General features: G+C 45.8%; 3 protein-coding genes and 2 pseudogenes across 9 annotated transcripts; 3 read left to right on the forward strand and 2 right to left on the reverse strand.

Moving 5' to 3' along the window:
* Window positions 1–16711: 16711 nt before the first annotated feature.
* Window positions 16712–81468, reverse strand: IDS (iduronate 2-sulfatase). Of its 7 annotated transcripts, none has more exons than XM_063660239.1 (17): window positions 81346–81468; window positions 79508–79735; window positions 79151–79333; window positions 78541–78598; window positions 76602–76641; window positions 73295–74776; window positions 69912–69992; window positions 69766–69827; window positions 43218–43360; window positions 42348–42484; window positions 41503–41680; window positions 39137–39225; window positions 36300–36500; window positions 34543–34713; window positions 28237–28363; window positions 24850–25023; window positions 16712–21168 (listed from the first exon to the last, which is right to left on the reverse strand). In XM_063660239.1, exons 6-17 carry the CDS (start codon window positions 73331–73333, stop codon window positions 20696–20698), a joined length of 1875 nt encoding a protein of 624 aa, XP_063516309.1. In that variant the 5' UTR covers window positions 73334–74776; window positions 76602–76641; window positions 78541–78598; window positions 79151–79333; window positions 79508–79735; window positions 81346–81468; the 3' UTR covers window positions 16712–20695. The 7 variants fall into 7 exon arrangements, with proteins under 7 accessions (XP_063516309.1, XP_063516310.1, XP_063516311.1 ...); XM_063660240.1 differs by lacking the exon at window positions 81346–81468 and adding an exon at window positions 78059–78204 and having other exon boundaries at window positions 79508–80029; XM_063660241.1 differs by lacking the exons at window positions 79151–79333; window positions 79508–79735; window positions 81346–81468 and adding an exon at window positions 80837–80871.
* LOC129023815 (uncharacterized) lies at window positions 81029–86402 on the forward strand. Its single transcript, XM_063660245.1, has 4 exons — window positions 81029–81450; window positions 82684–82730; window positions 86028–86160; window positions 86266–86402. Exons 1-3 carry the CDS (start codon window positions 81108–81110, stop codon window positions 86106–86108), a joined length of 471 nt encoding a protein of 156 aa, XP_063516315.1. The 5' UTR covers window positions 81029–81107; the 3' UTR covers window positions 86109–86160; window positions 86266–86402.
* LOC129023812 (EOLA-like protein) lies at window positions 86295–91620 on the forward strand (annotated as a pseudogene).
* On the reverse strand, window positions 88896–90646 carry HSFX3 (heat shock transcription factor family, X-linked member 3). Its single transcript, XM_054470641.1, has 2 exons — window positions 90059–90646; window positions 88896–89599 (listed from the first exon to the last, which is right to left on the reverse strand). The coding sequence occupies exons 1-2, from the start codon at window positions 90539–90541 to the stop codon at window positions 89015–89017; spliced, it is 1068 nt and encodes a 355-aa protein (XP_054326616.1). The 5' UTR covers window positions 90542–90646; the 3' UTR covers window positions 88896–89014.
* Window positions 91621–96216: 4596 nt separating the features above from the next.
* LOC129023814 (EOLA-like protein) lies at window positions 96217–105183 on the forward strand (annotated as a pseudogene).
* Window positions 105184–143554: the final 38371 nt, after the last annotated feature.

The following is a 143554-nucleotide window of genomic DNA, read 5'->3' on the forward strand; positions in this document are numbered from 1 at the left end:
TGCTTTGCAATGTCTGTAACAGTCCCTCTCTCCTTCCTTCCTCCAGACACCCCATGCACTGGAATACTCTATGTAACAGACTTACTTAAGGCTTGGGGATAGTGGAGGGGAATTACTGCACAGAACAGGAAAGGGAACAATGCAGAATTGAAGATTAGACATCTCAAAGTTCCTTGGTTTCCCTACCACAATATTTGTCTTCGGGTATCTTTCTTCTTAGACTCCAATCTCCTCTCTTGTTGCTTGTGTCTGTTCTCTCTATAGAAATCATTTTCCTACCTCTCCTCTTGTACAAATTTCAGAGCCCCATCTCGTCCACTGTCTATGACATTTGTCAGCAAACTTCTTCTGTAAAGGGCAAAAGAGTAAATATTTTATGTTTTGCACACCATAAGATCTTTGTCATCACTGCTCAAATCTGCTTTTATGGAGCAAAAGCAGCCAAAGATAACGCATAAATGAATCGACATGGCTGTGTTCCAATAAAGCCTCATTTACAAAAGCAAGTGGTGGGCTACATTTGGCCCTTGGGCCATAGTTTACCATCCCGTGCTCCAGGAGAAAATTGAAAATTGAAAATTGAAAATTCTCCTCAAGTTCTTCAGTTCCTTTATTACACATAGTGATTGAACTCTTCTTTATCTCAACTCCTCTCATTACGTTCTTCCTTCTGGGGCCTCCCAGTGCGTACTACAGGGGAGTATAAAAAGCTTTCCTAGACCAAAGATCCTTTTATTTTTTGTTGAGGTGCCATCATTCCTTAGTGTGTTGGTCAGCTTTTCTGCAGTAACAAACAACCCCAAAATCTCAGTGGCTTACAAAGCAAACATTTATTTCTCATATACAGCACAGGTCACTGGTTTGGGTCAATTCTGCTCCATGTGTCTTCTCATTCCAGGACCCAGCCGGAATGATGCAATTTCCCTTTGGGAGATGATGTTATTATTTCTAGCAGAGGGAAAGAGAAAGAATGCTGGCAGAAATCCACAATGGCTCTTGAAGCTTCTACTGGGATGTAGTCGGTTATATCCACTCACATTCTTTAGCTAAAGGAATGGACATGGCAGGTTAAACCTCCATGGGACAGGAGTTTATGGTCCTTCCATGTGGGGAGGAGTTTACTGCAGGTAACATGACAATCATAGATGATGTTTCGTCCCCTTACAGGTAATTAAGAAGAGCGAATAATACACTCTACCACACCTTTGGTATAGTTTTTTTGTAATATAATGTGGCACTGAGGAAAAACTCTTGTCGCCCTCATTACACCCAGTGCTTTCTGAAGCCTTTATCAGCAGCACATTTACACGTCCTGTGAGAGGATGGGACACTTCTGCAGATGGCTCAGTTCCTCCAACATGCGTTGATTCTTATGAGCTATACTTGCAGAAAGAGATCTTATCTCTGATTGGGAGACTCTGATATACTGATGAAATCAGCCAAACCTCATTTGTGTATATTCTATGATTTTGGAACTTGTGATATAAGATACAGCCTAGCCTGGAATTTACCTTTGGAGTCTATGCCATTAAGGCTATTTACTAAATATTTCTGGTACTCCTTCTGGGAACCTGATCTCCAGAAGTTAAGTATGGATAACCACATGACCATGTCACTCTCTGGCAGAAAATTGAAAAGGCAGCACATAATTCTCCATGTTCCTTGTTCCCACCATGGTGATTGCGAAAGCAAATTTTGACAAGAGGGCCTCTACCAGCCTGAATTCCTGAATGAGTGTGAGGAATGAAGCCCCCTGCTGATCTGCTTTGGAGAAATCATGTGACTAAGAAGTAGAACTTTGTCATGTTACACCACTAAGATGTGTGGGGTTGTTTGTTACCACAGCATAATGTAACTGATACCGACTAATAGACTATGATGAAAGAGTTTCCCATGAAATTAGTAGTGTAAACATAATTTCAGGGGTCAGACAATCTACTTAAGAAAGTACTTTTCCTCAAGTGCTTTAAAAACACCTATTTACTTATGAATAATTGCCATATTGATAAAAAATCATTCTTTTCTCTTCATTAAGGCACTTAGGTTCCTAAAGATACTTTCTCATTGTGGTATGAGTCATAGTATGAATTTAGTTTACAGTATTCAGTAATTCATTATGGATTTCAAGAAAGGTTTTCTGCCATATCTCTTTAATATGTTAATCAAATATTTATTGAGCACCTACTAAGTGTTCTATATGTTCTAGGTACTCTGCTAGATGTTGGGGAATTATTAATAAACAAGAAATATATGGTCCTTTCCTTCAGGGAGCTGGGAAACGTTCTGAAGGAAAATAAAAGAACAGGGGGCTTTGAGAGTGTATAACATAGAACCTGACATGGCTAGAGGTGACAGAGAAAGCTTCCTGGAAAATATGACATCCTCACTAAGATTGGAAAGATGAATAGAAATTAGCCTTACATGGCATTTGTCAGCAAAATCTTGATTGAATGGAATATTCATGAAATAGGGTATTTATGTTAATTTGAAATTATAGCTTTTGAAATAGTCTTTTTTATTTAAATGGTTAATATCTCATTTATAAAAACTAAAATTCCAGTATTTTCCTGTCTATTTTTTCTCATCTTACTGTTAGAAATGAAATACTCAATAAAGAAGTTTGAGAATGCATGTTTTTCTCTATTTTGTAGACACTTTCTGTGTCCCACCCATGTCCCTTAGCCCTTGCCATTTCCATATACATTGGCCCAATTTCTGACTATCAGTATGTGAGTCTCTGCCTAGACACTGTCTCTGACCACTAGTGTCAGCTTCACCTGCCCACATAGCATCCCTGTAGGATGAGGAATTGACCTCCACACTGTAAGCAGCTCTGGAACATTGACTGATGGAAATTAGTATATTAATGGCCCAATTCCTTCCTACTGTGGGCAGGGTGACTCTGAGGGATGTATTCTACTCTGGTACTGTATTCGTCCATTTTCATGCTGCTGATAAAGACATACCCGAGACTGGACAACTTACAAAAGAAAGAGGTTTATTGGACTTACAGTTACATGTGGCTCTGGAGGTCTCACAATCATGGCAGAAGGTGAAAGGCATGTCTCACATGATGGCAGACAAGAGAAGAAAAGAGAGCTTGTGCAGGGAAACTCCCCTTTTTAAAACCATCAGATCTCATGAGACTCATTCACTATCATGAGAACAGTGCAGGAAAGACCCTCCCCAGTAATTCAGTCACCTCCCACTGGGTTCCTCCCATGACATGTGAGAACTGTGGGAATTACAATTCAAGATGAGATTTGGGTGGAGAAACAGCCAAACTATATCAGGTACCCCGAGGTCTCCACAAGGATTCAGCTCTAGTTGTCCACAGTAGTAACTCACTTGACAACACACCCTTTATTGTCTACTTTCCCTTCCCTTTATCACTCCTTCGTTCTTCTACCAGTGTTTCCTGAGGTCACCTCTGTAAGAGTTGTTTTTATGTTTCAACTTGGCTAGGCAAATACCAGTATAGATGCTTTTGGTCAAACACCAGTCTAGATGTTGCTGTGAAAGTTTATTTTGAATGCAATTAACATTTAAATCAGTAGGCTTTCTTTGAGTAAAGCAGATTCCCCTCCATAATGTGGGTGAGCCTCATCCAATCAGTCGAAGGCCTTAAGAGAAAAAGACTGAGGTCCCCCAAGAAAGTAGGAATTATGCCTCCTAGCTGTCTTTGGACTTGAGCTGCAACATCATTTCTTCTCTGGGTTTCCGGCTGACCTGCACTTCAGATTTTTGACTTTCCAGCCCCCAAGGCCTTACATAAGTTAATTCCTTAAAATAAATCTCACTCTCTCTCTCTCACATATACACACATGTATATACACATACGCACATGTATATACACATACATATATACACACACACATATATATACACACATATACATATGTGTGTGTATGTGTGTGTATATATATAGTTGTATATATACCATGTGGTGTGTATGTTTGTATGTGCATATATAGATGCACACACACAGTTTACCCTTGAATAACATGGGTTTTGAGTGCACAGGTCCACTTATATAAGGATAAATTGACACCAATAAAATTTACATCAATAAAATTTACACCAAGTGTGCCTGCCTCCCTTTCCACCTCCTCCACCTTTTCTACCTCTATTACCCCTGAGACAGCAAAGTCAATTCCTCCTCTTCCTCCTCCTTCTCAGCCTACTCAACATGAAGACAATAAGGATGAAAATCTTTATGACAATCCACTTCCACTTAATGAATAATAAATTAATTTTATCTTCCATATGATTTCCTTAATAACATTTTGTTTTCTCTAGCTTACTTTGTTGTAGGAATACAGTATATAATACATATAACATATAAAGTATGTGTTAATTGACTGTTAATGTTATCCATAAAGCTTCCAGTCAACAGTAGGCTATTGGTAGTTAAGTTGTTGAGGAGTCAAAAGTTATACATGGATTTCTGACTGTATGCAGGGTCAGTGCCCCTAACTGCATCATTGTTCAAAGGTCAAATATATATACACATATATGTGTGTATGTGTATATACATATATGTGTATATGTGTGTGTGTATATATATATATACACACACATCTATATGTGTGTGTGTGTATACACACACACATTAATGTGTGTGTGTATACATACACACATTTGTGTGTGTGTGTGTGTGTGTGTGTATACACACACATTTATGTGTGTGTGTGTATATATATATGTATTTTCCTATTCGTTCTGTTTCTCTGGAGAATCCTGACTAATAAAACCTCCCAAATAAACTACTTGTATCTGAATCCTTGTCAGGGTCTGCTGCTAGGGGAGCTGAACTAAGACATCATCTTATAGATGAAGATTCAGATTCCACAGCAGAGAACAGGCAGGTGACTTGCTGAGGTCACAAGACTACTTAGATGTAAACCTCAGACTAGAAACCCTATCTCTTGACCTGCACTGCTTCCACCTATAAAGATCAGGCCAACACTTGCCTACTTATCCCCCACCCGGGTCCGTGACAGCGTTTGTGGATTGGCCTTTTCCTCTGGGCCCAGTTGCATCTTCTGAATACACTCTCAGCAGTCTTTTGCAGTCAACAGGGCTTGGCATGCAAGAAGAAATCTATTTGCCATCCCTCTTCTGGACTGTATTCCAGTCCAGACTGAATTCAATTATGCTTTCCAAGCGTGCTCCACCTTATCCTACCCTACACATACTTACGTGCTGATTGAAGCCTATAAGCCTATTCCATTTCCTGATAGAGGTCCCCTCCCCAGCCCCATCAAAAAAAATAAATAAATAAAACCCACACACACCAAAGAGACTGGAGCTTGAAATTAAGTATCACTCCTAGACCCCAGATCTGATGATCCATTCACAGCTGAGGACCTTGCCCCAGGCTCCTTTGAAGCCTTTCAGCCTAGTGTGTGCATGGCCAAGAGTAGGTGGTACTCTGTGTTGATGGATTAATAAAATGAGCAAATGAATGAATGTACATCTTTAGGTAAAGTGAATTATTTTGAAGTCTCTTATTCCAGTGGCCTTTAGGAGAACTGGCCAAGAAAAGAACAAAAAAATCACAATACTGGTTATTCCTGAGTCCTCACACGTGAGCTCCGAGCTCATTCAAATATTTGCCAAAGTGCTTACAGATGCTGCAACTTCTCTTGTTACAGAATCTAACTAAAGCCATTGATTTAAGAAAGTGGATTGGCAAGATAAACTTGGCAAAGATGGCAAACCCTAGCAGGTTAGTAGCAGCAAAACTAGCTGGTGCAGGGACCTCTGGCCCAGTCAGGTTTCTTTGGACTGTCTCCTGGGACAAAGCTGTCTACATTGGTCTGGGCAGCTCCTAGAAGACAGAGGCTTGGACAGGGTCTGCATTTAGCCTTAGCAGAAGTGGATCCCTATCCCCATGAATGCTGCAGCTCTGCAGCACACACAGCTGCAGCCCATCAAAAGAAGGATGAAAACCAAAGGGGCCTGGGCTGCATGTTGAGTGGGAAATGATGACAGAGACAGTGGAGCCTTCAACAGAGGAAACGTTTTAGCAAACAAGTCTTGGCCTCTGCTCCCTCACCCCCACCTTTGACCCATCATCCTGTGAGAAGAGTGGCCCAGCGCCAGCTGGGGAAGCAAGGATGCTGGGAACTAGGAAATCTGAGTCCAGTTTTTCTTCTACATGACTACAGACAGTTTGCCAAGGTCACTCAGATGGGGTCATTAACTGTGAATCAAAAGTCGTCTGGGCCAGGGATGAGGGGACCGGATTCCTAGTGTCAGCATCACCACTGACCCCTAAGTGCCTCACCCAAGGTCAAGGGCTTGTCCAAATGCATGACAATATTGCAGTAGCATAACCATTCCAATACCTTGGGTTTAGTCTGAACAGTTCACATAGTCTGATCATATCCTAACAACAACTCAGTGAGATAGATAGTACTATCATGCCCTTTTACACATGAGGAAACTAATTAAGGCCCAGAGAGGTTCAGGCACTTACCCAAAGCCACACGGCCAGTCAGGGTTGGAGTCAGAATTCACACTCCAAATTCAGGGCACATTCTCTTATGCCACCGTTTCTCTCACAAGCTCTCAAATAAACATTAAAAAGTGATGAAATACATATTTTTCACACATTTGTCAGGACCTATTCTAAGTGTTGAGAATACAGTGGTAAGTAAGATGCCACAAGGTCCTTGCTCTCTGCACTTGACATTCTAGCAGGGAAGTGTACAGTGACCCATTAACAAGAACAGAACTCAAGTTCAGAAAATGGTGGATGCTATGAAGGAAATGAAGCAAGGTAATCAGAGGGAGATGTGGCAAGTCTAAAGACTTGATGGCCAGGGAATGAGGCAGATGGTGCTTTCTACAACCCAGCATCTTTGGAGGAAATCCTGCTCCCCTAGGCTGTGTTTGTGTGAGTGTAAGGGCAGGTCCAGCTGTCCAGATCAAGGTCTGGCCGCTGAAGGTGATAACTTGTGGGGTGATCCCACATCTTCATACCTTCTGCCAGGAAGTGTTCCCCAGGCCTGGTCCTCGTCACCCTGGAAGTGGCTGTCAAGCTACAGGCTGCCCTGGTACCACATAATTCTGGGATTCTCTGCCCCTGAAGATGTTAGGAAATGTATATGTGTATGAGGTTGGAGGTGGAAGATCCTTCAAAGCCTAGTGTCTACAAAAAGAAGGAAAGTAAATGCCTAAGATGTATATTGCTGCTCACAATGAACACAGCTCCTATGTCCAGAACAGCCGGCTTCTTACAGGACTGTAGAGTATGACAGCTGGGAAGGATGGCCCCTAGATGGGAAGACCCAAGACCAGAAGGGAGACTTATCCAGGGTCACCCACATGGCAGGGTCAGGATCAGGGTCACTTTCAGGTGGATCCCACCCTTCTCCACGGCTCATGAACAAGGAAAAAGAGGAGAAGGCACACTTATGGAACAGATGCCAGACACTGCTCAGGCATCATATGTTCTCAATACCCGCTCACTGAGGGCTCAAAAACCCACTCAAGAGGAGCAGCTACTCTCCCCAATCCACTGAATAAACAGGCCCAGAGAAGGGAAGTGGCTTGCACAAGGTTGTCCAGCTCTCAAGTGGCAGAACAGGATCAATCTGGGGCCACGAGGGCTCTTCCCTTGCTGTTGCTCTTGAGATCTCCCGGCATTTTTTTCTGGGCTGCCTGAATTGCCAAGCAGACCCCCAAAAGGGAGCCAGAGATTGGAGGCTCTTCAGTTGCTCTTGCTTATCCACCAAACCATAAAATAGAAATTCCAGGGATGCATGTCACCACTGACTCATGGAGATCTCCACCCTGAGGGGAGAGCCTTGTGAGGAGTTGGGGGAAGTGAACATTAATATGTTGGGACCTCGGGAACTTAAGGAGCCCCAGGTCCTAAATGCTTGATGTGCCACCTATAATACAATGAAAATTCCCCTCTGCGGCCGTCCACTTCCTTCTCTGGCTGCCCAGAATGAAGTCTACTGCTGGCCCAGTAGTCTATGAAGTCTACCTGCAGACCCAGGTGCACTCTGGGACCTGGGGGTGATCACACCAGGGGCAAGGCCTACATCAGCGCAGTGTGTGTGTGCTTGACCTTCCAGAACCAGGGCGCGATGGCGCTTGGTTGAACTCAATGGAACTGAACTCTGCCTTTCAGTGAAGCCTGGACTAATGCTACTCGAAGCTCGTGTGCCTATGTAGGTATTAGGGTGAAGGCAATAACCAAAAAGTGAAAAATGGAACATTACCTCCAGTTACTGTACAAATCTCTTCCTCTGAGACCCCTTCCCAACAGGCACGTCTAAGAGCCTGTTTGTTCTCTGTGAGAACATGTGACACATATTACCACCCACATTGGAATAGAACTCTGTGCTCCTTGCTACCTCACCTGAGTCACCCTTTCTGTGAAGGAAGGCCAGATTTTACGGATAAAAACACAGGACTCCCAATTAAATTTGAATTTGAGATAAACAATGAATAATTATGTCGTATAAATATGATCCATGTACTACGTGGGACATACTTATATTAAGCAATTATTTATTGTTCATCTGAAATTCGTATTTAACTGGGCATCCTGCATTTTATCCAGCAGCTGTATTCCTGCGGCCCATGTGGTGGTTGGCACCTGCCGCCAATACTGCTTGATGGAGAAAATAGCATAAAATTTTGCAATAGTATTTGGGGATGAATACTATAGGCTGCAAGGGTAACATTTGTGCATTTGTGTCATTTTTGGAAGACGTTTCCGTCATGTATAAAGCCTGTGCCTCGTGGATTGCAAATGAGACCCAGTTCCAGAGAGGGGTGGGAATGAGAAAGCAGTTAGAAAACAACCCCAGGGGATCTGAGACCCGAGCTTCATCTGCCGAGTATTTTATTCTCGTTAATTCATAACAGTGTCTTTAAAATCCTGGACTAGAATTTGAGAACAGTCAGTGTGTGCGACAGTCATTACTCCTTGGAGACACCCACTCCGCCAGCCGGGCGCCCTTCGTGCGTTCTTGGTGCCACAGCGGCCTCCAGTGGTTCTCTGAGGAACCACACGCTGTATCCACCGCCAGGCTCCAGCTTTTCCCTAAAGCCAGGGCGGAAGGCGGCGGCGCCCTGTGGCTGACCAGGGGCCTGGGCTGTGTGGCCGGATCAGAGCTGTAAGGCACAAATCCAAGTGCGCGCCGCCGTGGAAACAAAGCCCTTCCCTGTTGCTGTGAAGCTCAGACCAGACAGGGTTCTATTTCATCTTCCACGCCAACGTGTAACGTATCTGCTGACCCAATTTTACAGATGTTCTCTTCAAAACGGACTCGGCTTTGAGAATATTTTTCTCTATCAAGCTGTGGTGATAGAAATGTCAAAAAGCTGGTTGGGGGGGCTTGAAATAGAATGAGACACTGTTCTGCTCAGAATTGATTCTTACTCTATCAATTGGTTGGACTGGATTGAATAGTGGGAAAGGTAAAACTACTGGAATTAGGACCCCCTACCCCTGCCCAGTGCCTCTTACCGCCAACCTAGCAACAGCCTCTCTTCATTTCCTAGAAAGGGCGGCACCAGCGATCCATTATTGAAAACATGCGACTCCCATAACCTTGTCCATTTTCATATGTGTAGCTCAGGGCAAGAGGTTCTCTGCTACGGCTTCCCTTTGATTTGAAAGCAATACAAAGAATAAAGGAAAATCAAAACTGTGGGCATAGCAAGGCTGACGCTTGATCCTTCCACACACATGTGTGCCCTCCAGTTACTACAAAGGCAATTTTCCAAACGGGTGGTCGCCAGCCTTCTTCCTTTCACAAAGTGATTTTCTGGCGGTTTCATAGCTTTGAGGTGGCTCCTTTGCACATCATTTCAGCTGAAATCTACTCCCTGGATCGGGAGACCCAAGAAGAGAAACCTTGTGGAAGCAGCAGTCCTTGCAGAAGACTGGACTTGGAGGTGGGCTGAAAATAGACTTGGTGGACTTGGTTCTGAGGCTGCTTCCACTTGGCTAGCTGTGTCTCCTTGGTGGAGCTGCTTGCCTCCTCTGGGCTTTTAGCTCCCACCTCAGAATAAGGAGCTGCAGTGGTGCATGCCTGTAGTCCCAGCGACTTGGGAGGCTGAGGTAGGAGAATCGCTTGAGCCCAGGAAATCGAGGCTAGCCTGGGCAACATAGGGAGATCCTGTCTCTAAAAAAGCAAAAGGAAAATAAACAAATAAGGAGGTGGATGAGTGTCCTTCCAACTCCCAGTCTCTGATTCAAGCTACGGTACCTTTGGTCTTTCTCAAACTCTTTAAAGACATTTCTTTTCATTCATTCATTTAGCATACATGTAAGTGCCTAAATTTGCCAGGCCCTAGGTTAGAGGCTTAGTCTAGAAAAATGAATAAAAAATGTCCCCTTCCTTAGAAATAGGTCATTGCAAAGCAACATAAGAAGTACTAGAGGGAAGATAGGAACTCAGGTTCTGTGCACTCTGCTGATGGGAGTGTAAATTTGTGCTGCCTCTCTGGAGGAAATTTGGCACTAGCTTCCAGATTTTCAAATGCAGACACTTCATCAATCAGGAGCCCTGGTTGTTTTACTGACTAGTTAATTTAAGCAGAAAAAAGGTTTTTTCTTTTTTGTCTGTTTGTTTTTGAAAGGCTTTAGTAGCTCATAGAATCCCAGAGAAGGCCAAAGTCTCAAACCTAAAAAACAGGTAAGGACAAAGGTGACCAGGCAAGCTGCCATAACCACACAAAAACAGTCTGGTAACCATAGTGACTCTACCAGTGCTGGACACTGGTGGTTAACATCACCGCAGAGCCTTCCTCTGGGGGAAGATGAATTCACACTGGTTCCTGCTTTACCAACTCAAGGAGGAAAGCATCTTGCTGAGTTGAGTCAAAGTCATATGCCTGCTCTCTAGCCACAAGGAAGTCGTGGGAAAATGAGCTTCTGGCACTTTGCACCTCTGCAGTGGCAAGAGGGCTCTCCCTGCCTGCCACTCAAAATAATTGAGTGCAGAATTTCCCAAGTAGAGAAAGGCACTTAGGATGCTGGTGTCCAGCATCATGTCAAATGTCCTCTACACATGCTTTTGACCCAAGAATTCTATTTTTACAACTTTATCCTTTAGAGATACATTAATACACAAGTGCACAAAGATGGCTGCATGGTGATGTTCTCTGCATCATAGTTTGTAATAGAAATGACACTGGAAACAACTTAAAGAGTCAGCAATAGGAGCTTAGGGAAATGACAGAAAACAATGCGGCCATTATGAACACTGTACTCATTCATTCCACAAACATTTGTTGTGGGTGTTACTGTGTACTGGGCACTAGGAGGTAATGATGCAAAAATAGACACTCTCTACCCCCATGGAGCCTTCTGGGGAAACAGATACAAATGAAATAATTACACAAACCAGTGAAAAAGTACAACCAAGCTGAGGACTATGAAGAAGTGGTATGTGTGTGATGCAAGCTGCTATGCAACCTAGTCAAAGGCATCAGGGAAGGATGCCCTTGGAAAGGAAGGGTTAAGCTGGCCATGAAGATGGAGTAGGAGTTAAAACAAGGAGGTGTGGCAGGTCAGCAGGGGGCAAACCATGAATGGTCTACACAAAGGGCAGGTTCAGGTGTTTTCTGCTTGTCCTCATAGTCATGGGAAGCCATTGGGAGGGAGGGAGAGCAGGGATGTACAAGCGGTAGGCAGAGACAGAATCGGGTTTGCATTTTGCAAAGACCATATTCAGAACTGTGTGAACTTGTTTGCAGTGTAGCAAGAGTAGGGGACCAGTTAGGAAGTGGTTGCATGTCCAAGTGATAGGAGATGGCTTCGGAATGGTACCCGGTGGAGGTAGAAACCTGGATGGATACACTGATACACAAAGTATCAGTGGATGCATGTATCAGATGGATACATGGATACACAAAGAGGTAAAATCCACAAGGTCTGGTGATGGATGTCTCTATTCCATAGAGTTTCTGGGCTACCCAGGGCACTCTGTGAGCAAACAGAGTCATGAAACTCAAGGCTCGGAAAAGCAGCATCCTCAGTATTATCTTTTGTGGAAACACTCACATTTATTAGACGTCATGGGAGAGGAAGGAAACTCAGAGGTTTCTAGTTTTGTCCTCCAGGAAATGGCCTCACATGTTTATATGGAAATTCTTCCAATTTGTGTGTCATAGAAATTTGGAATTGGGGAAGCCCTTAGAAATCATGCAGTGTGAAAAGCAGACTAGAGGTGCCATGCCACCACACACCTAGGTTGTAAAACAGGATGTAGAAAAACCAATAGGAGATAGAGTATGAACAATTTTTTATATATGTATTATTCAGGGGAAGGACTATGCCAAGTAAACAGTGGTGTTAGATTATTTTCTTTGCTTTTGTATATTTTTCTAATTTTTCTGTGATGAATATGTAATACTTTTCAACTGAGAAAAAAATGCAATATTATTTTTTAAAAGAAATCACCTATTTAACATCTTTTCTATGGGTGAGGAAACTCAGATGGGAGGGTCTCTCCACTGAACAGGAAGAAAGAGAAATCCAATCTACTACTACTACATGAAATGGTTTGTTTTTAAATCTTCATCTTGATTTGAAAGCTCCTTGCAATCTTTAAAAATGTTTTCAAGGCTATATGCAAAGGGCCAATCACCTGATATAGTCAGCATGCTATTTTAATAATTGAGCATGCATTCTCCAATCATAGAAGTCTCAGAGAAAGAGGGGATTTTAGTAGTTTTTCTTTCTGTAGCAAATGTTTGCCTATGTTAGAGTTTCTCGGCCTTGGAACTATTGCCATTTGGGCCAGATAGTTCTTTATTGTTCTGGGGGAGGGGGTGCTGTCTGTGTGTGATTCCTATCATCCCTGGCCTCTACACACTAGATGCTAGTAGCAGCCTTTCTCCAGTTGTGATAACCAAATATGACCCTAGACACTGACAAATGTCCCAAGAGGAGAACTGCTCTCTACTGAGAAACTCTTGCCTACGTGATGCTTACATACCTCAGATGACAGCTCACCACACTTAGGAGCAGGCTCCTTCAATGGTAAGCTGCTATGTTAGAAAGTTCAGCCTCTGTTTTTTAATTTTTTTTTTTTTTTTTTTTTTTTTTTTGGCAGAGTCTCACTGTCACCAGGCTGGAGTGCAGTGGCACGATCTCAGCTCACTGCACCCTCCGCCCCCACAGGTTCAAGCAATTCTCCTGCCTCAGCCACCCAAGTAGCTGGGACTACAGGTGCACGCCACCAAGCCTGGCTAATTTTTTTTTTTTTGTATTTTAGTAGAGACAGGGTTTTACCATGCTGCCCAGGCTGGTCTCGAACTCCTGAGCTCAGGCAATCCACCCGCTTTGGCCTCCCAAAGTGCTAGGATTACAGGCATGAGCCACCACGCCCGGCCGAAAGTTCAACCTCTGGATGGCCATCTGTCTCCCTGCAGGGTCCAGTGCTGGATCTTCCCTTGGGGCTCTAGATATCATGTGTTTAATCTCTCTTGCCTCTGATGGTTCTTCAGAAATTTCAAGATAGTGCCATGCTCTCCCCCCAACCCCCTACCTTTACCCACCCGAGTCTTTTCTCTCCCCATTTGAACACTTCTTCAACTGTTCCTCACATGACATTCTGGGTCTCACCCATCTTAGGGCTGTCCTCTGAACAGGCTCGTTTGTCCACATTTCCATGACAGCTCCGTGTTCGCCACTAAACACTATTCTCCAGGTGCTGGCTGACCGTGACACATAGGCAGAGCAGCTTACCTCCTCCTTCCTCCCGGATATCCATTTATGTAGCCTGAGATGCCTTTCACTTCCTGGCAGCCACATCACACCGCACCCCCATTCTGAGCTGTTGGCCACAATGTAAAAGGGTTGCATGTGCAATACTGCTCCCTTGGGTCACCCCTCACTAGCACCTTGGTTCTGGGGCCTTCCTGTTAGGTCTCCATTTATCCTTTTCAAACTTCAGCAGTTTCCAAGAACTGGTAGGCATGCTTGCTTCTGAGGATAATAGGGTAGCTGGGAACAGGATGGAAGAGGAAATGACTCTTCATTGTATACATGTGTGTGCCTTTTTTTGAGACAAGGTCCCACTCTGTCAGTCAGGCCAGAGTGCAGTGACATGATCAGAGCTCACTGCAGTCTTGAACTCCCAGGCTTAAGTGATCCTCCTGCCTGTGCCTCCCAAGTAGCTGGGACTAGAGGTGCCATGCCACCACACCCAGCTAATTTCTTTAAAAATTTGTGTAAAGATGGGTGTCTTGTTATGTTGCCCTGGCTAGTCTTGAGCTTCTGGCCTCGAGCAATCCTCCCTCATGTCTGTGCCTTTTAAACTTCGCACCGTACATAATAAACAAGCCAGTAAATGAATACGTTGAAGTTACTTCACCTGCTGAGATTTACTCAATCCTTCCAGCCTGCCTTTATCTATTTGGAAATGTATGTCTTCCAATGTCCTCACCAATATAAGAAGCACTGCCTTCCAAATTTTTAGTCAAAACCAGTAGGATACGTAGAAAAAGATAAACTAAGGTTCATGAAGACACTAAGCCAAGACCACTAAACAGGCAAATTTCCAGTTGGGACCCCAAGAACCCACTGATTTAATTCCTTTACCTTGTTGCTATTGCATATATGGTTTCCCTAAGCCTACCTAATTGGTCAGCCCACTTCCTCTTTCTTTCTGGGGAGTCTCTGTACTGTAACTGCAGGGCAAGCTGAGAGACATACCACTGCCCAGCAAAGTGTGTCTATGGTCAAGTGCAACTCACCATCTACCCTCAAGAATTCCACTCCCTAACAAAACCCACGCCACAGCTGCCTTGGCCTCACACGGGGAGGAACAGGTTGGATACTTTAAGGGGGCAAACCTGTACCACGGTATCGAGATCTGTTAAATGGCTCCTTTTATTTTAAGGCAGCACCAAGTGGTCCCAAAACAGCAGCAAGAATTGCACACACGATAATGGCAAATTTAATGTGATTTATTCATATAATAACTCACGCTGCACTTAATACAAAAGTATGTTTTTCAATAGTGTAGAAGATGTGAATTCATAAAACCTGTAAGTTAATGAGTACTGAATAAAAATCACCCGCAAAAGGTTCTTTCAGAAACACACCCAAAACTACAATAAATTAGGGCAAGGGTTTTGTAAATGGCAGCTTCAGTCCTACTCCAAACCTTCTTACCCACATGAATCATAGTCCCTGACTTTTATAGAGGAAAAACCAAAAGCAGTTAACCCCTGGCCTTTGCTCCTCTCCTTGTCCACGTCCCAACTCTTGTTTCCTAGCATGTGCTGAATACACTACTAGACCTTGAGCTTTCGTTCCTCATTGGCAGTGGGAGTCCTCTTGCCTGGGCTGTCACATTACTCAGAGCCAAGTACCTGAGGGTTGGCTCCCAGCCACCTCATGTGGAACCAACTTGTCAGGTTTGTTCTCTCCCACCCAAACTCTTCCCCCATCAGAGGATAAGGACTATCACCTAGAATCCAGAATCAAACAAGGGCATCCTTTGGTGATTAGCACCATACATGACAGTGATCTCGGCAGGGAATGGGGTAATAGCCGGGAAACTCTGATCCCAAAGAAAACCCGAGTGGGGGCTCCCCACAACAGACTGTGTTTTATCAGACACTCAGAGGCAAGTGGCATCTGTCCCATCAGGTGAGTTAGTGGACAGGGACACCAACGGGAGCTTTCAGTAACATGTGGAAAGGCAAGACCCAAGAGGCAGTGAGGGCTCTTGGCCATTATGGCCAAATGATGGGTGATGTGAAGGCACCAACTGACAGTCCTCTCTGCTTGAAGTTCTCATGTGCAGAAGAGAGAAACTGTCCTGAAGTACTAGGGGACCACTGAGTGCAGTGGGGCTGATGGCAGGTTCCACCACAACGGGCTATCCCTAAGGCCCCAAGGGACACCCTGGGTTCTACTTTAATCCCAGATCCCAGGCCAGAATTCAAGAGATTCCTCTGAAGAGCTATAACCTGCAGGATGGACTTGGGAAACAAAAAGGGGCTGAGCCTCTATTTGGGAGTTTATACCCAAAGCCCTTCACACAGTGAGGTATGGACAGCTTGGGAACCTGACAGGCGGCAAAAGATTGGGCAGAGAGGGAAGAGTCAGTTTCCCTCTGTAGCTAGGGTGAGGCTGCTCCAGAGTCACTTGGTTACCTCCCAGCACAAACCCCAACATCTTAAGTGATTAAAGATTAATGTAGGTTGGGTGTATACCCAAAACAATTAAGAGCAGGGACTCGAACAGATATTTGTACATCCTTGTTGACAGCAACATTATTGCAATAGCCAAAAGGTAGAAATGACCCAAGTGGTCACTGGTGGATGAATGGATAAGCAGAATGTGGTACATACATTTCAGTTCAAAAAAAAAAAAATTAATGAAGCAGGGCTGTGCAGCCATTACAGTTGTTAACCAAGAACTGTCAATGACATAAAAAACCAAGCTAACATTGTGTTAGATCAAAAAAACAAGATATAGATTATATGTGGTAGACTGCATCTATGTAAAGCTAAATATGTCCACATCTGCATATATCTCTTTAGGCAGGTAAAAGAATGAAGGGAAATATACAAATGTCAGCAGTGGGTATGTCTCAAATGCTGGGCTTCTTTTCATCTCCAGTTTTCACATGTTCCAGATTTTATGCAATGAGCATATATTACTCTGATAATGGGGTGGAGAGACACAGTAAGCATAAAACCAAACCACAAACAATGCAAAGGAAAATGAATATTTATTCAATCTCCAGATTGGGGAGGGGTCTGTGTGTTTAACAGGAAAAGATACAGAAAAAAACCATCACACAGGAAAAGATAAATATGTTTGATTATTTTAAAAGGTGAAACCGATAACCAAAATTTAAAGGCAAATTCACACAAGTGGAAATACAAATGCCCAACTGTCGTACAAAGAGAATCATGATCAAGGTCACTAACAGCAAAGAATTTTAAGTTTTTTTTTTTTTTTTTTTTTGAGATGGAGTCTTGCTCTGTCACCCAGGCTGGAGTGCAGTGGCGCGATCTTGGCTCACTGCAACCTCCGCCTCCCGGGTTCAAGCAATTCTCTGCCTCAGCCTCCCAAGTAGCTGGGATTACAGGCGCCTACCACCACGCCCGGCTAATTTTTGTATTTCTAGTAGAGATGGGATTTCACCATCTTGGTCAGGCTGGTCTTGAACTCCTGACCTCGTGATCCACCTGCCTCGGCCTCCCAAAGTGCTGGGATTACAGGCGTGAGCCACCACGCCCAGCAAGAATTCAAAGTTAAAACAGGTTACTACTTTCACCTATTACCATCAGGTTGCTTATTTTTGTTTTGTTTTTTATTTGTATGCATGTTTACTTTATGTTTCAGTTTACTACCTCCTAAGGCAGCAAGAGAGCAGGAAGATAAGCAAAATAGAGATGTTTTTGACAATTTGGCACTGAGAGACTATCCTAAGGGAATAATCTGAAATACATAAAAACATTTTATTCACAAAATTGGTCATCACAGCATTATTTACAATACTGAAAATCTGGAAATAACCTAAATTTCTAACAATTGAAAGAAGGTTAAGTAAATTATAAGACTACACAATAAAATATATTACCAGCAATATAAAGTATCTTTGTGAAAATCTATAATAACCACACATAATATTTAGTAAAAGAGAACATAAATTACATGATAAAGAACACAATATGATCAGAACAATGCAAAAAATTCACACCCCCAAAAAAGACAAGATATTATATGGCAATTTTGTGGTAAAATATTCATGTATTTGTGCTGCATTTCTAATTTTTCCATAACTGACACATCAGTTTTATAATTAGGAAAAAAATACCTTTTTAAAGTAAAGCGAACACGAGATTCTTTAGCAATGTTCATTCCATCCCACAATAGAGTCTAGAGAGTCACAAAAACCTCAGCCTCCTTCGGGAGGGGCGGGGGGAGCTTGGTAGTGAAAAATGGTCATGAATGAATGGGTGAAGAGAGGGATGGGACAACCTAGTAGGAGGGAGGTAGGGATAGGCAAGGGAAAGGTGGGGACCAGTAGTCATACTGGTCAGCCAAGGAAAGGGGCATTGTGGAGTCAGGGAAGACTCTGACTGCTCAACAGAGGTCTGTCTAGACCCAGTAGTAGGCACTGACGGTGTTATCAAAGGACAGGATCAAAGAGAGATTTTAGGAAGACACGTGGATTATTTTAGGGACAGGGGAGGAAAGAGGAGGGGTGGGTAAACTACTTGGAAAGAAAGGGAGAAGGACTGAGAAGATGGCAATGGGAGTGGGGAGGAAGGGGCTGATTGCCTTTGTGACCTCACTACCAAACATACTTTGCTCACCTCCAGGTAAGTCTTCGTGGGGCAAATGCAGGATAAAGAAACAGCTCATAAGAGGAACTTGTCAACATCCAACAAACTCAGTTCAAAACCACAGAAAATCTAGGAGTCTCCAAAGAAAATCACAGTCTCGCTGTGTCGCCGAGGCTGGAATACAATGGCACGATCTTCGTTCACTGAAACCTCCGTCTCCTGGTTCAAGCGATTCTTGTGCCTTGGCCTCCCGAGAAGCTGGGATTACAGGCATGCACCACCACACCTGGCTAACTTTTGTATTTTTAGTAGAGATGGGGTTTCACCATGTTGGCCAGGCTGGTCTTGAACTCCTAACCTCGAGTGATCCGCCTGCCTCAGCCTCCCAAAGTGCTGGGATTACAGGCGTGAGCCACCTCATCCGGCCTCTAACGCACTGGGTTTTAACAAGCCCCTCAAGTAGTTCTGATGCTCCCTCATGTTTGTGAGCCACTGAATGAGGGCCATGCAAAATGTCTAGAATCACTAGTTCTGCTGTCAGCTAGACCATATGAAAGAACCCCTGCTGAAGTGAAAAGGAGATTTCTACAAATAAAGTGACTGGAGGACCACTAATAAGTTATGTCCAGCTTAGTGGGGTTGGGGAAAGGTTACATGAAGCAACAAAGATACGGTTTCTCTAAGCCAAGTCAAGGTAAAGAACTGTGGAGTAGGCGATAAAGCCAAATGCACTGAACTATGTCATAAGGAATTTACAGGCTGTATTGTAAAAGCCACAGTGAACATGATGACAGCAACAACGAGGATGAAGAACAGCGAAGAAAAAGCTGAGGGAAACCATCGACCAAAGCAAGCCAAGACTCAAAAGAGAGACGAGCTTCAGGATCAGGAAATGAACAGGGCCCTTTAGTCACAGAGAAGTCGTTGTTGCCAGAACAGTCACTCACTCAACTGCTTAGAAGATCACCGTGTTACCATATATACCTCTATTGTAGGCTAATTAATTTTAAAAATTTGTCTAAAATTTACTGATTTTAATATAATATCTTGTCATTTTTGGCAACAATACACTGCAGTAACTTAATGTAGTTTGTGATATTTTGTTTCACAAACATTTACCTTGAAACACTGGAGACTTTGTAAAGAGAAAATTACTAAAAATTACTCCTTCAACTACAGCACAGTAGATATTTAATATTTATTTAGAAAGCTATTGATACTTCTGATGACTACTGATAACTGATAAGATTCAACATGTTATAAATATGAGTTGTAAATATTCTATCCTTTTTGAGATTATATACACTAAGCTTTTTACTACCACTGGCCTTTCTGGATACTTTCATATTTAGAGAATACAGAACTACATTCTGGGAGATTGACAATGACCTAATATTATACTAATGAAAAGTCTCCACAGTCCTCAAAATAATTTAGAATTTAATGTTTTCTTTAATAAGCAATTAAAATGGAATATTTTCTGCCTCCTGAATAAACACATGTCTGCAACCAACCATCCCTAAAGAAGGATACTAATATATTTTGAGTGATTCAATCAATCCACCTATGGATATAGTTACATCTTTAAATGTTTTCCAGTGTGAACAACAGTCTTTTAATAGATGGCCATTGAGTTCAAGGGTCATATTATTTGCTAACAAATTATTATTTGGGCCAGAAAGTATCTGAAAAAAGTTTAACCAAATTTCCTACACATCTCATATCTCTAGTTTATTGAGCATTATTTATTATTCGATGTAAAAATTCTACATTAATTACTTCATACATATTTTATCTTGAGATTTTGAAATCCCATGGTCTTAGAAACAAAAATAAAAGACAGACTTTAAGACACTGGCTTCTGCTATTTTTTTAACTTTAGATTTGAAAAAGAAACATGGATTACATGTTAACATAATATTTTGAAGACATAGGGCTACATAAGATATATTATTAAATTATAAACAAAATAATCAGGAACTTAGTGTGGTGCCTAGTTTGATATATGGTTACTTTTTGAAATGCACTAAATTCCACAAATAATGAAAGTATTCTTTGTGTATAATGTTATATTCGGTTATTATGTATGGTCTTCGTATCCAAAGGTATGACATAATTTGAGTTTGTTTGTATTTATTCAGTAAATAAGCTGTAACTGTTTTAAAAAGAGGGAAATTTAAAAAAAACTGGTCCAATTACCAATTATAAATTAATAAAGACTAAACAAAAAGGTTTGGCTGTTACATATTCTCAGGCCAAATTGTTGATGCATGTTTGGATTAACTAGCCCTCAGGCTGCTTCCAATATTATGGGTAATCACAAAACAACCAGCTCTAACTCCTCCTCTCACCAGCTGGAAGGGAGCACATCACATTTGCCATCCATGGTTGGCAAAACTCAAGGCATCAACAACTGGAAAAGATCTCCACCTTGGGAATCATTATACATATTGTGATCCTGCAATGGGTCAGAATCCACAAAATACAGTTCCCCTGCATGGATGTCAGAAAAGTTAGCCAGAAATTCATCAGGATTGAAGCCAACCCACACAGTATACCTATAGTCTATGGTGCGTATGGAATAGCCCATGATCTTTATATCTTTTAAACTCGGCTTGTCAGAATTCCACTGAGGGATGTCTGCAGGCCGGGGATACTGGCTATAGGCAATCAGTTCACGGGGATTACCAGGGAGGTATGGATCCTCTTCCAAGTCACGGAATCGAAAATGTTTCAGAAGGTTCTTGCCTTCTCTGCACAGCTCAACGTGAAATGAAGGAACAGGGCAGCGAGGTGGAACCTGCAGTCCTGCAAGTCCAGCCAGCGTGGGAAAAAGAGACACAAGTTCCACAAGGTCCATGGATTGCCTGCCTGAAACAGGAAGCGACAGAGCAGAATGGGTTACATTATAAAAGCCTGCCATGGCCAGGCAGGAGCAGTAAAGGAACCTGTCTGGGCTCCATATGTTTTCTTTTTTTAATTTACAACATTTATCTTTAGCAACAGACGTTTAGAAACACCACCTCGGCACTTCACCCTGCATTAATTACTCATCCAATCAAATAGCAGGATGCAAAATTAGGGTCCCACGAGGCTGCTGGCGCTTTTTAAAACAACCTGAATTTTGGAACCACCAATTTAATAACTGACTCAGACAAGGATCATCAATTAAGGCTAAAACCACTAGGTAAAAGAGTCTGTTGAGGAACAGGATATTCTGAGTCCCACAGGATCACCCCACACATTACTCCCTTCTGGATGTCTGCATTAGAGTTATCTTTGCATTTTATTACGGTCAAATACACACACCATAACATTTACCATAGTAACCACTTTTTAGTACACAGTTCAGTGGAATTAAGTACATTTACACTGTTGTGCCATCATTACCACCATCTATCTCCAGAACTCCTCTTAATTTACACAATTGAAACTCTGTCTCCATTAAGTAACAACTCCCCTTTTTCCGTCTTCAAACAGCAACTGGAAACCACCATTCTACTTTCTATGTCAATGAACTGGACTACTCTAGATACCTCATAGGAGTGGGATCATACAGTATTTGTCCTTTTGTGACTGACTTATTTCACTTAGCATAATGTCCTCAAGGTTCATCCACGATGTAGCATGTGTCAGTTTCCTTCCTTTTTAAGACTGAATAATATTCCATTGTATGGACAGACCACATTTTGTCTATTCTTCTGTCAATAGACATCTGGATTGCTTCCACTTTCTGGTTACTGTGAATAGTGCTGCTATGAACATTAATGTACAACCTTTGATTGAATACCTGTTTTCAGCTCTGTGGATATACACCTAAGAGTGGAACTTCTGGGCCATAGAGTAATTCTATGTTTAACTCTGAGGATCCACCAAATTATTTTCCACAGTGGCTGCACCATTTTACATTCTTACCAGCAATGCACAAGTGTTCCAATTTTTCCATATAATCACTAACACTCTTAACACTTGTTTCGTTCTTTTTTTTTAGACAGAGTCTAGCTCTGTCTCCAGGATGGAGTTCAGTGGCGCAATCTCGGCTCAGCTCACTGCAACCTCCGTCTCCCAGGTTCAAGTGATTCTCCTGCCTCAGCCTCCCGAGTAGCTGGGATTACAGGTATGCACCGCCACGCCCAGCTAATTTTTGTATTTTTAGTAGAGATGGGGTTTCTCCTTGTTGGCCAGGATGGTCTTGATCTCCTGACCTCGTGATCCGCCCACCTTGGCCTCCCAAAGTGCTGGGATTACTGGCGTGAGCCACCACGCCCAGCCTTTCATAGCTTTTGTTGTTGTTGTTTTTTATTAATAGCCATCCTAGTGGGTATGAAGTAGTATTTCATTGTGGTTCATCCATATTTAACGTCTAAATACTGTACTTTATATTGATTCCTGTTAAAATTGAAATTGGATTTGCACTATCATTCTGGCCCTTCTGGATTTTTAAGACAGTGCTTTATCATGCTTGATTTCATTTTCTAGACACTTGATTTTTAAGTCAAATAAAAAGAAAACAAGTAAAGAAAGTTGAAAAAGGTACCTTTACAATGGCAAGATCTGGCTGATGCTAGCTCTTTAACCGAGTGATCAAATTTACAATACTAGTAACACTGGCCATGAAGTGCCCCCACCATGTGACACAATGGGAGAATACAACAGCCCATGTAGCACACGTGTCAAAAATGTTACCCTGAATGTAGTCATGTGGAAACAATCCGACAAATCCAGGCTGTGGGACACTGTATAGGACAACTGGCTACTTATAAAAAGAGGAGGTCAGGGAGATAACCGGGCCAGGACATGGAAGGCCACTGTGACGACTTTTACTCAGATCAAGAAGGGTACATAAGAGGCTCCTGTGCCGGGCTGTGACATGACTTGACTTGGGTTTTAATGGAATCACTGTGGCTGCTCTGAGGAGGAAAACCTCCAAGGGATCCAGGGCACAAGCATGGAGACCATTTAGCAAGCTGTTGCAGTACTTCAGCACAAGACAGTGGCAGGCGAAGTGGTGGGAAGTGGTACACAAAGTCTGAATGGAGTGTGACAGGCTTTCTCATAGACTGAATATTGCATATGGAGTAAGAGAAAAACCGGGGTTGAGATTATTCCATGATTTTTTGGCATGAGTGACTATTCTCATTTCTTGAGGACAAGATGAGTGTTGAAGGAAAAGCTGAAGATGAAAGATGTGAAGTCCAGCTTTGGATATGTTAGGCTGGCTAAGTGGGAAAGACTATTGGAAACAAAAGTCTGAAGTTCAGGGAAAAGACACAGCTAGAGATAAAATTTGGAAATAAACTGAAAGGCAGTGCAGTTACATCAATTTCTAAATTGCTGAACACTTCCCAACAAAAGTTTCAGAAAAGATTCTCAACCAATCAGAAGATCTTTCCCAGCAAACAAAGGGCTAAAATCATGCCTTGAAACTGTTTAACCTTTCTATCAATGACATGAAAGAAGACAGGGCAGGCAGTGCACAAAAATCAAATGTGCAAAAAATAAAATTGGGTAGTATAAAGCAAGCTCAGAAAGATCCAGAAAGGCCCGAACCTTTCTGGTCCAGAACCAAGACAAATTTAAACAGGAATCAATATACAGTACAAGATTTAGATGTTAAGGATGGATTAAATGCTTAAGTCCAGAAAGGGGGCAATCTGGTTTAGCATAGTTCATAGAAGAGACACTCCGAAAAGAGCAAACATCATACGTCATTTCAGAGACAGTGTACAACCTGTCTCTGAAATGCACTGGGCAGATAGAGTCAGGATAGAACTCACAAGAACCCACACAGGTTGCCCACACATGCAGGAGGGGTATCTGGTCCAACTGGTATTCTGGAAGTGCTTTCTCAAACTGAAACTTTTTGGAAGACAGAGACCAGGACAACCAAGGGTCTAAACACTACCTTGTGACAAATGGTTGAAGGGCTGGGGATTTCAGCCTAGAGAAGAGAAGATATTGGTGGAGGGACAGGGTCGGGGGCATCAGTGCTGTTTTCAAAGCTTTGAAGGACTGGCACATGGTAGTCAAAGTAAACTTGCCCTTCACTGCTGGAGAGGGCAGAGTAGAATCACCTGGTAGATTTTACAGATCTAGTGGTTCACTAGATTGATGAGCTGTCAAAATGGAAAATGTACCCCCTACAAAGAAGGCTAAGTCCCTACCAAAAGTGTGCATCGAGGGAAAGGATTCTACTCATCTGTTACGGGGGCAGCCCCTTACTCTAAGCTCTGGAGCAGGCTCTTGTAGACTGTACCACAGCCCTCCCCATCTTGGGGATGCACCTGTTCCTTTGTCCATCATCATCCCACAAGGCTCCTTGTGGACAGGAGCCATACTTGTCAATTCTGGTTCTGTCACTCTTTCCCCGCCCAGAATATGGGAGATGCTCAGAAAGCGTGTGCTGACCACAAAATGATGAGAAGAAATTCCAACACAAGATAGGAAGGGGGGTCTGTGTAACTCCCAAAGCCTATGATTCAATAAAGTGGTTCACATATAAACTAAAGGTGATCTTACTGTCAAGCAATATCATTTCAGCATATTTTATACCTGGCTCCATCAACTCTGAGGCGGAATCAAAAGGGTCGAGGTAAGGGAAAAGCTTCTCGCCTGCCTCCGGAAGTGAAGCCGTCCTTCCAGGAACATAGAACATCAGGGGAACATGGGTAGCAACATCAAAATTGCTGTATTTGGCCCATTCTCCATGTTCACCTAGAGCCCACCCTAGTTCATAAAAAGCACAGAATGACAGAAAATGAATAATCATCATACCACAGCTTGTTTATTTTAGATACCATTTCATTTCCTGTTGTAAAAACCAGAGGAAGCAGAAACTCATCACCTAGAAGAAAAATATTCACTTGGAATTACCACAGAAAGGGTTATTTCAACTGAATGCTGCTTTATTCAAAATCAGGTATTTGTCCTCATGAGGAAACCTTTAAAAAAGAAAAAATAATTAAATTCCCAAACTCAAATATCTTAAGAAACTACTAGCAACATATACCTAACGCAGGGCTCTGTGGTGGTTCCCACACATGCATTCCTCCCCTGCTAAGACATGCTCATTCTTGACAGGCTGGGAACCCTGAAAGCTGTAGTGTCACCACTGCCCTGTCCTGTACCTACCTATCTTTTGACTCATGCCCTACGACGTCAGGTTTTCAGTTTTGGGTATGTGCCACCTAAAACTGAGCTGTGGAACTGCAGCACACTCGCCAAATTCAAAAAAGACAAGGACATCTTCGTTGATTTTTAAGACATACCATAGATAGGGTAAACCAAAACCTCTCATTTCAGATCCTTAACCTCAATTAAAAACAACCCTTCCTGTTGATTTAAAACATCCCTTGAAAAAGATGGTTTGAACATTCCAAGTTGGAAATACCCAGTCTTTTTAAGTTACAGCACCCTTTTTGATACAAAAAATGTGCATGACAGAAACTGCACAGTGAGTAGTGTTATAAAAATAACCAAACACACCAAAAGCTGCCACGGGTAAATTTGAGAAAGTGTTGAAATATACCACACAGCATGAGACCTTGCTGGCTCTAATAGATGACGCTGGGGCTGCAAATGGTGTCCCAGCCTTCCAGGGCCTGTGGTCTCCAGACAGGGCTGAAACCTGTTCCGAGTTGACAGTGCTTTCCTAAGAAGACCCCAAGTTGAGAGGACCCTCTTACCCACTCATCAATAATCAAAGCAGACTTGATGCCCATCAGAGATGCCCAGTGATTCTGGTGAGCCGTTCCTCCCTCTGGCTGTCAGTACTGGGGAGTATGGTGGGGACTTTCAGATAGCTCAGTGGAGCTCAGAAAGAGAGGGAGTTCCCCCTGACACCTGCCCCAGTCAGTAAGCCCCGTAGCCTGAGGGGCATCCCCACTGCTCGACCTCTCCACTCTCTCGGGGAGGACGACGCAGGCTTGACCCACGAGGGCTGATGAATGGGTAGGTTATCGGCAGGCTCCTAGGCCACCAGCTTAGAGGTCACATTGTCCCTTTTAGATTCAGTGTGGCGGGAATCTAAAAGGTCGAGGATCGAGAAGCCTGCAGGATGGCAAAGTGAGGGACCCCGGCAGTGCAACCTCAGGAATCCACTCCCGGAACTCTGACTGGAGTGCCTGTGGAGGCTCTGAAGGTACAGCAGTCAGGCGCTCTGTGGCGTTCTGAATACCGGCACGCAGCCTTTGTCCTCTGAGAGCCATTGTGAGCTGCCCTGCACCAGGCAGAGGTGGCCCCCAGGCCAGGCACAGGGCCTGGCACATGGCACATGCTACAGAAATAGCTGTGGACCGCCCGACTGCAAGATCATATTGAACATGTGGTGCCGGGCCTCAGCCTGTGCTGCTGCAGCCAGGAGCAAATACGGGGAAGTCTGGCTAAGGAGAACGCATGCCTGTGTGGGCCCCAAGGATCCATCTCCAGATCAGGAGGAACAAGCCCAGTGACCTTGACAGCCAGCTCAGGAGGTTTCTGGCTCCTGCCCCAGAGGCCCAAGATGAGTACGTGGCAACACAGGGAGGCCCAGGGAATGATGAGCTCAGGGAGAGGTGGCCAGACCACCTGAGACACCTGTTAAAGTGCACTTTCCCATGCCCGGAACTGCGAGCTCCTGAGACCAGTTGCAGAAACCAGCATGTTTTACTAGCTCCCAGGCGGTTCTGATGGAGGATGTCCCAGGAGGGGAGTCTGAGATGGGCTATTTGTAATCTACAGCAACTGCCTCACAAAAGAGTGTGTTCGTGGAGAAGAGGAAACTGGGCACTGAGGGGTCAGAAGCAGATGGCAGATCATCAGGAATATGTGAAAAATTATGGCACCTCCATATATAATAAAATATTACAGACATTTCTAAGGGAAACGGTAGGCTTCTGAGAAATGACACAGAGATTGTCTATGACATTAAGTGTACAAAACCAGGGAATGTTAACAGTACACACAGAACAAGCAATCACATCTTGTGACATACATGTTACAACCATACACATGTATAACATATATCCCTGTGTGCATATGTGCACAACTGATGGCTGGCAGATGGATCCCTAATCCGTTGGCACCTGTTAGCCCTTAGCAGGTGGGAGAAAAGGGCAGGATGTTCTGGCCCTGAATTATATGCTCTGTATCCTTTTTTCTTTTTACGATAAACACATGTTATGATTTACTATTATCCTATTTCATATTTGATGACATGAAAGAATTATTTTCCTTTTTCTAAGTATAACAGTATTATGGTTATACTTCAAAAGAGGCAATATTTTTCAGAGATAGTGATCGGAAAATGGAACCATCTGGGATTTGCTTCAAAACAATTCAGAGATGGGGGAGTGGGTGAGGATGAGAGGAACAAGACTATGTGAGTGGGAAACGGCGGGAGCTGCTGTTTTATTCCCTGCTCTTGGAATGTTGAAGAATTAAAAAAATGCTTTTAAAAAGGTAGTTTCATTTTTAGAAAAGTAGGAAACAGCCTTAGGAGGAGATAAAGACTTGAAAAGCCCAGGCTCTCAGCAGAGAAGACAGCGGGGATAGGGGTGGGAGGGCTGGAGCCAGGCGTGAAGAGCTTGCTGGGCTCTGCCAGGATTGTTCTGGATCCTCTCCACCCAAATTAAAAGTCCTCCAACCCTCCAGGTTAAAAATGGGGGTTACAAGAGCTCTGCCACACAAATGGAGGGTTCCTGCTGCATTCACCAAGAAAAAAAAAAAAGGTTGCTACAAGACCCTCCCCCACCCACCCACACCTATCCGTCAAGCATCTAAGATAGAGGTCTCAGGACTAACAAGTTGATCATAAAAATGCCCCAGGATCCCACTTTTTTTGTGAACCAGTGGTTCACAAAAGAGAACACACCCATGTTTATGTCAATGGCAATTTTGCGAAGCACGTTTCACAGGAAAGTTCAGTTGTTTTGACTCACCAGGGAATTTCAAAATGCTTACCATGATCCGAGGTAAATGCAATGATGGTGCTGTTGGCCAGCTGAAGATCGTCCAAAGTGCTCAAGAGGCGGCCGACCTGTGTATCCAAATATGACACGGAGGCAAAGTAGCTCTGGCGGATTTTCTGCTGCAAATTAAAAAAAAATAAAAATGAGAGTGACTGCAATTTAAATTGCCATGGCATACAGAGATAATGCTTGCCTGAGCATCTCTCCCAATCCCTACCCCTTAGTTGATGCCCTTAATGATTTTCTCAGCCAAAATGTAACACTCCTTTTCCTACCATCAGCATCACTTCACCCACAGAGTCACAGCAAAATCTGTAGGTCTACAAATAAGGTACTTTTTTTTTTTTTTTTTTTTGATGCTCAGTGATGTTTATGTTTAGAACTCATCACAACCTCCCCCAAAAAAATAAGGTACATTTCTAAGCAAATCAGATTTCACTTTAGGGCACAGATCACAGTGGATGAATGTGTCACCTACTGCTCCTTTCTGTCTCCCTCACATATTCTGATGGGTTCCAAGAGATTAACATGTACACAGAAACTGATCCTTCAGTCCCTTGAAACACAGGCCCACACATGCTCTGATAAAGGCCACAAAGATACAATTCAGCTCTGTTAATTTCCTGTGGCTGCCATAACAAAATATCACAAACTGGGTGGCTTAAAACAACAGAAATGTATTGTCTCCTAGCTCTGGAGGCTAGAAGTCCAAGATCAAGGTGCTGGGAGGGCCATTCTCTCCCTGAAGGCTCTAAGTAGAAGAATCTTGCCTCTCCCTAGCTGGTGGTGGCTGTCAGTCCCTGGCATCCCTCAGCTTGCAGCTGCATCACTGTGTCTCCATCTTCATGTGTTCTTCCCGTGTCTCTCTCCCCTCTTCTTAAAGGACACCGATCATATTGGATTAGGAGCCCACCTTACTCCAATATGACCTGATCTGAACTAATTACATCTGCAATAAACCTATTTCCAAATATGGTTACATTCTGCGGTACTGGGGGGTTAGGATGTCAACAGCCCTTTTCAGGGAAAAAAAATTCATAATTTAACACATAACAGCAACCCTGACTGAGCCTTTCCCTCTGATCACTTTCTAACCCAACAGCAGATTACAACCGCATATCTTCATGGACTATGGCCGTTACGTGGAGCTCATTTCTAACAAACTGTCAGCAGGCAGGCAGAAGAGCAAAGGAGATACCAGAGAGCAGCACGTCCTTCGCAGTCCCTGAACCCAAGAGGGACTTTGGGAACAGCCAGATCATGCCCTGAAGTAAATGAGCCACCGGCCCCTCCTGGGCTGACTCTCATTCCCAACCTGGTTCACAAATGCTAAGTACAAAGATTAATCCTCCACCCCAAAGAGTGGTGAGAAGAGAGTCGTGACTTCTCAGACCAGCCCCTGACTTATCAGCTGGACCCACCAGCTTCTTCTCATCACTGCCAGGGTGAGGACAATCATGAGACTCACCCGTTCTCATCTGCAGTCAAGAGAAAAGCTATACATCTAGCCTTCTAGCAGGATTACGCTGAACCCTGGCCTACTTATACTTTCTGGTAGATGAAGTCTTCAGTCTGAAACCTGTGGAACTTTGGTCCTCCTGGGGACGAAAGACACCAGTCAGGATGGCTGTGTCCTATACAAAGGTACTCCCTCCTTCCTATGCTAGCCCCTGGACGTAAGGCAATAAGCAGACAAGGTCCTCACCCTTGATGAGCCACCCCATCCAGTGAGGACACAATCATGGAGATAAGAAAATGCTCAATTATCAGTGAGGCCTGCTGGGTCTGTCCTGCAGACCCTGACCTATGGATGAAATGAGTACTCACACACAGGCATGCAGCATAAGAGCAGCTAGGTGACTGCCTGGCTCTAGTGGCCAGAGAGCAACCCCAAGAAGCTGGAGCTGCTGGCTTTTTTTCAGTGCAGGCACAATGCCAAAAACCTGGAGCCAACCTGCAGGTAATTAACATTTATTGTTCCCCTTTCAGGGAACCTCACATGCACAGATGATCAAAGGTCAGTTCCTGGTCAACGTAAGTAAACAAGCCTATTTAAGATAAATTCTCCCACACTCCCTTGTACCTACTCCTTGCCCTCTGCCTCAGGGTTATAGAACAGCTATTCCCCCCTGTGGCTCTGCAGAACCTTCTGACCTTTCAGAAGGTTTGCATCCTTTCCCTATAGTTTTTCCCACCACTCTGACCGATCCCCCACAGAGGCCCAGGGGTGACACAGGGGAATAAGCCCTCAAATCTGCCTGGGAGATTCAGGGAAGGCTTCACAGAGGAGTTAGAATTTGACAAGAAACACCTGCAGTCAGATAAATGGGGCTCGGATGCTCCAAGCAGGGGCTGCAGGGCACGGAACAGTGTGGAGTTGTGACAGAGCAGGTTGCGTTTGGGGCCAATGAAAGGCCCATGTGACTGGAGAATCAAATGGGAGGGCAGAGGGGTGACTGGAAAGTTAGGTCCGGGACAGATAATATGGACCTGGTGGGTCTATCCAGGGAGTGGAGACTCCGAGTTCTAGGCCAATGGAGTCACTGAGGTCTTTCAAGGCAAGAAATTGACATGATCTGGGCTGCAAGTTATTAAGAGTCCTGATGCAACAGGACACAGACACAGATTCCAGAGGCTTTAGACAAAATTGTACTAGGCCACTGCTGGGTACGTAAGAGGTGCTCACCACACTTGCTGAATGAACAAAACAAAGCAAGGCCCCCTGAAGTGGTCCAGAACAATGTGCTGAAGGATCCAGAGGACTGTGTGGATGTGAGAGGAATTCAGGGGCATCACGTAGACATGGGGTCAGGGAGTAGAGGGGGGTCAGGGAGTAGAGGAGGAGGAGGTGTTGAGGAACCCAAGGGTGACTCCACGTTTCACATTCAGCTGGTGGCATAATTCGCTGGCATTTGGGGGCAGGGGGCACAAGAGGAGGAGGAGGAAGGAGAAAAGGCAGGGCAGGGGTGGTGGCCTGACCACGCGGAAGCCTATGGAGCTGAGGTCTCCAGGGTCATCTGCCTAGGAATGGCTCTCACAGGCAGGTCAACACACATATCTGAAAATCAGGAGAGAGACCTGGGCTGAAGGGGTAGTTCTGGAGTCATCTGCCAAGGCTCAACTGAGCCCAGCAGGGGAAGAAGAGGTGGAAAGGATATAGTGGGGGGCTTGGGAAGTGGCACCTAAGTGGCAGTCACAGAAAGGATTGGCAGGCCAACAGTCCCAGAAGGGGTGGAGCTGGCCAACAGTGAGGAAGTGACACAGAGCTCAAAGGTCAGGACCTACACAGATGGATTTTATTGGTGACCTTGGCCACCAAGGTCAGTGCTGAGGTGAGAGTTTAGTGGATTGGGGAGGTGGAAGCCTGTGTAGAGAATGGTGAAGAACAAATGGACAATGAGGCCACAGACACAGCCAGAACAGCCTAGTGTGCACTCGCTCTGCCTTGGAAGTCGGGTGAAGGAGTGGAAAGCAGAAACAGGCAGGGGTAAGGGGGCTCGCACTTTTGCAGCTGGGAGGGATGAGAATGGATGGAGAGGCTGCAGGGAAGGTAGGTGAGAAGGAAGACCTTGCTCATTCTGCTTGCAGACGTGGGAAGCAGGGACAGTGGTGGGGAGTCGAGGGAAGAGGCCTCGAACCCAGAACATGCACACACAAAATTCCAGGTCTCAGTGACAGAGATTATTAATAGGGCCCATTCAGCAAGTACACGCTAGGTGGCATCTGATCCTCTGAATGGCACATTAAGGACTCCAAGACGCAGAAAGGTTAATTAACTTGCCCAGAGTCACACAGCTGATAAGGGGCACAGCCAGGATGCATACCCACATCCACCCTGTCCAATCCCCTACCTCTGGCTGTCCACCAGCTTCCATTTCTACAAGAGGAAAGGTGCTATCCACTGAGAAATGGGGCACAGGGGTGGCAAAGGCCTGGAGGGGAGCAGTGAAAGGGAGCAGAGAAGAGGTCATGCAAACAGAGCAGCTGCAGAGGACAAGTGAGGTGAGCTGAGCAGAGAGCTTGCCTGGGCTGCTGGGGCTGGAGGCGGGGCATCTGAGGGCCTCCCTGCTTGGTGGGGGCATGGATTTTCTCCAGCAGCTTTCAGGACTTGGACTAGAGAGCAGAGGGTGTGGCTGGACTGTCTGACGATAAAGGTACTGCAGGAGAGGCAAGGATAAATGGACAAGTATGGTGAGCTGAGCGGCTGGGAAGAACAGGAAGTCACCTACCACCAGGCCTTAGCTATTTATGGAAGCAACAAAGCCAACAGGACCTGGACACAAAGGGGAGATAGAAATCCATACTCTAGCAATCCCCGTGAGTTAGAGCAAGGGAGGTGCTAGGAGAAGAGGTTGTGGTCAGTGTGGTGACTCGGAAGGAGCAGGCAACAAACTCCTGAGTGTGGCCCCTGAGGTTACTGGCTCATGTGGAGCTGAGTTAGAGGGCTGGAGCTGAAGAGAGCCCAGAGCTGAGTCTCCAGGGTGCAGTGAGATGGGCTTGGATGCAAACATCCAAAGCTACAAGAGGACAGTGAGCAGGCCAGAGTTCAAGGGGAATACAGGGCTGAGACCAGCATATGCATGCATCAGGGAGGCCCTCTGAGTCATGCTGTCCACTGTGTGTAAGGAGGGGACTAAGAACTTGAAGGAGATCGCTCCGTGTGGCCGACACGGTCCTAGATACTTCTACATGCTCTCTTTGGTTCTTGCTGAAAATCTCTAAAGTAGGTGTCATCATGGAAAAACTTTACCTACCTTGTTTCAGTTTTATAGAGAAGAAAACTCAGGGAGGCTCAGGGAGGTAACATGACTTGACAGAGGTTAGGCAGCTGGTATGAGGTAGAACATGAATTCGAACCCACACTGCTGGGAACCAACAGACCCAACCATGGGGCTTTGGAGTTACAGTCCCTGGGGATGAATCGGCTCCACCCAGCACTAATTTTGTGCTGTCAGACAAGTCAGCACACCTCTCATGCCTTGAATTTCCTCACCTAGACAACAGAGAGCAGGTACCTCACTAAGTCCCCATGAGGACTAAAGGCGATACCACACATGAATCAGCGCCCTTCCTGGCACACAGTCCATTTTGAAGGGTCATTTTAAGTGACCATCAAAAATAAAGCATCCAGGTGCAGCCTCAGAGCCAGTTCAAGCCACTTCACCATCAGGAGCCCAGAAACACAAAATTAGAAAACAAACAGATGGATGCATTACTTTCCAAACTCTCAGTGAAACAGGAATCAAATAGATTTGAGGAATGTACACCTCTCACCACCCAAACTCTTGTTGTGCAAACTCAGGGGCCAAGTAAGTTTGGATAGCAAGGGATATCTGTATGCGGTGGTTTTGTTCTGTGTTTGTTTTAAACAATACTCTACAGCAGAGGCTCTCAAACTTATCAGAATCACCTGGTGTGCTTTTTTTTTTTTTTTTTTAAAGAAATGTTGGTTGTCAGGTCAAGTCCCACCTCCAGCTTCCAACTGTGTAAATCTGAGTGGGCCAAGACTTTGCATTTCCAACAAGCCCTCCCAGAAATTCTAAGGCAGGTAGTCCAGGATGCACACTTTGAAAACACTGCCATCTTCCAACCACTATAGCTTGCCTGCCACAGCATTCATATGGTAAGAGAAGGGCAGGGTTCTGTGTGGAATATTCCAGAAAGAGCATTAGTCAATGTGTATTCTGCTCTCCAGGGAGAAAGGGTGACTGATGAGTCAGTGTGAGGATTCTAATTGTGTGGCTGCTCTGCCCCTAAATCATGGCAAAGGAATGCCAGACATCACAGCTGGATGGCACTGGCCATGATGGTGTCCCAGTTCCCTCTGCACCAAGGTCCTGCTCACCAAGCCACCCCGAGAGTGACAGCTAGCCAGGATGGGCTTTCCCACAGAGGGAACCTGCAAGTACCAGCAAACCAAGCATTCTGGGCTGCTCGGGAGTTGCTCATCACTCTACAATCAATGAGCTGTCACCTAAACAGTATCCCCCTGGTTTAGGAATGGTCACCCAGGCTGGTTCCCCACCTCTGTGTCCACACACAACAAGTCACCAACTCTCTGGATATTCCCTTCTTTAGAAAGTAAGACACTGGTTGGGAGAGTCCTGATCCAGGCAACACTGCCTGTGTCCTAAATACCTATAGGACACCTCCACCCCAGCACTTTGCCCGATAACTCACACAAAGAAAGCTCTTAATAAGACATTATAGGTGGAGTTGTGTCTACTGAGAAGAGTGGTTTCACCTATGACACTATGTCATCAGTGTCCAATACATCCCCAAACTATGTCCTTGATACCTGAAAGTCCACAGGAATTGGGCCATACGGCACACTGATGTTTAAGGCTTGGACGTCTTCCCGTTGCCTGATGTCCATCCAGGGGTTGTAGGCCACAGGGGGTAGGCCATCAGGGACCTCAGGATCGGGGGCCAGGGTGATGTTCTCCAAGGGATATAACTTCTGAAATTCCTTGGGGAAAAACACAAAGCCACAAAGTTGTCACTCTTTTAGCAAAAGCACAAGGTTGTGGCTCTATTACTGTCTATACTGCCTTTTCTCTAAGCCTGCGATGCATTTAAGTGGTGGCTCACTAGCACTCCCCATGTGCTCGGCCCTGACCTGGAAGTCCAGCCTTAAGTTATTCTCATGAGATGCCAATGGCAATGAAATCATACGACTTCTGTTTCCTACAAACTGAGCAGCAACAACTCTCTTCCTTCATACAAACAGACACCCTTCTGTTCCTGTCCCCACCTCCTGCCTGGCTAGAAAAGTGTGGTGAGGTGTTGGGTTCCCAAAACCACCCTCAGGTTCAGTAATTCACTAGGGGAACTCATAGGATTCAGCATTTAGTCTCACTCACAGCTATGACTTATTACAGTGAAACACACTCAGCAAAGAAAAAAGGCACATGAGGCAAAGTCTAGAGGAAACTAGGCACAAGCTTCAAGTCCTCTTCCAGGGAAGTCACATAGGATACTTACTTCTCCCAGCAACGAGTTGTGTGACAATACATGTGAAATGCTGCTAACTAGAGAAGCTCATTAAAGCCTCATTATCCAGTTTTTATTTGGGGCTGGTCAGATAGGTACTATCTGTCTGGAACATATCAAAATTCCAGGCTCCCAGAAAAAAAAAAACCCAGGGATTTATCATCAACCATAATGTTTGTCTAAACGGTTTAAGCATAGTAAGCCAATTCTGGGAATAATGGGAACACTTCGGAAATCAAAGTTCCCAGATGCCAGCCAAGGGCTAGACTTATAAGCAGGCCTTTCAAAGAATCACAGCCAGGCCAGCTTTGTTAACTGTTTTCTGCAAAGAGGCAGGAGAGGTGAACCTCACAGCCTTCTTCTATCAAGGGGGCTGACAGCTCCTACTAGGAAGGCAAGATCCCCTGGGCCAATCAAAGCAAGATACCTGCAGCATCAAAGAGCATACTGCTGGTCTCTACTCTCATTACATGTGAGGGGCATTCTCTGCAAAGTCAAAAGGATAGGATGCTCAGGCCCTCATAAAACATAATAGGGAAAAATGGAAAAGGATTCTAAAACAGAAAAGACTACATGCTCTAAATGACATACAAGCAAGTACAGGATTTGAGGTTCCAAGAAGCAATGCAGTGCTTTGTGTTTAGATGATCTAACCTGACAGGCTCGGGGGGAACAGGCAGTTTTTAAAGAGAGTTTCACATTCCCTGGGGCTGTTTTGGGAGGGCCATCCCTTATTACAGGCTTTGGCAGCCAGCTCTGATTCACTTCTCTGTGGTGATCTCACCATCCAACCCAACATCTGCTCAATAAGTTCAAGGAAAGGAAATCAAATCCTCCAGTGGAGGGAAGCGGAAAGCCAAGCATTTCTTACAAGATTCTTACATGTTCTTGGCCTTGACCTCTAAATCCCATCTTTACTCCACTGAGGACACTGGTGCCCATTAGGCATCCATGGTGCCTGGGGATGGCAGGATGTGGCCACCTTCCCTGTGCAAATCCCTCCCTCAACAAACAACACAGCTGTGGCAGCTGTGCTGGATCAGCCCTCAACCAGCTCTTCACCTTGGGGTATCTGAAGGGGATGTGTGGCTTATGATACCCAACGGCCAGGAAGAAAGGACTGGCTGACGTTTTCATCTTTTCCAACAACTGTATGGCTTGCTCAGTGCTCTGTTTGTCAGGCAAGGTGCCCTCGGGAACATCCAGCACATCCACAGGGCAAAGCAGGTTGGCATGGAGTTCTCCATCTGGCCCTCGACATGTCTTTCAAAACAAAATATATAACATCAGCTTTTTAAGTGCAAGAAATGGAAGCCACGAAGGCTACACACACACAGATTTAATGTTCACATAATCAGCCCTTCACGTGTTAGTCACTCAGACTGAACAGAGACATCAGAAGTAGAACTAAGACAGAAAAGTGTTTCTTGTTTTCCAGGCAGGGGCCAGAAATCCACTAGCACTTGGTTTCTTGCTACTAATACTCTTTCTCCAGATCATAACTAATTAAAAGAAACCCCGGTAGACTAATTATAAAAAAAATCCATCTCTAATTCAACAACAAAAAAATGCCATTAAAAATGGGCAAAGGATTTGGATAGACATTTCTCCAAAGATGATATACAAATGGCCAATTGAACATGGAAATGTGTCTAACATCATTAGTCATTAGGGAAATGCAAATCAAAACCACTTCACACCCAATAGGATGGTTATAATTTTTTAAGATGGAAAATAACAAGTGTTGACGAGGATGCAGAAAAATTAGAACCCTCTCACATTGCTGGTGGGAATGTAAAATAGTGCAGCCACTTTGAAAGCCAGTCTGGCAATTCCTCAAACAGTTAAATATAGTTATTATACCCAAAAAAATTAAAAATATATGCCCATAAGAACACTTGTACAAAAATGTCGAAGGCAGCATTATTCCTAATAGTCAAAAGTAGAAACAACCCAAATATCCATCAAGTGATGAATTGATAAACAAAATGTGGTACAACAGACAATTACGCAGCCATAAAAAGGAATGAAAGGCTGGGTGCGGTGGCTCACACCTCTAATCCCAGCACTTTGGGAGGTGAGTGGATTGCCTGAGGTCAGGAGTTCGAGACCAGCCTGTCCAACATGGTGAAACCCCGTCTCTACTAAAAATACAAACATTAGCTGGGTGTGGTGGTGGGCACCTGTAATCTCAGCTACTCAGCAGGCTGGGGCAGGAGAATCATCACTTGAACCTGGGAGGTGGAGGCTGCAGTGAGCTGAGATTGCGCCATTGCACTCCAGCCTGGGTGACAAGAGTGAAGCTCCATCTCAAAAAAAAAAAAAAAAGGAATGAAGTACCAATTTATACTGTTATGTGGTTGAACCTCAAAAACATTATTCTAAGTGAAAGAAGCCAGAAACAAATGGCTACGTAGTATATGACTCTATTTATACCAAATGGACAAAATAGGCAAATCCATGGAGACCAAAAATAGTTCAGTTGTTGTCCCAGGCTGGGTGCTGAGACAAAATGAGGAAAGACTGGTGGGTACAGGGTTTCTTTTGAGAGCGATTAAAATGGTCTAAGATCGATTTGGGTGATGGCTGCACAACTCTGTGAATATACTAAAAACCATTAAATTATATACTTCAAAAGGGAGAGTTTTATGGTATATGAACTCTATTTTAATTAAAAAATTAAAAAGAAAAAAAAACCCGTTTCAAATTTCAAAGACAGGCTAAGGCTTGTAAGTGACAGGGTCCCAATCAACCTGATAAGGTGACAGTCCATGGGATTTCCAGATCTTCAGCTACACTAGGCACAGAATGAAACCTCCTGCTTTGTTTCCTAAAGTAGACATGCTGGCCATGAGACCAAAGTTAGTTTTGACCATAATTTGTATACCACAAAGACCGAGGGGCTGTGTCAGCTGCTGTTCCATCTCAAACAGTGTTGCCTTTTCACAGCCCTGTCTTGCTCACCCCACCCTTGGGCAGGACAGCCCAGCACCCGCCTCAGACCACTTGTTCATCATCTATATATACACGATTTGCAGCACTCGAGGGAGATTTAGTATTGTCAGACCCACCACTTTGAGAAGAAATGGGTAGGGGGGCAGTTAGGGCAGGGACCTGGCATTCGTAAGTGAGGCCACTAAAAAGGAGCAAGATGGCTTCAGGGAATTAAGATGGGATCTTCCCTATTCAAGCCACAAGCCAAAGGCCAGAGCTCACAGTTTTCACTGTATTCTGAAATGGAAAGCTGTCAAGAATTTAGAACAATACCTTCCACCTCACTTCCAAATCCTCACCCTTCCCAACATGATGTTTACTAAAACCTCAGAGGTACATTTCATGTCTCAGTTCCCCAGCTGGTTTTCTGAGTTTCTTAAATGTGAGTTTTAGTTTCATTTATACATTTGGGATTCCTCTAAACCAAGATTTTCTTTGTAGGTTACTTTTTTTCATAATGCTCTAAAAATTTAAAACCCCTATCAGAGGTCTCAGCTGCTGAACATACACATTAGGTCTGAGACAGATACACAGCATGCCTTTCTCCCATTCTGGGCTGAGGCTCCTGGAGCTCAGCCTCTTTTCTCCCTCCCATGTCTCAGCATCTCCTACAACTCTCAGTCTCATCCAGCGTGAGCACTGGGGAGCTATTCAATGAGTCTGACACGTTAGAGCCCAAGGTTTTAGAACAAGTAGCACCCACCAGCTTCTAGAATGAAGCCACTGCTCCTGTCGGGCCTAATGCTGAAGATCCCAACACTTACTTCTGTCAAAACATTATCACAAATGAAACCCACAACTTCGTGGTATATAACCAGCTTCACAGAACATGTAGTATACCCAGTAGTTTATGTGACAAAGGAAAAAGCAGTTCCTCTTCAGAAATGTCCCTTTCACAGCCTTACCTTAGTGTTTTCATACTTCTCAGAGGAAGGATGATAAGGTGGAAAAGACCAGCTATATGGAGAATCATCGGTATGGTTAGAAGATATCCCTTGGAAAAAAAAAAAAAAGGTTGTTAAAACATGATGAGTCTTTCAACACCCCACTCCCCATAATTAAAACTCTGTAAACAAATGGGCAAGTGAAACCTCCCTTCTTTGGGGCTCAGTTTCCTCATCTACAAAAGTCCCCTCTAAAGCCAGACTCTCTAGTTTCTATTTGAGAACTAAGCATCTGACTTCCTGGTCCCTAAGCCCTGGTGATTTGTGCTAGGCTCTGTGGAAGGGACCCACAAGGACAAGATCAGTCAGCTCCTTAGAGACCACGCTGAAACCTATCTCTCACCCTATGAAGGAGGCAGCAGAGGCATCAGCACCACCAGGGAGCCGATGGGGACAGGAGAGGGAGGCTCAGGGAAGGTATGTGCCTTAACTATGCTAACCAGATATTAGATGAGGGAGCCAGGACTCAAAACCATGTTTTAGAATTCCAAGTTCAAGTGTTGATTCATGAAGCAGAAACCCACCCTTAAGCTTAGTAGTTTATAGTTTATTTGTGAAGACAATATAACAGCACTGGAAACCAAGGAAGGACTGCCAGCTTTCAAAAGCATCGAAGTGCCAAGTGGGAGATCCTCCAAGCACAGAGGTTATTGTGAATCAGGTGAGGACTGGCAGGGAGGACTTCTAGGAGCCAGTGAGGCCTGTGAGGGATCTGAAGGGAAGTGCTGCCTATAGTGGTTAACCAGGAGTGGAGGGGATCACAGGCAGAACCTCGAGAGAAAGCATCAGCAGCAGTCACACAGTGGGACTCCCATAGGGAGCATCAGAAGAGGCAGGAATGGAGAGAAAGAGGGCAGCGGGTGGAGGGCCTATGAAGACAGCAAGCACTGTGGAAAGAGCACACAGGAGGCCAACAACCACAGGTCCAAATCCTGATGCTGCCTCTTAGCATCCTTGCAACTTCTGGCAAGCTACTTGACTCCCATGAGCCTCCACGTCTTCCTTGGGAAATGATGATGATGATAAAAACCCACCTTGCTTGCTGTTGGGAAGATTAAAGGAGTGGCCAGCATGGTAAACGGTACATACCTGGCACTCAGTGGTGGCTACTGTCATCTTGAAGCAGGCCCAATGCTAACAGAAAAAGGACTTGAGAACAAAGACTCAGCTGAAAAATGTGTTCCCACAAGGGCTGCAGGGAAAGGTTTATTCTCTGGGAAGGACATGGTGCTTAGAGCCTGATGCCAAAATCGAATTATCAGGAGGGAGGAGGTCAAGCAACATCACTCAGTTCTTGCCTGGTTTCCCCTCCCAAAGCACAATCTCGTCCCTCTGCTGTGTTTCCTCCTCTCTCCAAAATCATCACTTCCCTCCAGCTGCATTTGGGCAAGGGGTGTGGTAATGAGAACACCAAACTTCAGAAAGTTCTCCTCACACTGGGCTTTTGGCTGTGCAATATGATTCCTGACAGGTTCACCTCTGAAACTGGCCTGACTTAGTAGAGCTGAATGTTACTCTCAACCTGGGCTGGCCAGCTGAGTTCCTGCAGAAGGCTGCCAAGCCTGCCGGTGTAACCACTGAGCAAAGGGAAAGAGACTGAAAACATTCATCATTCCCAAATGATAAGCATTATTGTCCCTATGGCACTGTTGTCTTCCAATACTTTTTTCTCCATTTTTTTTTCTCAAATACTCATGCATTACTTCTATAAATAAAAAGTTTTAAAGTTTGTTTGCTTTTCACTATCCCCATATTGGCATTAAAGAGAACCAGTTTATCAGGCAGCATCTGAGGTAAGGAATGTCCGTCTCTGGGACCCTATAGATCCTAGGTACCAGATTACACTCATCTTTCTGACTTAATTCACAGAGTGGATAGCAGCCCCCACCTAAGCACAGCCCCCTCACTGGGCAATAAGTCAGCAACAGCAATGCTGGCCACGTGGGAGGCCCTCAGGTGTCCTCACCCCACCCCTAGGTTTACTGACACGTAACCTGCAGGGAAGCGGGGGGCCCCGAGCTGGACTCCACCCAACACTGCCACCTCCCCAGCCTGTGTCCTCCCTACCACCCGAGGAGCTGAAGGACCCAACAGCACACCCTCTGTGGTTTCCGAAAGGAAGCAAAGCTCTTTCTACCCTTTTTCACTTTGGGTGAAAACATGTGGCTGGGTTGACAAGTTGGTTTTTTAGAAAGGAAGCACTGATTAGCGAGGGACTCGCCCAGCCAGAAGAGGGCTCTGCAAAGACAGCCCCATCCCCAGGATGGGAATGCTGGATTCAGACACCACAAACCAAGAGAACCCAGACTCTGGACGTGGAGCAGTACCAGGGTGAAAGACTTTTCCCACCGACATGGTCACATAGCCATTCTCCTTGAAGTACTGGGGGATGGTGGAGAAGTTTCCAGCATGCACCCTCCAATAGGAGTTGAAGTCGTACAGGCGGGTGGTGTCAGGTCTCCTGCCAGTGAGGAAAGAAACGCGGCTCGGGGCGCACACTGCTTGCTGTTGGGGAGCAGAAGCAGAGGTAAGCATCGCCACAGCAAAACATGTCTGCCATCTCTTAGGTAACCAAGCAACCGCCCTCCTGAGGCCCCTAGCAAACAGCTTGGTAGCTGAGTCATGCAGAGCTCAAACCAGACACTGGGATTTGGGTGTCACCTAGGCAACAGACTGCTTCCGGGAGAGAAAAGGGAAGCAATCAGCCCCTGAAACCAGCAGATGCTTATCTCCTCCTACGCAATGGCCTCCCCAGGCACACAGAGCAGCCAGTGTTGCTGGGGGCAGAGCCATGAGGGGGTTCAGGGAGCAGAGCCACCCTGGCTAGCTCTCACCTGAGGCCCGGTCTGCAGACCTGTGGGTGCCCTTCTGCAGCACCCCTTCCTTCTGAGCATCAGGCAAGCGCCCGTTCTGGGAGAAAGCTGGCCAGGGCTGCCGTGAGCACATCAGGGTCAGGGTGCACCTTCCACCCAAGGAGAAGGCCACCCTTGAAGGTCAAGCTTTCCCGTGAGTGGAAAACCAGATTTTCTCCACTACCATTTTCCAGACTATGCTTCCCTCTAACAAGATGTCCCGCACAATCTGTGCCATCTGACAATAGCTGAAGCTCCCCGCCCCCAACCCTCAGTGCACGAAGCAGCACACACCCACAGCTAGAGGTTCCCAGACATACCTGCGCAAAGGCATTCTGGAAGAGGAGGCTGTGGGATGCCAGTTGGTCAATATTTGGGGACCTCACCAGCTTATCCCCATAACAGCCCAGGGAGGGGCGCAGGTCATCCACGATGATGAGAAGAACGTTCAGACCATCTACACAGGAGGGAGGGGCTTTGGTGAGGTAACCTGCACTGACACTGAACCCTCCCTCATGGTAGGTGCTAGGTTATTAAGAGGCCCAAGGCTGGACCCTGCACCTTAACAGCCCAGCCAGGGAGGGCGCTGTGCCTCAGCAAGGGTGGGAGTGGGGCTCGAGGAGGAAGCCTGAGTCCTGGGTGGCAGGGTTAGGCTTTGGTCATGGCCTCCAACCTGGGTGAGGAAGGGAGATAGTGAGTGAAAGATGGTGGAAAGGAAAGATGAATTTAGGAAAAAAAGAGAATGATGTATGCAGGGAAGAACAGATGGTTGGATGGAGGAAGATAAGGAGGAAAAGATGAATAGCTGAAGGGAAGAAAGGATGGAGAGAAGGAGGGGAGGAGAGAGAGAAATATGAATGGATAGAAGGTAAAAGGGACGGATGGACCAATGGAGGGAGGAAAGCAGGGGGGAAGATGGATGGATAGAGATGGGAAAGATAAGGGAAAGAGGAAGGGAAGCACGGAGGGATAGGAGGAGGATGGATGAATAGATGGAAGGAGGGAAGCGAGGGATGAAGGGACGGTAGGAAGGAGTGAAAAATGGAGGGAGGGAACGAATGATGGATGGATGAAAGAAGGAATGGTAGGAGAGAGGGAGGGTAAAAAGAATGGATATAAACAAAGAAGGAAGGAAGGGAGGGAGGGAGGCAGGAAGGGAGAGGAGATGGCAGGGAGGGCGTGGGCGGCACCTGTGGTCGAGTCGGCCTGCGTTTCGGATCCGAGGGCGACACAGACGGAGCTCAGAACCAGACCCAGCCAGAGAAGGCCTCGGCCGGTCCGGGGTGGCGGCATTTCGGCTTCGACACGGCCGCTCCGGAGCAGGGGAGACAGGCTGCAGCAGGTGGCGCAGTTAGCAGCCGCCGCCGCCGCCGCCGCAGCCACAGAGACCGCCTCGTCGGGAACCCATGAAGACTGCGCAACACAGCCTCCACCCGGGCCCGCAGGCCCGGGCGCTGGCTGCAGCGCGAGTGCGTCTGTGCGACTCTTCCCTGCGTCCCTCCCCTCGGGGGCGGGTTCTAGAGGTGCGCGTCATCCTGCGGCAATAGGCGTGGCCGAGAGACAGGCGCAGAGCGGGGGCGGGCCCGTTGCTTTGCAAGTTTCGCAGACCCAGCGGCCCGCAGACCCCTAGGTGTAGAACTGCTAGGGGTATTGCGATTCAGCCACTGCCCTTAACCACTAGCAGTTTCCCGTCTTTTTGCCTTTGCTTGTGCTATGCCTTTCACCTGGAAGCCCTGCCCTTCCTTCTTATCTTTATAAAAGACACACTTCTTGTAAGCCAGCCTCAATGCCATTCTCCTTCCATGAGGCCTTTTGAGAAAGTCCCTTCCTCCATCTAAAGGGACTCCCTTTCCTATTCATTTCTTCCACTAATTCTTATTAAGTATCGCAAATATGTATACCAGGCGCTGTTGGTGGCACTGGGGCTCTATGTCCCTGCTTTGGTGGAGCTTAAAACAATAAAAAAATATATAGAATGTCGGTGGGCATACCTGGTCTGAAGAAAAATAAAGCGTGGGTGCGCGGCATGCTTGTTATTTTCTATGGGGTGGCCAGGCAGAGCCTCACTAGTGAAGTGGCATTTGAACAAAATTTTGAAGGAAGTGAGGGAGCAAGCCGCATTGAGGTCTGCAAGAAGGGTGCGCCAAGCAGAGAGAGCAGCAATTGTGGGGAGATGGAATCCTAGCCCTACACTGTACTGTACTGAATACTATTATACCGTCCTAATACTGTAAACACAGTTTGATTTTCAACTTTGATAATCAATCTATAACAAAGCCCAGATGACTTAATTATGACTAAACAACAGTGGACAATGGGAAGGTACAAATACAGCTGTGATGGTGCTGTGGTGCACTGCTCAGATCTCCCTTCAAGACCAAAAATTTTATTTCCCTAGCTGGCTTGAGAGCTGTTAGCTGTCGTTAGCCCTTATCAGAAATTGTCTTAGAAAAAGATAGGTACCTCAGCCAAGGTCACTCCTGTTCTCAGGAAGCCCACATCAATAATTCAACTTGAAGGCATAAAGGTCCAGCCCCTTACCCCAACTTGGGACATCTCTGAAAGGCCATCTCAGCTTCAGAGCTCCCTGTGGGGTTAACTGAAGGCTTTTTTGAGACTGCCCACTTTCTCTGTCTGTTGAATTTTGATTTCTCCCCTCCCCTCCCCTTCTACAGGTGTTGATCCTAAGAGTACTCCCTAAGAAACTTCCTGCACATTACTCTCCATCTTAGTCAGCTTCCTTGGGAACCTGGCCTGCAGCAAGTTGACAAAAAGCTGGGAGGAGGAAGGGAGATGGCAGGAAATGTAGGCACATTAATTTAGGGTTAGCAATTTAGGATTGTCTCCTTTGCCCCAGCCTATCGCAAAAAAAAAAATAATAATAATAAAAAAATCAATAGTTGTTGTCCCCAGTTCACAGAAAGAGAAATACAGATTTAAGGATATTATTTAAAGATACAAAAGTAAACAATAGAAAACTTAAAAATGGCAATAAATCTATATAGTAAAAGGAGAAGGGAAAATGGTAGGGAGAGATTAAACAAAATTTGTCATGAGTTGATAACCAATGAAGTTCATTGATGAACACCTGGGGTTTATTATACTATTTTCTGTAATCTTGTATAGGTTTGATCAATTTCCAAAATCCAAGGTTGAAAATATGTACATAAAAAGAGGAATGGATAAGTGATCTCATCTATCATAGGAAGAAGTCAGCAATGTCTAAAGTTGAAAACATTAGAAAGTTGATATAGAAATAGCATAGTATTTAGAAAGACAGGGACAATCTACTAGAAGAAATGAAAGTAGAAACATTTAAAATGAGAACAGAAGAGGGAAGGTGCAGCGCAGAGGGCCTTTGCTTTGTATGGTATGTCTTTTGGTCCTTTTTGACTTAGGTGTTAGTGTCCTCCCCCCAAAAATTGTATGTTGGAGTCCTAACACCCAGTATCTCAGAATGTGATCTTATTTGGAAACAGGGTCTTTAACAGGGTAATCAAGTTAAAAGGAGATAATTGGGTTGGGCCCTAATCCAATATGACTGGGGTCCTTATCAAAAGAAAAAATTTGGACACAGACACAAACACATAGAGAGAAGACATCCATGTGAAGACAATGGATTGAAGTGATGCACCTACAAGCCAGTGGATGCCAATGATTGCCAGCAAACCACAAGCAGCTAGGAAGAGGCAAGGAAGCATTCTTCTTCTATAGGTTTCAGGGGGTGCATGGTCCTGCTGGCACCTTGATTTAAGACTTCTGGCCTCCAAAACTGTAAGACAATGCATTTCTGTTGTTCTAAGCCACATAATTTGTAGTACTTTGTTACAGCAGCCCTAGAAAACTAACACTACCTATAAACAATTCAAAATTTAACAAGATTGATTGTCTCCGCTGGGATAGAAAATTATATATGCCACTTGGCACAATTGTGTGTGTTTGTTTTTGTTGTTTGTTTGCTCTGGTGTAAGCTCGAGGTTTTGCTGGGGCTCATAGCAGCAGAAGGACAAGAGTGGGAGCAAGTGGAGAGAGCCAGTAAGACAGCAGTTCAGGTGGCTGACAGTGGTTAAGAAGACTGGTGGACTGGGGACAAAGATCTAGGAGATGGGTGAGGATATAGAGAGGCAGCAAGGGTGTGAGAGTGCTGGTTTTAGTCCCAGAATGAGACCCTGAAATTTAAGATTTCTGAGGTAAAACAGATCCTGGTGATTTAAAGGTCAAGGATGTGGCCTTGAAGCTGGGAGGCTGAGGTAGGGAGGAAGAGATTGCTAGAGGTTAGAGATGAACAAGAAATCAAGGGTCTGTGAGTGGCACAGGCTGCTGGATGAATACACTGTAGTTCCCCAGAATGATGACAGGACACAGGGTACCAAGGCCACCTGTAAGCCTGGTACCTGAGTCTTCAGTGAATGAGGGATAAGGGCCAATCAATGCTATGTAACAAATGACCACAAGCTTCGTGGCTGTAAACATCACTCATTTGTCACCTCCTAGTTTCTGTGGGTCAGAAATCCAGGCACAGCTAAGCTGGGTCTTAAGTTCAGGGTCTCAAAAGGCTGCAGTGAAGGACTACATTCTCACTTAAAGCTCGGGATTGTGGATAGCACAATCCACAAGTGCTCAAGTCCTTTATATAAGATGGTGCAGTGTTTACATATAACATACATACATCCTCCCATATACTTTACATTACCTCTAGATTACTTATAATTCCTAATACAATGTAAGTGCCATGTAAATAGTTATTATACTGCATTATTTATGAAATGACAAGGGAAAAAAAGTCTGTACATGTTCACTGCAGAGACAACCATCCATCTTTTTCAAATTCAACAGTTGGTTGAATCCACAGATGTGGAACACATGGATAAGGAGGCTGATTGTAGTACATTCTACTTATACACAAGGGGTCACATACACTAGGGGGCAGGAAACTTGGGGGCCATCTAGAATGGCATCTACCACAAAAGAGCCCTATCTTGAGTCTCAACTCCAACAGATAACAGAAAATTTAATCTAGTCAATTCCACATTTTCCCAGTTACTTCAGGATTGTCTTACTAATTACCAATTATTGTTATCAAGCAATTTAGGATTGTCTCCTTTGCCCCAGCCTATCACCTAAATTCTGTGAGACTCTTAAATTCGGAGAGAGACAGCAAGAGAGAAGAGAATCTGCTTGTTGTCAATGGCAACCTGTCCATGCCAGCATCCACTCCAATGTACAATCCCATCCAGCACTCAGAGATGGCATACCTTCATGCTGTCTTCCAATGTGGTGTCATCATTCCAACCTGGTTCCTAGCTGCACAGTCCATGCCATTTTCTATGTGACATTTTTTGGAGATGTGCTCTTCCTCTCGTGCTCTCTCTCTCTCCCCCTCTCCCTCTCCCTCCCTCCCTCTTTCTCTTTCCCTCTTTCTCTCTCCCTCCCTCTCTTACCTCCTTGGAGGCACGGGAAAATTCAACTGCTTTCCCATGCCACTTTAGTGTCACAGGAAGCTCAGGGGACTGCCCCAGACACTTCTGCAGCTAAGATGTGTGGATTTGGTGTGAGAGGAGTTCTAGGACTCTGGACCTTCTAGGGTACCATGCAGCAAAGGGAGTCCCCTTGCTCTTGGACTTCTACCCTACCCCCGCCTTTGAGCCTAACTCCAGGAGGAGGGGACAATGCACACTGGCAAATTGGTATATAGTCCCACACAATGGTAGGATGAGGATTCAGGGGAGAATTCAAGATTTGTCTCTCATTCCGGATCCAGGGATCCTCGGATGGGCACTCCTCAAGGGCAGGCTCTGCCCTGTCCATGTACTACTGTATCCCAGGGGCTAGTACCTTCGTGGGGTTTCAAGGGCTCGGGATGAGAACCATGATGAGAACTACCTGGATGAGGAAAGGGAGTGTCCCAGGCTGTCCTCAGCCCAGTGCCAGTGAGGGCTCTCTCCCCTGCAGAGTCATAGGCAGGGCCCTGGACTCTGTAGGCATGTGAAATGGTGTTCCAAGGAGGAGCCTAACATGGGCTGTGAATGTTACCCAAATGCGCTGGGCACAGAGGGCACTGTTCCCAGAAGAGACTATCTCAAGGTGCGTGAGGCAACGTGCTAGAACTCTGCTCTCAATCTGAACTCTGGAGAGTACAGATGATCATCCATAGGCATCTATTTCCATAGCCAGGTCTGCACTACCCTGAGGACTAAGGTGCAGCAGTAGCAGCCCTAGGCTCCCTGGGGTTCCAGAGGAGTGAAAGTGAATGGCAACACAACCAGAATCTGATTCTGTTTTACTTCCCAGGAAGAAGTGAAACCCCATGGAGCATGAGGGGGCAGCCAAGGGGCTGGGCATCACAGAAGCCTTGACATTTGCTGGGCTCCTACCCTGGGTCACATACCATATCAAGAACTTTAGGAGCTGAGATATTCTCTCACGATGGAAGAGGTTAGTCCCAGTCCCATTTGCCTGTGGACATCTTGCATCATCCTCTGAACAATCTTTCCCTTCCTTCCTCTTCTTTCCAGTTCTCGTCCCACCCTCTTCCCTCTCTTCTTTTTTTTTTTTTTCTCTCCTCAAGCCCAAGACTTTCCTGTCATGCCAGGCAATGATTCAGCCACTTCAGTTCTGGGTGGATGGATAGGCAGGGCTTAGAGCAGGCAACCCTCATGCTGTCAGAGCCAAAAAGTAGAGGAATTATAAAAGCCTCCACCAGGGGTTGCCTAAGCTCTGGTGTTTTGCCCCCACTACTTTAAAGGCGATTCATTTAAAACAAAACAAAACAAAAAACAAATGAAAAACAACAATTTACTTTGTAAAGCATAAGCTTAAAATAAGAAAAACAGAAGTGCCTAATCAGATCTTTGGAAGTATTGCATTGCACTGTCACTGAGTGATGTATGACTGGCTGTCTGTTTGGACTGCATTCATCTGAATGGAGTGGGTACATTGGCTACCGCCTTTTCTCCTGGTTTTCGCTGTTTCTCTTTGATCTAGAAACGATTTATTCTTACTCCCCCAGATCTCTTCATAAAGAGCCACAGGGAAGGGAAACAGTGATGGCTGTTCGGGAATAAAGGAGGGCTCTCACAGTTGAAGTTTTCTCCATCTGGGCTTGGGTAAGGAGAAGGGCTTCTGGTCCCTCAGGCCTGTCAGTCATATACCTGGGACCTGTCCCATGGTCATATAGACCAGACCCTGCACACCTGCAGTCTCAGGTTCTGACAAGCAGATATCTTGCAAAGCAGAGCCCACAGCTGGAATTCAAGGCAGAGCCCATCCCCTCTTGCCAGCAAGGCAGGAGTGTCCCTTCTGAAGTAAAAGCCAGAGGACAAGATGGACTGGGAAACACTGCAAAGACATTGCTCCTCGGCCTTTGGTGACGTTCCTCCAAGGTCCCCTCTCACAGGTGTGTTATGAGACATACCTCAGGCATGAGTGGACGCATCAACAAAAGGAATAGCTAAACACAGCCTGAAATAGGACACCTTCAAGGGGACAAACAGAAGTGTAGGAGGAAGGATCTTCAAAGACATGCCAAATTACCGTGACTCATTACCACGGCCCTCTTAAGATCAGTGCTCACAAGAAGTCAGTAGTTTATGCCAAACAAGTATAGCAAGAAGAGCAACCTTGCTGGGTGGGTGAGGAAAATCAGTCCTCTTTTCTATGACATGAGACTAATTATTAAAAGAATTTCAATTTTGTCTCTACCAAGACATGAGTTCCTTATGTACTGCATGCTGTCTTCTGCTTTTTATTTGAAGAAATGTAGCATTTGGGAAGCAGCAGATGTCCCCCCTGTGGAATCAGTGTGAAATGATATTTTTGTAACATCATTAAAAAGTCTATCAAAATGGGAAATTTCTCTAACACTCTCTAAGGGACCAATAAAAACACTCAGAGGAGGAAGGCTTATCAGCGGAGATTCTTGCTAAAGAGCAAGTGTATTCACATATGAAACACAGTTTTCAAAGTCCTCAGAGCCCACAGCTGGGATTTCTTTCCATCGAATCTTGGAGCCTAAGTATTGCAGTTAAATCCCAGGCAGGAGCAAAGCCTCGAGACCCCCAGTCTTAACCCTTACTTTGTATCCCAATGCAGAAACCACCAGCTTGCCCCCAGCTGGCTGCCTGGTTCCCACCTTTCTGATTGATGGTGCCTAAGCAATCACATGATAGGGCAGTCTAAAGAGTATAAACTCTGTTGGCACAATATCTCACACCTGTAATCCCAGCAGGCGTGGGAGGGCAAGGCAGGAGGATCACCTGAGGTCAGGAGTTCAAGATCAGCCTGACCAACATAGTGAAACTCCGTCTCTACTAAACACAAAAAAATTAGCGTGGCATGGTGGTGGGCGCCTGTAATTCCAGCTACTTAGGAGGCTGAGGCAGGAGAATCGCTTGAACCCGGGAGGCGGAGGTTGCAGTGAACCGAGATTGCACCACTGAAATCCAGCCTGGGCAACAACAGCGAAACTCTGTCTCAAAGAAAAGGAAAAAAAAAAAAAAAAAAAAGTATGAACTCTGGACTCAGACAGGCCTGATTTCAACCCTAGCTCCTGTGTGACCCTGAGCCACTGCTAAACTTCCCTGGATCCCATCAGGAAATGTGAATCCCACAAACAGCCAGCAGAGGGACCCACTCCCAGCTTCCAGTAAGTACTCAATCAACTGGGCCTTTGTGAAGCAGGTTCTGCCTGCCTGACCAGAGACTAGCTTGTGGAGTTCCAGATCCCAGCCTTCTCAGCCTGCTTCAGCTCCAGCCCAGATGGGGCAAAGCTGTAGCAATTGCTGGCTCTCCTGAGCCCCACATGGCTTGTATCATGGCTTGTGAACTTCAGAGAGATGCATAAGGGCCAGTGAAATATTTTCAGTTCTGAAGCCACAGCCTGTGCCACGTGGGGGTTTTCACCCTGCACTGAGGTGATGCATCTGGCTAGGCTCCAGGGCTTTGTGAGCATTTTCCCGAGGGCCCCATCTATGGCTACCATCATGCAGTGTAACTTGTTTTCAACATCAACAACGAGCTGCTTAAAGAATAAGTTCTCTTTTGAGACCAGCCTGGCCAACATGGTGAAACCCTGTCTCTACTAAAAATACAAAAATTAGCCAGGCATGATGGTGCAAGCTTGTAATCCCAGCTACTCAGGCGGCTGAGAAGGAAGAATCGCTTGAACCTGGGAGGCAGAGGCTGCAGTGAGCCGAGATCATGCCACTGCACTCCAGTCTGGGTTACCGAGTGAGACCCTGTCTCAAAAAAAATAAAAATAAAAATAAAAAAAAGATTAAGTTCTCACAACAGCAGGCTGGAGGCAGGGTGACATTAGCACTCTTCATACCACTGTCAGTCCACAGTGGGGTCCAAAGTCAAACAAAAGACCCCAACACCAGGAGTGTTTTGATATTCTTTTCCGATAACATCTTTGTGGGTCAAATTCATCCCAGACTTTTCAACTCATTGAATCCTCACTGCTGCCCGAGGGACTGTGCACTACTTTTCTCTCCAGAGTACTGATGCACAAACTGAGGCTTGGAGAGGGTCATCGCTGGCCCAAGGTCTCACAGCCAGCAGAGCTGGAACTTAGCCCCTGGCTTCTTAATCACTATGCAACACTGCCACAGGCCAGGGCTCTGGGCTGGGCTGCTAGGCCCTGTGCTTTAAGGGTAACCATGATCTGCTCTCATAGGCAACCAGGGCACATGGAAGGTCACAAGGCTGAGAGCAGGGGTGGATAGGCAAGAGAGTTTCCAGATCATAGGCTGTCAGAAAACCCCAATTTTACATGGGGGAAAAGTACATTTTATAATTCAGGGTCCAGATTAGTTCTAAGTTATTACTGTTAGCTACCAAGTCTGAGTGGGTAAGCCCTGAGTACCACTGTCTAAAGAACTTTACGGCCCCACAATGCTGAGATGTGGGTTCTACCATCCTCATGTTACGTGATGAGAAAGCAGACGTAAGCTGTCTAAGGTAACACAGCTAGTAAGTGACAAAGGCAGGACTCAAACCCAGTTTTATCTAGTGAGAAGCCACCTCATTTATCCCCTGTGCTCTACACAGATTTGGTGAAGAAGGAAACGACAGAACGTGTGACCACAATAAGCACCATGAAGAGACCCTGGGCCATGCACTTGCTACAAGCCAGATCCTGTGCTATTTCAGCTTCGTGGCCAACTGGTGTCACCTAGCCATCTTGCCTCCTTCATGTTCACCCAAGTCAGGTGCTAGTCATGATAAGGTCTGCATTCGGACTCCCGTCAGGGAGAAAAACGGAGACCACAAAAACAAAAGCAAGACTTCCCTTGCAAAGCTGCTTTCAGGCATCTTTCCATCCTGCCAAAAATTAACCACAAACTTCCTAGGGACAAAGAGAGCTACCAGCAGAGTAATGTTGAGAAGGCTGCTGCACAGCATCCTGTGACTTCATCTCCTGCAATTAACTGTGTCTCCCACTCGGCACCTGTGAGGAACATGCTATGATAGTAGCAACTGGGTGTCATGACACATTTCAAAATCGGACTCTTAAAGCAAGTGATACCCTAGAATTGTGTGGGTGGACCCAGGCTCTGTGTGATTGCACTGGGAGGCCACACAGAGTACAGGATTTCCCGACAGAAGACTTCGCGGGCAGATTTCAGTTATCTGAAATGACTGGTGTACACACATGCTTGCCAAGGGCTCTTCCTATTTCTTTAGCCCTGTGTTCAGCCAATTTCCTCCAAGGAAAACCGTGGATGGAACTAAATGAGATTTCACCTACTTGGTGCAATTTGGTCAGAGGGTGGAATACCCAGCCATCCAGGTTGACCCGGGGCAGGGCCTCAGTCTCACCTGTCCTGGGAAGGGCATCCTCTTGAGGTCAAGGCTGGAGAAAAAGCACATATCCAGGAACTCTAGCCCTCTGTAAGGCCTCAACAAATGGTGGCTCTTACTGGTGTTAGTATCACATATGCATGGATAATTTTCAGAATCCAGAAAGGGGATGAAGTGTACAGATCAGTAGCACCTCTCAGAGTCTAGCAAACACACTGACGTTTAAGCAGTGAGATGTATGAATATTAATACAAAATATGATAAATGAAGAAAATTCAGTATTTTATAAACAGTTTCGTATCATCCATTTTCGGTTTTACTAGCAAGAGAATTTAGAGCAGGCTTATGAAAAACCTTTTGCTTGCCAGAGCTTTATGGATTAGGGTTTTGTGAATAACAGATCATGGGTCTGTATTGCCCTAGGCATCAATTTCCACACAGATCAAAAAAGAGGCTTCTCGCCTTACAGATTCCTGGTACTGAAATAGCCCTCAATTTTCAAACCTGTCAGTTTACCCAAGTCAGAACTCTCACTGCCTCCTATTGGCCCGGAGCCACTACACGTATTTGGTTATAACCCATGGATGGAATCTAAGTCCCCAAACAGGCCATATCCTGTAGGACCTTCAGGACTGGAAACCTATGGTCTCACGGCTCTTCTTCCTTCTCCCCAAGCTGGAGGCTTTTCATTATCTGCCCATTTCCCATCTACAGACTTTGAGGCTCAGGCCAGCATCCCCACACGCTTATTCAAAAGGTCATTCCTGGGAAAACAGAAATATATCTTCACCACTATTAGTAATACTGTGCTTTATAGTTTACAGATCGCTCCCACAGGAATCTCATCTCCCAGGAGATAGACTGAGAAGTTTCATTACTCCTGCAGGTAGGTGGTTAATATTGTACCCATCTTCCGGATGAGGTAATTGTAACTCAGAGAGGTACAGTGACTTTTTCAGAGTCACACATCCATTGAGTGATGGAGCCAGGGGTCAATTCCAGGTTTATAACTACAAAGTCTGTGCTTCCTGCCCTGCTTTCCCTGTGGAGGACAGGAGCCTGACTATCTTTATCTGGGTAGCTTTCTCTCTCTCTCTCTTTCTCTCTCTCTCTCTCTCTCTCTCACACACACACACACACACACACACACAACTTTCCTTTATAGGATGAAATCTCATAGTTTACCAAAATCTCTAAAGCTCCCTTGCCAGCAATCCCTCAGTGGACTTGAACTGATGGTGCCAGGTTTGGGTCATGGGGTAGCAGAAAAGCAGGCACCTCCATCAAAGCAGAGCCCCTCTTCCATTTACTTTCTTTCCATCATGAGGATGATTTTATCTCATCTGTCAGAGTGACCACTGCCTTTCATGAAGATGGCAGGAGGCAAGTTGCTAAAGAGCCTGACAAAGACTTACAGAAGCCTAGAAACTCAGTCCCAGGGACCATCCCTCCTCTACCTCCACACAGACTCACACACACACACACACCTATACTCACACACACTCCCAACAGATTGGGAGCCAAATTCTTCTTGCAGCCACATAAAGGCTGTGGTGATAAAAGAGAGATGTTTGGCGAGACACAGCATGAAGCAAATATATCCTTTAACCAGGTTCTGGCCTTACCCTTTGCAGAAAGATGTGGAAACAAATAATCATTTGACTACAAGAATTGGCCCTGTGGGTTCTAAAGTGGGAAGTGGTGGGAGGAAGCCAAGAACAGGGAAGTGTAACAGTGACACTTGGACCCCTCTTCTCCCCTCATAGGTAAAGTACTCTGCTGATTCTGTTTTGCCCATGTATTCCTCAAACAGGGGGTGATATCTGAGTCCTCCACCATTTTCTTAGGTGGGCTTGTAAGTGTCCAAACAGCAGGTGCCCACAGGGCATGAGACAGCTAGGGACAGGCAGATGTGTCAAAGCTTGTCCTTGGAGTCTATCCCACTTGGCCCCTAATACATGCCATGTCAAGCTCTAGTTCTCCTTCCCATTCCAAGGGTTCCTTATCCTTTAGACCCTTTTCTTTCTCCTGACCAAGTCACTTCTCTCCCACCTCTCCCTGCTTCCCTGAGGTTCGGGCTTATCTAGTCTCTTGCAGAAGCAGTTTCAAGAGCAGGCATCAGAGACTTTTGGTGTTAGGTCAGCAGTTTCCTTCAATCTTTGTTTTTATCATAGTGGGGGCTGGAGGCATGATATTCAGGATAAAAGTAAGAGCAACATGTTGGGGGTGAATACACAGTAAAACAACCAGATCAAGTCTTCATTGTGACCCTCCAACAGTCCTCCCACAAGTACAGCTTTGTAACCTCCAGAAAAAGATAGCCTCTTCTATCTTAGGTGTTTTATCCTAAAAAATAGGGGCTACATAGGCTCAAAGTAAAGGGATGAAGAAAGATCTATCACACAAACAGAAAACAAAAAAACAGCAGGGGTTGTTATTCTAATATTAGATAAAACAGACTTTAAACCAGCAACAGTAAAAAAGGACAAAGACGGGCGTTATATAATGATAAACGGTTCAATTCAAGAAGACTTAACTATCCTAAATACATATGAACCCGACATAGAGCACACAGATTCATAAAACAAGTACTTCTAGACCTACAAAAAGATTTAAACAGCTACACAATAACAGTGGAGGAGTTCGACACCTCACTGACAGCACTGGACAGATCATTGAGGCAGAAAACTAACAAAGAAATTCTGGACTTAAATTTGACACAAACAATTGGATCTAATAGACATCTACAGAATACTCTACCCAACAACCATACAATATCTATTTTTTTCATCTGTACATACTCTAAGATTGATCACATGATCAGCCATAAAGCAAGTCTCAATACATTCAAAAAAACTGAAATCATATGAAGCAGGTTCTTGGACCACAGTGAAACAAAAATAGAAATCAACACCAAGAGAAACTCTCAAAACCACACAATTACCTGGAAACCAAACTTTCTCCTCAATGACTTTTGTGTAAAAAACAAAAAGCAAAAATCAAAAAAATTACTTTAAATAAATGAAAACAGAGATACAACATACCAAAATCTCTGGGATGCAGCAAAAGCAGCGTTAAGAGGAATGTTTATAGCACTAAATGCTTACATCAAGAAAACAGAAAGATCTCAAATTAACAATCTAATATTGCAGCTAGAGGAACTAAAAAAACAAGAACAAACTAACCCCAAAGCTAGAAGAAAAGAAATAACTAAAATCAGAACAGAACTAAATGTAATTGAGGCTCAAAATCCAGACAAAGAATCAATGAAACAAAAAGTTTATTATTTGAAAAGATAAACAAGATTAATAGTCTGCCAGCTAGATTAACAAACAAAAAAAGAAAAGATTCAAATAAGTACAATCAGACATAACAAAGGTGACATTATAACCCACAGAAATACAAAAGATCCTCAGAGACTATTCTTTTTTTTTTTCAATAGAGACAGGGTCTCACTATGTTGCCCAGGCTGGTCTCAAACTCAAGCAATCCACCTGCCTCAGTGTTGCAAAGTGCTGGGATTACAGGCGTGAGACACCGTGCCCAGCTGTTCAGAGATTATTAAGAACACCTCGATGAACACAAACTAGAAAATCTAGAGGAAATGGATAAATTCCTAGAAACAGAGGAAATGGATAAATTCCTAGGAACAGAGGAAATGGATAAATTCCTAGAAAAACACAACCTCACAAGATTAAATCAGGAAGAAATTAAAAGCCTACACAGACCAATAACAAGTTCTAAAATTGAATTAGTAATGTAAAAAAACCTGCCAACAAGACTGGGCACAATGACTCACTCCTGTAAGCTTAGAACTTTGGGAGGCCGAGGCGGGCAGATAACTTGAGCTCAGGAGTTCATGACCAGCCTGGGCAACATAGTGAGACCCTGTCTCTACTAAAAAGACAAAAAAAAAAAAAAATAGCCAGGCGTTGTGGTGTACACCTGTGGTCCCAGCTACTCGGGAGGCTGAAGTGGGAGGATGGCTTGAGCCTGTGGGTCAGAGGTTGCAGCAAGCTGAATTTGCACCACTGTACTCCAGCCTGCATGACAAAGCGAGACCCTGTCACAAAACAAACAAACCAAACAAACAAAAAACACCTACCAACAAAAAAAGTCCTGGACCAACTGGATTCACAGCCAAATTCTACCAGACATCCATAAAACAGAGCTGGTATTCATCCTACTAAAACTATTCCAAAAAACTGACAGAGACCCCTCTTTAACTCATTCTACAAAACCAGCATCATCCTGATACCAAAATCTGGCAAAGTCATGACAAGAAAAAAAAAGAAGGCCGGGCACAATGGCTCATGACTGTAATCCCAGCTACTTGGGAGGCTGAGGCATGATAATCACCTGAAACCAGGATGCAGAGGTTGCAGGGAGCCAAGATTGCACCTTGCGCCACTACACTCCAGCCTGGGCGACAGAGTAAGACTCTGTCTCAAAAAAAAAAAAAGAAAGGAAAAGAAAAACAAAACTACAAGCCAATATCCCTGATGAACATAGACACAAATATCCTCAAAAAAAAAAAAAATACTAGCAAACTGAATCCAGCAGCACATCAAAAAGTTAATTGCCCATAATCAAGTAGGCTTTATTCCTGGGATGCAAGATTGGTTCAACATACACGAATCAATAACTGTGATTCACCACATAAACAGAAGTAAAAGCAAAAACCATTATCATCTCACCAGATGCAGAAAAAATTTTGATAAAAATCTAACATCTCTTCATGATGGGCAAAAGCTGAAAGCATTCCCCTTAAGAACTGGAACAAGACAAGGACGCCCACTCTCACCACTCCTATTCAACATAGTACTGGTAGTCCTAGCCAGCGATCAGGCAAGATAAAGAAATAAAAGGCATCTAATTAGGAAAAGAAGGGCCGGAAGGGCCAGGCGCGGTGACTCATGCCTGTAATCCCAGCTTTGGGAGGCCGAGGCGGGCGGATCACCTGAGATCAGGAGTTCGTGATCACCCCAGCCAACATGGCGAAATCCCATCTCTACTAAAAATACAAAAAATCAGCTGGGCGTGGTGGCGGGCACCTGTAATCCCAGCTACTCTGGAGGCTGAGGCAGGAGAATTGCTTGAACCTGGGAGGCAGAGGTTGCAGTGAGCCAAGATCACACCACTGCACTCTAGCCTGGGTGAGAGAGCAAGACTCCATCTCAAAAAAAAAAAGAGGAAAAGAAGAAGTCAAATTGTCTCTCTTTGTTGATGAGATGATTCTATGCCTAGAAAACCTTAAAGACTCAGCCAAAAGTCACTTAGAACTGAAAATGATTTCAGTAAAGTTTCAGCATACAAAATCAATGTACAAAAATTAGTAGCATTTTTATACACCAAAAATGTTCGAGCTGGGAGCCAAATCATGAACACAATCCCATTTATAATAGCCGCAAAAAATTAAAATACCTAGGAACACATCTAACCAAGGAGGTGAAAGATCTCTCCAAGGAGAACTCCAAAACAGTGCTGAAAGAAACTATAGATGACTTAAACAAATGAAAAATCATTCCATGCTCATAGATTGGAAGAATCAGTGTTATTAAAATATGCATATATCCACAATCTACAGATTCAAAATTATTCCTATCAAAATTCCAATGTCATTTTTCACAGAATTAGATAAAACTAGCCTAAAATTTGTATGGAACCAAAAAAAAAAAAAGTCCAAATAGCCAAAAGAATCCTAAGCAAAAAGAATAAAGCCAGAAGCAACACATTATCCAACTTCACGCTATACTACAAGGCTACAGTAACCAAAACCGCATAGTACTAGTACAAAAACAGACACACACACCAATGGAACAGAATAGAGAGCCCAGGAATAATGAACCTACAACAAAGTCTTCAACAAAGTCAACAAAAATAAGCAATAGTGAAAGGAATTACTACTCAATACATGGTTCTGGGAAAACTGGCTAACCATATGCAGAAGAATGAAACTGGATCCTTACCTATCACCATAAACAAAAATTAACTCAAGGTGGATTAAAGATTTACATGTAAGACCTGAAACTACAAAAATCCTAGAAGAAAATTCTGGACATTGGCCTTGGCAGAGAATTCATGACTAAGTCCTCAAAAGCAATTGCAACACAAACAAAAATTGACAAGTGGGACCTAGTTAAAGAGTTTCTGCACAGCAAAAGAAACTATCAACAGAGTAAGAAGACAACCTACAGAACAAGAGAAAATACTTACAAACTATGCATCCACAAATGTCTAATATCCAGAATCTACAAGGAACTAAAATCAACAAGCTAAAAACAACCCCATTAAAAACCAAGCAAAGGACATGAACAGATGCTTCTCAAAAGATGACATACAAGCAGCCAACAAACATGATAAAATGCTCAACATCACATCTGAGAAATGCAGATCAAAACCACAATGAGATACCATCTCACACCAGTTAGAATGGCTATTATTAAAAAGTCAAAAAACAGCAGATGCTGGTGAGGCTGTGGAGAAAAGAAAACACTTATATACTGTTGGTGGGAGTGTAAATTAGTTCAGCCACTGTGAAAAGCAGTTTGGAGATTTCTCAAAGAATTTAAAACAGAACTACCATTTAACTTAGCAATCCCATTACTGGATATATATCCAAAAGAAAATAAATTGTTCTAAAGCCAAAACTGACAAATGGGATCTAATTAAACTAAAGAGCTTCTGCACAGCAAAAGAAACTACCATCAGAGTGAACAGGCAACCTACAAAATGGGAGAAAATTTTCGCAACCTACTCATCTGACAAAGGGCTAATATCCAGAATCTACAATGAACTCAAACAAATTTACAAGAAAAAAACAAACAACTCCATCAAAAAGTGGGCGAAGGACATGAACAGACACTTCTCAAAAGAAGACATTTATGCAGCCAAAAAACACATAAAAAAATGCTCACCATCACTGGCCATCAGAGAAATGCAAATCAAAACCACAATGAGATACCATCTCACACCAGTTAGAATGGCAATCATTAAAAAGTCAGGAAACAACAGGTGCTGGAGAGGATGTGGAGAAATAGGAACACTTTTACACTGTTGGTGGGACTGTAAACTAGTTCAACCATTGTGGAAGTCAGTGTGGCGATTCCTCAGGGATCTAGAACTAGAAATACCACTTGACCCAGCCATCCCATTACTGGGTATATACCCAAAGGACTATAAATCATGCTGCTATAAAGACACATGCACACGTATATTTATTGCGGCACTATTCACAATAGCAAAGACTTGGAACCAACCCAAATGTCCAACAATGATAGACTGGATTAAGAAAATGTGGCACATATACACCATGGAATACTATGCAGCCATAAAAAATGATGAGTTCATGTCCTTTGTAGGGACATGGATGAAATTGGAAATCATCATTCTCAGTAAACTATCACAAGAACAAAAAACCAAACACCGCATATTCTCACTCATAGGTGGGAATTGAACAATGAGAACACATGGACACAGGAAGGGGAACATCACACTCTGGGGACTGTTGTGGGGTGGGGGTAGGGGGGAGGGATAGCTTTAGGAGATATACCTAATGTTAAATGACGAGTTAATGGGTGCAGCACACCAGCATGGCACATGTATACATATGTAACTAACCTGCACATTGTGCACATGTACCCTAAAACTTAAAGTATAATAATAATAAAATAAAAAGAAATTAAGAAAGAAAAAACAGCAGAGAACCCTGACCTCCCCAAAAGGACAAAGCAAAAATCCAGTGACGTGGTCCTAATGAGTTGGTGATTTGTGAGCTCTCTCACCATGAATTCATGTAAATTGTTAAGATTTTCATCAAGTTTGGGAAAACATCAATCAAGCTTCTTTCCTGTGTGAACTGTAAGATTTCAGGGCATTTCACTTTTTTGGTTCATGGACTAACTCTCGATACTCCTTGAATTGATGATGTTAGGACTGTTCCAATGATCATTTAATTATGCTTGGGAGTGACCACATTTCACATAAAAACACTTCACTCAACTCAAATGTGTTTCCACAACTCAGCTTCCCAGAAGCTACATCCTCCAAGTGCCCAAGATTCCTCCAGTAGCCTTTAACTCTGAGGGGGAAAGATCATGGCAGGCAAATTGGATTGGGAAGCAGTAGAAGTAAACCAACTGAAGTCAAACTATCTTTTGCAAATTTTATAAAAATTATATAACCTTAAACTTTATTGGCATCATGGATAATCTGCCTCTGTCCCTTTGTCTCTAGGATTGCCCATCTGGTACCTGGTAGAATGTCAGTCGGGTGAATCAGGGTTACTCCAAGCCCTTCTTTACATTCTAGCCCCTCTAATGCTTTCCCTTCTCCTCCCTCTATCCAGTTTCTGCTCAGCCTTTGAGGCCCAGCTCATGTACATGTCTTCCACCATGACCACCTGGTCCTGTATTGTTCATATTGATTTCTCCCCTTCCACTGTCATATTTCCAGTTGAGACAGGGAAACCTGGAGGCAGGGACACCTAACACAAATAATTCTTGACAAATGGACTTGAAAATCCATCTGTTTCCTATGGTTAACTAATTGCTGACTGTCATCTTGACCTGAACCACTCACTAGAATCAGATGTTCTCCAAGTTATTTTAAGGATTATTTCATAAATGTAATTTTGACTCTTTTTTCCCAAAGATAAAGGAAAGCCTGCTGGGCTATTGCTATGTGCCTACAGATTATACAGGAGAGAAAAGCCTCTCATAGATGACTGACTTCTAAAGCAGATGTGCCAAGTTCCTTGGGCTAAAAACTCTTTAGTTGGAAATGATCAGGGCATTTTTAATATGAGTTTTCAGAATGTGTACTTTGAGCAATGCTAATAATGATCAGTGTGATGGTGACTTGGTTTAAGGGTTTCAGGGATTTCAAGTGCTAATAAAACTGCCCAGAGGAACATGGACTCACCTGACATAGCAGAACTAATGAAGGACTCGGCGCACAAAGTGTCCCTTGTCAGAGCGGAAGTATTTGTGTGTGGCCTCATCCAACGAGGCTTTTGACAAGGACAGAAATAGAAAACCGTTTGTGGCCAAAAAAAAAAGAAAAGAAATTGTTCTACCAAAAAGACACATGGACTGGTGTGTTCATTGTAGCACTATTCACAATAGCAAAGAGATGGAATCAACCTAAGGTTCCATCACTGGTAGACTGGATAAAGAAAATGTGCATCTGTATCACCAGTACTTCACAGCCATAAAAAGATGATATCATGTCCTTTGCAGCAACACGGATGGAGCTGGAGGCCGTTATCCTAAGCAAATTAACGCAGGATCAGATACCACATGTTCTTGCTTGTAAGTGGGAGCTAAACATTGGATACACATGGACATAAAGACGGGAACAACAGACACTGGGAACCGCAAGAGAGGAGAGGGAGGGAGGATGTAGGTTTAAAAACTACCTATTAGGTGCTATGCTCACTACCTGGGTGACAGGTTCAATCGAACCCCAAACCTCATCATCATGCAATACACCCTTATAACAAGCCCACACATGTACCCCCTAAATCTAAAATATTAATATAAGTTGAATGTTTTTAAAAAGAATAGGGGCTAGTGGGGCAATGATTGTACAATTATATGGAGGCCACCAAACTGGACACTTAAAAATGGTTAAGATGGTGACTTTTATATGATATATATTTTAACACAGTTTCAAAAGGAATAGGAGCTGGGGACACTGACCAAGCTCTGTTTGGCAGTATAACTCCCAGTGCCCCACAGGCACCACAGCTGCACATGGAGCCATGTGTTATCTTTCCTGGATGCTTCCAGCAGCTGAGAATATGTCAGTTTTGAGGCAGATGTGTTTGTTGGAGGACTGGGGGTAGGGATCATCTATATGTCTTCTCCCAGCCCTGTTCTGGAGCAGGGGCCCTTTTGTAGAAATTGGGTACTTAGCTCTTCTGGCCCTCCCTGCACCCCATGGCATCCTTGGTGTTCCCCTGGGTCAGGGATTGAGGACCAAGTCATGGATATGCCTGTTTCTCAGCACTGCAGGTCATCATTCTGTCCTCTGTTCACTGCCTGTCTCCCTATTCTGACTCACAGCTGGACTCACACCTTCCATGAAATCAAAGTTAGCTGCTGTTACTTTTTGCTTGGGAACATGTTCTTCCTGCCTCTGCCAATCTCTCTGACATCTGGGTGCTCAAAGGAAGCTTCCCTTGTAAGCTCTCTGAGGAGCCATAGGTTATTTCTGCAGAGTCCCTGAACTGCTCCTGTTCCACCCACTCTGGTTCCTTATTTTGTCCCCAGCCACGCTAACATGGGCAGTGTCTGGGCCTCCAGCTGTCAGCTTATATGTCCTACCCCTCACTCTCCATCCCATAGCTGTGGCCACCATGGCCTAGCTTGATTTTGGCAGTTTGTCCCTAAGACTAGCAGTCCCCAAGAAAGGTTCCAATACCTGTGTCATCTCTTTCACCCCCAAACTAGAATCAATGGCTGCCAAACATCAAAAGTACGAGGTAAAAATCCAATGGTCTTGTTTCTGGCCCACTGTGGGTATGCAACAGGAAATTCATGTGCACCTTCACTGCTCTTTTTCTCAGGGACATTCTCCCGGCGTGTTAGCAAGGCCCAGTTAAATTCCTCAGGGTGAGGGTCCCCTTGGAGAAGGGAGTGAGTTGGTGTGGATTTCTGTACTCAAGGTAGAGCACTTCCAATAACCAGGAGCTCTGGGCATCCCGCCCCTGATCTGGGCAAATCTGGCATGAAGTCTACACACTAAAAACAGCTTTCCCAGTATATGAAAGCAATGGTAGAGGCTTCCTGATCTGGCTTGCACACCACAGGTGAAGTAATTGGTCACTTACCAGTGTCTCCCCACTTAGGTTCTAAAGTCCACTGTATCAATGATATCATGCTAACAACTGGATGAGCAAGACATGGCAAAGATTTTAGAGGCCTTTGAAAGACATAAGCACTTCAGAGAGTGGTAGATTAAGCCTACAAAGCTTCAGAGGCCTGCCATATCAATGAAGTATTTAAGGGGCTACTGGTCAGGGGCATGCTAGGACCACCCCTCCAAAGTCAGAGGCAAATGATTGTATCTCACACCTCCTACCACTAAAAAGGAAGCACAATGCCATGTAGGCCTCTTTGGGTCTGGAAGCAGGGCACCAAGGGGTGGAATGACCCCACTTATTATCTCTCCTAGTGATCCACATGGGAATTTGTGCTTCCTGTCCCCACAATACAGTCACCACTAGCCAAATTCATCTATTTAAATTTAAATTAAGATAAAATTAGCTGTTATTTTATCTGAATTTTAGAAAATTAAAATTCAGTTCTTCAGACACACTAGGTACATTTCAAGTACTCAGTAGGCACATGCAGCTAGTGGCTACCTTATTAAACAATGGATCCTGGCTATTCAAATGGAAATGCTTCCACCAGTAGACACAGTAGGAGTCCCACTGAATTACGAGCCATGGCTGATAATTGAATTACAAGTCATGGGAACCTTGGGTTCATTCCTCCTGCTATGGCTGTGGGACTAAGCAGGTGTAAAGAAGAGTAGCCACTCTGTCAGGGGTATTGGCTCTGATCATGAGGAGGAGGCAGGGTTGTTCTTACACGCTGTGAACAGAGAAGGATATATTTGGCACCCAGGTGATCCATTTGAACGTCTCTTAATAATTCCTAGCCCAATTTTTATGGTAAATGGACACATGCAATTTCCACAGTCTGAGAAGGGCATGGGGACCATGGGCTCAGAACCAATCCTCAGGGATAAATGTCTGTTACTCGACCAGCCAGGTCACTGAGAACAGCAGACATGGTGGCTGAGACTGAGGGTACTCTAGAATGGATAGTAGATGAGGAAGACCATGAGCATCAGTTGTGGCTTCAAAGCCAGCTGCAGTCATGCGGGCCATACACCGTCCCACTACCCTGCCTCATGTTCACCTCCCTAGGAAAAGGGCCAAGCCAAACCCTGGAGAAGTTATTCCCAAATGAGGGGAGCATCCTGTGTGAAGCAAGCTCATCTGAGGCCTGCAAGGCATGGGTTGTAGTCGATGCTGTGGTCGTTCCACAGCCCAACCTAATGGCGGAGATTAATCATTCCACTGCCTGCCAAAGGTGTTGTTTGATGATGGCACATGACTAAGTCTCTCTCCAAGTATCAGTCAAGGGGTCAATGAAGGGTGGAGAGTACCAACACCTGGACTCCAGCCTCTACTTGCAACATCTCTATAGCATCTTCCCAACTATAGAGCTCCCTCAGGGACTGAGACGTCTGATTCAACTGTCATAGAACAACTCCACTTTCCTCCCAATTCTACTTCCCTCACTCTATTACAGGTGGTTTCTTTTTTTTTTTTTGAAACGGAGTTTCACTCTTGTTGCCCAGGCTGGAGTGCAATGGCACAGTCTCGGCTCACCACAACCTCCACCTCCTGGGTTCAAGCGGTTCTCCTGCCTCAGCCTCCTGAGTAGCTGGGATTACAGGCATGCGCCACCACACCCAGCTAATTTTGTATTTTTAGTAGAGATGGGGTTTCTCCATGTTGATAAGGCTGGTCTTGAACTCCTGATCTCAAGTGATCCACCTGCCTCAGCCTCCCAAAGTGCTGGGATTACAGGCATGAGCCACTATGGCTGGCTACAGGTGTTATTTTCTAGAGCACATGTCCTATCCTTTCAAGTTGCAGGGATGAACTAGTGAAGGCCCCAAACATTGACCAACTGGCATCCCACAGCCTCCTCTTCCAGAATGCCCTTGCGCATGTGGAACCTCTAGCTGTGAGTGTGTGCCTCCTTGTGCACTAAGGGTTGGGGGTGGGGAACTTCAGCTATCGTCAGATGGCACAGATTGTGCGGGACATCTTGTTAGAGGGAAGCATAGTCTGGAAAATGGTAGTGGAGAAAATCTGGTTTTCCACTCATGGGAAAGCTTGACCTTCAAGGGTGGCCTTCTCCTTGGGTGGAAGGTGCACCCTGGCCCTGATGTGCTCACGGCAGCCCTGGCCAGCTTTCTCCCAGAACGGGCGCTTGCCTGATGCTCAGAAGGAAGGGGTGCTGCAGAAGGGCACCCACAGGTCTGCAGACCGGGCCTCAGGTGAGAGCTAGTCAGGGTGGCTCTGCTCCCTGAACCCCCTCATGGCTCTGCCCCCAGCAACACTGGCTGCTCTGTGTGCCTGGGGAGGCCATTGCGTAGGAGGAGATAAGCATCTGCTGGTTTCAGGGGCTGATTGCTTCCCTTTTCTCTCCCGGAAGCAGTCTGTTGCCTAGGTGACACCCAAATCCCAGTGTCTGGTTTGAGCTCTGCATGACTCAGCTACCAAGCTGTTTGCTAGGGGCCTCAGGAGGGCGGTTGCTTGGTTACCTAAGAGATGGCAGACATGTTTTGCTGTGGCGATGCTTACCTCTGCTTCTGCTCCCTAACAGCAAGCAGTGTGCGCCCCGAGCCGCGTTTCTTTCCTCACTGGCAGGAGACCTGACACCACCCGCCTGTACGACTTCAACTCCTACTGGAGGGTGCATGCTGGAAACTTCTCCACCATCCCCCAGTACTTCAAGGAGAATGGCTATGTGACCATGTCGGTGGGAAAAGTCTTTCACCCTGGTACTGCTCCACGTCCAGAGTCTGGGTTCTCTTGGTTTGTGGTGTCTGAATCCAGCATTCCCATCCTGGGGATGGGGCTGTCTTTGCAGAGCCCTCTTCTGGCTGGGCGAGTCCCTCGCTAATCAGTGCTTCCTTTCTAAAAAACCGACTTGTCAACCCAGCCACGTTTTCACCCAAAGTGAAAAAGGGTAGAAAGAGCTTTGCTTCCTTTCAGAAACCACTGAGGGTGTGCTGTTGGGTCCTTCAGCTCCTCGGGTGGTAGGGAGGACACAGGCTGGGGAGGTGGCAGTGTTGGGTGGAGTCCAGCTCGGGGCCCCCCGCTTCCCTGCAGGGTACCTGTCAGTAAACCTAGGGGTGGGGTGAGGACACCTGAGGGCCTCCCACGTGGCTAGCATTGCTGTTGCTGACTTATTGCCCAGTGAGGGGGCTGTGCTTAGGTGGGGGCTGCTATCCACTCTGTGAATTAGGTCAGAAAGATGAGTGTAATCTGGTTTCTGCACCTGGTCTCAGGAGCTCGCAGGTCTGGGAATGGGAAAGCGTACTTCAACAGGTGTCTCAGGTGGTCTGGCCACCTCTCCTTCAGTTCATCATTCCCTTGGCCTCCCTGTGCTGCCACATCCTCATCTTGGGCCTCTGGGGCAGGAGCCAGAAACCTCTGGGCATGGGATTTAACAGGCTGCCTGAGCTGGCTGTCAAGATCACTGGGCTCTTGTTCCTCCTGATCTCAAGATGGATCCCTGGGGCCCACACAGGCATGCGTTCTCCTTAGCCAGACTTCCCCGTATTTGCTCCTGGCTACAGCTGCACAGGCTGAGGCCCGGCACCACATGTTCAATATGATCTTGCAGTCGGGCGGTCCACAGCTATTTCTGTAGCATGTGCCATGTGCAAGACCCTGTGCCAGGCCTGGGGGCCACCTCTGCCTGGTGCAGGGCAGCTCACAAAAGCTGGCAGAGGCCGAAGGCTGCATGCCAGTATTCAGAATGCCACAGAGCGCCTGACTGCTGTACCTTCAGGGCCTCTATGGGCAGCCCAGTCAGAGTTCCGGGAGTGGATTCCTGAGGTTGCACTGCCGGGGTCCCTCACTTTGCCATCCTGCAGGTTTCTCGATCCTCGACCTTTTAGATTCCCACCACACTGAATCTAAAAGGGACAATGTGACCTCTAAGCTGGTGGCCTAGGAGCCTGCCGATAACCTACCCATTCATCAGCCCTCGTGGGTCAAGCCTGCGTCGTCCTCCCCAAGAAAGTGGGGAGGTCGAGCAGTGGGGATGCCCCTCAGGCCACGGGGCTTACTGACTGGGGCAGGTGTCAGGGGGAACTCCCTCTCTTTCTGAGCTCCACTGAGCTATCTCAAAGTCCCCACCATACTCCCCAGTACTGACAGCCAGAGGGAGGAACGGCTCACCAGAATCATTGGGCATCTCTGATGGGCATCAAGTCTGCTTTGATTATTGATGAGTGGGTAAGAGGGTCCTCTCAACTTGGGGTCTTCTTAGGAAAGCACTGTCAACTCGGAACAGGTTTCAGCCCTGTCTGGAGACCACAGGCCCTGGAAGGCTGGGACACCATTTGCAGCCCCAGCGTCATCTATTAGAGCCAGCAAGGTCTCATGCTGTGCGGTATATTTCAACACTTTCTCAAATTTACCCGTGGCAGCTTTTGGTGTGTTTGGTTATTTTTATAACACTACTCACTGTACAATTTCTGTCATGCACATTTTTTGTATCAAAAAGGGTGCTGTAACTTAAAAAGATTGGGTATTTCCAACTTGGAATGTTCAAACCATCTTTTGCGAGGGATGTTTTAAATAGGCATGAAGCGTTGTGTTGTTTTTAATCAGGGTTAAGGATCTGGAATCAAAGGTTTTGGTTTACTCCATCTATGGCATATCTTAAAAACTGAGCAAGATGTCCTTGCCTTTTTTGAATTTGATGATTGTGCTGCAGTTCCACAGCTCAGTTTTAGGTGGCACATACCCCAAACTGAAAACCTGAGCTTGGAGGAAATGAGTCAAAAGATAGGTAGGTACAGGACAGGGCAGTGGTGACACTACAGCTTTCAGGGTTCCCAGCCTGTCAAGAATGAGCATGTCTTAGCAAGGGAGGCATTTCAATGTCTTCTCAAATCCACCTGTGGCAGTTTTTGGTGTCTTTGGTTATTTTTATAACCCTAAATACTTATATACAATTTATATACATGTACAAAAGGGACATGTACATTATATATTTTGATACAAAATATGTACTTGTACATATTTTGTATCAAAAAAAATTTCTCAGAAGATTTCCACTTCCATAAAGCTGGAGTAGACACACTTTTCCCTATTCTTCCAACTAAGTGACCTAAAACCCCTTGATAATATACACAAAACGAACATAAGACTCTGAAAGGTGGAGTGAAGGCAGATCAGACAGGGACCTTGTGACCTGAGGAACAATGGAGTTAATTAGTTCTCTGGTGTGTGTGTGTCTCTCTTTCTTTCTTTCCCTCTCCTCTCCTTTCCCGTTCCTCCCTTCCCCTCTCTTTTTCTCTCTTTCCCTCTCTTTCCCCTTCCCTCCCTTCCTCTCTCCCTCTCCTCTCCTTTCCCCTTCCTTCCTTCCTCTCTCTCTCTCCCTCTCTCCTCCTCTCTCTTTCCCTCTCCTCTCCTCTCCTTTCCCCTTCCTCCCTCCCTCTGTCTCCACCCTCTTTCTTTCCTTCTCCTCTCCTTTCCTCTTCCTCCCTTTCTCTCTCTCTCTCTCTCTCTCTCTCTGTTTTCTTTCTTTACCCATATATACCAGACATGGAGCTGAAGGAGCTGGGATCCAGAAATGTCAACAAACACAGAGGAAAGAAGAAAGAAGGAATGAAGGAAAAAAGGGAGGAAAGGGGGACAGGAAGGGAGGGAGGAAAGAAGAACCAAAGCCAGAGGACCAGGAAAGTTGTAACTTAGCAAGACAGAAAACTTTTAGACAGTGAGCTGCTTTACTCTAGTTAACTCCACAGAAATATAGTTTGATCCCCACTTCCACACATGCCAGCAAAGGCCAACTAGGGGGCTCAGTGTAACATGCTTGCTAAGCTGTAACATCCCTCCTGTCTACCTTGGTGCTGTTGGAGGTGGCCAATTAAGGAGCTGGCACTTTCATCCCTGCCAGGCAATACCAAGTCCCCATCCCCTAAGGTGTCTGGGCAGGTGATATTGGATACAGTGCTGAAAAATATCGAACCCTCCCAGCAACAAAGGTATCAGTACAGCCCCAGATCAGATCCAAAAAGTCCACTCCTGCCCAGCAGAAACAAGGAGCCCCACCCATTTCAGGGATCAATGGAGGCCACGTGGGGAAGGTAGACTACTGCACTCACCAGGCAGTAATGCAGCGTGCTCCTTCCCTTTCTTCTGCTGGAGTGATGTCAGAGGATGCCAGCTAAAACAAAGTTTAAATAACACCTTAAACCTACTAACACAATATGAAAATCTCTAAATTTCAATCAAAAGTTACACATCATACCCAGAACCAGGAAGATCTCAAATGGAATGACAGGATACAATCAAGAGATGTCAACACTGATGACAAAGATGTTAGAATTATCTGTAAAAAAAATTGAAAGCCACCATTATATCAATGCTTCATTAAGCAATTAAGAACGCATTTGAAACAAACTAAAAATAGAAAGTCTCAGCCAAAAAATAAATAAATAAATAGAAGACATAATGAAGAACCAAATGGAAATTTTAGAACTGAAAAATACCATAACTGAAATTTTAAAAAACTCTATAAAGGAATCACTGGCAGAATAGACAGAACAGAGGAAAGAACCAGTGAACCTGAAGACAGAACAGAAATTTCCCATTCTGAAAAATGAATAGAAAATACATGGGAAAACAAGATGGACAGAGCTTTAGGAACCTGTAGGACTATGAACAATGATCTCACATCTGTGTCATAAGGTTCCAGGGGAGATGAGAAAAAGTGTGGGGCTGAAAAATCAAAGAAGTAATGGCTGAAAATTTCCCAAATTTGACAAAAGACATAACTCTGCAGACTTCAGAAGCTGAACAAATCCCAAAGAGAATAAATCCAAAGAAATTCCACACTAAAACACTTGAGTTAAACTTCTGAGAACTATTAAATAAAAACACAAAAAAGTAACTGAGCATGGTAGCTTATATCTGTAGTCCTAGCTACCTGGGAGGCTGAGGTGGGAGGATTGCTTGAGCCCAAAAGTTCAAGGTTACAGTAAGCTATGATTGCAATGCTGCTCTGCAGCCTGGGCAATGAAGTGAGACCCTGTCTTTAAATAATAATAATAATGATAATAATTTAAAAAAAAAAAGAAAAATCTTTGAAGCAATGCGAGAGAAATGACACCTTACCAAACCATGGATACCAAAAGGAAGTGACACAACTTTTTTCAAGGGCTTAAAGAAAATAGCTTTCACCTGGGTGCAGTGGCTCACACCTGTAATCCCAGCACTTTGGGAGGCCAAGGCAGGCGGATCACCTGAGGTCAGGAGTTCAAGACCAGCCTGACCAACATGGCAAAACCCTGTCTCTACTAAAAATACAAAAATTAGCCATGCGTGGTGGCATGCATGCACCTGTAATCCCAGCTACTTAGGAGGCTGAGGCAGGAGAATTGCTTGAACTCAGGAGGCAAAGGTTGCAGTGAGCAGAGACTGCCCCATTGCACTACAGCCTGGGCCACAGAGTGAGACTCTGTCTCAAAAAAAACCAAAACAAAAACAAAAAACTTTCAACTCAGAATCTTACATCCTGTGAAAGCATCCCTCCAAAATGACATTCCATGGCCACATAGGTTTGAAAACCATGTTCTAGACTAACCAATTCATTTTCTAGATAGCACAACTGAGATTATTCAAAGAACATACAGGAATTTTCCAAGATCACATCGCAGTCCCTTGAACACTGTTGGAAATCTCTGAAATTTGCAAAGCTGAGAAACCAAAAAAAAAAAAAAAAACTTTCATCAGTATTGCTGGAATAATCTCCAACCTGTAAATGTTGAAACAAATCTTGAGAACCTGAGTCCCAGAAAGAGAGAACACAAGGTGCAAGGGTATGTCCCAGCAACAGCCCTGTGACATGAGTGGCATTTGTACCTCCTGGTTTATGGGAGAGGAGGAGACACAGAGAGATGAGTAACCAACAAGGTCACACAGGAAGACAAAGAGCTAACATTCAAACCCAGGTCTGCTAGACACCAAAGCTCAGGCTCTGGGCCTCATTGTTACATACATCATGGCCACATTCTCAGCCTTTCTGTGTGTCTCTATGCGTTGCTCCAGCATATGAACTACAAGGACCCAGAGGATGCAAACAATGGGCTCCTATGTCAATGCCTGGGCTGACCCGTACAGGCCATTTGTAAAGAAAATGCAAACAGTGTTGCCATGTTTTCATGGTAACAAGCATTAGGAATTTGGGTTTGTTTTAACATCCATTGTTCTGTATCTGAAATCTGATGTAAAATGCCTTTGGAAAGTTAGAAAGATGAAGAAGGCAGGAATGGTTAGAGGAGGGAAAGGATAGAGGAAATAGTTTACAATGTATGGACATGTTCGTCTTAGCACCTCATACTTACACTCACATCCCCCAAGAACTACACAGAACTTTCTGGAAGCCACTCACTGATCATGACTCTCATCACAGCCCACCTTTAATTAAAAGTGAAGTTGCATGAGTCAGCCAGCAGATGGCAAAACGAGGAACCAAGGAACATATGACTAAGGTCAAATATTAGCTAGTGTCATTTCATAAATGAAGTGGGCCTCTTTCCTAAAGCTTTTTCCGAGTATCATCTGCAAATGTTCCAGTTGGGTGCTACAACATGCCGAGGCCACCCTGTCTCATCGTCTTGTCTTCATCACCCACCCTCCTCTTTCAAAGGCAGTATGATCAGACACAGTAGATGGGGGGCCTACCCTACCAAATCCCACCTGGCCCTGGATGCTGCAGCTTAGGGCATCCAAGAGCCCGCCAGGGCAAGCCTGCACTGTACCTTCTTTCTCTGGGTTGTCAGTGGCAGGCCACTCTGCTCAGGCCTGCCAAGTGAGGGTGGTACACTGGGCAAATCAACTTTCTGGTAGAAGCACAGGAACATCTGGCCCCAACACCCTTCTCTCCCTCTGCCCACCCCACAGTAATCCTCAGAACCTAGAAACCTAATGACATCTCTCCAAACTTCATTCTAAAGTCAGGAACAAGAATTGGAAACCTCATCACAAGTCAGAAGATTGAGACATGCTTAAGGTTACTACCTATGTGTTCAGATTAGCAAGGACAGGAGCACACTGTAGGTACCAACCGCTTATCTGTGGAAGGCTGCTCCTGAGCTGCACTGGGCTGCATGTTATATTTGTGTGCCTGTTGTCTACAAACACTCCTATCCCATCAGAAGTACACAGGGTTTGTCAGATGACTTACTGGCCATGAGTGAATCAATGAATTCTTCTCAGGAAGAGAACCAGTTTGCCTTTTAAAAATGCTGACAGTGAAACCCAAGGGAGGAAACTCACCTGCTGCACCCAGCGTGCAGCCCACACTCCTTCAGTGTTCCTTTATGAGTTGGACCCAATCTAGTTTCCCAGCCTCTTCTCCCATGACTTCACTCTACGAACGCGTCTGCTCCAGCCACGAACCTTCTCTGGGCTCCCTGAATGTACCTAACCCTTTCAGGCTGTCCTTCCCCCGTTTCCCATCTAACAAAACCCTTTCGACCTTCAAGGCCCAGCTCAAACAGCCCCTCCTCTACGAAGCCTCCCCCAGCCCCCTGCCCAGAGTGGGCAGTTCCTTCCTCTTCACATTCACCTAACTCCTCTTGCCTGTAAGATGCCCCCTTACAAGTAACAAAGACATGAGTGTGCACCTACCTTCAAGGAGCCTCTTTCAGGAGGGGGCCTGGCTTCCATCTGCTTTTTGACATACTTTGCACTGAGATCTGCCCTCTCCTGCCAGGCTGTGCTCACACCAATACCGAGAGATCACGAGACGCCCTGCCAGCAAATGCCCTGGAAGCACATCCCCTTCATGCCCCTGGCAGTTGTCTAATGCACACACAAGATCAAAGCAGCTCTCGGGTGGCCTGTTGCAGGGCACAGCACACTTCTGCCTATGCCAAGGCAGATGCTGGGCCCTTCCCTATTGTGCTCAGCACGCACCCATTCTCCAGGGCGCCTTTTCCGGGCATTAATTCATCCAGTCAGTTAACACAGATTGCACAGCCTATGTGCCAGGTACCATGTGGACCCCACCACCCGTGCCCAACGCAGGCCCCTCTAGTGGGCAACCCTTGCTCCACACCTCCCTGTTGGGCTGCTCGAGACTGTCAGGTCGGGCTCAACCTGCTCTCCAGCCCTACTTCCTTCCTATCCCTTTCCTGAGTGTTAGTTAGCCCCAGTAAACCTTTGGCCCTGCCAACTCCCTCTCACGGTCTGCTTCCTGGAGGACACAATCTGAGACAGTGGGTTCCAGAGTGGTCTGAGAAAGCAGGTGGTAAAATGGGGGCTTGGTACAGGATTGCCCTGCATCTGCCCAACTGGCAACAAGGTTCCCATCTTCGGGGTAGGTGGCACGCAGGCGGCTCCAGGCACAAGATGGCAGGCTAGTTGCCAGACCTTTGGTGTTAGAACTTTTGCTGGGATGGCCGGCTTGTGGAGAGGAAGTTCCTGGCAGGTGAGGAGATCCAGGCAGGGCGGATGCCTGGAAATGAAAACTCAGAGAACAGACAGTGGTATGTTTCCTGGATGACCCACAGGGGATTAATGAGAGGCCAAGAGCAATGAACAAACATCTAAAAATTCAGCAGCAACACTGGAGTCTTCCTGGCGGTTTACAAAGTAGCCCCCGATCCAGGCAATGGGCGAGCAGCAAAGTCTGAAGAACAAACCCCGGACTTGCTAAGGTGGCTGAACTCCAAAGACAGGTGAACGCTCAGCCAAGGCAGGTCTGTCATGCCAATGACACAAGCCCTGTTGGGAAAACCTGCGTCCCTGATACATGGAACAGGCACATCTAGGAGGTCTCTGAATATCTGGTCTCCCCAGATGTCCTTGAAACTTCTGAGCCCGCAGCATCAGCCCACCCCCTCCCATGAAGCGCTGCAGGCACCCTATCCCGAAGGAGAAATAAATAACACAAGAATTTTCCCCACAGGTGTCCTCCCTCCCAGGAGTGGCCCTCACCTTATCACTGGCTGCCAGGTAGGGTGACCAACAGTCCCAGTTTGCTGAGTGAATTGCAGTGCTAAAAGCCGGCGAGTCCCAGGAAAGCAGAAGGAATTGGTGAGCCGACTGCCAGACCCGTGACCAGAGTGAAGGTGCAGCACAGCGCCGTGCAGGAAGGGTGTGCTGGGTCTGGGAAGGGGGAAAGCGATGACACCCTTGAGGAGCTGCAGGATCAGCATGCACCTGCAGTGGCCGGGGGGGTCCCTGTGGGATGGGATCTGGATGCAGCTCAACCAGTGGGGGCTGAAAACAAAGGCTAGATAAGGGACTTGGAGACACTCTGCTGCTCAACACAACTGAATGCCCCGGTAGGGAGCCGAACGGATGGGGCAAACCTGTTGATGGCATGGGATGGCCAACAGTGATGGTCCAGGCCTGAGTGACGGTGAAAGGCCCGAATTGTCACGGCAGACAGTGAAGGAAGGGATTCAAAGGCTAAGCAAAGTGAGCTTGCTGGAACTGGCCAGAAGAGGTGAGGCCAGAAGACACCCCAGAGGATCAGGTTTCAGGAGAGGGCCCAGAGGACACATGCGTCAGCAAGGGCACCAGGAATGTGCTGGAGAGAGGGCGCCAGCATCCCTCAGAGATCCAGCGCGGGAATCCTCTGCAGGCCAGGGCTGACCACAGGAGAGTGTCTTGCAGAATGGGGTGCACCGAGAACTGCAACCTGATAAGGATGGTGCAGCCGCCTCCTCCTCCTCGTTTCCTTCTCCTTCTCTCCTCCCCTCTTCCTCCTCTCCTCCCCTCTTCCTCCCCTCCTAATTCTCTCTTCCTCCTCTCCACCTCCTGTCCTTCTTTCTTCCTCCTCATTTCCTCCTCTTACTCTCCTCCACCTCCCACCTCCTGCTCTCCTTCTCCTCCCCTCCTCCTCATCCTCTCCTCTTTCTCTCGTCTTCTTTCTTCTTTCTCCTACTTTTCTCCTTCTCATTTCCTTCTCTCTTCCTCTCCTCTTTCTCCTCTTCTCTCTTCTACCTCCTCCAACTCTGTTCCTCCTCCTCTCCTCTCCACTCCTCCCCAACCCCCTCCTCCTTTTCCTCTGCTCCTCTTATTCTACTCCTCCTCTTCCTCCTCGTCCTCTCCTTAGTCCTCCTTTCTGCCTCCTCCTCTCCGCTTTCTCCTCTTCCCCACCTCCTCCTTTCTTCCTCCACCTCTCCTCTTCTTCCAAATCTCCTCCTCTTCCTCTCCTTCTCCTCCTCCTCTGCTCCTCCTCTCGTCCTCTCCTCTTCCTCCTACATCTCTCCTCCTTTCCTCCCTATTTCTCTCCTTCTCCCTTCCTCCCTGTCCTCCCCCCTCCTCCTCTCCTTCTCTTTTCTTTCACTCCTCCTCTTCTCCTTCTCCTGTTCTTTTCTCTTTCTCCTCCCCCATCCCTCTCTTCTCCTCCTCTTTCTCATCTCCTCCTCTCCTCCGCCTCCTCTCCTCCACATCTGCCTCCTCTTCTCCTTCTGTCCTTCTCCTCTCCTCCTACTCCCCCTCCTCCTTACTTGCTTTTCTAGTCCTCTTCCTCTTCTTCCTCCTTTGCTGCTCCTCCTCCTCTTCTTCGTCTCCTCCTCTCCTCTTTCTTCTCTTTTCTGTGTCCTCCTCTCTTCCTTCACCTCTTCTCCTTGGTCTCATCTCCTCCTCCTCCCCTTCTCCTCCTCCTTCCCTCCTTCAACCCACTCCCTCTCTTCCTCCTCCTTCTCCACTTTTCTTCTCTCCTCCTCCCCTCCAGCTCCTATTCCTCCACTTTACCTCTCTCCTCCTGCTACATCGCACATTCACACGACCCTGTGAGAGTCAGGGCAGAAAAGGAAAGCTAAAAGGCGGACAAATGAGTGCAAGAGAGCAAAGAAGGGAGCCCTCTCTAATCTAATGGGCAGGGCACTGGACACATTCGAGCACCTCCTCTGTGGGAGAGGGGTCACTGCCTCCAGATGGAGGGGCAGTGGGACACTCCATGACCTCCGGGGTTACTTACAATTTGGAGTGCTTAGGTGAATACTGAGTCCAAAACAGCCCTGCAAAGAGACAGAAGAACAAGCCCCTGAGCAGACGAGGCCTCTGAAAGAGACAGAAGAACAAGCCCCTGAGCAGACGAGGCCTCTGAAATACAAAAAGCCAACATGGGGTTAGAGGCAGAATTCAGAAAGAGCTCCTACAACTCCATACCAACAAGGCAAGTGACTCACTAGAAAAATGAGCAAAAGCCATTTCCTAGACGAGGAAGGCGGGCTGAACAAGAAGCATCTGAAGGGAAACCATAAATTAGGGTTAAAGCGGTCCCAGACTGGCCATGTCCCGGAACACTAGGCAGAATCAAACGTGAACCCTCTCCAGAGGAGGGCAACTTCCTCCTGGGCCTCAGAGACAAAGAAGCACAGCAAGGGGAGGTGGCTGCACTCTGGAAAGTGTCAGTGGGGAGGCAAGGGAAGAGGAAGGGGGTGACAGGCTCAGAAAACAGGAGGAGTCGCACGGAAATCACGCTGAGCAAAAAGAATGCTTCCCTAGGGGAGCATGTGGGTGGAAGAGAGGGACTGCGCAGCCAGGGATGCTGAGCACAGAGAGGGAAGGTGATGGCAAATTCCCAGGGAGGCTAGCCTGCTATGGAGGGAGAGGACAGAGCAGGAGAAGGCAGGGTGGGGGAGGGGGTAGGGGAGGGGAAGGGAGGGGAGTGGGGAGAGGGGAAGGGAGGGGAGGAGAAGGAAGGGGAGGCAAGGCTCAGAAGGCCACTGGAATGGACAGGGAGCTCTGCAGGGGGCTCCCTGGTGATGAGGAAGGAAGGAAGACCTGAGCGGGGGCTGTGGTTTCAGGAAGGAGGCAGTATCCTGGGGGAGGCAGGCAGAGGATACAGTCAGCTGCAAAGGATCTTCAGAAACGGCAAGGACTTCCTAAAAGAGATATGATGTGTGGCACGATAGGCATGCAAGCAAGGCCTGAAAAAGCAAGCAGAACTTGAGGAGACACACCCCTGGCCCCAGGAGTAGGGGTCAGTTGAGTGTGTGCTAGTGGGGTGCAGCCAGGCACAGCGGTTTCATGGGAGCACAGCAAGGAACCCGAGAAGGCCCCGCATGCCTGCAGTTGGCTGACTACTGCCCGGGACTCCAGAGCATCCACGGAGGGCCCCAGAGGGGAAGGCAGGAGCAGGACAGGTCTAGGGAGATGAAGGCCGACCTGACCTGCTAAGAGACGAGAAGGGAGGGAGGGAAAAGTCTTGTTCCTGCCAGGACATTGTTAATGAGAGGAGTGAGGAGGCAGCAGGTGAAGAGAGTGTGGCGTGGAAGGCAGAAATCAGAGCGTTTTTGGGTTTGGTGCTGACCTGCTATTGGGAATGAAAATCAAGACTCAGGAGCATTCTGGTCCCTTTCTCAGGGTTAGCCGAACACCACCCGCATCCCTACCTGGACTGGTGACGCCATTCCTCCTAGGCCCACTCACCGCTGCAGCTGCTTTACTTGGACTTCCTCTCCTCACCCGACCACAGATCAGACCTCTGCTGCTCGTTGCCGCCCAGGGAGAGTGTGCACCTACGTGCGCATTGCACCCCACTGCCCAGCACACCCAGGAGTGAGAGTGAGGAGCAGCTGGGAGAGTTGGAAAAGGGAGCCCTTATGTGGCCACCATGGGCTTCCCTGCTAGCAGCCACATGGTGACTATCCAGCTCATTATGCGAGTTCTAGTTCTTCAAACAAGAGGCCACGGGAGGAGCAACGGCAACCCACCATCCCGGGGATCCTCACTCATGATTTGAAACCACTCCCAGCAGGTTCTGGGGTGTTCGGCAGAAGCTGGCAACCATTCTTGGGGGGAAGGAACCCAGGAGGGGATGCTAACATGCATAGGAATTGGAACTGGTGATCTGAAGGTCCCCTGCAGCCCTACGGCCCACATCCCATAAAGAGGGACCCTCTCCTCCTCACCTCATCTCCAGCATTCCTGCTTCCTCGAGCTTCTCCAGGGAGAAGTAGGCACATCTCACTAGAAAAAACAAGAAAGCAGCCCTTTGCTCATTCAACGCTTACTAAGCAGATACTGTGCCCTGGGCACCCAGTTTCAGAAATGAGTAAGACACCGGCCTTGCCTTCAAGGAACTCAAGAGACCCTGCCGCAGCCACAGACTCTTACAGAGCAATTACCACCCTGGGTTGCAAGAGCCTAACGTGGGGTGGGGACGGGGGAGGTACAAAATGCTATCAGAGCTGGAGATGAAAGTCCCTAATACTTGGGGTGGGGCTGTGAAAGTGACGTTAAAGTTGTGCCCTGAAGGAAGCCAGGAGCGCACCAGGACAAGGCCATGGGAACCGCCTGTGCAAAGCAAGGAGACCTGGAACAGCAGGCTGGTGGGGACCAGTGACTAAACAGCACAGCGTGAACCCAGAGAGTGTTCGGCTTAAGGGTGGGGAGAGCTGAGCCGACTCCCTGAACTGTTAGGACTTAAACCTGAGAAGGCCCGGCAGCGTTTTCACTAGAGGATTGCTGGGGACAGATTTGTGACTTAGAAACTGAGCCGATGGAACGTGGACGACAGACCTGAGGGAAGAAAGACAGAGGCCTCCAGGTTGGTCAGGAGGCTCATGGAACAGTGCAGGCTCCAGACCACGAGGCCTGAATTCTGGAAGTAGCAGCGGGGATGCAGGACGAGGAGCCGTTTTGTCTCATCAGGCACTCCAGAGGCAGGGACCCAGAACTTGGTTATGAAGTCATTGCGGGAGACTAGATAAGGGGAAGGACAGAGGAGTAAAGCATGGCAGCACTACAGAACCTGAGCCCGTGACTGAGATAGAGAAGAGAGTTTGAAAAGCAAGTTTGCCAGGGAAGTTGGGCTGTGTGCTGGGCGACTTAGGTCGGAGGAGGCAAGACATTAAGAGTGGGGATGTTTCTCATCACCTGCAAAAGAGGCGTTAAAGAGACGGTCCCTCTGGACCCCACTGGCAGGCACTGACAGAGCGGCTAGGACACAGGAGAGCAGGCCTGGGGGCCTTAGCCCTACAAGACTCAGCCTAGAGCTGCATGGACGCCAGGCAAGTGGTCCCGCCGTTCTTGCTGCTTCCGTGCCCTCTGGGGGTAGCCACTGGAGGTGCAGTTAGGTCGCTGCGGGCAAGTTTGGAGTCTTGCCTAAGGGTGCATCACAGAAGGGCCTCAGCTCCCTCCCCCAGCTCCACCCACAGCTCCACCCCAGTTCGGCTCCGCTTCATTTCACCAGCATCTCCACCCCCAGCTCCTCCTCCGGCAGCTCCGCCCCAGCTGTTCCGCCCCCAGCTCGTCCTCCTCCCAGCACTTAACCAGTTCCACCCACAGCTCTTTCCCACAACTACGCCCTCCTCTTGCAGGCGGCTTCTCCAGAAGCTCTGACCCAGTTCCTGCTGCAGCTCCACCCCCAGCTTCGTTTCCCACAGCCCCACCCTGCTACCCCTTCATCACCGCTCCCAGCTCCGCCTCCTCTAGCCCCATCCCGCTTCTCCTACCCCTCTGCCCACCCCAGCACCTTTCAGCTCTTTCCTCCAGCTCTGCACTGGCTCCTCCCCCGCCATTCTCACACGCCAGCCTCACTCCAGCCTGGCTCCCCCTTCTCCAGCTCTTTCCCACAGCCCCGCCCCATCTGCTCCCACAGCGCTTTGCCACAACCCCGCCCTGCTCCTCCTCCAGAAACGTCCGGCTTTCCATGAGCTCCACGCTGCAGCTGAGCTGTGCACCAGGCCCTCCCACAGAGCTTTCTCGTGATTCCACCCGACACCTCCCCAAGCCCCCGCTCCCCTAAGCTGGTTCTCAGGAGTCCGCGGGGGCCTCCCGCAGCTGCTCCTCGCTCAGTTCTCCCATTACCCCGCCCTGCTCCTTCCTCAGGCGGCTGCTTCCAAAGCCCCTCCCGTCCCTGCCCCGCCCCTCCCGTCCCTGCCCCGCCCCTCCCGTCCCTGCCCCGCCCCTCCCGTCCCTGCCCCGCCCCTCCCGTCCCTGCCCCGCCCCTCCCGTCCCTGCCCCGCCCCTCCCGTCCCTGCCCCGCCCCTCCCGTCCCTGCCCCGCCCCTCCCATCCCTGCCCCGCCCCGCCCGTCCCTGCCCCGCCCCGCCGGTCCCTGCCCCGCCCCGCCCAGCCCGTCCCTGCCGCGCCCCACCAGCCCCGCCCTGCTTCTCTCGGGGCTGCTCCCAAAGCCCCGCCCTCTGCCCCTCCCCTGCAGGTTCTCTCGGTCCCGCCGCACCCCGACCCCCGCCCGCACCCCGACCTGCTTCTCCTGTGGCTGCTTCCAAAGTCCCGCCCACAAACCGTCCCCAGCAGTTTCAGCCCCGCCCCTCCCAGAGCCCCGCCTCTAACAGCCCCGCCCTGCTTCTTACGCAGCTGCTTTCAAAACCCCGCCCCCAGCCCCTCCCAGTGATTTCTTTCTCCGCCTCCCCCCCCCCTCCAGCGGACACCTGCCTTCCCCTGCTGTTTCTCAAGAGTCCGCGAGCTCTTCCTACAGCTTCTCCTCGCTCAACTCTCCCACGGCCCTGCCCACAATGGTTTCTCTCAGCCCCGCCCGGCCCTCCCCACCCCCCGCCTCTTATCCCAGCCCCGCCCTCAACCCAGTCCCCAGTTGTTTCTGTGAGTCCCGCTCGGCCCCTCCCCCAGCTCCGCCCTCCTCTCAGCCCCGCCTCCACCCCCACCCCAACGGTTTCTCCCAGCTCCTCCCTGCTGCTATAGCAGCTCTGGGCCCAAAACTCCTGCCTGGTGGCCTCGTCCCACCCTTCCCCGTACTCTTTCTCCCTCCCGTTCCTTTTCCTCCTTCCGGTTCATCGTCCAGGCTGCCGGTCTCGAGGTCCCCTGGCCTTCGCCTGGTTGACTGGCGCGCATCAGGGCCGGGTAAACGGAATAGCGTCTCCTAGCAGCCAGGGCGTGCGAACGTGCGTGATGTCGTCAGTGCGAGTGTTCGTGAATGCGAGATTCATTTGTCATATAGACAGATGTTTGCTGTCTATATGCATGGCTCAGTACGTGCCTCCTGCGTACGTGCGTGGTGTGCGTATATGCGTGATTGCGCGCACACGTACGTTCTTCGTGAAAGGGATGACGGGAACTGCATGAAACCGGAAGAGTTATGGACGGCTAGCACCTGTCACCAGCCACTGGTTTCCCGGAGTTAGCGGCAGCGACCTTGTAGCCTCGACACTAGCCAGGCGCTCCCTCTTCTCACAGCGGCCCACGTCTCCTTGCTTGGGAGCCCATCGTCCTGGCTCCGGTGGCCTCGCTGGGTCTCGGGGAGGCGGAGGACTGTTCTTCCCTGTGGCGAAAAGCCGGAGTCGGCCCTAGGCACCCACGACTCGCAGGGTCCGTCGTTGCGGAGGCCGTGAGACCTGCCGGGGCTGAAAGGTGCCAGGGCCCATGGTGCGGGAGCCTGTGTGCTAAGCCTTCTTGCGGACGGAACCTGAGGGCTGGGGTTTCCCTGGATGTGTGGCTGGGAACCCGTGCGGGGCGCGACCCAGGCGGCTTTTCCTGTCCCCTGCTGTCGGCAGGGTCTCGGCTCCGCTCCTTCTAAGCGCGTGTACCCGCGACGTGCGTCTGCGAGTAGAAAGCCCGTGTGCTGCTCCACACACAGCGGCCCCACCTCAGTCCGGTCTTCCCTGCCTCCCGTTGACCCTTCTGCTGTGAGCTCGCCTGGACCCGAGGCCGGGCGGTGCGCAGCTCTGTGGCCTGTGGCGCCGTGCTCAGCGTGACCTACCCAGAATTAAGCTGAGGACAATGGGATTTAGAGCCCCAAACCCTCGCCCCGGGACAATGGGAGGGGAAGTGTCATTTTTCTCCCTTCGAATGGAGCATGCTCGGCTGCAAGAATGCTGCTCAACGTGGTGAAATGATTTTCTGCCCTGCGGGCTGGTGCACCCTGTGGTCCTTGACCCAGACAGGTGCGGAGGGTCCCACTGCTGTGATTAGCAGAACCAAACTGTGATGTGCACATGTGTGTTACTGATAAGACCAGGCCTCCCAGCTCTTCTTGGTTTCCAATGCCTGCTGAGTAGAAGACCTTCCTAGGGCCATTAACCAGCTTTGCTGGCTTGCACTTAATGACCTTTCCTCTTTATCTTCCTTGTTGTGCAGGTAAAGAAGCTAAGTGGAAGAGTGTTCCTCCTCTGGCCGTAAAGCAGGTACTCTCTGCAGCACCAGGTAAGAGGGGACTCAGCCTCCTTCTTGCCTTTTCAGTTACATCAGTTCCTACTAGGGATTCCACACACACACACACACACACAGTCCGCGTTTGTTCTGAGTTTGTGGTGATGATGAGAAAAGGGTTGGCTAAGAAACTGGGCGGCAGAAAAGAGGCATTTACTGTAGCCACATATTCCGATGGAAGTGGCCAGGACCTGTGGGGGACATTCGGCCTCTGTCAGAAGTAATCCAGAACCAAGGAACCTGGTGATCTTTTGTCACCCATCAGGAGAATAATGATGCTCAGGGGCCACAAGTGTGTGAGGAAATGGCGCCATGGATGGGTTGGTGGAGGGTACACGGGTGAGTCTTTGTGGAAAGTCATTTGCTGGCAGATATCAGCATCTTAGATGGGCGTGCCAGGCGGCTGAGGCATTTCCTTCAGCATGTCTTCACACAGCGAGTGTTAGAGGTAATGTCATTTCTAGTGGCAAAAGTGGGAAGCAACTTGTAACTCTCCATCAGTGGAGGAATGGTCAGGCAAATTATGAGACGACCAACAATGGGATACCACACAGGCAGTGAAAAACAAGGTAGATGAAGATTGTCAGGTGGAAAGAATGGGCTTGATGTGCTGTTAAATGGAAAACTCATGCCCTATCCTGTGGAGATGTGTTGGGAACAGCAGTTTGCCAAGATGGCTGAAACAAAGGACCATAAAGGGGCTGGCTTAAACAACAGACAGTCATTGTCTCGCAGTTCTGGAGGATGGAAGTCTGAAATCAAAGTGTTGGCCAGGTTCGTTTTTTCTGTGGGCTGTGAAAGACAATGTGGTCTGCCCCTTTCTCTTAGCTGCGGGCGGCTGGCTGGCAATCTGTGGCACTCATTGGCTTGTAGAAGCATCTCCCTTATCTCTGCGTTTATCTTCTCATGGTGTTCTCCCTGTGTGCATGACTGTCTCTGAAATCCCCCTTTTCATAAGGACGCCAGCCACATTGGATGCGGGTCCGCCCTAATGGCTTCAGTCTCACTTGATTGCCTCTGTAATGAGTCTGTTTTTATATATAAGGCCACATTTTGAGGTGCTGGGGTTTAGGACTTCAACATACGCATTTTAAGAGGACACAATGCAACCCATCACAACTGACAAAGGCCCTGAGGTAGAAACAAGCTTGGCATGTTCCCTCAGGGGATGGAAGGCCTGTGTGGCTGCAGGGTGGTGAATAAAGGGGAGAGGAGAGGACGTGGCTGGGGTGGGAAGCCAGATCAGGAGAGACCTTGAGTGCCCTGAGAGGAAGTGTGGATTCCGTGCTAGTTGGGGCAGGGAGCCCTTGAAAGGTTTCAGTAGAGGAGTGACATAATCTCATTGTCCCTGTACCAAGATCGTTCCGATGGCAGTGTGGTCACAAGAGTGCAGAGGACAAGTGCTGAGGCGGGGGTGGGGGTGCTATCAGGAGACTTCTTCAGAAGGCAGGGGGTTTTAGGGCATTGGATTGGGATTGTGGCCATAGAGATTATGGAGAGGGATCGGATTCAGTGTCGGTTTTGGACACAGTGCCACGGGATGTGGGCCGCAGATGTGGGAAAGAGAGGGAGGGCAGAGAGCAGCTAGGTCTGGGGCAGGAACACTGTGTAGCTGGTGATGCCACTCACAGAGGTGGAAGGGAGGTGGACTTGGTGGTGGTGGTTGGGGTCCTGAGTGTGTACAGGCCTGTCCACCTAAGGCTGAGTCTGACGGGGGGTGGCCTGCACCACGTGATTCAGAGCAGGACGGTGAGCAACGTGGGGGTCCCAGAAGGAGGGAAGGAGTGTGCCCAGCCATGCTGGGGCTGCTGAGTATGGACTAAGATGAAGACAGGACTGGCATGAGGCCGGCCATGGGTGCTTGTGGGGATAGGTGAGTCAGTGGAGTGGGTGGGGGGGTGGGGAATAAAGGGAGAAAGGTGGGGGTGGGGGCAGAAGGTTCAGAGAGGAAGTAGACACTGTGCATGTAGACAGCTCTTCTGAGGTCTCGGCTATTCAGGGTTAAAGAGAAGGGAGGCAGAGCGGGAGGCACGCATGTGCTCAGAGTAGGGATGCTGAGCGAGCATAGATGGTGGCTGGTGGCACCCAGGGCCCGCAGTGAGCCAGAGGAGCAGGGTCCAGAGCACAGCAGGCAACTGGCTCGGCTGGGGCAGCTCACCCCAGAGGCGGGAGAAAAGCAGATCTGGAGCTCAGAAGGCTGCACTGCCGATTGGGAAAGGAGTGAATACCAGGCAGCTTTGGCCCTATCAGGGCTTTGTCTCATGAGGGTGGGTATATTTTCTTAAAATCATAGAGCGTACTAGAGGTTGCGTTTATGTGCTGAAAGGAAGGACAGAGAGAGGAGTGGGGGCAGCTCAAGGGTGGAGTTCGGGGCCGGGGGCGGGGCCACAGGCCTGAGGGGTGAGGGCAGCCACTATTTCTGACTGTTCTGTTAGGTGCCAGGTACTGGGCTGGGTGCTCTTGGTGCCTTATCTCCCATCCTCACAGCCATGTGGAAACTGAGGCATCTTAAGAGTCTGTGACTGGGCTGAGGTTCTGGTTTCAAGCCCAGGGCTCCTTCCAAGGCACAGGGCTGTCCTCTGTGCAAGAGGAGGGGACCCTCTCCCAAGCCACACACGCAGGAGGCTGGGCAAGAGTTGTGGGAAGCCAGAGCCCGTGTGACTGTGGGCTGGTGCCTCATTCTCCTCAGCCATAGAGTGGGCCTCACAGTACCACTGACCCTGCTGGGTTACTTGAAGATTCAATTTGATGATCCGAGGATCATGCCATCCCAGAGCTGGCACGTGAAGGCATGTGTGTGGGGTTGCCAGTTGTTCTGATTATCATTCTTCTTTTCTCAGCTCAGATTGGGACAGGAGCGTCTGCTGACAGTGGAGAGCAGTGGTGGGGGAAGGGGCTTGAGGAAGGTGGCACCCAGAGGGGTGGAGAGGAGATGTCTAAGGGCCATCTGAGGTCACGGTGCATCCTGAGAGCAGAGCTGAGATTGGATATCAACGATGTGGGTTCAGCAGCCCTGGAGTAGGAGCCGGGAAGGTCAGTGCCTTGTTGGCGGCAGGGCCAGGGCACTGAGAGTGTTGGCAAGGCACAGCAGGGGGAAAAGAAGAGAAGCAGAGCCTGGGACTGTCCCTCTGTGCTGGAAGAGGGCTAACACCAGCCCCGACTCTCCACTCTGGCTAGGCCGAGGGGGCCCTCTGTCCTCTGTGTTGCCCTAGGGCTCGGTGACCTCTGTCATAGCACTGACCACATGCTGTCCTGCCTGTGCCTTCCTCTAGCTGTCCCTGCCCTACTCTGGACCGCCCCAAAGACTCCATGGGATGGACCTGAGTCAGCCGAATCCCAGCCCGTTTCCTTGAGCCTGCTGTGGTGCTGGACATCAGTGACAGACGGAAGCAGCAGACTATCAAGGTCAGTGCGATTTAGGCCATCTGAGAGACACGGGGGTGGGGAAGGTCAGGCCACTGCAGGTGAGCTTGGAGGGCTGGCGTATGATGCGCTTCTGTGCTTCCGCAGGCCACCGGAGGCCCGGGGCACCTGCGAAGATGAAGTTTGGCTGCCTCTCCTTCCGGCAGCCTTAATGCTGGCTCTGTCTTAAATGGAGTCAAGACTGTGGAGACACGCTGGCGTCCCCTGCTGAGCAGCCAGCGGAACTGTACCATCGCCATCCACGTTGCTCACAGGGACTGGGAAGGCGATGCCTGGCGGGAGCTGCTGGTGGAGAGGTTCGGGATGACTCCTGCTCAGATTCAGGCCTTGCTCAGGGAAGGGGAAAAGTTTGGCCGAGGAGTGATAGCGGGTAAGTGACAATGTACCCAATGCGCAGACAACGCCTAGGGCTGCCACCCAAGATCTTGCTTGGGAATTTGGGGGCTTCTCTTGTCGTCTGAACTGATTGGCGTGTATAACACAGTTCCTTTCGGCAACACACCTTCAAAGGGACAGCAAGGGCCTCGGGCTGGGGGTTGGCATACCTAGCTTCCGCGAGCTCTGGTAAATCATTTCTCCGCTCTGGGCCTCAGTTCCTATTTCTGATCTCAGTGAGAAGCCTGGTCAGGTCCATGTGCACATGGTGTTTGTGGTGTTTGGCTGTGTGTGTGTGTGTGTTTGTGCATACGTGTATGAGTGCACATGTGTGGCAGAGACCATGAAAAGCAGCCCAGCCCGCCGAATGGGTCAGGTGACCTCTAGAGTTGGGCTGCCTGCCTGGCTTCATGAACCTGCCCCAGCCCCACCACTCACAGCACCCTGGGCAAGTCCCCTAACCTCTAGGTGACTGAGGCCCGACATCAGCACCTGTCCCCTGGTGACCTTTTCAGGCATCACCTGTAGCTTCCCAGGCAGTGGCTGGTGCCCTTCCAATCTGCAACCACTGCCCTCAAAAGTCTGGCTTGGACCTGCCTCTTACTTGTGTGGCTTCATGAGGACGAGGCCCTCTCCTCTGCCTTTCTGGAGCCCTCCCCCTGCCTCTCCCAGCATTTCCTGAATCGGGTTTGGCTCGTTATCAAAGCTACGGAAGAAGGACTTGACTCCCTTCTTGTCATTTTACTGATGCCGTCTTACTCTCTATTGATTGTGACTTTGAGTAACTGTGTTGTCACATGGGCAGGCCTTGGGCTATGAAAGTGAAAGGCATTCATTTGTATCTCTCTTTATGTACAGGACTCGTTGACATCGGGGAAACTTTGCAATGCCCCGAAGACTTGACTCCCGATGAGGTTGTGGAACTAGAAAATCGAGCTGTACTGACCAACCTGAAGCAGAAGTACCTGACAGTGATTTCAAACCCCGGGTGGTTACTGGAGCCCATACCTAGGAAAGGAGGCAAGGATGTATTCCAGGTAGACATCCCAGAGCACCTGATCCCTTTGGGGCATGAAGTGTGACAAGTGTGGGCTCCTGAAAGGAATGTTCCAGAGAAACCAGCTAAATCATGACACCTTCAATTCGCCAGCATGACGCAGACCTATGTACATTAGGTTAAATCTGAATTTCCACTGCTTTGGAGAATCCCACCCACTAAGCACTGTGCATGTAAACAGGTTTCTTTGCTTAGGTGAAGGAAGTAGGGGGTGGGGCTTTCCTTATGTGATGCCTCTTTAGACACACAGGCAATGTCTCAAGTACTTTGACCTTAGGGTAGAAGGAAAAGCTGCCAGTAAATGTCTCAGCATTGCTTCTAATTTTGGTCCTGCTAGTTTCTGGATTGTACAAATAAATGTGTTGTAGATGACTGGTTAGTGTTTGAGGCTTCGTTCTATGTTTTCCCCTGATTTGGTCTGGTCAAAACTCATGAAATGTGTAACTAGCATCCAGGCGACATTACAGAAAGTCTGGGACCTGGCACTGAATGTTTGCCTGGTAGTGACTAGCTATTAATCAACCGACTCATGCAGGATGAAGAGGACATCAGACTTAGAGCAGCTGTCTGTCCTTTCAGGTTACTCTCATTCTGTTGTGAAAGTGTCTGTCAGTTTCTGAAGCATGTGTGTTACCTGCATCACACAGCTACTTCCTATCCTAGCAATACATCCAAAATACAGCTCTAGTAGAGTGAGCTTAACTTGGAAATGTGATCAGTGGTGCTGTTTTATTTTGTAGTAATTTTTTTTTTTTTTTTTTTGGTGATTTAGCAAAGTTTCTAGTTGTTATCCATGAGGATGATGGGCATTTCCCCCCAGGTATTGACTGCAGTGGCCCTTCTCTTCTGAGCCAGGATGTTATGGTGGTCGTACATCCCATGGCAGACGGGGTGGCCTGACTTTCAAGTGGGCCTCTTTGGAGGCCCCTGGATGCTAGGCTAGGGATGCTGAGCTGCTGATCAGACACTTCCTGGCAACATTGGGAGGGACCCGTGAGGAAACAATCTCCTTTTTGAAGATACAGGAAGATATTGCTGGAATCAGGAGTCTATTCTTTCTCCTGGCCAGCAGGCCAATCTCAGGGGACCGGATCTTCCTGGGCTTGGCCTCGACACTTCCTAGCAACATCCTTTGCTGAGTGTGTGAAAATGCTGCTTCTCCAAATAAACGAGGACAATGGGGACCAAAGCCTGTCTTGGACAGGATTTCCAGCCTCCCGTGGCTTCTGCCAATGAGATGTGTATAATATAGAAGGTAAAAAAAAAAAAAACACACAGACAACAGTTCTCATTTAAATTGTTTATTATTTATTTCCATGGAATTTTGTTTTTCTTTATTAAGACCAAAAATGTGTTTCTCATTAGAAAATGGCAACTTTTATGGGCCATTAGTGGCCTGTGAGTTCATGGACTTGCATTGTTTCTGAACTGTTCACATAGCCTATACTTGTCATCTGAGGAGCCTTCCTGCTCCTCCTCATTGTCAGAGGGCTCATTTGGAGACATGACTGAGAGGGAGGCCAACAGAACGTAGTAACAGATATTGTACAAAGACATTACACTACCATTATCTGAGTAAACCAGACTACTAGGCACTTGCCCTGTGCCTTCCATCCAGGTAGTAGCAGAAGATGCAAATGTGACATTCCCAGAGGTGCCCTCCCAACTTGGGCCATTTGGTTCCTGAGGGGACCCATTTCCCAGGGGATGCCTAGTGGCACTCTTCTTGGACCACCACATGCCAGAGCGCCTGAAGGACTGGGTGCCACTGGGTCCCTGAACACTGGGGGCTCCCTGCTGACACATTTTGATTGCTTCTTTCCTGGCATTGATGTGATAGATACGTAGGGAGCGTCTTGTAGCTACCAGCTTCTTTCTCTTTGGAGTTGGGACACGGGTCGCTTGCTGAGCGGTGTTTCTGCGGTGATTTCTCTGGATATTCTCCAGGAGCCTGGGCTTGTCTCTCTGAAAATTGGAGTTGCGGTAGATCTGAAACAAAATGAAACATGTTAGTTGTTCTGGGATAAATTATTCCTTTCCCACCTCTCAAAATAGTGATTTTGTTTTGCAATGGAGAAAAGAATGCTGTAAGTGGCAGCAAGTGTGGTTATGCTCTACAGCATGACCTGACTAAAGATAAACGATTCATAGATTAAGGCAGTAATATATAAATAGCATGGATTTTGATATTAAACTGCAACCCCGTAGAGGTAATATGCAGGTCTGCATAATATGATGCTTACATTATCTCTAAGGGGGTTGTAGTTTAATATCAAAATCCATACTTTTTAAGTTCTATACTTTTCATCTTTCAATAAACAATGTTTCACATTTTAAAATGCTATCTTTGACACTTAAGTTCTTACGACGTATTATTTATATTGGTGTCCTATGAAGATATGTTTGAGAAAGAGAGAAAAGGGATTACAGAAATGCTTTCTACTTTACCATCATTTTCTTGTTTCCTGGAGAGTTGCTTGAGCGTATTTTGCAGAATCCATAGAGGTTCAGCTGGCGAATGATACTCTTCAAGCTGTCTGTTTCGAAGATCTTCTCTGCACCTCTCCGTTGAAGAACCTCCCTCTGGAAGAGATCCTTCTCGATGATCACGGCGTCTCCGTCATCATTCCAGCTCACAGACTTGAATGTGTCTTCCTCCACAATCATCCAAAGCTTTCTTGGGAAGGAAAGCCTAAAAAGGTTGTGGTTGTCTTCCACGTTGGCCACGCGTTGGTTTCGGTCTTCTGGTGGTGAGTTATCTTGGGAGCCTGGATCTTGGCTCATGGCTTGGTCCTCGTGCCTGTCCAAAACCTCGCTGGAATCTGGATTTGGATCAGGTGAAGAACTAGATGGGCCCCCGCTTGTTGGCTCTCCACCAACAGATGGGGCCAGCTTGGCTTCATATTCCTGTTCAGTGTTCTGACTCGCCATGGAGCTACACCAGAATCAGGAGCATTTTGTACCCAAGGCCCTTATCACTGTCCTAGCAAGTCCAAAATGCCTCAGTCAGAGTAGGTGTGCCCAATAAATACTGTCCACAAAATTCTAGAGTCTCGGTATCAGGGCAACCAGTGGCTTAACTCATCATCTGCTGTATTTGTCACATGATGTCACAAAGGTGGCTCTCAGCCAATCTGGAGAGGGGTCCCTGGCCAGGTGTTGGGGGAGTAGACAGGTGGCATGGCCTTCAGCTTCTCCCTTTTCTAAAAAGTATAAACAGGCATGGTTCAAGTTCCCAGAAAAGTCTCCCACCTTCTGACAGTCACATTGTGTCATGGGGCCAGGCCCCAGATGAGTTGAGAAACCATGGCTCTATGGCCACTCCCAACCCTGAAGACAGGGGAGGCCATTTGCTGGCCTCTAATTTGCTCAAGAGCCAGCCCCTAGTTAGCCCTAGCTTGGGTTTCACCAAGACTGCTTGAGTCAGATGGACCCCTCGTGGGTGACTGCCTTCTAGGAGATGGTGGTCCCTACCAGGCTGTTTGGCCTGATCTGTGTGGTAGCACCCCTCTTTTCCAATCCCCCTCATCTCCTTCCTGCTTTGGTCTCTTCCAAGTACTCCTAATGATCGGTTGGATGTGCTCCAGTGGGCCCAGATAAAGTGTTTCTTATTCCCCTTGGTCAAGTTGTCCCCAGAGTGCTGCTGTGCCTGAGCATGGTGGGAGCACTCCCCTCACTCCTCTACCACTGTGTTACCCAGAGCACCATTTGTGGTTGGATGGCCACATCCTCAGCTGTGCTTTGGAGTCTCCTTTGGAGCTCTGCTTGCCCCTGCATCTCACCCTCTTGCAGATCACAACAGGAGATTACCTTTAGTTTCATTTTTGCCCATAAATACTGTTTTCATTGCCCAAGACATGTTCATTTCTGAGGCCTGCTTTACACAGACTAGCCTAAGAAAAGTTTCTGCTTGTCTAGTTAGACCTGATTAAAGTAATCCAGCACAAAAGTGCCATCATTATGTATTTGAAAAGAGATGAGCGTATGAGCGTGTGTTGGGTTGAGCAGGAGGAGGGAGAAAACCCAAATGAAAGCCATGTTCAATCCCGGATGAGAGGATACAACAGTCTTTTTGGTGATACATTTTCTCTAGCCATTAAAGACACCTTTGTTCTTAATATTCACTCTGTATAGGGAGACAGAGTGATACAGTGGAAAGGCCCCAGACTGAAAGGACCCTGGGTCCTTGTCCCACTGAGTAGCACCCTTTGCCCACTCAGGGTCGGCCCTGAGTGCGAAGAGGGTTGGAAGAGGCTCTTCCAAGGTGCTTTTCAATCTCAGAGCTCTCTAATCCTTCATGGTGCCCCCAATGCCTGGATGCAGGCTTGGTTCATGGTCACCAAGCTTTTTAAAGAGGTTTACAAAGCTTTTGTTCAAGGACCCAGGCGCCTTTTCCTATCCCCTGCTGTCGGCAGGGTCTCGGCTCCGCTCCTTCTAAGCGCGTGTACCCGCGACGTGCGTCTGCGAGTAGAAAGCCCGTGTGCTGCTCCACACACAGCGGCCCCACCTCAGTCCGGTCTTCCCTGCCTCCCGTTGACCCTTCTGCTGTGAGCTCGCCTGGACCCGAGGCCGGGCGGTGCGCAGCTCTGTGGCCTGTGGCGCCGTGCTCAGCGTGACCTACCCAGAATTAAGCTGAGGACAATGGGATTTAGAGCCCCAAACCCTCGCCCCGGGACAATGGGAGGGGAAGTGTCATTTTTCTCCCTTCGAATGGAGCATGCTCGGCTGCAAGAATGCTGCTCAACATGGTGAAATGATTTTCTGCCCTGCGGGCTGGTGCACCCTGTGGTCCTTGACCCAGACAGGTGCGGAGGGTCCCACTGCTGTGATTAGCAGAACCAAACTGTGATGTGCACATGTGTGTTACTGATAAGACCAGGCCTCCCAGCTCTTCTTGGTTTCCAATGCCTGCTGAGTAGAAGACCTTCCTAGGGCCATTAACCAGCTTTGCTGGCTTGCACTTAATGGCCTTTCCTCTTCATCTTCCTTGTTGTGCAGGTAAAGAAGCTAAGTGGAAGAGTGTTTCCTCCTCTGGCCGTAAAGCAGGTACTCTCTGCAGCACCAGGTAAGAGGGGACTCAGCCTCCTTCTTGCCTTTTCAGTTACATCAGTTCCTACTAGGGATTCCACACACACACACACACAGTCCGCGTTTGTTCTGAGTTTGTGGTGATGATGAGAAAAGGGTTGGCTAAGAAACTGGGCGGCAGAAAAGAGGCATTTACTGTAGCCACATATTCCGATGGAAGTGGCCAGGCCCTGTGGGGGACATTCGGCCTCTGTCAGAAGTAATCCAGAACCAAGGAACCTGGTGATCTTTTGTCACCCATCAGGAGAATAATGATGCTCAGGGGCCACAAGTGTGTGAGGAAATGGCGCCATGGATGGGTTGGTGGAGGGTACACGGGTGAGTCTTTGTGGAAAGTCATTTGCTGGCAGATATCAGCATCTTAGATGGGCGTGCCAGGCGGCTGAGGCATTTCCTTCAGCATGTCTTCACACAGCGAGCGTTAGAGGTAATGTCATTTCTAGTGGCAAAAGTGGGAAGCAACTTGTAACTCTCCATCAGTGGAGGAATGGTCAGGCAAATTATGAGACGACCAACAATGGGATATCACACAGGCAGTGAAAAACAAGGTAGATGAAGATTGTCAGGTGGAAAGAATGGGCTTGATGTGCTGTTAAATGGAAAACTCATGCCCTATCCTGTGGAGATGTGTTGGGAACAGCAGTTTGCCAAGATGGCTGAAACAAAGGACCATAAAGGGGCTGGCTTAAACAACAGACAGTCATTGTCTCGCAGTTCTGGAGGATGGAAGTCTGAAATCAAAGTGTTGGCCAGGTTCGTTTTTTCTGTGGGCTGTGAAAGACAATGTGGTCTGCCCCTTTCTCTTAGCTGCGGGCGGCTGGCTGGCAATCTGTGGCACTCATTGGCTTGTAGAAGCATCTCCCTTATCTCTGCATTTATCTTCTCATGGTGTTCTCCCTGTGTGCATGACTGTCTCTGAAATCCCCCTTTTCATAAGGACGCCAGCCACATTGGATGCGGGTCCGCCCTAATGGCTTCAGTCTCACTTGATTGCCTCTGTAATGAGTCTGTTTTTATATATAAGGCCACATTTTGAGGTGCTGGGGTTTAGGACTTCAACATACGCATTTTAAGAGGACACAATGCAACCCATCACAACTGACAAAGGCCCTGAGGTAGAAACAAGCTTGGCATGTTCCCTCAGGGGATGGAAGGCCTGTGTGGCTGCAGGGTGGTGAATAAAGGGGAGAGGAGAGGACGTGGCTGGGGTGGGAAGCCAGATCAGGAGAGACCTTGAGTGCCCTGAGAGGAAGTGTGGATTCCGTGCTAGTTGGGGCAGGGAGCCCTTGAAAGGTTTCAGTAGAGGAGTGACATAATCTCATTGTCCCTGTACCAAGATCGTTCCGATGGCAGTGTGGTCACAAGAGTGCAGAGGACAAGTGCTGAGGCGGGGGTGGGGGTGCTATCAGGAGACTTCTTCAGAAGGCAGGGGGTTTTAGGGCATTGGATTGGGATTGTGGCCATAGAGATTATGGAGAGGGATCGGATTCAGTGTCGGTTTTGGACACAGTGCCACGGGATGTGGGCCGCAGATGTGGGAAAGAGAGGGAGGGCAGAGAGCAGCTAGGTCTGGGGCAGGAACACTGTGTAGCTGGTGATGCCACTCACAGAGGTGGAAGGGAGGTGGACTTGGTGGTGGTGGTTGGGGTCCTGAGTGTGTACAGGCCTGTCCACCTAAGGCTGAGTCTGACGGGGGGTGGCCTGCACCACGTGATTCAGAGCAGGACGGTGAGCAACGTGGGGGTCCCAGAAGGAGGGAAGGAGTGTGCCCAGCCATGCTGGGGCTGCTGAGTATGGACTAAGATGAAGACAGGACTGGCATGAGGCCGGCCATGGGTGCTTGTGGGGATAGGTGAGTCAGTGGAGTGGGTGGGGGGGTGGGGAATAAAGGGAGAAAGGTGGGGGTGGGGGCAGAAGGTTCAGAGAGGAAGTAGACACTGTGCATGTAGACAGCTCTTCTGAGGTCTCGGCTATTCAGGGTTAAAGAGAAGGGAGGCAGAGCGGGAGGCACGCATGTGCTCAGAGTAGGGATGCTGAGCGAGCATAGATGGTGGCTGGTGGCACCCAGGGCCCGCAGTGAGCCAGAGGAGCAGGGTCCAGAGCACAGCAGGCAACTGGCTCGGCTGGGGCAGCTCACCCCAGAGGCCGGAGAAAAGCAGATCTGGAGCTCAGAAGGCTGCACTGCCGATTGGGAAAGGAGTGAATACCAGGCAGCTTTGGCCCTATCAGGGCTTTGTCTCATGAGGGTGGGTATATTTTCTTAAAATCATAGAGCGTACTAGAGGTTGCGTTTATGTGCTGAAAGGAAGGACAGAGAGAGGAGTGGGGGCAGCTCAAGGGTGGAGTTCGGGGCCGGGGGCGGGGCCACAGGCCTGAGGGGTGAGGGCAGCCACTATTTCTGACTGTTCTGTTAGGTGCCAGGTACTGGGCTGGGTGCTCTTGGTGCCTTATCTCCCATCCTCACAGCCATGTGGAAACTGAGGCATCTCAAGAGTCTGTGACTGGGCTGAGGTTCTGGTTTCAAGCCCAGGGCTCCTTCCAAGGCACAGGGCTGTCCTCTGTGCAAGAGGAGGGGACCCTCTCCCAAGCCACACACGCAGGAGGCTGGGCAAGAGTTGTGGGAAGCCAGAGCCCGTGTGACTGTGGGCTGGTGCCTCATTCTCCTCAGCCATAGAGTGGGCCTCACAGTACCACTGACCCTGCTGGGTTACTTGAAGATTCAATTTGATGATCCGAGGATCATGCCATCCCAGAGCTGGCACGTGAAGGCATGTGTGTGGGGTTGCCAGTTGTTCTGATTATCATTCTTCTTTTCTCAGCTCAGATTGGGACAGGGGCGTCTGCTGACAGTGGAGAGCAGTGGTGGGGGAAGGGGCTTGAGGAAGGTGGCACCCAGAGGGGTGGAGAGGAGATGTCTAAGGGCCATCTGAGGTCACGGTGCATCCTGAGAGCAGAGCTGAGATTGGATATCAACGATGTGGGTTCAGCAGCCCTGGAGTAGGAGCCGGGAAGGTCAGTGCCTTGTTGGCGGCAGGGCCAGGGCACTGAGAGTGTTGGCAAGGCACAGCAGGGGGAAAAGAAGAGAAGCAGAGCCTGGGACTGTCCCTCTGTGCTGGAAGAGGGCTAACACCAGCCCCGACTCTCCACTCTGGCTAGGCCGAGGGGGCCCTCTGTCCTCTGTGTTGCCCTAGGGCTCGGTGACCTCTGTCATAGCACTGACCACATGCTGTCCTGCCTGTGCCTTCCTCTAGCTGTCCCTGCCCTACTCTGGACCGCCCCAAAGACTCCATGGGATGGACCTGAGTCAGCCGAATCCCAGCCCGTTTCCTTGAGCCTGCTGTGGTGCTGGACATCAGTGACAGACGGAAGCAGCAGACCATCAAGGTCAGTGCGATTTAGGCCATCTGAGAGACACGGGGGTGGGGAAGGTCAGGCCACTGCAGGTGAGCTTGGAGGGCTGGCGTATGATGCGCTTCTGTGCTTCCGCAGGCCACAGGAGGCCCGGGGCGCCTGCGAAGATGAAGTTTGGCTGCCTCTCCTTCCGGCAGCCTTAATGCTGGCTCTGTCTTAAATGGAGTCAAGACTGTGGAGACACGCTGGCGTCCCCTGCTGAGCAGCCAGCGGAACTGTACCATCGCCATCCACGTTGCTCACAGGGACTGGGAAGGCGATGCCTGGCGGGAGCTGCTGGTGGAGAGGTTCGGGATGACTCCTGCTCAGATTCAGGCCTTGCTCAGGGAAGGGGAAAAGTTTGGCCGAGGAGTGATAGCGGGTAAGTGACAATGTACCCAATGCGCAGACAACGCCTAGGGCTGCCACCCAAGATCTTGCTTGGGAATTTGGGGGCTTCTCTTGTCGTCTGAACTGATTGGCGTGTATAACACAGTTCCTTTCGGCAACACACCTTCAAAGGGACAGCAAGGGCCTCGGGCTGGGGGTTGGCATACCTAGCTTCCGCGAGCTCTGGTAAATCATTTCTCCGCTCTGGGCCTCAGTTCCTATTTCTGATCTCAGTGAGAAGCCTGGTCAGGTCCATGTGCACATGGTGTTTGTGGTGTTTGGCTGTGTGTGTGTGTGTGTTTGTGCATACGTGTATGCGTGCACATGTGTGGCAGAGACCATGAAAAGCAGCCCAGCCCGCCGAATGGGTCAGGTGACCTCTAGAGTTGGGCTGCCTGCCTGGCTTCATGAACCTGCCCCAGCCCCACCACTCACAGCACCCTGGGCAAGTCCCCTAACCTCTAGGTGACTGAGGCCCGACATCAGCACCTGTCCCCTGGTGACCTTTTCAGGCATCACCTGTAGCTTCCCAGGCAGTGGCTGGTGCCCTTCCAATCTGCAACCACTGCCCTCAAAAGTCTGGCTTGGACCTGCCTCTTACTTGTGTGGCTTCATGAGGACGAGGCCCTCTCCTCTGCCTTTCTGGAGCCCTCCCCCTGCCTCTCCCAGCATTTCCTGAATCGGGTTTGGCTCGTTATCAAAGCTACGGAAGAAGGACTTGACTCCCTTCTTGTCATTTTACTGATGCCGTCTTACTGTCTATTGATTGTGACTTTGAGTAACTGTGTTGTCACATGGGCAGGCCTTGGGCTATGGAAGTGAAAGGCATTCATTTGTATCTCTCTTTATGTACAGGACTCGTTGACATCGGGGAAACTTTGCAATGCCCCGAAGACTTGACTCCCGATGAGGTTGTGGAACTAGAAAATCGAGCTGTACTGACCAACCTGAAGCAGAAGTACCTGACAGTGATTTCAAACCCCGGGTGGTTACTGGAGCCCATACCTAGGAAAGGAGGCAAGGATGTATTCCAGGTAGACATCCCAGAGCACCTGATCCCTTTGGGGCATGAAGTGTGACAAGTGTGGGCTCCTGAAAGGAATGTTCCAGAGAAACCAGCTAAATCATGACACCTTCAATTCGCCAGCATGACGCAGACCTATATACATTAGGTTAAATCTGAATTTCCACTGCTTTGGAGAATCCCACCCACTAAGCACTGTGCATGTAAACAGGTTTCTTTGCTTAGGTGAAGGAAGTAGGGGGTGGGGCTTTCCTTATGTGATGCCTCTTTAGACACACAGGCAATGTCTCAAGTACTTTGACCTTAGGGTAGAAGGAAAAGCTGCCAGTAAATGTCTCAGCATTGCTTCTAATTTTGGTCCTGCTAGTTTCTGGATTGTACAAATAAATGTGTTGTAGATGACTGGTTAGTGTTTGAGGCTTCGTTCTATGTTTTCCCCTGATTTGGTCTGGTCAAAACTCATGAAATGTGTAACTAGCATCCAGGCGACATTACAGAAAGTCTGGGACCTGGCACTGAATGTTTGCCTGGTAGTGACTAGCTATTAATCAACCGACTCATGCAGGATGAAGAGGACATCAGACTTAGAGCAGCTGTCTGTCCTTTCAGGTTACTCTCATTCTGTTGTGAAAGTGTCTGTCAGTTTCTGAAGCATGTGTGTTACCTGCATCACACAGCTACTTCCTATCCTAGCAATACATCCAAAATACAGCTCTAGTAGAGTGAGCTTAACTTGGAAATGTGATCAGTGGTGCTGTTTTATTTTGTAGTAATTTTTTTTTTTTTTTTTTGGTGATTTAGCAAAGTTTCTAGTTGTTATCCATGAGGATGATGGGCATTTCCCCCCAGGTATTGACTGCAGTGGCCCTTCTCTTCTGAGCCAGGATGTTATGGTGGTCGTACATCCCATGGCAGACGGGGTGGCCTGACTTTCAAGTGGGCCTCTTTGGAGGCCCCTGGATGCTAGGCTAGGGATGCTGAGCTGCTGATCAGACACTTCCTGGCAACATTGGGAGGGACCCGTGAGGAAACAATCTCCTTTTTGAAGATACAGGAAGATATTGCTGGAATCAGGAGTCTATTCTTTCTCCTGGCCAGCAGGCCAATCTCAGGGGACCGGATCTTCCTGGGCTTGGCCTCGACACTTCCTAGCAACATCCTTTGCTGAGTGTGTGAAAATGCTGCTTCTCCAAATAAACGAGGACAATGGGGACCAAAGCCTGTCTTGGACAGGATTTCCAGCCTCCCGTGGCTTCTGCCAATGAGATGTGTATAATATAGAAGGTAAAAAAAAAAAAAACACACAGACAACAGTTCTCATTTAAATTGTTTATTATTTATTTCCATGGAATTTTGTTTTTCTTTATTAAGACCAAAAATGTGTTTCTCATTAGAAAATGGCAACTTTTATGGGCCATTAGTGGCCTGTGAGTTCATGGACTTGCATTGTTTCTGAACTGTTCACATAGCCTACACTTGTCATCTGAGGAGCCTTCCTGCTCCTCCTCATTGTCAGAGGGCTCATTTGGAGACATGACTGAGAGGGAGGCCAACAGAACGTAGTAACAGATATTGTACAAAGACATTACACTACCATTATCTGGGTAAACCAGACTACTAGGCACTTGCCCTGTGCCTTCCATCCAGGTAGTAGCAGAAGATGCAAATGTGACATTCCCAGAGGTGCCCTCCCAACTTGGGCCATTTGGTTCCTGAGGGGACCCATTTCCCAGGGGATGCCTAGTGGCACTCTTCTTGGACCACCACATGCCAGAGCGCCTGAAGGACTGGGTGCCACTGGGTCCCTGAACACTGGGGGCTCCCTGCTGACACATTTTGATTGCTTCTTTCCTGGCATTGATGTGATAGATACGTAGGGAGCGTCTTGTAGCTACCAGCTTCTTTCTCTTTGGAGTTGGGACACGGGTCGCTTGCTGAGCGGTGTTTCTGCGGTGATTTCTCTGGATATTCTCCAGGAGCCTGGGCTTGTCTCTCTGAAAATTGGAGTTGCGGTAGATCTGAAACAAAATGAAACATGTTAGTTGTTCTGGGATAAATTATTCCTTTCCCACCTCTCAAAATAGTGATTTTGTTTTGCAATGGAGAAAAGAATGCTGTAAGTGGCAGCAAGTGTGGTTATGCTCTACAGCATGACCTGACTAAAGATAAACGATTCATAGATTAAGGCAGTAATATATAAATAGCATGGATTTTGATATTAAACTGCAACCCCGTAGAGGTAATATGCAGGTCTGCATAATATGATGCTTACATTATCTCTAAGGGGGTTGTAGTTTAATATCAAAATCCATACTTTTTAAGTTCTATACTTTTCATCTTTCAATAAACAATGTTTCACATTTTAAAATGCTATCTTTGACACTTAAGCTCTTACGGCGTATTATTTATATTGGTGTCCTATGAAGATATGTTTGAGAAAGAGAGAAAAGGGATTACAGAAATGCTTTCTACTTTACCATCATTTTCTTGTTTCCTGGAGAGTTGCTTGAGCGTATTTTGCAGAATCCATAGAGGTTCAGCTGGCGAATGATACTCTTCAAGCTGTCTGTTTCGAAGATCTTCTCTGCACCTCTCCGTTGAAGAACCTCCCTCTGGAAGAGATCCTTCTCGATGATCACGGCGTCTCCGTCATCATTCCAGCTCACAGACTTGAATGTGTCTTCCTCCACAATCATCCAAAGCTTTCTTGGGAAGGAAAGCCTAAAAAGGTTGTGGTTGTCTTCCACGTTGGCCACGCGTTGGTTTCGGTCTTCTGGTGGTGAGTTATCTTGGGAGCCTGGATCTTGGCCCATGGCTTGGTCCTCGTGCCTGTCCAAAACCTCGCTGGAATCTGGATTTGGATCAGGTGAAGACATGTTCATTTCTGAGGCCTGCTTTACACAGACTAGCCTAAGAAAAGTTTCTGTTTGTCTAGTTAGACCTGATTAAAGTAATCCAGCACAAAAGTGCCATCATTATGTATTTGAAAACAGATGAGCGTATGAGCGTGTGTTGGGTTGGGCAGGAGGAGGGAGAAAACCCAAATGAAAGCCATGTTCAATCCCGGATGAGAGGATACAACAGTCTTTTTGGTGATACATTTTCTCTAGCCATTAAAGACACCTTTGTTCTTAATATTCACTCTGTATAGGGAGACAGAGTGATACAGTGGAAAGGCCCTAGACTGAAAGGACCCTGGGTCCTTGTCCCACTGAGTAGCACCCTTTGCCCACTCAGGGTCGGCCCTGAGTGCGAAGAGGGTTGGAAGAGGCTCTTCCAAGGTGCTTTTCAATCTCAGGGCTCTCTAATCCTTCATGGTGCCCCCAATGCCTGGATGCAGGCTTGGTTCATGGTCACCAAGCTTTTTAAAGAGGTTTACAAAGCTTTGTTCAAGGACTCAGTGTAACCTGTAGGCACACACACTCTGAGGCTAAATATTAAAATAGAGGCCATTGGTGACATCTCTAAATGAGGATCCTTGAGTATTCAATTATACAGCTGGTATCTCACTTACATACCAAAGTGCTTTTTCATGGGGGAATTCTTAAGACTGAGAATGACATTGTTGTGGCCTTTGCGGACTTATAAACTCTGCTGATTACTTATATAAAGGCTTTTGGCCATTTGGTGGGAGGGGAACGATCGCGAAGAAAATTACTAGGGAAACTACACGGTGGCATTCAGCCAAGAGCTGGTATTGATTTGATTTAGTCACACTATGTCATGTGGCTTCTATAGGACCATTAGCGACCATTCTCCTTTGATTTAAGTCACAGAATGTACACTGGGATTTCGAGTCTAAGACATCAAGCTCCTCTTGTCCCCTGGAGGGAATATTCAGGGCACTGACTTAAGTCTAGTCAAGAAGAGTCATGGTGGGAAATCCAGCCTCCTCCACCTAAGCCTGCTCAGTCCCCAAAGATCAGCTCTGCAACCTTCAGCAACCATTCAGACATTCTTTATGAGTCACCTGCCACCTGCAAGCCACTTTGAGGAAAATGGTTGGTCTTCTATTCCATGTTCCAAAAGCCCCTGAGATGGCCCCTCTGCATTGCTGCTTTATGAATGAAATCATCATGGTCAGGCGACCCAAGCAGAGCACAGCTGACTATGGTATGAGGACCAGTGGCCCTGTGGAAAGTGGTCTCAGTGCTGACTCACTGCAGCTTCTTTGTAGCTATGCAGCAATCAAGAATAGTGCTGAGGTCTTGATGGTGGGGCCCCAAGGTATGAGGCCAGCCACAGGCCAAGACTCGCTGTGTAGGCCTTGCCTGTCACATGATCCCCCAGGCCCTCTTCATCCTCCCCGTGGCCTCTCAGGATCTTCTTCCCTGCTGATCTCTCCCGGGCTCCAGGATGTGTCCCTGCAGTTGGTTCATCCCACCCCAGAGGAGTCTTTCTAAACTGTGGCTCGGAACTTGTCAGTTGCTTAGGCACCAACTCCTCACACCTCCAAGGCCTTCCTTTCCCAGCCTCGTTAGCCACTGGGCTCCTCTTTCTCACACACTCAGGTATCCACCATGCCACCTGCCCTTAACCCTGCTTCACTCAGCATTTGCTTGATGCTGGGTCCTGGGTAAGACAACTCTCAACCTATTGCGGGATCTGGCCAGCAGTCTGCAATGCAACAGTGCTCTCTCTTTGTTCTCAGGCGAATCGGCAGGTCGAGAAATAATAGACACATGCAAGATAGCAAAATCTGGGTCCAGTGGGGTCACCGCCTTCTGGTCCCACGGTGCCAACAACACACTGGATATACCAGCATTTATTATTAAGTTTAGTGAGGGCAGGGGTAGGTTAGTGAGGGATTTAGGGTCATTTGATTATGAGGTGAGATGGTCACATGGGGATGAAGTAATTCTTTAACATAACATCTGTATGCAGAAGTACAGTATACAGGGATAAACATTTACGATATAGTGTGTGCATCAGTAATTTCTAACAGAGCCTTAAAACAGAAACACAGTCTTTCCATGACCTATGATTAGCAAGATATTAATCAGCAGTAACAGTTGCAGCAAAAGCTGGTTACAAACAATCCATAGAAACAGGATGTGAAGCTAGACAACCGGTTAGACCAGAAATTCTCAGAAGGGAGTATGCCTTAAACCTAAAGAGGCCTAGAAGAGCCGTGGCAAGATGAGGGCGTTTATAGCCCTATCTTATCCATATGGACAGGCGCTCCTCATGCATCCGTTTATAGGCTCTCCACAAGGGTCACATTCCATTCCCAGAGCTATGAACATCTGCTTTTCTAGGATAGGAATCTTGGTGATGTGAAACCTCCCTGACTGCACATCCATTCATAGGCTGTCTGCAGCGGAAAGCACATCACGCACTGTTGGCTTATTCTGGCAGTCCAACCTGGCATTGTCTTTACACAATCCTGCATGCAATTATGTATTTACAATAATCAGGAGCATTTCATCTTTTATTCCATAGCAATAGTTTCAGGGGGTCTCCCTGCATCAACCTCTGGTTCCCTCTGGTGCTATTTACCGAGCACACTGTGAACTTCCTTGCTGGTAAGGGTGCTTGTGCTGCCTCCCCTATGGGAATGCCCTTTTCAACCCAGAAGTCACTCAGCTTGTCAGGGTCCAGGTCACTCCATGAGGTCAGCTGGCAAGGCTTATTCCCAAGGGCTGGCCCAGCACAGCTCTCCACCATTGGTTGGGTGGATCCTGAACTCCTATGAGGTTGGGCATGTTGATGAGCTGTCTCCCCTCTGGACTAAGAGGCCCATGAGGATGGCTGAGACCACAGTGCAAATGTGGCCCTCAATACATGTTGGATGAAGAAAGTTCCATGTCACCAGGAGCTCAGTGGGGTTTAGCATCCTTGGACATGGCTCTACATTAGAACAGTGATAACAGAACAATTATTGTGAGCTCCTATTGAGACAGGAAAATAGGTTCTAGAAACAGGGAACTTAAGGCCACTCTGTGCTAACTTCCTAAAAGAGAAAACACCAGGGTCTGGGGGCAGGAAATCTAAGGCCGATTCACTCTGACTTCCCAAAGCTGGATCAAAAGGAAAATACCTCGGTCTGGGGACAGGAAACCTAAGGCTGATTAACACAAACTTCCTAAAGCTAAACCAAAAGACAAAAACCCCATCTCTCCATGCTGAGTAACAAAGGATCAGAGGCTACTCTCCCTACAACCATCCCTCTTCCACCACATCTCAGATGGAAAGGGAGGGGAGGGTGCCTTGTTGACCGTGGGCCAAGCAGGGACCATCCCTTCATCTGCATAGGGTGCCAATTCACCTCAGCCTTTAATTAGCCACAGACCAAATCCTTCATCCAGATAAGGGGTAGTCATTAAGAACCTCAAATGGGGTACTTAAAGCCCAGAAAACTTTGTAACTGGGCCCTTGAGCCACTTGCTCAGACCCACTCTCACCTTGTGGAGGGCTTTCTCACTTTAATAAATTCCTGCTTTCACTGCTTTGTTCCTGCATTTCATTCCTCTGCTACTTTATGCATTTTGTTCAATTCTTTGTTCAAAACGCCAATGACCTGGACAACTCATAGTCAATCCGTTGTGCTAAGTGCTCTGCTAGTCTGTGTCATTTACTGTGCACACTCATCTCTTGGGTGGATATTAGGAATGAGTCCATTTCTCCAATGAGCCAAGCTAGGCCATGGAGGGGTTGAGCCATGGTGCAAGTTCCGCAGTGAGGAAGCAACAGGGCCAGAATAGGCCCACATGGTCAGACTCTCAGACTTACAACCTTACTCAAGTACAATGAGTGTTTCAATGATCTGAGCAGAAGAAGTTGTCTTTGTAAGCAGAAAATGGCTGAAGAAAGCAAAAACAGAAAACAGAGCAGATTAGTCATTGATATGGTTTGGCTGTTTTGTCCCTCTAAATCTCATGTTGAAATGTGACCTTCAATGTTGGAGGTGGGTTTAGTGGGAGGTGTTTGGGTCACAGAGGTGGATCTCTCATAAATGGTTTGGTGCTGTCCTTGTGGTAATGAGTTCTCTGTTAGGTACAAACCACCCCAAAGAGCTTCTTGGTACTGCCAATGCTTCCCCCAAACCTCTCCGTGCTGCCCACCCTTCCCCCAAACCTTTTTACATTTCCAAGCCCTTATCTAGGCACCGCAGTGAAGCCAGCCTGATAGAAGACTTTATCTATCAGGCCTTGCTGCGATAAAGCAAACCCCAATTACAAACCATCCAGACCGAACAGAGGGAGGTTGTGGGAAGCATAAACAAACTTTAGCTACACCCTCCAGTACCATAAACATCACAAGGTGATACGTGGCAGAATTAACCAGCAAACAACCCCGGGATGCAGCCATACCAAAGGACTCCCTCAAACTCCCTGCCCCAATGTAAACCCCTCATTCTGTAAGCTTGGGGCTGCTTTCCTTGACTGTTAAGGGGGCAGCCGACAGGTTAATAAAGGCTTGCCTGAACTTGGGGCTCTCTCTCTCGTCCTTTCTCTCGGCTAACCTTACATTCTCACTCTCTAAGTTCACATGAGATCTGGTTGCTTTAAAAAGCCTGGCAGCTCTTTGTTCTCTCTCGCCATGTGATATGCTGATTACCCTTTTGCCTTCTGCCATGACTGCAAGCTTCCTGAGCCCTTACCAGAAGCAGATGCCAGTGCCATGCCTCCTGTACACCCTGCAGAACCATGAGCCAAAATAAACATTTTTCTTTATAAATTACCTAGCCTCAGGTATTCCTTTATAGCAATGCAAAACTGACTAACATATAAAATTGGTACAGGAGTTGGGTGATGCAATAAAGACATCTGAAGATGTGAAAGCAGCTTTGGATCTGGGTAATGGGCAGAGGTTGGAAGAGTTTGGAGATATCAGAAGAAGACAGGAAGATGCAGGAATGTTTCAAACTTATTGGAGATTTGTTAAGTGGTTTTGACCAAATTGCTGACAGAAATATGGACAATGAAGGCCAGGCTGATGAGGTCTCAGATGGAAATGAGGAATTTACTGGCAAAGGTCACCCTTGTTATATCTTAGCAAAGAACTTGGCTGCACTGGGTCCATGCTCTAGAGATCTGTGGAAGTTTGAACTTAAGGGTGATAAATTAGTGTATCTGGCCAAAGGGATTTCTAAGCAGCAAAGTATTCAAGATGTTCCATGGCTGCTTCTAACAACCTGTCTCAGATGTAGGAGAAAAGGAAAGACTTAAAGTTGGAATTTATAATTAAAAGAGAAGCAGGGCATAAAAGTTTGGAAAATTTGCAGCCTGACCATGTTGTAGGGAAAGAAAGAGCATTTTCGGAGAAGAAACCAAGCAGGATGCTGAGGAACCACTTGCTAGAGAGATTTGCACGACTAAAAGGGAGCCAAGTGTTACTATCTAAAACAATGGGAAAAAGCCCTTGAAGGCATTTCAGAAAACTAGGCCCCTCCCATCCCAGGCCCAGAAGCCTAGTGGGTAAGAATGGTTTTGGGGGCCAAGCCTGGGGCCCTGCTGCTCTCTGTAGCCTTTGGACACTGCTACCTGCATCTGGCTGATCCAGCTCCACCCATGGCTCAAAGTGCCCCAGATACAGTTCAGGCCACTGCCTTGGAGGACACAAGCTATAAGACTTGGTGGCTTCCCCATGGTGTTATGTCTGCGGGAGAACAGAATGCAAGAGTGAAAGAGGCTTGACAGCTTCCACCTAGATTTCAGAGGATGTATGTGTTGAAAAGCCTGAGTGCCCAGGGAAAAGCCTGCCACAAGGGTAGAGCTCCTACAGAGAGACTCTACTAGAACAGTGCTCATGGAAAATGTGGGGTTGGAGCCCCTCTGCACAGAGTCCTAATCATGTTACTGCTGAGTGGGATTGTGGGAAGGTGGCTGAGAATGGTAGAGCCACCAGCAGCTTGTACTCTGAACCTGGAAAAGCAACTGGCACTCAACTCCAACCAGTGAGAGTAGCCATGGGAGCTGCGCCTGCAAAGCCACAGGGATGGGTATGCACAAGGCCTTGGGATCCCACCCCTTCCATCACTGTGCCCTGGATGCAGAATATGGAGACAAAGGAGATTATTTTGGAGCTCTAAGATTTAATGACAGCCCTGCTGGGTGTCAGACTTGTGTGGTGCCTGTTGCCCCTTTCTTTTGGCTGATTTATCTCTTTTGGAATTGGAATATTTACCCAATGCCTGGATCACCATTGTATCTTGGAAGTAAATAACTTGTTTTTTTATCTTACAGGCTCATAGTTGGAAGAAACGTGCCTTGAGTCTCAGATTTTGGAATTTTGAGTTGATGCTGAAATGAGTTGAGACTTTTGGGGAACTATTGGGATGGGATGCTTGTATTTTGCAGTGCGAAAATGATGTGAGATTTGTTGGGGGGGTATGGGCAGAATGAAACAGCTTGGGTATTTTGTGCCCTTCAAATATCATGTTGAAATGTGAACTCCAATGTTGGAGGTGGGCCTAGTGGGAGAGGTGTTTGGGTCATGGGGGTGGGTCCTTTATGAATAACTTGCTGCTGTCCTCACAATAATGAGTGAGTTCTCTCTGTCTGTGAGTTCACATGAGATCTGGTTATTTAAAAGAGCCTGGCAGCTTCTCCTTTTCTTGCTTGCTCTCTCACTCGCCATGTGATATGCCAGCTCCTCTTTTGCCTTCTGCCATGAATGGAAGCTTCCTGAGCCCTCACAAGAAGGCTATGATGACACCATGCTTCCTGTACAGCCTGCAGAAATGCAAGTCAAAATGAACCTCTTTTCTTGACAAATTACCCAGCCTCGGGTATTCTTTTATAGCAGTACAAAAGTGACCAACACAGTTATTTCAAAGTTACTTTCCTTCTGGAGTTAAAGATGAGGGGACACGCTTATAACACTGACTCAGGTTGACTGAATCTTCTGAGTATTTTTGTATTTTTTTTTAATTGGCCCCTTTGAAAGTTCAGTATAATTACGTGGCATTCGGCACAAGTGACCCCATTCTGGTTGTGTCTGGTCAGCCGGGGCTTAGGGAAGGAGGCTAGTCCATAGCAGTGGCATCCCCTGAAGTTTGTTTCACACAGGCCCCTGAGTTAATGAGTCTTTCTAAAGGAGGCTTTGCTTGGTTTGCTTATCAGCCATCTTTCCACTCTTGCTGTAGACAGGGACACCTGGATGCTCATAATTTGCTTTTTTTTTTTTTTTTTTGAGACAGAGTCTCTCTCTGTAGCCAGGCTGGAATGCAGTGGTGTGATCTTGGCTCACTGCAACCTCCGCTTTCCAGGTTCAAGTGATTCTCCTGCCTTAGCCTCCCGAGTAACTGGGATTACATGCAGGGATTATGTGCCAGCATGCCCAGCTAATTTTTGTAGTTTTAGTAGAGACGGGGTTTCACCATGTTGGGCAGAATGGTCTCGATCTCTTGACCTTGTGGTCCACCCGCCTCAGCCTCCCAAAATGCTGGGATTACAGACGTGAGCCACCACACCTGGCCATGCACGTTTTTAAAAATTAATTAATTTATCCTATTGCCCTGCTCAGAGTAAAATACACTGGTTTTCTTTTCTACAGTATCTTAAAAGCCTTTTGTAACAATGTTTGTGAGCAATTAGGTTAAAATTATTCTGAATTAATATCTAATGCTTGAACACACACTGTGTGTGTGTGTTAAACTCAAGTATAGGACATAGAGCCTCTGTAGGTGATAATTCTTGCCTCTTGGGATCCCTGGAAAAAGGAAGTCCATATGGAAAAGAGAGGCAGCCTCCAGGTAGAGATACATCTTCAGGGATTTTAAAGGAAGTTTTCAGCTTGTGTTCTATAAAAGTACCAAAGGTGACTTGTGTGTATAACCCCTAGGTTGGAGGAAATCCTTGCTGGTCGTTTAGACTTGGGATGTTGATATCAAAGGGCATTGCAGCATTTCAGCTCTCCTGAAACACCACTGACATTTCTCTATTGTTTTTCTCCTCCACACTGAGACCTATTGGCTCAGAAGTCCACCAGCATAAAACTCAGATTTTCATACTTCTAAATTGTTTTCAACATAGCTCAACCAGGAAGATTGTTAGGCATTGGAGGCCTTCCTGGCTTTCATACCCTGGTAAACCTCACCCCACATGTGCTAACCATAGATAAGATGGAGCCTTGTGGTTAGAAGACCAAGACACTGTCTAGCTGCTGAGACACATCACTTAGACCCATAAGCTCCTTCTCCAATTTCCATCTCCCCCAGCAGTTCTCTTGCCTTCCTCCCCATTTGATGGTGATCCCACACCCATAAACTCTAGATAGTCTTTTGCTCTGAGGATGTCCCCGCTTCTGCTATCCTATCCAAGCACCACCCAATAAAGTTGTTTGTGTGGTAACTGCCCCTGGTTGGTCATAGCATTTTTCTTGATCAACCCCCTAATCCTGCACAGTGTGCAATGAACTCTGCTTAACTTGGAGTTTCGCACTTAGAGGTTGATGATTGTCTGAGCTGAGGTGTGTGATTTTAGGGAGTCTGTTTGGACTGTTAAACTGATAAGGCTAGAAGGCCTTAGAAAAGCACACCAGGCAGGCTTCTCACTGGGACATGGAATGCTGCTGTTGTCTGGTCTTGAAGCATCTCAGCTTTCCTGCTGCAATAGAAAACTCTCTGACTGTTTTGGAACCCAGAAGTCACAAATTACAATAGGCTTTTCTCGACTCTAAGCTAAAACCCAAAAATGTCCACTCTGGGCTGTTTCAGACTTATGTCAAGCTGTGCTGAACAGAAAGCAGGCATAGCTCGATGCACTGGAGCGGTCTTTGACCCTGTGATCCTGGTAGGTTTTGAACACCCCTCTCTGGAATTTGAAACTGTCACAAGCTAGATGCTGTCCTGGACTGTCTGCATCTCTTGCAGATGCCCATGATGAGGGGATTGTTCTCTGGTGGGGCCAGCGAGAGTGGAGCTGTTCATGAACACTGTATTTTTGATGTAGACAGGTTGCATTTTTTACTGGTAATGCTGTCAAAAGCTGCACATTGAGGGAGGGCACCCAACAAGAATTGTGATCCCTCTGCCCAATTGTGACAGATCAGTCTTAGACCTTCTCTCTGTGATGTCCACTGCTGGTGACTTGTGTCCAGCGATCCACATTAGTTTCAGTTTGGGAAAGTGGACAGACAGCCTGGCTACTTTCTTTCCTTGCTTCTGGCCTACAAGTCAGGCAGTAGGATTATCAAATGCAGCTGTGCCCAGGGAGGGATTATTATTTTTTAAATTGTTGTTCTACACTGCTCACTGCATAAATGAGCAGGATGAAAAGGGGTAAACCCATTTTGGAATCTTTTGGAAATGGAGGATTTCTTCCTGACTGCTTCCTAAACATGATGGGCCTTTCTGTTCTCATGATGCTGTATGACAGTGTTTTTCTGTAAAAACAGTTTCATCTCTCTTTCATATAGCCCTGCCAGGCAAGAAGGCCAGGGGGAGGGTAAGAGATGACTGAAGCAATTTAAAGATTTTATTGTTGAGTGGGCCATGCTGATTTTATAAGGATGGAGGAAAAAGAGAATGAGACATCTGTAGAGGTGTGGGAGAAGGCATTGTGATCTTGGTGTTTCAGAACTATTCCTGAAAGCTTTCGCCTCTTGCTGAAGGAAAACACCCCATGCTGCCTTTGAAAGCTTCTGCAAGTTTTGTGTATCCAAAATGATGGCCATGCCTGAGACCACACCTGACCCCACTGACTAGGGGACAGAGGAGGTGGCCCCAGCTTCTCCATGTTCCCCTTAGAGCACCTCCAGGTGTCCTCTGGATCTGTCATGCACAAGCCAAACTGTCTGCAAGGGAAACCAAGGATGGAACTGGATTGTATAGCCTGTACTGGAAAACCTGTGACTGGCAGGAGGTGCTACAGTGGAAGGCCACAGTGTGGCACTGTTAACCTGTGCTGCCTGACTTAGGTACACCCTCTTGTGTTGCCCAAACTATGGTACACTCTAAGTTTGCAGGGAGACCATGTGTATGCTCAGGTATTGTACAACTTATGTGCCCTGCCTGTCATGACACTGCCTCAGCCCTGGATGGCTTCCAGGTCAGCTGGAACTTCCTGTCCAGAGCTGTATTTTACCTGAATTGATGCCCCAATTGATTGAATTGGCCAAGTATAAAGAAAAAGTACTGAAATTTAAGAGGGAAGCCACGTGACTGTCTAAGATACACCTCTTTGGTTAATGGGGTTTGTGTTAACTGGTTCAGTACAGGACCCATAACAGGCACAAGTGACATCTATATGCAGCTTGGTTTCACCCTGTTGTGTCAGGTCCTATGATAATTTTCCTGTAATATGCCTTGGCCAATGGGGTGCACTGTGAAGAAAAGAGTTCACACAACAGGCCTCACTGCTATCTTTGGCAAAGCCTGCTGCTTTCAATGTTATCCATTGGCTGGATTCTCAGGACTTGGATTTGGGAGGGATTCCACGTTTCTCAGAACTGATCAGGGTGGTTCACTATACCCAAGCTGCTTATGCAAACAAAAAGCTGCACACTGCTTTCCTCCTGGGAGTCTGGAATTTTGGTTCATGCCAGGCAGAACTGCTTATGTGACCAGTGCCAAGTTCAACTCATGGGTGATGAGGTTTTACTGAGCTCCACTGGTTGGCAGCATTTTACATGTGTGGTCACACATTGTTGTGAGGGAATTAAGTGCATTCTGTGTGACCCTACTGGGAGATGAGATGACTCTGGAAACTTGTGTCTGCTCTCCTGCATTTCTCCCTGTGCACCCTTTCCCTTTGCTGATTGTGCTTGATACCGTTTCACTGTAGTAAGTTGTCGTCATGGGTAGGACTATATTACAAGTCCTATGAGTTCTCCTAGCGAGCTACTAGACCTGATTCAGTGGTTTGGGTTCCCCCATTTCATTTTGGGGACCCTGACACACCTATCCATCCCTTCCATCTCCCACTCCAGGGAATTTCAGATTAGGACACTGCTGAGAAGAATCATAATGGCCAAGCTTGCTGAAGTGCTTCTTAGGTTTCAAGGACTGTTCTCAATGCTTTGCAAACATCCATAGATTCTATTGTTCCACCCATTTTGTGAAGGAAACTCTGAGTCCTATCTGTGCAGCTTTTCTGTAAATCCAACTCTGTTCTAAATCAAAATGGTTAGGTTTCTAAAAAGTAAATAGTAACAAGAGCATTGGGGAAAGAAACCAGACTTGAAGTAAGATCAATATGGCAGTGAAAATTCCTGTACCATGTTTTCCTGTTGTATCTCTAAGCCTGGAGTCACAGTCAGCCCAAATATGAGAACTGCACATGAGGGGTGGACAGGAAGAGATCTATGAGAAAGATTTTCCAGGAATCCATTGACGAATGAATAAGAAAAATGTGATATATACATACAATGTTATATTATTCATCCTTAAAAAGGTAGGTAATTGTGGAATAGTATACAACATGGATGAACCTTGAGGACATTAGGCTAAGCGAAATAATTCAGTCACAAAAAAAGGAACTACTGTATGATTCTACTTACATGAAGTACTTAGAATGGTCAAATTCATACAGACAGAAGAAAGGTAGTTGCGATGGCTTTGGGATAAGAGGGAATGGGGAGCTAATGTTTAGTGGGTAGAGTGTTTCACTTTTGCCACAGGAAACAAGTTCTTGAGATGAACGGTGGTGATGGTTGCATAAAAATATGAATGTACTTAATACCACTGAACTATACCTTTAAAGTGGTTAGGAGGGTCAATTTCACATGTATTTTACCAAAATAAAAATGTTTTATTAGAAAAAAATGAAACCAAGCCAGGTGCAGTGGCTCACGCCTGTTAATCCTCACACTTTTGGAGGCCAAGGCAGGAGGATTGCTTACATCCAGGAGTTTGAGACCAGTCTGGGTAAAGCTACAAGACCCTGTCTCTACAAAAATTCAAAAATTAGCTGGGCAGGGTGGCGCATGCTTGTAGTCCCAGCTACTTGGGAGGCTGAGGTGGGAGGATCACTTGAGCCAGTGAGGTCAAGGCTGCAGTGAGCTGTGATTGTGCCACTGCACTCAGCCTGGGTGAAAAAGTGAGACCCTTTCTCAAAAAAAAAAGAACCCCAAAATCCCCACTGTTACAAAAATGAAGAATGACTTTGATTAACTCATCAATAGATAGGACATGGCTAAGGAAACAAGAAGAAAGCCAGAAAAAAATGAAAATAGAAACTTTCAAAACTGATATGAAGACAAAGAGGAAGGCAAAAGAGCAGAACGAGTGTCCCACATGCCCAACTGCCCCACATGCCTTAGTTCTCCAGAATCCCAACTTCCCCACAAGCCCCATTGCCCCACAAGCCAACTGCCCCACAAGCCCAACTGCCCCACAGGCCTGATTGCATCACATGCCAACTGCCCTGAAAGCCTGACTGACCAACAAGCCTGACCGCCCCACAAATGTGACAGCCTGACAAGCCTGAGTGCTCCACAAGCCTTAGTTCCCCACAAGCCTGAGTCCTGCAGAAGCCCAACTGCCCCAAAAGCTTGAATGCCCCACAAGCCTGAAAGCCCTACAAACCTCTGTGCTTCATAAGCCTGACTGCCCCACAAGCCCAGGTACCCCACAAACCCTAGTTCTCCAGAATCCCAACTGCCAAACAAGCCCAACTGCCCCAGAAGCCCTAGTGCTCCAAAAGCCTGAGTGCTCCACAAGCCTGACTGCCCCACAAGCCCGAGTGTCCCACAAGCCAACTGCTCCACAAGCCCGGCTACCACACAAGGCCTAGTGCACCAGAAACACAACTGCTCCACAAGCCTGACCACCCCAAAAGCCAAAGTATTCCAGAATCCTGACTGCCCCACAAGAACAAGTACCAAACATGCCCGACTTCTATTATTCTATTTATGTGACCTTCTTGAAAGAGAAAACTGAAATGATGGTGTACAGATGGGTGGATACTAGAGTTAGTGGTGGAGAGGTGGGATTAACTATAATAGCAGGTGGAGGGGGGTTTTGGGGGGAGGAATGTGATGAAATTGTTTGTATTATGATAGTCGTTTTGGTTCCATGAATTAACACATGGGCTAAAACCCATAGAACTGGACACCAAAAGAAAAGAAAATAATTTTAGTGTTGCAGGAAGTCAGGGACCCTGAACAGAGGGACTGGCTGAAGCCATGGCATAAGAACATAAATTGTGAAGATTTCATGGACATTTATTAGTTCCTCAAATTAATACTTTTATAGTTTTTACGCCTGTCTTTACTGCAGTCTCTGAACATAAATTGTGAAGACTTCATGGACACTTATTACTTCCCCAATCAATACCCTTGTGATTTCCTATGCCTGTCTTTACTTTAATCTCTTAATCCCGTCTTCTTCATAAGCTGAGGAGGATGTATGTTGCCTCAGGACCCTGTAATGATTGCGTTAACTGCACAAATTGTTTGTAGAGCATGTGTGTTTGAACAATATGAAATCTGGGCACCTTGAAAAAAGAACAGGATAACAGCAATGTTCAGGGAACAAGAGAGATAACCTTAAACTCTGACTGCTGGTGAGCCAGGCGGAACAGAGACATATTTCTCTTCTTTTGAAAGCAAATGGGAGAAGTATCACTGAATTCTTTTTCTCAGCAAGGAACATCCCTGAGAAAGAGAATGCGTCCCTGAGGGGAGGCCTCTAAAATGGCCGCTTTGGTAGCGGCTGTCTTTTATGGTCGCAGCTGTGGGATGAAATAAGCCCCGGTCTCCCGTAGCGCTTCCAGGCTTATTAGGATGAGGAAATTCCCGCCTAATAAATTCTGGTCAGACCGGTTGTCCGCTCTCAAACCCTGTTTCCTGATAAGATGTTATCAGTGACAATGCCTGCCCGAAACTTCATTAGCAATTTTAATTTTGCCCTGATCCTGTGGTCCTGTGATCTCGCCCTGCCTCCATTTGCCTTGTGATATCTTATTACCTTGTGAAGCATGTGATCTCTGTGACCCACACCCTATTCGTACACTCCCTCCCCTTTTCAAAATCACTGATAAAAACTTGCTGGTTTTGCGGCTTGGGGGGCATCATGGAACCTGCCAACATGTGATGTCTCCCCCGGACACCCAGCTTTAAAATTTCTGTCTTTTGTACTCTTTCCCTTTATGTCTCAGACCAGCCGACACTTAGGGAAAACAGAAAAGAACCTACGTGAAATATTGGGAGTGAATTTCGCCTGATATTTTAGTATTTGATACTTTACAGAATAAAATTAAAAATTAAAAAAGTAAGCTAGAGTGACTATATTACTTAATTTTTTACTTTATAAGAAGGAAAATTGCCATGGATAAATAGGGACATTATGCAATGATAAAAAATAGTCACTTAACAAATAACATAATAATCCTAACCGTTAATTCACCTAAAAGCAGAGCTTCAAAATACACAAAACATCATCTGATAGAACTGAAAGGACAAATAGTCAAATCCACAATCATATTTTGATACTGCAACACTCCTCTCTGAGTAAATGATAAATGAACTAGACAGAAAGTCCTCAAAGTTATGGAAAGACCTGAACAACAAAATGAACCAACTCAAGCTGAATGCGCCACAGCAAAGCAGCAGAATATACAAGATTTTCAAGTATATGTGGAAGTTTTACCAAAATAAATCATAAATCAACCCATAACTAATTTAAAACAATTGAATATGTACAAAGTATGTTTTTAAAATCTGTAATGGGATAAAATAAAAAATATAATGAATGAGATACCTGTATTTTTTAAAATAACATATTTTTAGTGATCCATGTTTCAAAAAATTCTTGAGGAAAGTTAGAAAATATTTCCAAATAAATTAAAACGTAAATGTCATGTTTAAAAATTTGTGGAATTTAGGTAAAGTAGTGCCTATATCATTAAATGCTTATATTAGAATGTAAGAAAAGATTCAAACAAAAAATCTAAACTTTGATCTTATATAATGAGAACAGAAAAGTAAATTAACCTAAGGCCAACAAAAATATACGGATGATACCCAGCACTTTGGGAGGCCAAGGCGGGTGGATCCCAAGGTCAGGAGTTCGAGACCAGCCTGGCCAAGGTGGTGAAACCCCGTCTCTACTAAAAATACAAAAATTAGCTGGGCGTGGTGGAGGGCACCTGTAATCCCAGCTAATCGGCAGGCTGAGGCAGGAGAATCAGTTGAACCTAGGAGGCAGAGGTTGCAGTGAGCCAAGATCACACCACTGCACTCCAGCCTGGGTGACAGAGCAAGACTCCATCTCAAAAAAAGAAATGTATGTGTGTGTGTGTATATATATATACGTATATCTATATAAATATATATACGTATATATATTTATATATATATACGTATATATATAAATATATATACATATATAAATATATATACATATATAAATATATATACATATATATATATTATACATATATATGGATGATATAGATAGGAAAATAAAACATTTCAGAAATTATAGAAAAATAATAAATGAGGTTGATGGAACTAAATTTACTTTTAAAAAAAATTTTTGAGATAGAATCTCACTTTGTCACCCAGGCTGGAGTGCAGTGGCATGATCTCAGCTCACTGCAACCTCTGCCTCCCGGGTTCAAGCGATTCTCCTGCCTTAGCCTCATGAGTGGCTGGGATTACAGGTGCCCGCCACCAAGCCCGGCAAATTTTTTTATTTTTAGTAGAGACAGAGTTTCACCATGTTGGCCAGGCCAGTCTCAAATTCCTTACCTCAGGTGATCTGCTCGCCTTGGCCTCTAAAAGTTACTTCTTTAACTAGATAAGACTAGTTGAAATGTCTGACGTCAATCTGAGAATTTTTTTCTAAAAGTTGTTCAGAAGCAGTGACTTTGAACAAAGCTTCAAATAGATGTAAACTATATTTTTCTTGTGATAACACTCTTCTTTCTTTAGAGAAGATTCTGAGAAGACAAGATTCTCCTTGAAATTGTCTTAATTTTTAAGTGCCTACTATGTGACAGATTTTTTTTTTGAGACGCAGTGTCGCACTATTGCCCAGGCTGGAGTGCAGTGACATGATCTAGGCTCACCACAACCTCTGCCTTCTGGGTTCGAGTGATTCTCCTGCCTCAGCCTCCTGAATAGCTGGGACTATAGGCACATGCCACCATGCCCGGCTAATTTTTTGTATTTTTAGTAAAGATGGGGTTTCACCACGTTGTCCAGCCTGGTCTTAAACTCCTGACCTCGTGATCCACCCACCTTGGCCTCCCAAAGTGCTGGGATTACAGGTGTGAGCCACCATGCCTGGCTGTGACAGATGTTTTCAAATGCATTAGCCCATCCGATTTGAAGAGCATCCTGTAAAGGTCAGCAGAAAGAGTTCACGTTCTTCACTCCATAGCATTTACTGCACTTCCTTTTGCAGTGCCATCTATCATCTCAGGAGGCTGAGGATTTCCTCCTTCCATCTGATGCAGGGGCAGAATTTTGCTCAGGGTCTTTGATACCTTCCACATAACCATTCTTGTCTGAACACCTGTACAGGTACCACTAGTCACACTGAAAGCCAGTATGTTCCTGGGGAGAGATGCCAGACAGGAGGCAGTGGAAGTCTGATTAATTATTCTTTTCAAATTCTAGCTGGCATGTCAATCATGGAACCATTTTTCACCCCCTGGGAGAAGCCCAGGGTTTGTAGGAATTCAGACTCAGTTGATCGCTGTTCCTCTTAGAATTCTTATGAGGGGATGGAAGTTTTGAGCACCTAAAAAAGCCTGTCCCTGTGTTTGCCCGTTCAGTCCCCAGGTTCAGATAAGAAGGTCATTAAAATCATACTGCAGATATGCTAGTGACTGGACAAACTCTATGTCTACCTTCAGGCATGTACCCTAAGAACCAGGAAATTATGTTTCAAATCATACTCTACTTGCAGCCCACTGGGAAAACAAACAGTATGCAGAGGATTCCCCGGAGGGAATACCAAGTGTCTAAAGTTGCAGTCCAGGGTGGCTGTGGCTGTGAGACAAGACCAAGGGTGTGCAGTGTCAGAGTCAAGGGACTTTTGCAGGGGATAGGATTACTCCATGTCCCAGGGAGGGGAGGTGATTCTGCACAGCCTCCAGGGGAGGCAGCAGTGAAGACTGGACAGCAGGCCAGTTCACCTAGTCAGAAGAGAGGGAACATGAGGGTGACTGAGAAAGGGTGCTGTGACACGAGAAACTGTCGGGGCCAGAAACAAATCCTGGGAGTGTACTTGTCCCATGTGCCCAGGAAGGACAGGAATGCAAGATGTGGATGAGCACTTGAAGCCTCTCCCACAACCTGATGAGCACCCATAGTAGGTGCTCAACAGAAAGCATTCAGCAATGAGCTCCCAGGAGACTTACCACATACCACCCCCTAATGGTGTTTGATTCTCATTGTCACCTTTGTAGACCTGCTTTTAGTACCTTGGTCTCAGGGTTCTTTCTGTCACCTGAGAGACATGGCGCAGTGCTGAGAAGATGCAGTCAGGAGATGGGCCTCAGGCTGGGGGGAGGGGGAACAGCATAGGCTCTGGAGGAATTCAGACCAGGGGTCTTTCCAGCCCTGTCCCTTAGTAGCCACGGGATCCTGGGAAATACCCAAGCCCTGTGAGCCTCAGGCTCTACGTCTGTGAAGCAGGTGTGATAAGTCCTTTCCACTAGGACTGTTGGAGTGTGTGCCATGCAAGTGAAGCACCTAGCTCAGGGCCTGGCATAAATTACAAGTTTAAAGAATGGCGAATGGCTGTTTTTTCCTATATTATTTTACCCCAGGCCTTAACACTCTGGGATTTTGTTGTTGTTGTCATTGTTCTCCAGGACTTATCAGATAATATACAGCTCAGTAAGACACGGAATAATCTGTCAAAGAATGAAGTTTCATCTATAAAGTTCAGTAAATATTTCCTCTTAGAGGACATACTTCAAACTTTGGTTGTTGGGGAGTTTTCCCAAGCCAGATGCAGCTCACAGCTCCTAGAATTTGAGTCAAGGACCAACTCCTTCCTTCTCTGCCAGCTGCTTTTCCATCCAAACCACTATTTTCTTTCATTTCATTGCCACCCAAAATCTAGCCATTGCTAAAATTAGCCAAATGGCACTTGAGATGACCTAATTAGAATGTCATTTTAATAGAGTCGGCTTTGGCTCCCAGCCAGGCAGAAGAGTACCTGTCCAGTGGCTTCTGGGCCTCACTTCCAGGGATATTCACCCTTATCTCTCAGAAAACACTTGCAGATGATGCGTATCTATCACCTAGCTCTTGTGCTGTGTTCAACCTCACTGGAACAAGAGCACAGGATGCTTTCCATTCCTGCCCCAGACGGAAACTCCTCTCTGCTTTATCCACTATTCAAAAGGAACTGCTGAGCAGTTTTCTATTCCAGGCTTTTCTCTCATGCCTGAGAATCTGGCTCTGGCACCACACAGCTTCATTACAATTAGCTCCCCCAGAAGGAACTACAGTTTCCCAAAGTCCAAAAGGTTTTGGCTCAGGGCATGTACACTCAACTATTAATACTCTCACCTGTTGCCCCACACCCTCACCGCTCTCTTATTTTCCCTCCAGATCATAGAAGACATCTGGCCACTTTAATTATGTGACTGCAGATCCTAGACTCTACCACCCTAAGGTTAGGGGTGGATCTGGCTTACCTTAGCATCTCTACTACTAACCTAAGCCTTCCAAATAGCAGATGCTCAATGAATGTTTTGAGAAAAAATGAGCCAGTGAGCAGGGGGACCTAATTATTCATATGTAATTCTCTTGCATGATCAAATAAGCCAAGCAAATCTGGTAAGACTTCAGGATAGTGGGTTCCCTCCTGGCCCAGGACAGGTCTAAAAATGCCATCCAAAAGCCAAGTTCTGGAATCAAGAACCCCAGAAGACAGCTTGGTTGTCTTCCCCACTGTGGGTTCTAAGGGCCCTCACTGAAACCAGTTATGTGAAACCAGCTGGTAGTTTTCCTGAACCAAATCTCGTGGAAAATAAATTTATTAGGCTGTCCGCCAGGCACAAGAATTACCCTGTGCAAGGCATACTGGAAAACCTACCATCAGCTCCCCTCCATCTCCAATTAGGTCAGCCTTAGCAGATATTCTGGTACTAGAACTTCAGTTTGGCTGGGGGCTCTGAAAACAGCCCCTTAGGCAGGCTTCCCATGAGCTAAACCAACTGAAATTGAGCAGACCAAAGAATGAGCCAGATGAGGAATCTACCCATTCTAACCAACTAGCCTGTTTGTCTTATTCATCCACGTACAACAGAAAGTGTTAGCAGCTGCACAGAGTCCTTCCTGTTGAGCTAGAAGGTTGCAGTTCCATGATCTAGTATCCCATCACAGGCTAAACTGAGGCAGGGAGTGAGGCCAAGTGGATCTTGAAGTCTGACTATAAAAGGGATCACTAGCGAAGTTTAAACAAACAATTGCATCAAGGATGTTTCTAAATTTAGCCACTGGGTGGATTAAAGAATGTCTTGGGTCATGTAAAGATATGGGCTTGGCATGGGATATCCAATGTTCTATGGAAGCTGATCATTGTAAAATTCTAAGTACATGTCACCCTGGACCCACACAGGTCTGAACTGCATGGGTCCACTTATGCATGGATTTTCTTCTGCCTCTGCCATCCCGGAGACAGCAAGAACAAGCCCTCCTTTTCTTCCTCCTCCTCAGCCTACTCAATGTGAAGTTGATGAGAATGAAGATTTTTATCATTATCCACTTCTAATTAGTGAATAGTAAATATATTTTCTCCTCTATATGACTTTCTTAATAACCCTTTCTTACCTCTAGCTTTCTTTACTGTACAAATATAGTATATAACACACTTAAAACACAAAATATGTGTTCATCCATAATATTTCCAGTCAACAGCAGGCTAGTAGTAGTTATGTTTCTGGGGGGTCAATGTTTATACACAGATTTTTGACTGCATTGGGAGTTGGTCCCCTTAACCCCCACCTTGTTCAAAGGTCTAGCATACAGGTGTTATCTTGCCAAGTGAAAGAGGGAAGCATAAGCAAGAAAAAATTAAGAGGGATAAGGATGTCATTGTGAAAGGGAGTCTTGTTTCAGCATCTTTAGAGAAGCTGTCTACAGGATGAAGTCATCGAGTTCTCATTCTGGCTTGTAGCTTGAAAGTCTGGTTATGGCTTCAGGCATTGTGGTGAACTCTCTGAGTGGCTCACACATCAGGCAGGAGGGTTGTTTCTTGATGTTTACATGAGATGTCGAGCTGCAGCTTACAGAGGACCTGAGCAGTTCCTGTTAGTATGAGACTTGCAACCAGATAATGGAGAAAATTAGAACAATTTAGAATCATGTATGGCCTGCAATTAGACTCGAAAACAACGAACAGAGCTACAAGCTAATAACAAGTATACCATAGTTTTTAAAATTTTCCTGAAACTTAATTTTTCTCTCTTCTATCTGCATTTCTATCAAAGATAACTAGAGTAAGACTATTCTGATAACAAAATAAGTTTAGTCTCATCAAACTTAGAATGATTACTTATGTAAGTGCAGCAAGGATCCATTAGCCACATAGGCTCTTTTAAAGTTTGCTTTGTTGGAACTTTTAGGGAGGATTCTCAGATTTCAGTTTTCAAAGCCTCTTTATGCTAGGAAGCCAAAACAAGGTGGACTTCAGACTTTGTCTGCCGCACCTATAGATTTGGGTGAATTTCTCTCTTCTCGGGGTCCCTCAAATATTTTGAGGTTCCTGGGCTTTCCAGGAAGTGACTTTTTTTTCTCACTATAAATCTGGGAACACTTAAAGCCATGCATTCTATGGACGTTCTCAAACATGGTATCGCAGTGACAACCTGGGTAGTATAACTAGTATTCCCAATTGCATCCTGTTATAAAGAGAGCAGATTGTGATTGAACTTATGCAAACAACTTTGCCATAAAATCCAGAACACCCACAAATTGTCTCTGGGAGGCAAGTTTTACAAAAACCTTTTTAGAAATTTGTGCACATGAATAGGCATCCATGTGGGGGCCTATTTCAGAGGGCCTAATTTTTAAGCACATTTTTGGGATGAACAGTATTGTTCATCTGGAATGTTTCACATGATGGCCATTGTAAGTCTAAATTATCCTTATGAAGATTGCACCTTTTTGAAAAGGTTTGCTGATTCTGCTGCGTAATACTTATATAGAAAGCAGGCATAGCCAGAAGGTGGAGTACACAGTTGTCTGGAAAGCAAGGATCCCATTTTTATGTTGACTCAGAGATAAGATCAAAGTCTAAGAAGGAAATGCCACGGGATTGGGTCCTGGTTTGCTTTCCAGTGAACCTTGCCACATGGATGCTGTCTTGAGGCTGACGGTGACATGGTATTTAACTTATTTGTTTCATGACCAGCTGATCCTAACACAGACGTCTTATTTTTAGGTGGCGAGTGCTCTAATCGCTCATAAGTTCCTAAACTGGAGCCACCAGTCAGTCATGGCTATGGCTCTGAGCTTTCCCTGACTAACATAGCCAGTGAATCTCTCCTACCGAAGCATACAAGCAAAAGAAACTGGAGAACCCACATCCCTGCAAATTTCCAAAAGCCAGAGTCACACACTGCATGTGATAATCTGCTCCTGCCATCAGTTACCTTTAAAACTACATGTATTGTCAGTGACTTGTCAGCCCCCACAAACCCCCAGGTAATGTTCTCTCTCACAGGACAAATGAATCCTGGAATCAAGAGCCAAAAGTATCAGGGGACTCAATGCAAAAATCTGACCCGAGAGGAACTTAGAACCCTTATGTCTCTGTGAGGGTGAGAGGGGCCTCCAAAGCTGTCAACGGCATCTCCCCTGCATTTGTCAAGGGGTCTCCAGAGACATCAGCTGTGTCTTTTGGGTCCCTTCATGGGTTGCCAGAAACTGCCAAGAGAATAAATGACATCAAATACGATTTGAAGATTGAGCTGGCTTTTTAAATTTTTTCGCAATACTAGAATTGGGCAACACAACATTCTATAAAATGAAATGAGTGTTCCAATGAACCGAGCAGAGGAGGTTGGCTTCATAGGCAGAACAGTGCTAAAGAAAGCAGAAATAGGAAAAAAAAAAAAGAAAGCAGATTGGTCATTTCAAATTTACTTTCCACTTAGGGTTAAAGAAGAGGAGACTTCCTTACTATGCTGACTCAGGTTAATTGGAAGATTCTGCACTTTTTTTTTTTTTAATTGGCCCCTTGGAAAGTCCTGGATGCTTATGTGGCACTCAGCACAAGTGACCATGTTCTGGTTGGGTGTGGTCAGCTGGGGCTTAGGGCAGAAGGCTATTCCACAGAAATGGCCTCTCCTCCCCTGAAGGTTGTTTCACACAAGCCCCTGAATTAATGAGTCTTTCTAAAGGAGGCTGTGCTAGCTTTCCTAAACAGCCAGCTTTCATCCCTTGCTGTAGATAGGGACACCTGGATGCTTGTGATTTCCACTGGTTGTCTTTTCTACAGCATCTTAAAAGCCTTTTGTGGGAAAGTTTGTCTGTGAGGAAGTATAGTATTAACATCATTCTCAATCAATAGTGCTTGGATTTGCTGTCTCTCTCTCTGTGTGTGTGTGTGTGTGTGTGTGTGTGTGTGTATGTGTGTGTGTGTGTTAAGCTTTTCAAGTATGGAAACTAGAACATGTCTCTGTAGGTGATAATTCTTGCCTCTTGGGGTCCCTGGAGAAAGGAAGTCCACATGGAAAAGAGAGGCAATCTTCAGGTGGAGATACATCCTCAGAGATTTAAAAGCAGTTTTCAGCCTGTGTTATATACATGTACCAAAGATGACCTGTGTGTAATCCCTAGGCTGGATGAAGGCCTTTGTTGTCGTTTAGACATGGGATGTTGCTGTTGATTGGCCTTGAGGCTCCTCGGCTATCCTGCAGTACCGCTCGTGTTTCTCTACTGTTTTTCTTCACAAGACTGAGACCTGTTGGCTCCGAAGCCCACCAACACAAAACTCAATTTTTCACACGTTTGATCATTTGAAACATGGCACTGCCAAGCAGATTGTTAGGCATTCAGAGCCTACCTGGCTTCCATACCCTGCTAAACTTCATCCCACATCTGCTAACCATAGATAAGATAGAACTTTGTGGTTAGGAGACCTCAAAGCTATTTTGTCCAGCTACTGATACACATCAGCTAGACCTGTAAGGCCCTTATCCAATTCCCACCTCCTCCAGCAGTTCTCCTGCCTTCTTACATGTCTGATGGTGACCCCTGAACCATAAACTCTGGACAGCCCTCTGCTCTGAGGATATCCCCTCCCCAGCACCCTATCCAATCACCACCCAATAAAGCTGCTTTGTGTGGTACAGCCTCTGGTGGTCCTATCATTTTCCTTGATCAACCCCCCCAGGCCCACACAGTGTGAAATGAGCTCTTATGAACTCAGATATCTGACCCTTAGAGGCTGATGATTGAGCTGAGTTGCATGATTTGAGGGGGTCTGTTTGGACAAGGCCAAAAGGCCTTAGGAAAGCACACCAGGCAGGCATCTCACAGGGACACGGAATGCTGATGTTGTCTGGCCTTGCAGCATCTCGGCTTTCCTGCTGCTAAAGAAAACCTCTTGACTGTTTTGGAATTCTGAATTCACAGATCTCAACAGGCTGGGCTTGACTCTAAGCTGAAACCCAAAGTGTCCACCCTGAGCTGTTTCAGACTCGCCACAAGCTGTGCTGGACAGAAAGCAGGCATAGCTCAATGCAATAGATTAGTCTTTGACACTGGAATCTTGATTGTTCTGGGCCCTACTCCATGGGGTTCAAAACTGTTGCAACCTGCATGCAGCCCTGGGCCATCCACATCTCTTGCAGATGCCCATGATTTAGGGCTTGTTCTCAGGTGGGACCCACTACAGTGGGACTGCTCATGGGCACTGTATTTCTGATTCAGGCGGGTTGCACTTCTAACCAGTCATGGTGGCCAAAAGCTGCACATCAGGAGAGGGCACCCCACAGAGACTGTGATCCCTCTGCCCACTCATGACAGATCAGTCTTGAACCCCCTCTCTGGGATGTCCACTGCTGGTGACTCGTGTTTGACAACCTACATCAGTTACAGGTTGGTACAGCAGATGGACAGCCTGACTTTATTCCTCTCTCTCCTCCTGGTCCACATGCCAGGCAGTGGGGTTGTCAAATGCAGCTATGCCCAGGAAGGGATGAGTTTTTTCTGCTCTGCTCACTGCATAAATAGGCGGGATGGAAAGGGATACGTAAACCCATTTTGAAATCTTTTCGAAATGCAGGATTTTAAACATGATGGGTTTTTCTGTTCACACCTTGTTTTTTGACAGTGTTTTTGTCCCTGTTACATACAGCCTTGCTAGGCGAGAAGGCCTGGGAGAAGGTATGAGTGATTGAGGGAATGTAAAGCTTTTATTACTGAGTGAGCCACGTTGATTTTATAAGGGTGGAGAAAAACACAACAAGATATCTGTGGAGGTGAGAGGGAGAGCACTGTGGTCTTAGTGTTGCAGAACTGTTCCTGGAAGGTTTCCTCTCTTGCTGAAGGAAAACTCCCCATGCTGCCTTTGCAAGCTGCTGCAAGTTCTGTGACTCCAAACTGATGGCTTCACCTGAGCCCATACCTGACGCCATACCTGACCCCACTGACTAGGGGAGAGAGGCGGTGACTCCAGCCCCTCCATGTTCCCCACGGAGCACCCGGTTGTCATCCACACCAGTCATGGACAAGACAAATTGTCTGCAATGAAACCAGGGACTGAACTGGATTATATGGCCTGTACTGGATACCCCGTGGCTGGCAGCAGCTGCCACAGAGGAAGGCCACAATGAGGCCTTGATGTCCTGTGCTTCCTGACTTAGGTACACTCTCTTGGGGTGCCCAAACCATGGTACACTTGGTGTGTGCAGGGACACCAAGTGTGCCCTCATGTATTGTACATCCTGTGTACCCTGCCTGTCATGACACTGCCTCAGGCCTGGATGACTTTGAGATCAGCTCCAACTTACTGACCAGAGTTGTGTTCTACCTGAATTGATGCCCTTGGCTAGGTAAAAAGAAACCATTTGTACTAAAATTTAAGGAGGGAGCCATGTGGTTGTCTAAGATAGTCCTGTGTGGTTAATGGGGTTTGTGTTGACTGGTTCAATCCAGGACTCCTAACAGGCATAAGTGATATCTGTATGCAGCTTGATTTCACCCTGCTGTGTCCGGTCCTATTGATAATTTCCTGTAATATGCCTTGACCAATGGGGTGCGCTGTGCGGAAAAGACTGCACACAGCAGGCTTCATTGCTCTACTTAGAACAGCCTATTACTTTCAATGTTGCCCATTGGCTGGATTCTGAGGACTTGGATTTGGGAGGGATTTCACTTTTCTCAGAACTCAATATACCTAAACTATGTATGAAAACAAAAAGCTGCACAGTGCTTTCCTCCTGGGAGTCTGGAATTTTGGTCCATGCCTGGAAGAACTACTTGTGTGACCAGCCCAAGTTCAACTCATGGGTGATGAGGTTTTACTGAACTCCACTGGTTGGCAGCATTTTACATGTGTGGTCACACCTTGTTGTGAGGGAATTAAGTGGTCCTTACTGGGAGATGAGATGACTCTGGAAACCTGTGTCTGGTCTCCTGCACTTCTCTCTGTGCACCCTTTCCCTTTGCTGATTGTGCTTGGTATCCTTTCACTGTAATAAGTTGTAGCCATGGGTAGGACTATATGGTGAGTCCTGTGAGTTCCCCGTTAGTGAGATACTGGACCAGATTTAGTGGTTTGGGGTCCCCCATTTGGTCCATTTGGGGGACTCTGGCATATCCATCCAGCCCCTCCATCTCACACTCCAGGAAGTTCAGATCAGGACACTACTGAGAGGACTCATAATGGACAAGCTTGCTTGAGTGTTTCTTAGATCTCAGGGACTCTTCTCAATGCTTTTTAAAACATCTAATGTATTCCTCATCACTCCCCATTGAGATAGATTCTATCGTTCCACCAATTTTGTGAAATTAATCCTTGGTTTTCTCTATGCAACTTTTATGTAAATCCAAATCTCTTCTCATACCAAAACTTCATGCTTCTATAAAGTAAATGGTACCAGGAGGTTTGGGCAAAGAAACTAGAAGTTGAAGTAAAATCAGTATGGTGGTAAAATTTTTGTGCTTTTTTTTCCTCCTCTATCTCCAAGACTGAACTCAAAGGCTGCCCAAATTTCTAAATTGCACATGAGGTGTGGACAAAAAGAGTTTTATGAAAAAGTTCTCTGTCTATGGTCCAAGAGCTAGGAAGACAGGCCCATACAGTATACAGGGAATGAGGGAAAGAACATTTTGATCCTGCTGGCCCAGCTCACAGATTAGCTCCAGTCCTGAATCTGTATCCTGTGGCTGCAGCATCAACCACAGCTGGAAAAGCATCTAAAAATCTCAAGGAGGGGAATCCTACTCTCAACAAGATATTTTGTCCAAAAAAGTGTGAGAAGATTGGAAGGTGGTAATGAGTAGCACTTTTGCAGGTCTCAGCCCAGGGCACAGGCCAATAAAAAGACTGAGACTTACTCATAGGTCTGTGGAACACTTCCTCTTTGCCACACCTTACCAGTATGTCAGTAGTACTCCTGTGTAATAGCAGGGGAATAGCACTGAAACAACTTCATATCTCAGATTTCATTTAAGAATAAATATCTAGGGAAACTCAACACAAGAGCAGAAAGTTTAACCTCTGAAACCTATGGCTCCAGGAAACCGTAAACACAGTTGCAGTCCTAAACAGACAAAAATAAACTGTAACTATAAAGCCTTATTTTCCTCATTTCCATTTACCTAGTACATTATGTCTGGCTTTCAACTGAAAAAGGAGTTACAAAGCATTATAAAAAAAGAAAATACCCAGTTTGAAGAGACTAAATACCAAACAGACTCGGGCATGGAAGAGATGTTGGATTATCAGTCTGACAATTTAATACCGGTATGGTGAATACACTAAGGAATCTAATGGAAAAAGTGAATAGCATGCAAAAATAGGTTGGTAATATAGGCAGGGAGATGTAAACTCTTTGAAGCAGAGTCAAAAAGGATACGCTAGAAGTTGAAAATACTATAAAACCATCAGTAAAAGAAAATGTATACCTATTGGACTTCATAAAAATTAAAACTTCTGTGCATGAAAAGATATTAGGAAGAGAATCACAATGCAATCCACAGACCAGAAACAAATATTTCCAAATCATATATCTGATAAGAGATGCACATGCAGAATATATAGAGAACTCCTAAAATTCAACAACAACAGAAAACAAACCAATTCAAAACTGTGGAAAGTATTTGATTAGAAATTTCTGCTTAAAAGCTATGGAAGTGGGCAGTAGGCATATGAAAAGATACTTATTGAAACTAATTGTTAGGGAAATACAACTCAAAACCATAGTGATATACCACCTCACGCTCACTAAGATGGCTACTATTTTTTTTAAAAAATGAAACATCAACAAGTCAGGAAACAAGTGTTGGCAAACATGTGGTGATATTTGAACATTTGTGTCTTCTGGAATGTAAAATGATATGACTGTTATGCATAACCCTATGTGATTTCTCAAAAAATTCAACGTAGAGTTACTATATAATTCAACAATTTCACTTCTGAGTATGTGTCCAAAATAAACAAATACACAGACCTAGATTTTTGTGTACTGAAAAATATAGTATCATTACTCACAATAGCTAAAATGTAGAAGCAACCCAAGTGTCCATTGCTAAATGAATAGAGAAGCAAAATGTGGTATATGCATACAATGGAAACTTATTCAGCCTTACAAAGGAAGGACATTCTAGCATACATTACAACATGCATGAACCTTGAAGATATTATGCTGAATGAAATAAATCAGTAACAAAAAGACAAATACTGCATGATTCCATTTACCCAAGATACATAGAGTGGTCAAATTCATAGAGACAGAAACTAGAAAGGTAGTTGCTAGGGGATATGGGAAAAGTGAATGGGGAGCTATTGTTTAATGGTTATAGTGTTTGTTGTGCCAGAGAAAAGAGTTCTTGAGATGAATGGTGTAGATGGTTGCATAATAATATGAATGTACTTAAATATCACTGCTCTGTAAACGAAAACTGGTTGGGAAGGTCAATTTCATGTTATGTATCTTTTACCACAATAAAATGTTTTATTAAGAAAAGAAAGAAACCCCTACTGTAACAAAAATGAATAATGCCTTTGATTGGCTCATCAATAGGACAGGGCTGAGGAAACAAGCACAAGCCTGATGAAATGTCAATATAAATTTTCAAACCTGAAATGCAAAGAGGAAAAAGACAGAACAGAATATTCAAGAACTGTGGGACAATTACACATGGTGTAAATATGTATAATTGAAATACCAGAAGGAAAAAAAAGAAAGAAAGGAACAGGAGAAATATTTGAACTGGCAATGGCTGAGAATGCCCCCAAATTAATGACAGACATGTATTCACAGGTCTAGGAATCTCATAGAACACCAAGTAGGATAAAAACTAAAAAGTATACATCTACACAAATCATAGACAAACTGTAGAAAATCAAAGAGAAAAAAATATTGAAAGAAGCTAGAGGAAAAAACAAGTATCAGAGGAATTCCTATTGTTATTTTACTCTATCTTCCTGCTTCCTAATTTCCTAACCAAGCCCTTTAAAGGGAAATGCACAATAGTATGAGTAGACAAAAGACCCACCTTCTAGTGAGAAGGTCAGAGGGAGTTCCCTGAGATCCAGTGGGCATGGTAAAGATCACTGAGAATAGTTGATGTAGTTTGAATTTCTGTCCCCACCCAAATCTCATGTCAAATTGTGATTCCCCAGTGTTAGAGGGGGGACCTGATGGGAAGTGACTGGATCATGAAGGTGGATTTCCCCCTTGCTGTTCTCATGATAGTGAGTGAGTTATCATGAGATCTGGTTATTTGGATGTATGTGGCACCTCACCCTGTTCTCTCTTCCTCCTTCTCTGACCGTGTAAAACATTCCTTCTTCCCCTTTGCCTTCTGCCATGATTGTAAGTTTCCTGAGGCCTCCCTAGCCACGCTTCTTATACAGCCTGTTAATTAAACCTTTTTTATTTATAAATTACCAAGTCTCAAGTAGTTCTTTACAGCAATGTGAGAATGGGCCAATACAGAAAATTGGTACTGAGAGTGGGGTATTTCTATAAAGATATCTGAAAATGTGGAAGTGACTTGGAACTAGCTAATAGGCAGAGGTTGGAAGAGTGTGGTGGGCTCAGAAGAAGAAAAGATGAGGGAAAGTTTGGAGCTTCCTAAAGACTTGTTCATTTGTTGTAACAAAAATGCTGATGGTGATATGGTCAATGAGGTTTAGGCTGAGAAGGTCTCAGATGGAAATAAATAACTTATTAAGAACTAGAGCAAGCCGGGTGCTGTGACTCACGCCTGTAATCCCAGCACTTTGGGAGGCTGAGGTGGGCAGATCACCTGAGGTCAGGAGTTCGAGACCAGCCTGACCAACATGGAGAAACCCCATCTCTACTAAAAATACAAAATTAGCCGGGCATGGTGGTACACGCTGTAATCTCAGCTACTTGGGAGGCTGAAGCAGAAGAATCACTTTAACTCAGGAGGCGGAGGTTACAGTGAGCCGAGATCATGCCGTTGCACTCCTCCCTGGGCAACAAGAGTGAAACACCGTCTAAAAAAAAAAAAAAAAAAAACTAGAGCAAAGGTTACTTTTGTCATGTGTTAACAAAGAGTTTGGAAGCATTGTGCCCCTGTTCTAGAGATCTATGGAACTCTGAACTTGAGAAAGATAATCTGGAACTGGAACTTATACTTTAAAGAGAAGCAGAGTGTAAAACTTTGAAAACTTGCAGCCCAGCCATGTGGTAGAAAAGAAAAACCCATTTTCTGGGGAGGAATTCCAGCTGCTGTAGAAATTTGCATACGTAAAGAGGAGACAAATGTTAATTGTCAAGACAATGGGGAAAATGCCTTCAAGGCATTTCGGAGACCTTCCTGGCAGCCCCCCCATCACAGGCCTGGAGGCCTAGGAGGGAAGAACGATTTTGCCACCAGGCCAAGGGCCCTTCTACCATGTGCAACCTCAGGACATTGCTCCCTGTGTCCCAGCCATTCCAGCTTCAGCTGTGGCTAAAAAGGCCCCAGATATGTCTCAGGATTCTGTTCCAAAGGGTGTAAACCATAAGCCATGGAAGGATCCACATATTGTTAAGCCTTCATGAGCATAAAGGGCAAGAATTGAGGCTTGGAAGCCTCTACATAGATTTCAGAGGATATATGGAAATGTCTGCTGCAGGGCTGCAGCCCTCATGGAGAACCTCTGCTAGGGCAGTGCAAAGGGGAAATGTGGGGTTGGAGCCCCCACACAGAGTCCCCACTGGTGCACTGCCTAGTGGAGCTGTGAGAAGAGGGCCACCATCCTCTAGACCCTAGAACAGGAGATCCACTGACAGCTTGCATCATGTACCTAGAAAAGCCACAGGCACTCAACACCAGCCCATGAAAGCAACCGAGGGGGTTGTACCCTGTAGAGCCACAGAGGCAGAGATGCCCAAGGCCTTGGGAGCCCACCCTTTGCATCAGTGTTGCCTGGAAGTGAGACATAGAGTCAAAAGAAATTATTTTGGAGCTTTAAGATTTAATGACTGCCCTGCTGGATTTCAGACTTGTATGGGGTCTGTAACCCCTTTGTTTTGGCTAATTTCTCCCTTTTGGAACAGGAGTATTTAGTCAATGTCTGTACCCTCATTGTATCTTAGAAGTAACTAACTGGTTTTGGTTTTACAGGCTCATGGGTGGAAGGGACTTACCCTGTCTCAGATGAGACTTTGGACTGTGGACTTTTGAGTTAATGCTGGAATGAGTTAAGACTTTGGGGGACTCTTGGGAAGGCATGATTGTATTTTGTAATGTAAGGAGAACATGTGATTTGGGATGGGCCAGGGGTAGAATGATATGGTTTGGATTTGTGTCTCTGCCAAAATCTCATGTCAAATTGTGATCCCCAGTGTTGGAGTGGGGCCCTGGTGGGAAGTGATTGGATCATGGGGGTGGATATCCCTCTTGCTGTTCTTGTGATAGTGAGTGAGTTCTCGTGAGAGCTGGTTGTTTGGAAATGTGTGGCACCTCCTGCTGCTCTCTTCCCACTTCTCTGACCATGTAAGACATGCCTGCTTCCCCTTCACCTTCCAGCATGATTGTAAAGTTTCCTGAGGCCTCCCCAGCCATGCTTCCTGTATAGTCTGCAGAACTGTGAGTTAACCTCTTTTTAAAAATAAATTACCCAGTCTCAGGTGGTTCTTTATAACAACACAAGAATAAACCAATAATGGTAGCAAATGTAAGAAAGAACACTTTAAATTTGGTAGAATTTCCTGCATCAACCCAAGGTGCCTATGTAGGAATCTTTCTGTTAATCTAGGATTGGAGAACTGAACTAGAGATAGAGCATTACCCAGTTCTCAACCCTGAGCAGGACCACTCACAACCCATGGATTCAAATATCATGACAGCAGCAACAGCAGAATATATAATGCATTTTTTCCAGCACACATGCAACATTCACCAAGCTGGATTATCTTCTGAGTAGTGGAACACACAATAAACTGATCACGAAGTCAGGAGATCGAGACCATCCTCGCTAACATGGTAAAACCCCGTCTCTACTAAAAATACAAAAATTAGCTGGGCATGGTGGCAGGCACCTGTAGTCCCAGCTACTTGGGAGGCTGAGGCAGGAGAATGGCATGAACCCAGGAGGCGGAGCTTGCAGTGAGCCAAGATCACGCCACTGCACTCCAGCCTGGGTGACAGAGTGAGACTCCATCTCAAAAAAAAAAAAAAAAATTGAAATCACCGAGTATGGTCTCTGGCCTTACATGGCATCAAATTTGCAATCAAACAATAACATTAATACAACAGGAAAATCTGAAACCACTTAGAAACTAAATCACACAATCTTCAACAATTCAAGGATCACACTTAATCTCAACAAAATAAAAAATCCACAGAACTAAGTTAAACGGAAAAAGCAACATATCACAACTTGTAGGATGAAGCTAAAACAGTGTTTAGAGAGAGAATTACAGCAGTTAACACTTAGATTAAGACTTTTTAAAGGTCTCAAATAATCTGAGCTTCTACCTTAACTAACTAGAAAAAGATGAAAACAAATTAATTCAAAGCAAGCAGAAAAAAAGTAGAAAGTCAATAACTGATATTAAAAAGAGAAAATAAATAGGAAAAAATTAAGAAACCAAAATCTAGTTCTTTGAAAAGATAAAGAAAAGGATGGAACTCTAGTCATCCAGACAAAGTAAAAAGAGAGAAGACACAAATTATTAAAATCAGGAAGGAAACAGGAGTTATCATTACAGAACCTGCAGACATTAGAAAGGTAAAAATGAAATACTGAAAACAAATATATGCAGAAAAATTCAAGAATTGAGATGGAATTGGTGATGAAGTTAAATAAATTTCCTCTAAACTCAGAAACTACCAGAACTCACCTTAGCTGGAATGGATAACCTGAATAGTACTCTAGCTAATAAAGTAATTGATTTCATAGTAAAAATATTTCTGAAAATTAAATATGTAGACCCAGATATGTTCACTGTAGATATCTTACAAACATATAAGGAAAACGTCACACTCATCTGGACACTCATACAGCAAATAAAAGAGAATGGAATGTTTTCTGAATCTTTTTATCAGGTTAACATTACTGAGCTATTACCAGGCCAGCAGTACAAAAAAAGAAAAAAAAGAAATATAAAGGAAAAAATTAGAGGCCAATATGCTTTATAAACATAGATGTGAAAAATCTCCATCAAAACCTTTTTGAATAGAGTACAGCAACATCTAAAAAGTGGGATTTTTCTGGGAAATGCAAGGCTAGTTCAATATTTGATAATTAAGCAATATAATTCACTATCTCAACAGACTAATGAAACTTATGATTTGAACTAAAGCAGAGAAGAACATTGAGAAAATACAACATATTCATAATCAAAAATCTCAGAAAACTAGAAGTAGAAAGGAACTTAACCTGACAGAGTACATATACCAAACCCTAGAGCAAATATCAATGTAGGGAAAGACTAAATGCCTTCCCCTAAGAGCAGAAACAAGAAAAGGATGTCTCCTCTCACCACTCCTATTCAGCAATGTAGTGGGATTCTTACCAGTGAAATCAAACAAGAAATATAAATAAGCAGCATCCAGAATGGAATGGATTAGACAACACTATTTCTAACCTCAGAAGACATGCCTGTCTATGCAGGAAATCCCAAGGAAACTGCACAATAAGTTCTCAAACAAGTGGGTGCAGCAAGCTCACAAGATAGAAACTCAACATACAATAATCGTATTTCTATGTAATGGCAATAAAAGTGGAAAATTGTTCTTGCCATTTCTGATTGTGTCCTTTGCTCTGCCTAGTCTACTGTTCAGCTCATCAAAGTCATTCTTCATTTTTGTTATAGTATTTTTTTTTATTTTTAGCATTTCCTTTTGACTCTTTTTTACAGAGTTGCTATCTTTCTGCTGATATTACTTATCTGTTCTTGGACATTATCCACTGTTTCCTCAGAGACCTCAGCACATCCCTCAAAGTTGTTTTAAATTCCTAGTCAGGGCTGGGCATGGTGGCTTGCACCTGTATCCCAGCACTTTGGGAGGCTGAGGTGGGCAGATCACGAGGTCAGGAGATCAAGACCATCCTGGCTAACACAGTGAAACCCTGTCTCTACTAAAAACACAAAAAATTAGCCAGGTGTGGTGGTGGGCACCTGTACTCCCAGCTACTCGGGAGGCTGAGGCAGGAGAATGGTGTGAACTCAGGAGGCGGAGCTTGCAGTGAGCCAAGATTGCACCACTGCACTCCAACCTGGGTGATGGAGTGAGACTCCATCTCAAAAAAAAAAAAAATTCCTAGTCAGATTATTACAATATCTCTATCATATATGAGTCTGTTTCTAATGACTGCTCTGTCTCTTCACACTGCGTTTCTTGTGTATTATGGTTTGAAATTTTTTATTGCAAATTTGACATAATGGAATGGATAAAAACAATGGAGTTAAATAGGCCTTTAGTGTGAGGCTTTGTGTTCATCTGGCTGTGTTTACTGTTTGCTGTAGCTGTAGGTGTCAGAGGCTAAACCTCCCTGTGGTGTCCTTCATTTTTCCTCCTTGGTTGTGTTTGGTTTTCCTTGGAGACTTGCTCACTATGATCTGGCATGTACAGTTCTTTCAGTTTCATTCCCCCATTGATGTGGCAGTGAGCTGTGGAGGGAGGGAAAATGTTCTATCCTCCTATGACTAGGTGTCAGGCTTGAATCAGTGTGCCCTGGGCTGTAACTTTCACTAGTGCTTCTCAGTTTTGTTTTCTCCTTGAAGACACAAAAGGCTGGATGGTGTTGTAATTGGAAATTTCCCTTCCCACAGGTTGGTTAAAGTCTAGAAAAAAACCCAGCAAGTTAGACTCTGGAAAAATAATTTATCTTGAGTACAGACTCTGGTAAGAAGAACAGAACACTCTGAGCATATTTTCTAATGAATTCTTTCCAATCTTTTTACAGGAAGTAGGAAGGGATTTTTCTCTGATCTTCACTGAGAAAACCTGACAGGGCTCCTACAGAGAAGACTTTGAAAACGGTGGTAGTCCCCTTAACACAATTCCCCCAAGAGCTCTCAAATTTGCCAATACTGAGCCTCCAGCCATTCATCTTGTAAAGATGAGGTTTTCCCATCTTGATACTTGTTCTTGGGTATTCAGCTCCTGGACTTCTTGTCTCCAAGGTGTGACTGTATTTGCCTGTCTCTTTGACTTTGGCCTGGTAGTTTGCCCTGTGGTCCCAGTTATCTGGGCAAATCTGAGAAAAGTTGTTGTTTTTCAGTTTATTCAGCTTTTTTCTCTGTGTCAATGGAAGAAAGACTTCAAGCTTCTTATATGCCCAACTGGAAACAAGAGTGGAAAATGAAAATGGGAAAACACATATTTTAAAAGATCATTTTTAATAGATTAAAAAAATAACATGCTTTGCTATATGACTGATAAAATAAGTCCACATCTGTGTGGAGAAATGATAAAATGCTAATGAAGAAAATTCCAAGAGGGTCCAGTAAAGATATGAACATATTCTCTTCATGGACTGCAAAACTCAGTGAAGATCTGTGACCTATACCAAAGCTATTTGTAGATTCAAAATAAATACAGTCAACTTACCAGCAGGATTTTTCTGTACATGTAGATGAGCTGATTCAAAAAGTATATGGAAAGGCAAAGGGTCTGGAATAGTTAAAACAATTTTGAAATAAAAAGAATAATCATAGTTAAATTATACTGCTCAAATTTGAGATGTGATATAAGCCTACAGTAACCAGAACAGTATGGAATTGGCTAATGGATACACATGTAGATTAATGGAATAGAATGGAGAGTGCTTGAATAGACCCACACAAATATGGCCTATGGAGATTTTTAGAAATGAGTAAAGACAATTCATTTAGAAAATGTTAGGCTTTTCAATCAGTGGTATTGGAACAATTGAATATCCATATGTTATTAAATAAAACCTTCACCAAAATTTCACACTTTAGAAAAAAATTCATAATGGATCATAGATCCTAATGTTATATGAAAAACTATACATCATTTAAAGAAAATATAGGAGGAAATACTGATGACCTGAAGTTAGGCAAAGAGATCTTAAACATGACACCAAAAGCATGATACATAAAGGAAAAAGTGATAAATTGGATTTCCCAAAGTTAAAACTTTTACTTTGGGAAAAACACTGATCAGAGAATAAAATGTCAAATTTGGAGTTACACAAGTATATGCAAATTATATGCCAAACAAAGGTCCTTTAGGCAGAATATATAAAGAGTCCTAAAGTCTCAGAAATGAGAAAACACATGTCAAAAGACAAAAATTACACCAAATTTGGTTCAAAGAACTAGTTAGCTTTTTTATGCAACTCTATAATGGACAACTTTTCATTCCATCAAATAGAACGGGTGCTCCAATGAGCTGAGCAGATGTTGGTTTTACATACAGAAAGGGATTGAAAAATATACAAACAAATCTTCAGCCCAGGCCCTATTCCTAGGTAAGTAGCTGAATTGGGGATTTGTCTTGGAATTTCTCCTTAATGGCTAAAAGTTAAGATTAACAACTAGCTGGTCTTAATTTCTCCTTGCCATTAGAGTGCACAGTAATCCTATAGACTGTGCTATCATTTGTTTTGTTTAACTGCTTTTTTGTTTTATAGTTTGTTTTTGTATTGTTGTTTTCATTGTTTCAGTCTTTTTTTTTCACTGGATTTGGCCAACTCTACTGGACTTGGTCAAATCCAAAGTAAAGTTCCAAATTATGGGGAACAAGGTCTCTGAATTGGCTAAATTCATGAAGCTGAAAGAAAAAAAAAAGGAATTTGATTACCTTTTTTGGTGCTTTATCTACATAAGGCCACCTTTTAGTAGCCAAGCCAAACTGAAACAGCAATGGCTGTAGTACACTAGCTAAGCTTCTGCCTTTTTTTCACATGACAGCCTGCATTTGTTCCTAAATCAAATCCTTTCTGGTTTGATATTTTTGTTACTTTTGAAATATCAGCAGTTTGTCCCAGCCAAAATATGGTAATGAGATTTAAAAGGATTTTTTTAAAGAGCAAAATGGTTAAAAATCAGCTTAATTAAAAGCTAAGATCCAAGATATATATGTTTGTGTGTGCCTGTGTGTGTGTGTGTGTGTCTGTGTGTCTGTGTATGTGTTATATACAAAGTTTCGGTGCCACAAAAGGAATAGCACTCAAATATAAAATTTTATTTTTAATTCTCAGCAAGGCAAGTTACTTCTATAGAAGGGTATACCCTTACAGATGGATCAATGGTGAGCACACACTTGGACAAGGGAGGGGAAGGGGTTCTTATCCCTGATGCACGTGGCACCTGCTGTGTCGTTCCCCTGTTGGTTAGGGTTAGACTGCAGAGGCTAAACTAATTCCGATTGGCTAATTTAAAGAGACTATCGGGTTGAGTGCTTTGGTAGGAGTCAGGACAGAGCAGGTAGCAGGTAATCTGAATGAGTTAGGGTGAAGCAGGTGATCAGAATGAGTTAGGGTGGAGCAGGTGATCAGAATGAGTTAGGGTGGAGCAGGTGATCAGAATGAGTTAGGGTGGAGCAGGTGATCAGAATGAGTTAGGGTGGAGCAGGTGATCAGAATGAGTTAGGGTGGAGCAGGTGATCAGAATGAGTTAGGGTGGAGCAGGTGATCAGAATGAGTTAGGGTGGAGCAGGTGATCAGAATGAGTTAGGGTGGAGCAGGTGATCAGAATGAGTTAGGGTGGAGCAGGTGATCAGAATGAGTTAGGGTGGAGCAGGTGATCAGAATGAGTTAGGGTGGAGCAGGTGATCAGAATGAGTTAGGGTGGAGCAGGTGATCAGAATGAGTTAGGGTGGAGCAGGTGATCAGAATGAGTTAGGGTGGAGCAGGTGATCAGAATGAGTTAGGGTGGAGCAGGTGATCAGAATGAGTTAGGGTGGAGTGGGAAATCAAAAAAGGTTGCTTTACGAGGAAGTTAAGTTTAAAAGTAGAAGACAAAGAAGTGAACATACTGACATATTATTTGAAAAGAAATTTAGAACTCCTATCTAACATCCCCTCCCCTTGTATTTCCTTACAGCTTTCTTTTCAAACTTTTTTTTTTTTTTAACATGTCTTGGCTTAGTTGTTTTGCTTGATTTTCCAAAGAAGAAGCTTCTCTGGATAAAGTGGAGGATAGTTAAGGGAGGTTTTAGTAAGTGTCGTTTTTATGAGCCTTTGCTTCAACTTACAGATGCATGGTATGACACAGCACCCGACAAGAATAAGTACACCTATTACGCTGCAAGGGAAATAAGAATTGAGGCTATTATTCCTTTCCATTTACTGAACTACTTTTCTAGCCATCCTGTGAAGGGACCATTTACCCAAGTTGCTGGCTAGCTCATTAGATAGGGCAGTCAGACCTTGCAATGCCTTTGTTATACTTCTACTAGGGGTGGTGTTGTCTGGGATGAAGGTGCAACACTGAGTTGTAATCATGATGCAAACTCCTCCTCTTTCTGCTAATATCATGTCTAAGCCTATCCTATTTTCCTAAGCCATCTCGCTAGCAGCTGCTAATTGTTCAGCTATTTAACAGCATCTCTAGTGTAGTTAATAAATTGCTGTTGATTGTAATAGAGGTAGTTTATCCAATCTACATTTTTATTAATTGTCACCCACCAAAGTATTGACTCAGATCCTGCAGCTATTTGATTTCGGGCTTTAAATTGATCTGGTATTCCCTGTGGGACTTTAATTGTGTCTAAATAGATGTGAGAGTCAAAAGACCCATAAGGGGCTTCTCTCACTTTATGGTATCTTACTTTTTCCTTCCTCTGGTTGATGAAATGCCAGGATGAAAGGGATAGCCAATTGGACTAAAGCACAAGTGCCAGTCCAGTTACTTGGCAAAGTGTCCAGTAAAGGTCCACCACAATACTACCACACATCTGCTTGGGGATGAACAAGGGCTGACTGATTGATAAGCTCTTGAAAATTCTTAAGCTCACTGCATCCCTTCAGGTCTCCAAGTAACGCTAAGTTTCCTCCCTGTCGTGAGAGACACAAAGTGAACTTGGTGTTGGGAGACAGAAGCTGGATGGCCCTCAGGGTCTGACTCGCAGGGTGCCAGACTTTGGGATATAGCAGAGAGAGAGCTTGGCACAACTTATTACTCCAGGCTGTAGATCCTGGAAAAGAGCTACCATGCAGCCCACACCTGGTCAACTGGAGGACCACCTTAGTGGAAAGGGGACAATCTGGGCCTCTGGCCTGCAGTGTGCACAAGCATAACAATTGCTTTTGTTTAACATGTGGACAGAATATTTGATCCATTCCAACCAGGCATTTGCATCTTGGTATCCTGTCTTAATTGCCAAAGTTGTTTTAAGTCTTTAACTTCTATGATCCTCTAGTAAAATGAATGTATACTTTTAGGAAATTACGAAAACCAGTTGGGGCAGTCCATCCTTCCTCTTTAGTGGTCCAGAAAACGTTGGACCAACTACTGCATAAAAGCTCTACATCGGGGGGGGCAAGACTCCTGGTTAACACTGGGGTCTTTATCGAAATCTCCCCGGATTAAATGGTCCTAATTTACTAATGCCCAGTCTGAGGAGAGTCAGGAGGGACAGAGGTACTTTTCTGAAGTAGAGAGCTGTCTTTGACTTGGCAAGTCCCCACAGGGTATAACAAGGCAAGCATCAAATCCAATAGTTTGAGGTGAAATTGACTTGGTTATGTTAATAACTACATAGTCAGCAATAGAGTGAGGAAAGAAGAAAGAGTAATAGAAGAGGTGAAAGAGAGTTAAATTTTTCTTAGCTTTAGTTTGGTAGGGATTTTCCCTGGGACTATGGCCCACAAATCTGGAGGGGGTGGCACTTTCCTGACTTGGGTGTGATGAGTCCATCCCTTTTTCGCTGTACCAACAGCAGTCTTGGTGGTTAGCAGTACAAGGTAGGGTCCTTCCCAGGGTAGCTAGAGTTTTCCTTCTTTCCACCCTTTGATGAGATCATGATCTTCAGGCTGGTGCTGGTTTACTGGAAATTCTAGGTGTGGTACCTGTGCTAAGACTTTTAGTTTTGAGGGAAAGGAAAGTGGAAGATAAACCAAGTATATAATTTCTAAGAAACTGACCTTTTGTTTTAAATGTGAGGACATCAGCAGTGGACTTTATAGTCCTTGGTGGCTTCTTACTGAGAAATTTCTTTTCGCACCCATTTTTATTAGTTTTTAGACCAAAGAAAGCCAAACATCATTTTATATTTGACAATGCTTCCTGTATGATTTTTATACCAGATAAGCTAAATTTCACCTTTATATTAGTGTGTTATTAATGTTAAACTTAGTTTTAATAAAACTTTGTAGACATACTTATTCGATTTTTAATGTTTGATCATAAAGTAAGATTTTTATAGACTCTTTAACCTTTTATATTTTTTGTTAAAGAGCAGGTTAGTGCTTTCAGAAAAACCTGTTGTGCTTTTATTTTGCTGTTGTTTGAAATGCTTGTTCCCCAGTGCTGTAAAGAAATAGCACTTGAACATAAATTTAATTTATTTAATAAGGCCATTTTTACTTCCTACAGAAAGGGTACACTCGCCAGCAGTTTTGCCATGAGAGTACACCAAACAAAGGAGACAGGGTCATTTATAACCTGACATTTCCACCCTACTGCTGTGTCTGGTTTCCATTGGCTGGAACGGGACCTCACATTCTGTATTTGTCCTGATTGGCTAGCAACTTAGAACTTTTTAAAAGAGGCAAAGGTAGAGGAGAACAAAGCAAGGAGGAAGTAACTTGTGGAATGCTGAGAAAGGTAAAAAGGCTTTTAAATAAGGAAGAGGAACAGGCTATGACCTAATGCTTGCTTGGACCAGTATAAGCATGCCAGGGCAAATACTTAGGATCACAGGTCTTTGAATAAATTTTGCTTCTAAGAGAAGTTACTATTTATTCCTAATTAGATAGGGAGGAAAGTCTTTGAAGAGGAACCTCTACTTTACTTTTTACAATATTCCCCCTTTTTATTTCATAATTTCTCTTCAAACTTGTTTAATATGTTTTGACTTAATTGCTTTGTCCTTGTAAAAGAAGTAATTTTTTTTTGAATAGGGTGGAGGAGAGTTAGGAGTTAACTCTGTAAGAGTGGCAGAGACAAGTTTTTGTATAAAACTTTGAAGGCAGGGAATAATATAACAGTCTACAAGAATAAGTACACCAATAATAAGAACGAACAAGGTGAGAATTGAAGTTAAATTTTTTTAAAAATTTATAGTTACCTATTAGAACAACGTGGATTTAAATTTTGCATCTAATTGATTTTGTGCTTTAAAATTATTTGGCAGTTCTCACAGGACCTTAATAGCATTTATATAAACCTGAGGATTAAAGGACTTACAAGGAGTTTTCCTTGGCCTGCGGTGTTTTGTTTTTACCTTTTTAGATGGATGAAATGCCAGGGTGAAGGGGATAGCCAATTGGATTAGAGCACAAGTATTGCTCCAATTATTTGGCAAAGTGTCTAGTAAAGGTCCTCTACAGTACTACCATACATTTGCTTGGGGATAGCTAAGCATGGACTGATGTGCAAGCTCTTAGAAAGGCTTGAGCTCTTTATGTCCTTTTATGTTTCCAAGAAACACCAAATCTTCCCCCTGCCATGAGAGGTACAAAGTAAACTTGGCATTTAGAGGTGGAAGCTGGATTGCCCTCGGGGGCTGGCCCACAGGGGGTTGAATTTTAGGAGATAGCAGAGAGAGCTCAGTATGATGGATTATTCTAAGCAGTGGGATTTTGAAAAAGAGCCACCGTACAGTCCATATCTGGTCAACGGCGAGACCATTCGAATGGAAAGGGGATAATCTGGGCCTCTGGCCTACCATGCATACAAGCGTAATAATCGCTTTTATTAACGGATTATTTAATCAATTTCAGCCAGGCATTTGCATTTTGATATTTTGTCTTGACAGCTGTGTCTTAGATCTCTTATTTTTATAATAGACACCCTAGTTTTATTAGATGTAGGAACAACCGGTGTGAGATCTAGAACTGAGGCTACTGAAGAAGGGGAAGATGGGGGAATAATGCATATTTTAAAAATACTTATGGGGGTCTTTTCCATTTACGTCAATCCTTATACTATAGAAGCAACTAAGGGCAGGTTTAGAGTTAGTTAAGGTGGAGGTGGTGATAAAGAGAAGGAGAGGGTTATATTGATAAGGCTGACAGTTAGAAGGGGTAGTCCTTTTAGTGAAATAGATGAGGGATTTTAGATCTGCACAAACCTTTTTGGTGGAGGTTTAACTTTGCTCCTGAGTAGTTTAATGGATGTAGTTCCATTTACTACAAGGTTGCCAGGCTATAGGAGCAGAAAATTGGCATCTTGGCTGCATGTCATTACAACAATGAGTGCTGGGGTAACCATGTCAATTAGAGGGCTGGGACATAAATATTTGTGTAAAAAGACTAGCTGTTGTTGATCTTTTACATTTCCACAAGGTATGACAGTGCAAGCATTAAAGGCAATGGTTTGAGTGAGTTAGATTTAGTCACATTAATAACAAAGGAGCTAGTAACAGAATAAGGAAAGGAAAGGAAGCAATATAGAAGGTATATGAAAATTAAGCTGTCTTTAACTTAGTAGGGCTTGATCCTAGTACAGTAACCCATGATTTTGAGAGGAAGTTTTTTTTGACTCGAGTATGGTGGGTCCATTTTTTTTTTCTTGGCTGTGCAGACAGCAGTCTCAGCAGTTAACGGCATAAAATAGGGTTCTTCCTAGGCTGGCTTGAGTTTTTTCTTTCTATCTTTTGATGAGGACGTGGTTTTCAGGCTGGTGCTGATGTACTGGAAATTCTAGGGGTGGTACCTGTGCTAAAAGACTTTTAGTTCCAAGGGAAGGAAAAGTGGAAGATAAATTAAGTATATAATTTTTGCTGCATATTCTGGGGCTTGAGGCCTCATGGTGACGCCTCCTGCTCCATTCTTGCTCAGTGCCACCTAGGGGATGCTGCGGTCCTGCCCCTTCTTAATGTCTTGGCCTTCTCGTGACCTTCACTGCCCCTGTGCACTGTGATCTTGGGGACGAGGGACCTTGTGACTTACCTGGCTGCCTTGGGGCCTTCAGAAAGCTAAACACCATTTTATATTGGACAATGTGTTTTGTATGATTTTATACCAGGTAAGTTAAATTTTATGTTTATATTAATATGCTATTAATGTTAAACTTAATTTTAATAAAATTTTGTAGACATTATCTAATTTTAATGTCTGACTATAGTTAAATTTTATCTTTATATTAATATGCTATTAATGTTAATTTTAATAAAATTTTGTAGACATTATCTAATTTTAATGTCTGATTATAAGGTAAGACTTTTATAGACTCTTTTTAACTTTTTATAATTTTTGTTAAAGAGCAGGTTAGTGCTTCAAGAAAGATCTATTGTGCTTTAATTTTAATGTCCAGTTCAGAAAAACTGGATGATACCCCTTTAACTTTAGCCAATATGTTTACACACAGAATTTCCTTTGCAATTAACTTTTTAAAACTTGCTTAAACCTTTACAACCAA

The sequence above is a fragment of the Pongo pygmaeus genome, chromosome X (genome assembly GCF_028885625.2).
Source record: "Pongo pygmaeus isolate AG05252 chromosome X, NHGRI_mPonPyg2-v2.0_pri, whole genome shotgun sequence".
NCBI classification, from domain to species: domain Eukaryota; kingdom Metazoa; phylum Chordata; class Mammalia; order Primates; family Hominidae; genus Pongo; species Pongo pygmaeus.

Excerpts from the sequence above, each read along its gene's own strand:
- IDS (XM_063660239.1), bottom strand. The coding sequence starts at position 73,333 with ATGGAAGCCAGGCCCCCTCCTGAAAGAGGCTCCTTGAAG. Across the intron at positions 43,361-69,765 it reads GCACGCTGCATTACTGCCTG|CCTGTCTCCCCTGCTCCGGA; the intron begins GTGAGTGCAGTA and ends CACCTGCTGCAG. Across the intron at positions 41,681-42,347 it reads TCCAGAATGCCTTTGCGCAG|CAAGCAGTGTGCGCCCCGAG; the intron begins GTATGTCTGGGA and ends GCTCCCCAACAG.
- LOC129023815 (XM_063660245.1), top strand. The coding sequence starts at position 81,108 with ATGGTTTCTCTCAGCCCCGCCCGGCCCTCCCCACCCCCCGCCTCTTAT. Across the intron at positions 81,451-82,683 it reads CTGGCGCGCATCAGGGCCGG|GTAAAGAAGCTAAGTGGAAG; the intron begins GTAAACGGAATA and ends CTTGTTGTGCAG. Across the intron at positions 82,731-86,027 it reads CTCCTCTGGCCGTAAAGCAG|CTGTCCCTGCCCTACTCTGG; the intron begins GTACTCTCTGCA and ends GCCTTCCTCTAG.
- HSFX3 (XM_054470641.1), bottom strand. The coding sequence starts at position 90,541 with ATGGCGAGTCAGAACACTGAACAGGAATATGAAGCCAAGCTGGCCCCA. Across the intron at positions 89,600-90,058 it reads CAGGAAACAAGAAAATGATG|ATCTACCGCAACTCCAATTT; the intron begins GTAAAGTAGAAA and ends ATTTTGTTTCAG.